At 38.9% G+C, this 144179-nt stretch overlaps 7 protein-coding genes across 7 annotated transcripts; 1 reads left to right on the top strand and 6 right to left on the bottom strand.

The window, feature by feature from the left end:
- Nucleotides 1–6360: 6360 nt before the first annotated feature.
- Nucleotides 6361–8749, bottom strand: LOC146478870 (transcription factor LBX2-like). The gene is made up of 3 exons (XM_085111653.1): nt 8554–8749; nt 7358–7671; nt 6361–6812 (listed from the first exon to the last, which is right to left on the bottom strand). Exons 1-3 carry the CDS (start codon nt 8747–8749, stop codon nt 6420–6422), a joined length of 903 nt encoding a protein of 300 aa, XP_084967779.1. The 3' UTR covers nt 6361–6419.
- Nucleotides 8750–24534: 15785 nt separating this feature from the next.
- On the bottom strand, nt 24535–30386 carry LOC146478869 (uncharacterized). The gene is made up of 3 exons (XM_085111611.1): nt 30305–30386; nt 27096–28241; nt 24535–26512 (listed from the first exon to the last, which is right to left on the bottom strand). The coding sequence occupies exons 2-3, from the start codon at nt 28230–28232 to the stop codon at nt 26048–26050; spliced, it is 1602 nt and encodes a 533-aa protein (XP_084967737.1). The 5' UTR covers nt 28233–28241; nt 30305–30386; the 3' UTR covers nt 24535–26047.
- A 1834-nt stretch (nt 30387–32220) lies between these two features.
- LOC146478868 (uncharacterized) lies at nt 32221–43199 on the bottom strand. Its single transcript, XM_085111609.1, has 8 exons — nt 43031–43199; nt 42840–42927; nt 41581–41629; nt 41116–41240; nt 40093–40186; nt 34928–34977; nt 33639–34102; nt 32221–33309 (listed from the first exon to the last, which is right to left on the bottom strand). The coding sequence occupies exons 1-8, from the start codon at nt 43080–43082 to the stop codon at nt 33218–33220; spliced, it is 1014 nt and encodes a 337-aa protein (XP_084967735.1). The 5' UTR covers nt 43083–43199; the 3' UTR covers nt 32221–33217.
- A 134-nt stretch (nt 43200–43333) lies between these two features.
- On the top strand, nt 43334–52349 carry LOC146478867 (protein lifeguard 4-like). Its single transcript, XM_085111610.1, has 7 exons — nt 43334–43483; nt 44927–45035; nt 45989–46094; nt 47110–47143; nt 47230–47347; nt 47847–47892; nt 49778–52349. The coding sequence occupies exons 1-7, from the start codon at nt 43372–43374 to the stop codon at nt 49982–49984; spliced, it is 732 nt and encodes a 243-aa protein (XP_084967736.1). The 5' UTR covers nt 43334–43371; the 3' UTR covers nt 49985–52349.
- On the bottom strand, nt 50847–61020 carry LOC146478866 (calcium-independent phospholipase A2-gamma-like). Its single transcript, XM_085111608.1, has 6 exons — nt 60373–61020; nt 59045–59311; nt 57622–57679; nt 56440–56631; nt 55008–55206; nt 50847–53908 (listed from the first exon to the last, which is right to left on the bottom strand). Exons 1-6 carry the CDS (start codon nt 60792–60794, stop codon nt 53661–53663), a joined length of 1386 nt encoding a protein of 461 aa, XP_084967734.1. The 5' UTR covers nt 60795–61020; the 3' UTR covers nt 50847–53660.
- Nucleotides 61021–65805: 4785 nt separating this feature from the next.
- Nucleotides 65806–87173, bottom strand: LOC146478865 (E3 ubiquitin-protein ligase PDZRN3-like). Its single transcript, XM_085111606.1, has 8 exons — nt 86431–87173; nt 85792–85872; nt 85017–85121; nt 76443–76982; nt 75100–75186; nt 72171–72233; nt 71687–71785; nt 65806–68559 (listed from the first exon to the last, which is right to left on the bottom strand). Exons 1-8 carry the CDS (start codon nt 87130–87132, stop codon nt 67231–67233), a joined length of 3006 nt encoding a protein of 1001 aa, XP_084967732.1. The 5' UTR covers nt 87133–87173; the 3' UTR covers nt 65806–67230.
- Nucleotides 87174–92416: 5243 nt separating this feature from the next.
- LOC146478864 (cadherin EGF LAG seven-pass G-type receptor 2-like) lies at nt 92417–143607 on the bottom strand. Its single transcript, XM_085111607.1, has 39 exons — nt 140657–143607; nt 138859–140481; nt 137078–137319; nt 132207–132331; nt 131191–131477; nt 128741–128901; nt 127501–127765; nt 126316–126597; nt 125890–126038; nt 124739–124985; nt 124102–124203; nt 123135–123229; nt 122526–122735; nt 122121–122189; nt 121242–121395; nt 119409–119558; nt 118975–119059; nt 118790–118901; nt 118237–118283; nt 118025–118148; nt 116949–117052; nt 116206–116308; nt 114967–115120; nt 114364–114430; nt 113761–113827; nt 113202–113308; nt 112235–112361; nt 111311–111352; nt 111112–111195; nt 110267–110450; nt 109708–109752; nt 109539–109577; nt 106323–106424; nt 105770–105826; nt 104936–104980; nt 104262–104571; nt 102457–102663; nt 99057–99089; nt 92417–93208 (listed from the first exon to the last, which is right to left on the bottom strand). The coding sequence occupies exons 1-38, from the start codon at nt 143397–143399 to the stop codon at nt 99068–99070; spliced, it is 9138 nt and encodes a 3045-aa protein (XP_084967733.1). The 5' UTR covers nt 143400–143607; the 3' UTR covers nt 92417–93208; nt 99057–99067.
- Between the last annotated feature and the right edge of the window lie 572 nt (nt 143608–144179).

The following is a 144179-nucleotide window of genomic DNA, read 5'->3' as shown; positions in this document are numbered from 1 at the left end:
CATTTCAACTAATCTGTTGAACTTAGTAAACTTACTACTGCAACTGTGTTACACAAACTGGTTGAGGAACCCATTGGAACTCAAACCTTTTATACCCTGACATCTGTCAATCATTGAACAACAAAGCACGCGGTCCGACAAACAAATTATTTGTTAACAGTCTAGTTGCCGATAACTAGCGAACTTTACATTCAATGAAGCTTTGACGCGCCGCTTTTGTGGCGGTCAGTTAAGAAAGGGCTGCAAAACGATAGGATGCCGACTGTGGTAATTGTTCGTGTATCGCAAAAGATTGCGAGGATCATTTTCCGTTCTAAACAAAGACACTTCGGTTTTAGCAGAATGTGCGATTAATACGTTAATTCAGTTGATCGACTACATGTGTTCACTCCCCTTAATGGATACCCTGTACGGAGTACACGTGTGGGTTAGTTTTAACCCAAGTCCCGCGCATTCGACAGGCACTCCCGGACTTCTCGCTTGGCCGATGTCGCGTGACACATGCGCGGGTAAAATTGCGGCTGGTTTCCGAAACGAGCTAGGTTTTGGATGGGCATCGCATCGGGCGCTACAAACACACATTCTGTGCGTTTTACACTCAACGAGCGCGCTAAACCACACGCTGCCGTCGTTTTCGATGTGGGATTTTTTTCGGAAAATCAAAATATTCTCTGAAGATTGTTTCATGGAAAACTGCCAGAATAAACATTACATTGTACTTACTCGGCGAATTTACAGTTTATCATTTGTTAAATGGTTGAAACACGTGCTCACGCAACAACAACAATAACAACAACAACAACAACAACATTATAATAATTACATTATGAGCTCGAGCTTTCTATCGCGTGATAGTTCGGTGATGAGGGCCATAGATAGTAACTATGATCACGCATAGAAATCGAGAGCGAATAATCTAATTGTTTTAGTATAAATCTACTAGTCGTTCAAAACTTAACAACAAGACAGCTTCACGTACGTTGTTGTTGAATTAATGATATATGATAGGTCACATTGTATTGCCATTGGCCTCTGTGTGCGCGCCTTTGCATTTCATTCAAGAGTTTATGTTGAAACCATCATTCACTCGAAATTGAAATGAGGAGCCGAGTTTTTTATTGTAAAACGACAATCAACGATATACTGACGTAAAAGTGCCCCTTTGAAGCCAGGTTTTTTAAAGAATGTGTCAGTGAAACGCAACGTATTATAAAATTGCTGACTTTTAAAAGTATAAATGAAGAATTAAATAGTTTCATTTTAATTCTTGCTTCGACTTCTTTTCTTACCGTGAAAAATATTCATTCCATATTTCGTTGCAAGTTCTGTCTCCTCCGGAAAACGCCTCGAGTAGTAATTGTCTAAATCCTCTTCACAGATACTTCGAGAACGCAAAGAAGCGGCAGTCATTTTGTTGACACCGCATACTGCTAGGCTACTCAATCTACTCACTATCTAGTGAGTGAGTAGCGTAGCCAATAAGAGAAGAGCATTTGTGATAGAACGCTAGTAGATTTATACTAATATTCGATAGCAATTTATTTGCAATATGAAGTGATCAGCTACCTAAAGCATAAAATCAAATATCGGTAACTTCTATCGCCCATTGTATTCTCTGCCCTTCCCCCCTCCGGAGGGGAGTACTCTATATGGTGGAGCTATACGGAATATTGGATATACTATGAGCTATTTAACAATTATTCCACGAGCGCGCGTTGGATATGAGATGATAGATAGCCAACGAGGCGCGTAGCGCCGAGTTGGCTATAATCATCTCATATCCAACAAGCGCAAGTGGAATAATTGTTTTATTAAAAACAATCAAGAAATATTGCTAGATCTTACTGATTTCGCTGTGCAAGAACAACCAGAAGACAATTTAATGGTCGCCATTTCTCGGCCATGGTATAATGGCTCATATACCATGGCCGCTAAGCCAATCAAATCCCTCGAATTGCATTATACAATGATTCAGTTTTTAATAAATACTTATTAGGTAGGCTCTGCCCAAAAGGGATGCGCGCATTTTTCACCCTCGTGATATGCATAAAAAAGGGTTAAGTATTTAAAAGCATTCATTATCACATTTATTTATTTGCCTTGCTAAAAAAAAGAAGAAAAGATAGAATTTACAGTAATGGCGAGGAGACCTCAAGAAACCACCTGGCTTATAAGAGAGGCCACCTCGGCTGTTATATATAAACAGAAAATATGGTGCTGCGTAAGTGCGGCTTGGTCAATTCATAAATAGTGTGCACAAAATAGTGAGAATCAAAACCAAGTATTAGATACAGGTAACGGAAAGTGTAGAAATTCCTGGCAGATGGACTCTGGGAACTATCGGAATAAATTTTTAATATAATAAGCGATAAAAGTGAACGTGTGAATTACTTATTGCCTAATCGCTAATCGCGCTTTCTTGTTTTTTTACAGCCAACTTGATCTTCTTAACTTACACTGATATATTTGTATTTCTTACTACGTGATTGTAATAATTTTGTGAATAGTTTTTGTTAGAGATATCCTGAATGAACGTTATCTTATCTAATCTTATTCAGTTTAAGTAAATTATCAAACTAATGTTTCCTTGTATCTTGAAAGTCCGGTTTCTGCAGAAGAACAGATCCTACTTTGCATTAAATACAGGTTGAGTAAAGTTCCTCACCAAACTTTGAATTCGTAGGTTAACAAACTTGGAAATACAAATTGTTGAAACACGGAACAAAAGAGCAGCCAAACGATGGTTCACCTTTGCAATTTTTAGAGCAACGTGAAATTGATTGGTAGCGCGCGCACTTAATTATACGTCACAAACAACAACGATCTCAATTTCCGAATCAAATTACGCTAAATTTGCAGCTTTTTCAAACAGAGAAGAGACTATATTCGTCAAAGTCCATTTACTAAGTAAAGAGATAGTATTATAAAGTTACTGAGAAAGAAAAGGAGAGGAAAGCTGTGGACTAACACAGGTAAGTAAAATGTAGCGGTTTTTGACAAATAGGAAACTTTAAAAACGCAACTGGCGTGGTGGTTACACCACATGATAAAACGATGCTCTAATTACCTTTTTGTTTTTTTCTCTTTTAGTTTTCCTCGCCATGTTTGAGGTGGACAGCATCCACTTCCTGTTTCCATGGCTGGCGCCAAAGCTTCCCTACATAAATCAACATGTAGAAAATCTGACAAAATGCCGCGCTTTTCGCACACTGAGAAAAACCAGGAGATTTATCCAGAGTCACCCATTCATCTCTCTGTACCTTGGCTTATCAATCGCGTTCGGTTTTCTTCCGTTTGTCGTTTTCGGAGCCTTTGTAAGCGGCTCCCTGTTTATTACCCTGTTTGGCGCTCTTACAGCATTATCGGGAGCACTTTTCGTGGCATTTGTCTGTTTTCTGGCGGTTCTTTTCCCAATAATGATCACTGCAGCATCTTTGGTACTTTTCTTATACGCTCCGTACTGCTTGGCTATGAAAAGTCTGCGATTTATCAAGAGATTTGGAAATACAATCAGATCCTACACTTCAAGGCTTCAAGAATCATTCACTTTTGCTGATTACCAAGAAAAGGCGCAATTTACAGTCGGACATGAACAAGATTTCGCACCAGCAAACGAAGAAATGGATGGAGAACAATATGTGCATCATGACAATGCGGTACGATCGGCACACCGACACGGAAAGGAATACTTACATAGTCTGAATGAAGAAGACAATTTCTACTATCCACGTACAGAGGATTATTTGTATAATACGAGTAGAGAGGAATATTGGTACAATCGCCATGGACAAGAAGATTACTGGAACAACTGAAGAACTGGACCTCTCCACTTCTTAGAAAACTGAACGGATAGAAACGGGAATAATTGATGGTTTATTCTTTTATAGCTGCCGTTAATCTTTCTGTCTCACTAATATATAGATAATCACATGACTCTTGAACTCACCAGGGCTTTCCTAAAACAATTTCTTTTTTCAAAATGTTAATTTTCTTTTTACTTGTCCGGCTTTCCAATAGCTGTTTTTTCTTACAATTTGGTCTATCAAGCGAAACTAATCTTTAACTAGACTCTAGACACTAGTGCGGGCAAAAGGAAGAATGTTGATAAATTTTCTCCTCGCGCCGGTTAAGCGTGCATCCATCTTTCCAAATAAAATGCACTTTTTACGATCATAGGAATAATTAAAACGAAGAGCCTATGGACAATTTTCCAGTTGAGTCCTAACTTTGGAAACTTCATTGAATGGTGTCGTAAATAATTTCTCAATTTCTGTCGACAGTTTAAGATGGGAACAACTCACAAAATATAACTGGAAACGTTTCTTTTTTCACTTAAAAATCCGTCTCATTTAAGTTTTGCAGTGTACATCTTTACAAATCTTAAATTCGTCATTCAACATATATTTGGACCTTTTTATACAAAGAACGCAGTTAATTCGATAGAGAATATTTAGGGTATTTTTAGAACATGTGTCTGAAATTTTTATGCCAAAAGCAAAAGGCATACTAAATTAGTTAGGTATGTTTTAAATGTGCGTAAAAGAAATAAAGTAATTTATCTATATTTTCTTGTTTTTTACTCGTATTGGTGAAACGTTCTTTTTATGAGCGGCTTTCAACTGAGTGCTATAAAACCTAACCCAGAGTTGTTACTCTGGTCATTCACAACAGACGTAAAGAGCGCAATGAACCAATCAGAATTCGAACCAAATAAGCGCTGGAAAACGCCTGCCACCAAGTCACGATTGGTAGGCTTTTCAGAATTTTAACTGATTAAATGGTCAAGAAAAAGACTGGAATTTTTTAACCAGTCACAGCGTAGTAAAAAAAAAACACAAAGTAAACGTGAAATTACGTACGTTGACACTAAATTGAAGATAACTCTGTTCAAAAAGCGTAATTAAAGCGGTTTCCAATCGAGTGACGTAAAACCAAAACCAAAGTAATTACTCTGGCAAATCGCAACAGATGTAAACAAAAAAACCAGCCAATCAGAATTCGAAGCAGATACAAGTAACTGGCGCCAAGCGCGGGAAAACGCGTGCGGCGAAAACACGATTGGTTTTGGTTTGGATTCCCATTGGTTGAGAAAGTGGCGCGAGTTTTGTTATCCGATCAAAGAGCGTAGTATTGCAAAACCAAACCAAACGCGAGATTACTTTCGACAGTCCGGCACAGTTATCAAATTTGATAACCGCATGACGTCACAACATGGCGCCAGCTCAGAACTCGGTGAGTTTTCCGATAACATTCAATAGTTTCGGAAATTTTTCGGTGGTGTTCGAGTTGTATACCCAGAATTCCAGGCGTTAACCTCGATAGAACAATAAACTTCCAAGCCGACACAAAAATGGCGACGATCGACAAAGATTAATGTGAGTTTTTCCTTCACGATTTGAAGAGGTGGCTCAAAATGACGGTCAGTTTCAGGTATGTTTATTCCCTTTGCTATCAGTTTTTAGGTAGTTGAAGATTTTTGTGGTATACGAGGAAAAAAATGTCGTGATCTTCAATTATATGTCTTTCGATTTACCGCTTATCTATCGGAGGGCATGAAGAATTGTAAGAGGGTCACGGTTCTACGATATTTTGATTTGCAGTCTGATTCCGCTACTTACCGCCATTTTTAATTGTTTGTGCTTGTAGGGAATGAGTAGAATTGAAAGGCAGCATTATGGATGTGCACAGAGAGAAAATAGCTACATTGTGTCGATTTTGTGCCAAGACAGCAAACACCAAAACCAAAGCTGGGAAAGTAAAAGAATTGTTTAAGACCGAGTTCTTGAATTATGGTGTGAACATAGGTGAAGACGATGACTCTATTCACCCTCCACTCGTCTGCGAGGCATGTTCCAGGCATTTTTATCGTTTGAGAAGGTATGATTCTTGGGAAAACAATAGCGACACACTCAGTTAAAAGCCACTCTGAATAGAATAAATTCAACTTTGTGATTGATTTATAAACTGAGATTGGCGCGACCTAGCGATCCGTAATAATGGGCTCGATAGTGTAAACAAGGTTCACATTCACTTACTCCTCTGTCCTGAAGCCTTAAGTTTTGCATATAGCAAATGTGTCAAGCTGTTTTGTAACACTTAAATCTGCGCTACCCGCCGAAACTGAGACATGCATGTACAAACATAACACAACCATTCTCAGTTACAAAGTGCTTTTATTTACAACGCTCCCGACATATCATAATTATTATTTTCAATAATTTTTTTTTTCATTCATAGACAGGTAAGAGACTTAATAATCTACCTAATTACATCTATTTTATACAAGTACAAGCGACCTTTTTTACTGTTGCGTGATTATTCTGTTCATTCTTGTCGAAAACTTATTTATTCCACATATAAATAAAACGTGCCAATGATGAATTCTAAACCTTATTTTTTATTGGCTTTAACATGCACTTTCAGTACGGCTGGAATCTGTGTGGAACACAGCTGGAAGGTAACTTTGCGGGCTCAGCTGGTCTGATCTTGAACTGGTCCGGGTGGAACATGGGTAACACTAAGGGATGATGGCCTCTAAACTGGTTTGACTGGACTGACGAATGACTGCTAACTGGTCTGATCGGTCTGCTGTATTGTCGCTCTTCTCCGTTCACTTTCGTCAGTGGATAGGTGATGCATTTAGCTTCCTTCCAATGGTCTGACTGAGGGGATCGGTTCACAAACTGCAGTTTTCTCGGATGCGTTACTCTGTTCTCAGGAAGCTCAAACTGGTTTGACGGAGTGGTCTGACTGATAGACGTCATCTTTCGTTCTAGTTTTCGTGACTTGGCTCGTCGGTTTTGAAACCAATACTAGAAGACAAAGAAAAAAATGCTTAAAAAATTGAGAAATAACAAGTATGTCAACTGAATCAGAATTGAAATAACAGCTTCAAGTACGATGAAACAATTTGGTAGTGTTTTGAGTCCAGGAGTCCCAACAGTTTACAAATTCATCAGATTCGTGCAGTTAATGGAGAACAAACATAGACAACAAGTTTGAATTTAGCATAAAAGAAAAGAGAATGCGTCAGTTTCGTAATGATATGGAAAACAATCTTGCTTTGAACCAACGTCTTAGCTTGTCAGTATGATCAGCATAAAATTTATCTTGATCATCCGGCCTATAAGCCGCCAAACAGACAAAATCACACGTGATACGTATCACCAAAGAGGCACGAAAACCTATCAACTTTGATACTAACTTGAGATAAATTTGTGCTCGGCCATACTTAATAATTCATATTGAACTGAATGCCAAACTTCAGACTCTTCTTTTGTGTTTTCATAATAACATATGCGGCAAATATTTCATGCGACCCATTTACGTTATTCAACATTATTTAGTGTTAACTCACCTTTACACTTTTGGCCGGTATCCCAAGTCTCTGTCCCAGTTTCTCGTCATCATCACCGATCAAATATGGCCGCCGTCTGAAGGCTTGTTCCAACGTGAACACTTCATTCCGCGAGAAGATCGTACGCTGTCGCTTCTTCTTCGGCTGCTGCTCGGAATGAGTCGGTACTTGATCGGACTCGCTGCCACAATCACTGCTGGAACTTTCGATGTCGGAGTAAGGAGTTAAAATTGGACTGGATTCCCTGTGGCTAGGACGAGGGCTTCTACAATCGGAGTAAGGCACCAAAGGTGGGCTGGTGGCACTGTGAAATTCTGGAAGGGAAAAATAAACGCAAGTTAAAACTTAGTAGGGCCGTGTCTTAATCACGATTGTATGAAAGAATTTATAGCCATTCGGAAAACACTAGGGAAAATTAATTACTGTGCATGACCCAGTTCCCGCTGTATTTGTTCTCAACATCGTCAAAAAGTTGTTACATAGACCCGCAATTCGTGCGCACAGTAAGAACGAGCGTTTTATTTTGGAAACGGAAAAAAGCCTCTGGGACGAACTTGGCCCAGCCATTGCTGCGTCTGTTTATACGTCAAGTTCCTTTTCTAGTTTAAAGATTGGCGCAAAGTGGATAATTCGTCTAAACCAACTTTATTCGATAATTAATGTGTCATTGAGGACGTAAAGCAAAAAATACTTCTTCTATATCTACATCTACAGTGTGAGTTGACATGCAAAGGTAGTCCATTTCCACTAGTACAGATTTTAGCCGCTTACGATGAGAGGCATTACCAGCCGCATTGCAAGTGTTCAACCAAGTTCGTGTCGGAAGTATTTTTTGTCCCTAGTTTAAAATTGGGGTGGTGAGTCCAAAATAGAGTAATCTATAAAGAAACGTTCTGGATTTTTTATGCGGGGTACTTTAGGATGTACATATCACGTAAATTGAATTAAACTTAATGAAACTCAAAGCAGTGGTTAAAACTTCAGAACAAATAGAATAAACGCTACGATAGAGGACTAAATCTACATCAGAACTGAGCCAAGATGCAAGTGGAAAAATTCTCATAATTTAGATTTAAGATGTCATCAGCATTTGGAATCTACATGTAAAACCAAGGTAGGCAACGATCGCTTTTCAATAAGGTTACCAATAAACGCGTGAACTTCCGCTACGATATATAACGAGTGTTCTAACTTACCAGAACTTGATGATGACTGCGTGACGTCATTTTCTCGACCCAGGATACTGCAGATGGAGAAGTCGGTAAGCGACTTGTTGGAGACTGGTGCAGGGATGGGAAGACTGGGTAACAGCACACGTGATCGTCTAGCATGCGAAGAACGCACGAGATAATCCACAAGTGCAACAACTGATTGGAACTGCGTACACTCCATTTCAACGAATCTGATAAACTTGTTACCGTAACTCCGTTAAACAGACTGATTGAATAACCCATTTGCACTCACCCTCATTTAAACTCTGGCATGCACACTTGTTTAACACGTGCGGGTCAACAAAGCCCGCGGTCCGACAAACAAATTGTTTATTCGCTGTCGTTGCCGATAACATGACAAGTTTACAGTCATTAAGCTTATGTGCGCCGCTCTTACAGCGGTTTATAGTAAACTGTTACCTTTAAGTAACGCCGACCGCGGTAGATACTGACTGTAAACAGATAACAGACAAGTGAGCCGCTAAAGTTGCCTTTTCCCGCCTGAAAAATAGTGCATCAAGGCCTTGTCAGCATGGTGGTCTTGTAATCTAGATCTACTATTAATTTCCTACAAAATAGTCACACCTTCAAAAGTTTCAAGTATTTATAATAACTTCGTTAAAATGACTAATTAAAGGCAGTTGTATTAATAAACAGTTGTCACTTTGACTGCGTCAGAAATTGCCCTTTCATGGTGTGTTTATGAACACGTCATTCTGATTTCATACTCCGAGCAAAACTGAGTTGCGTTTTGCCGCCTGAAAAAATAGTATTTATATTTATTAACTCATGTTGTCGACATAGCAGTCTTATTATAATCAAGGTCTAGTATCAGTTCTCCCCGAAATAGTCAAACATTGAAAAGTTGAACGATCAAATAACTCAGCGAACGCCACCAGCACGAACGAACGAAAAACCGAGTGAACGAACGAGCGCGAAACCGTCTGTTCAGAAGGTTTGTCATTCTCGTCAGGGATACAGTGAATAGACCCGGTAAAGAGTTCAAGAAACACCATACAGTTTACCGCCCAATGATTAAATGTAGAAGTAACAGCGAAAGAGAAATTTTAACTGACTAATATTTAATTCTCTGAATTTCTCTGACCACAGGTTTCAAACTGCGTCACCACAGCTGAGCTCTGCGTCTCTGAGTTGACAGATTCATAATCTTAAAGTCACTTCGCATCATCCTTTAAGATCAACGCATGAGTTCTTTAATAATACAGTTATTAAATATTATATTGGAACCAGCTACCATCACGTGGGCGATACTCAACAAGTATCAACGCCTTTAAGGCTGGTCTCGATCATTTAAGTTATCTAAACCTGATTCACCTAATTTAAAGGATTCTGGGAACCATCGGAACAAATTTAATAATAGAAAAAATGAAAGTGTGAATTACTTATTGCCTAATCGCTAATCGCGCTTTCTTCCTTTTTTACAGCCAACTTGATCTTCTTAGCTTACACTTATATATTTTTATTTCTTACTACGTGATTTTAATAATTTTGTAATAATTTTGTTACAATAGACTATTGTTTTCAGTTTAGTTTTGTCTACTTACTTATGTAAATTTTCTTCATTTTCTTGATAATGATGACAGGATGTCATCGAAACGTCGAAATCTCTCCGCGTTAGTTTTTCTGCTAAATTTAAATAGTTTTTTGTTGAAGATATCGTAAATGAGATATAATAAAGTTATCTTATCTTATCTTATCTTATCTTATCTTATCTTATCTTATTTTATCTTATCTTATCTTATCTTATCTTATTCAGTTTAAGTTTATTATCAAACTAATGTTTCCGTGTATCTGAAAAGTCCGGTTTCTGCAGAAGAAGAGATCCTACTTGCCGTTAAATACTGCTTGATTAAGGTTCCTCACCGAACTTCGAATTCGTATATTAACAAACTTGGAAATACAAATTGTTGAAACACGGAACAAAAGAGCAGCCAAATGATGATTCACCTTTGCAGGTTTTAGAGCAACGTAAAATTGGTTGGTAGCGCGCGCACTTAATTATACGTCATAAACAACAACGATCTCGATTTCCGAATCAAATTACGTTCAATTTGCAGCTTTTTCACAAAAAGAACAGACTATATTCGTCGAGGTCCATTTACTAAATAAAGTTACTGAGAACGAAAAGGAGAGGATAGCTGTGGACCCTCGCAGGTAAGTAAAATCTAGCTGCATTCGACAAATAGGAAAGTTTATAAACGCAACTGGCGTGACCACTCGAAGTCATTTCGATGCAGTGGTTACACCACACGATATAAAAATGGTCTAATTATCTTTTTATTTTTTCTCTTTCAGTTTTCCTCGCCATGATTGAGGTGGAAACCATCCACTTCCTGTTTCCATGGCTGGCGCCAAAACTTCCCTACATAAATCAACATGTAGAAAATCTGACAAAATGCCGCGCTGTTCGCGCGCTGAGAAAAAGCAAGAGATTTATCCAGAGTCATCCGTTCATCTCTCTGTTCCTTGGCTTATCAATCGCCCTTGGTTTTCTTCCGTTTGTCGTTTTCGGAGCCTTTGTAAGCAGCTCCCTGTTTGTTACCCTCTTTGGCGCTCTTACAGCTTTAGCGGGAGCACTTTTCGTGGCACTTGTCTGTTTTCTGGTGGTCCTTTTCCCAATAATGATCATTGCAGCATCTGTGGTACTTTTCGTCTACGCTCCGTACTGCCTAGCTATGAAAAGTCTGCGATTTCTCAAGAGATTTGGAAACACAGTGAGATCCTACACTTCAAGGCTTCAAGAATCATTCACTTTTGCTAATTATCAAGAAAAGGCACAATTTACAGTCGGACTTGAACAAGATTTCGCACCAGCAAACGAAGAAATGGATGGAGAACAATATGTGCATCATGACAACGCGGTACGATCGGCACAGCGACAAGGAAAGGAATACTTACACAGTCTGAATGAACAAGACCATTTCTACCATCCACATACAGAGAATTATTTGTATAATACGAACGGAGAGGAATATTGGTACAATAGCTACGGACAAGAAGATAACTGGCACAACTGCTGAACTGGACCTGTCCACTTTCTAGAAAACTGAACGGATAGAAACGGGAATAATTGATGGTTTATTCTTTTATAGCCACGGCTAAATCTTCTGTCTCACAAATATATAAAAAGTCATATGACTTTGAACTCACCAGGGCTTTCCTAAAACAATTTCTTTTATCAAAATTTCAATTTTTCTTTTTACTTGTCCGGCTTTCCGATTGCTGTTTTTTTGTTACAATTTGGTCTAGAAAGCAAAACTAGTCGCCAACTAGACCCTAGACTCTAGTGCGCGCAAAAGCAAGACTGTGTATAATTCTCTCCTCACGTTCTGCGCGCATCCATCTTTCCAAATGCGCCTTTTACGATCTTAGGAATAATTAAAAAAAAGAGCCTATGGACAGTCTTCCAGTTGACGCCTAACTTTGGAAACTCCATTGAATAGTGTCGTAAATAATTTCTGAATTTCTTTCCATAGTTTAACATGTGAACAATTCACTATAACTGGAAACAATTTTTTTTCACTTAAAATCCGTCTCATTTGAGTTTTGCAGTGTACATCTGTACAATTCTTAACTTCGTCATTCAACATGAATTTGAACCTTTTATACAAAGAACGCAGTACATTAGTAAATTAGATAGGGGATGTTTAGGATATTTTTTAGATCATGTATTTGAAATTTTTATGTAAAAGACGCACTAAATTAGTTAGGGTATGCTTTTAATGTGCGTAAAAAAATAAAGTAATTTATCTATTTGCGTGTTTATTACTCGCATTGGTGAAACGCACTTTTTAAGAGCGGCTCTGAATTGAGTATCATAAAACCTAAACCAGAGTTGTTACTCTGGCCAATCACAACAGACGTAGACAGCGCAATCAGCCAATCAGATTTCGAAGCGAATACAAGTATATGGTTTCAAGCGCGGGTAAACGCGTTCGACCAAGGTACGATTGGTTGGCTTTCCAGACTTCTGACTGGTTGAATGGTCAAGAAAAAGGCGCGAATTTTTTAACCAGTCACAGCGTATTAAAGCAAAATCAAAGAAACCGTGGAATTACATACGTTGACACTGAATTGAAGATAACTCTGTTCAAAAATCGTAATTAATAGAACAAATTTAACTTTGTGATTTGTTTATAAACTGAGATTGGCGCCACCTAGCGCCATTTCGTTATAATGGGCGCGATAGTGTAAACAAGGTTCACATTCACTTACTCCTCTGCCCTCAAGCCTTAAGGTTTGCGCAAAGCAAATGTGTCAAGCTGTTTTGTAACACTCAAATCTTAGCTACCCGCCGAAACTGAGACAAACATTACACTTGATCACAACCATTCTCTGTAACAAAATGCTTTTATTTACAATTCAACATTGCCGAGGTATAATTTTCTTTTTACAGTAAAAATTGAAATAACTTTTTCTTTCATTTATAGACAAGTACGAAACTCAAAAATCTACTTAATGACATCTATTTTATACAAGTACAAGCGACCTATTTTACTGTTGCGTTATTTCTGTATTCATTCTTGTCGAAAAATCATTCATTTTACATGTGAATAAAACGTGCCAATGATGAATTCTAAATCTTATTCTTATTGGCTTTGACATTCGCCTTCAGTACGGCTGGAATCTGCGTGGAACACGGCTGCACGGTAGCCTTGCGGGCTCAGCTGGTCTGATCTTGAACTGGTCCGGGTGGAACATGGGTAACATAAGGGATGATTGCCTCTAAACTGGTTTGACTGGACTGACGAGTGATGGCTGCCTGGTCTGATCGGTCTGCTGCATTGCTGATGTTCTCCATTCACTTCCGTCAGGGAATAGGTAATGCATTCAGCTTGCTTCCAATGGTCTGAATGGGAGGGCCGGCTCACAAACTGCAGTCTTCTCGGATGCGTTACTCTGTTTTCAGGAAGCTCAAACTGGTTTGACGGAGTGGTCTGACAGGTGGACGTCATCGTTCGTTCTACTTTTCGTGACTTGGCTCGTCGGTTTTGAAACCAATACTGGAAAAGAAGAAAAATGCTTTATTAAAATTGAGAAATAACAAGTATGTCAACTGAATCAGAATTAAAATAAAAGCTTCAAGTACGATGTTACAATTTGGTAAATGTTTTGAGCCCAAGAGTTTCAATAGTTTACAAATTCATCAGAGTCGTGCAGTCAACGGAGAACAAAGATGGACAACGGACAAGTTTGAATTTAGCATAAAAGACAACAGAATGTGCCAGCTTCGAGTATAATGGTATGGAAAACAAGATTGTTTTGAGCCAACGTCTTAGCTTTTCATTATAATTAACATCTAATTTGTCTTAATAATCCGGCCTATTAGCCGCCAAACAGACAAAATCACACGTGATAATAATCACCAAAGAGGCGCGAAAAAACTTTGTGCTAACTTGAGTTAAATTTGTGCTAGGCCATACTTTGTAATCATTTACGTTGAACTGAATGCCAAACTTTAGACTTTTCTGTTGTGTTTTTATAATAATAAATGCAGCAAATATTTCATGCGACCCGTTTACGTTATTCAACAGGATTAAGTGTCAACTCACCTTTACACTTTTGGCTGGTATTCCAAGTCTCTGTCCCAGTTTCTCGTCATCATCACCTATCAAATATGGCCGCCGTCTGAAGGCTTGTTCCAACGCGAACACTTCATTCCGCGAGAAGATCGTGCGCTGTCGCTTCTTCGGTGAGTGCTCGAGATGAGTCGATACTTGATCGGACTCGCTGCCACTATCACTGCTGGAACTTGTGATGTCGGAGTAAGGAGTTAACATTGGACTGGATTCCCTGTGGCTGGGACGAGGGCTTGTGCAATCGGAGTAAGGCGACAAAGGTGGGCTGGTGGCACTGTGACATTCTGGAAGAGAAACATAAACGCAAGTTAAAACTTAGTAGAGCCGTATCTTAATCACGATTGTATGAAAGAATTAATAGCCATTCGTAAAACACTAGGGAAAATTAATTACTGTGCATGACCCAGTTCCCGCTGTATTTGTTCTCAACATCGTCAAAAAGTTGTTACATAGACCCGCAATTCGTGCGCACAGTAAGAACGAGCGTTTTATTTTGGAAACGGAAAAAAGCCTCTGGGACGAACTTGGCCCAGCCATTGCTGCGTCTGTTTATACGTCAAGTTCCTTTTCTAGTTTAAAGATTGGCGCAAAGTGGATAATTCGTCTAAACCAACTTTATTCGATAATTAATGTGTCATTGAGGACGTAAAGCAAAAAATACTTCTTCTATATCTACATCTACAGTGTGAGTTGACATGCAAAGGTAGTCCATTTCCACTAGTACAGATTTTAGCCGCTTACGATGAGAGGCATTACCAGCCGCATTGCAAGTGTTCACCCAAGTTCGTGTCGGAAGTATTTTTTGTCCCTAGTTTAAAATTGGGGTGGTGAGTCCAAAATAGAGTAATCTATAAAGAAACGTTCTGGTTTTTTTTATGCGGGGTACTTTAGGATGTACATATCACGTAAATTGAATTAAACTTAATGAAACTCAAAGCAGTGGTTAAAACTTCAGAACAAATAGAATAAACGCTACGATAGAGGACTAAATCTACATCAGAACTGAGCCAAGATGCAAGTGGAAAAATTCTCATAATTTAGATTTAAGATGTCATCAGCATTTGGAATCTACATGTAAAACCAAGGTAGGCAACGATCGCTTTTCAGTAAGGTTACCAATAAACGCGTGAACTTCCGCTACGATATATAACGAGTGTTCTAACTTACCAGAACTTGATGATGACTGCGTGACGTCATTTTCTCGACCCAGGATACTGCAGATGGAGAAGTCGGTAAGCACGGGTGCAGGGATGGAAAGACTGGGTAACAGCACACGTGATCGTCTAGCATGCGAAGAACGCACGAGATAATCCACAAGTGCAACAACTGATTGGAACTGTGTACACTCCATTTCCACGAATCTGATAAACTTGTTACCGTAACTCCGTTAAACAGACTGATTGAAGAACCCATTTGAACTTGGCCTTATTTATACTCTGACATGCGCAATTGTTAAACACGTGAGGATCAACAAAGCCCGCGGTCCGACAAACAAATTGTTTATTCGCTGTCGTTGCCGATAACATGACAAGTTTACAGTCATTAAGCTTATGTGCGCCGCTCTTATAGCGGTTTATGGTAAACTGTTAACTTTAAGTAACGCCGACCGCGGTAGATACTGACTGTAAACAGATAACAGACAAGTGAGCCGCTAAAGTTGCCTTTTCCCGCCTGAAAAATAGTGCATCAAGGCCTTGTCAGCATGGTGGTCTTGTAATCTAGATCTACTATTAATTTCCTACAAAATAGTCACACCTTCAAAAGTTTCAAGTATTTATAATAACTTCGTTAAAATGACTAATTAAAGGCAGTTGTATTAATAAACAGTTGTCACTTTGACTGCGTCAGAAATTGCCCTTTCATGGTGTGTTTATGAACACGTCATTCTGATTTCATACTCCGAGCAAAACTGAGTTGCGTTTTGCCGCCTGAAAAAATAGTATTTATATTTATTAACTCATGTTGTCGACATAGCAGTCTTATTATAATCAAGGTCTAGTATCAGTTCTCCCCGAAATAGTCAAACATTGAAAAGTTGAACGATCAAACAATTCAGCGAAAGCCACCGGCACGAACCAACGAAAAACCGAGTGAACGAACCAGCGTGAAACCTTCTGTTCAGAAGGTTTGTCATTCTCGACAGGGATACAGTGAACAGACCCGGTAAAGAGTTCAAGAAACACCATACAGTTTACCGCCCAATGATTAAATGTAGAAGTAACAGCGAAAGAGAAATTTTAATTGACTAATATTTAATTCTCTGAATTTCTCTGACCACAGGTTTCAAACTGCGTCACCACAGCTGAGCTCTGCGTCTCTGAGTTGACAGATTCATAATCTTAAAGTCACTTCGCATCATCCTTTAAGATCAACGCATGAGTTCTTTAATAATACAGTTATTAAATATTATATTGGAATCAGCTACCATTACGTGGGCGATACTCAACAAGTATCAACGCCTTTAAGGCCGGTCTCGATCATTTAAGTTATCTAAACCTGATTCACCTAATTTAAAGGATTCTGGGAACCATCGGAACGAATTTTTAATAAGAAAAAATGAAAGTGTGAATTACTTATTGCCTAATCGCTGATCGGACTTTCTTCCTTTTTTACAGCCAACTTGATCTTCTTAGCTTACACTTATATATTTTAATTTCTTACTAAGTGATTTTAATAATTTTGTAAATAGTTTTTTGTTGAAGATATCGTAAATGAAATATAATAAAGTTATCTTATCTTATCTTATCTTATCTTATCTTATCTTATCTTATCTTATCTTATCTTATCTTATCTTATTCAGTTTAAGTTTATTATAAAACTAATGTTTCCGTGTCAGTCTGAAAAGTCCGGTTTCTGCAGAAGAAGAGATCCTACTTGGCATTAAATACAGCTTGATTAAGGTTCCTCACCGAGCTTCGAATTCGAAATTAACAAACTTGGAAATACAAATTGTTGAAACACGGAATAAAAGAGCAGCCAAATGATGGTTCACCTTTGCAGTTTTTGGAGCAACGTAAAATTGGTTGGTAGCGCGCGCACTTAATTATACGTCATAAACAACAACAATCTCGATTTCCGAATCAAATTGCGTTCAATTTGCAGCTTTTTCTAAAAGAGAAGTAATTATATTTGTCGAGGTCCATTTACTAAATAAAGATATAGTGTTATAAAGTTACTGAGAACGAAAAGGAGAGGATAGCTGTGGACCCTCACAGGTAAGTAAAATCTAGCTGCATTCGACAAATAGGAAAGTTTATAAACGCAACTGGCGTGACCACTCGCCGTCATTTCGATGCAGCGGTTACACCACACGATATATCAATGATCTAATTATCTTTTAATTTTTTCTCTTTCAGTTTTCCTATCCATGATTGAGGTGGAAACCATCCACTTCCTTTTTCCATGGCTAGCGCCAAAACTTCCCTACATAAATCAACATGTAGAAAATCTGACAAAATGCCGCGCTGTTCGCGCGCGGAGAAAAACTAAGAGATTTATCCAGAGTCATCCGTTCATCTCTCTGTTCCTTGGCTTATCAATCGCACTTGGTTTTCTTCCGTTTGTCGTCTTCGGAGCCTTTGTAAGCGGCTCCCTGTTTATTACCCTGTTTACCGCTCTTACAGCATTAGCAGGAGCACTTTTCGTGGCATTTGTCTGTTTTCTGGCGGTTCTTTTCCCAATAATGATCACTACAGCATCTGTGGTACTTTTTGTATACGTTCCGTTCTGTTTGGCTATGAAAAGTCTGCGATTTCTCAAGAGATTTGGAAACACAGTGAGATCCTACACTTCAAGGCTTCAAGAATCATTCACTTTTGCTAATTACCAAGAAAAGGCACAGTTTACAGTCGGACTTGAACAAAATTTCGCACCAGCAAACGAAGAAATAGATGGAGAACAATATGTGCACCAAGACAACGCGGTACGATCGGCACAGCGACACGGAAAGGAATACTTACACAGTCTGAATGAAGAACACCGTTTGTACCGTCCACATACAGAGGATTATTTGTATAATACGAATGGAGAGGAACATTGGTACAATCGCTACGGAAGGAAAAAAGATTACTGGTACAACTTCTGAACTGGACCTCTCCATTTTTTAGAAAACTAAACGGATAGAAACGGGAACAATTGAAGGTTTATTCTTTTATAGCTACGGCTAAATCTTTCTGTCTCACAAATATATAGATAATCACATGATCCTTGAACTCACCAGGGCTTTCCTAAACAATTTTTTTTTCAAAATTTCAACTTTTCTTTTTACTTGTTCGGCTTTCCAATTGCAGTTTTTTTCTTACAATTTGGTCTAGAAAGCGAAACTAATCGCCAACTAGACTCTAGACTCTAGTGCACGCAAAAGCAAGACTGTTTTTAATTCTTCCCTCGCTTTAGTCGCGCATGAATCTTTCCAAACGCGCCTTTTACGATCTTAGGAATAATTAAAGCGAAGAGCCTATGGACAGTCTTCCAGCTGACGCCTAACTTTGGAAACTTCATTGAATGGTGTCGTAAATAAGTTCTGAATTTTTCTCGACAGTTTAAGATGGAAACAACTCACAAAATATAACTGGAAACCTTTCTTTTTTTTTTCACTAAAAATCCGTCTCATTTAAATTTTGCAGTGTACATCTTTACAAATCCTAACTTCCGTATTCAACATGAATTTGAACTTTTTATACAAAGAACGCAGTGCATGTAAATTAGTAAGGAATGTTTAGGATATTTTTTAGAACATGTATTTGAAATTTTGATGTAAAAGACGCACTAAATTAGTTAAGGTATGCTTTTAATGTGCGTAAAAAAAATGAAGTAATTTATCTATTTGCGTGTTTATTACTCGCATTGGTGAAACGCACTTTTTAAGAGCGGCTCTGAATTGAGTATCATAAAACCTAAACCAGAGTTGTTACTCTGGCCAATCACAACAGACGTAGACAGCGCAATCAACCAATCAGATTTCAAAGCGAATACAAGTATATGGTTTCAAGCGCGGGAAAACGCGTTCGACCAAGGTACGATTGGTTGGCTCTCCAGACTTCTGACTGGTTGAATGGTCAAGAAAAAGGCGCGAATTTTTTAACCAGTCACGGCGTATTAAAGCAAAATCAAAGAAACCGTGGAATTACATACGTTGACACTGAATTGAAGATAACTCTGTTCAAAAAGCGTAATTAATAGAACAAATTTAACTTTGCGATTGTTTTATAAACTGAGATTGGCGCCACCTAGCGCCAGTCCGTTATAATGGGCCCGATAGTGTAAACAAGGTTCACATTCACTTACTCCTCTGCCCCCAAGTCTTAAGATTTGCACATAGCAAATGTGTCAAGCTGGTTTGTAACACTCAAATCTGCGCTACCCGCCGAAACTGAGACAAACATAACACTTGATCACAACCATTCTCAGTAACAAAGTGCTTTTATTTACAATTCAACGTTTCCGAGATATAATTTTCTTTTTACAGTAAAAAATGAAATAACTTTTTCTTTCATTTATAAACAAGTAGGAAACTCAAAAATCTACTTAATGACATCTATTTTGTACAAGTACAAGCGACCTATTTTACTGTTGCGTTATTTCTATATTCATTCTTGACGAAAATTCATTTATTTTACATTTGAATAAAACATGCCAATGATGAATTCTAAACCTCATTTCTTATTGGCTTTGACATGCGCCTTCAGTACGGCTGGAATCTGCGTGGAACACGGCTGCACGGTAGCCTTGCGGGCCCAGCTGGTCTGATCTTGAACTGGTCCGGGTGGAACATGGGTAACACTGGGGGATGATTGCCTCTAAACTGGTTTGACTGGACTGACGAGTGATGGCTGCCTGGTCTGATCGGTCTGCTGTATTGCTGATCTTCTCCAATCACTTCCGTCAGGGGATAGGTGATGCATTCAGCTTGCTTCCAATGGTCTGACTGAGGGGATCGGTTGAGAAACTGCAGTCTTCTCGGATGCGTTACTCTGTTTTCAGGAAGCTCAAACTGGTTTGACGGAGTGGTCTGACAGACGGACGTCATCTTCCGTTCTAGTTTTCGTGACTTGGCTCGTCGGTTTTGAAACCAATACTGGAAGAAAAAGAAAAAAATGCTTTATTAAAATTGAGAAATAACAAGTATGTCAACTGAATCAGAATTAAAATAGATAGATAGCAGTTTATTGTGAAAATACGATTAGCTTTTGTGAGACCAGCAAGCTAGGCTCACCAGCTAGTTTACAGGTATTTCTCACTAAATGATTAAACTAACTAACACAAATTAAAAAACATCAAATGGCATACTAGGTAAAATTTAAATTTCTAATACAAATTAATCATCATACGTAAAACAAAAATTACAATAAAGAAATAAATGGATATAAAAAACTGCAATAATTCGTATTGTTTTAAAAGCTCACTTGATCATAGTAGACCTGTCAGATCTAGTGTTATGATACTGTTTTTAAAAGCTTTGTAAGTTAAATAAAAGCTTGTAAATAAAAGCTTCAAGTACGATGTAACAATTTGATAAATGTTTTGAGGCCAAAAGTCTCAATAGTTTACAAATTCATCAGATTCATGCAGCTAATGATGAACAAACATGGACAACAAGTTTGAATTGAGCATATAAGAAAACAGAATGCATCAGTTTCCTAATGATATGGAAAACAATCTTGCTTTGAACCAACGTCTTAGCTTGTCAGTATGATCAGCATAAAATTTATCTTGATTATCCGGCCTATAAGCCGCCAAACAGACAAAATCACACGTGATAAGAATCACCAAAGAGGTACGAAAACCTATCAACTTTGATACTAACTTGAGATAAATTTGAGCTCAGCGCTAGCCATATTTTATAATCCTTCACATTGAACTGAATGTCAAACTCCAGACTATGGTTTCTGTGATACTAAATGCCGCAAATATTTCATGCATCCGTTCACGTTATTCAACATAATTAAGTGTCAACTCACCTTTACACTTTTGGTCGGGAAACCAAGTCTTTGCCCCAGTTTCTCGTCATCATCACCTATCAAATATGGCCGCCGTCTGAACGCTTGTTCCAACGCGAACACTTTATTCCGCGAGAAGATCGTGCGCTGTTGCTTCTTCTTCGGCGGCTGCTCGGAATGGGTCGGTAATTCGTCGGCTTCGCTGCCACAATCACTGCTGGAACTTGCGATGTCGGAGTAAGGAGTAAGCATTGGACTGGATTCCCTGTGGCTGGGGCGAGGGCTTGTGCAATCGGAGTAAGGCGACAAAGGTAGGCTGGTGTTACTGTGACATTCTGGAAGAGATACATAAACGCAAATTAAAACTCAGTATAGCAGTGTCTTAATCATGATTGTATGAAAGAATTTATAGCCATTCTGAAAATACTAGGGAAAATTAATTACTGTGCATGACCCAGTTCCCGCTATATTTGTTCTCAACATCGTTAAGAAGTTGTGACTTAGGCCCGTAATTCGTGCGCACAGTAAGAACGACCGTTTTATTTTGGAAACGGAAAAAAGCCTCTGGGACGAACTTGGCCCAGCCATTGCTGCCTCTGTTTATACGTCAAGTCCTTTGTCTAGTAAAAAGATTGGCGTAAGATGAATAATTCGTCTAAACCTACTATACTCGATAATTAATGTGTCATTGAGGACGTAAAGCAGAAAAAAAAAATACTTCGTGTATATCTACATCTAAGTTTGACTTGACATGCAAAGGTAGTCCATCTCCGCTAGTACAGATTTTAGCCTTCTACAAGAGGCATTACCAGCCGCATTGCAAGTGTTTGCCCAAGTTCGTGTAAGAAGGATTTTGTGTCTCTAGTTTAAAGTTGCGTTGATCAGTCCAAAATACTATCATCTATAAACAAATGTTCCTGATTCTTTTATTCAGATAATTTGGGAAGAACAGATCACGTTCAAATTGCAGTATAAAACCCAACGAAACTCCACGCAGTGGTTAAAACTGCAGAACAAATACAGTCAACTCTCTTTATTGCGGAAACCCTCGGGACCACGAGTTAATGCCCTTAACATTTGATATAATATTTCAGTTAAACGTCTGTCCATATTATCGGTGTGTCCGTAATAGCGAGGTGTCCGCAAGGAGAGAGTTGACTGTACAGACTAAATTCTATGATAGAGGACTAAATCTGCATCAGAAATGAGCCAAGATGCAAGTGGAAAAATCTCATAATTTAGATTTAAGATGTCCTCAGGAATCTACATGTACAGTCAACTCTGAGTGAGTGCGGATGACCGCACTCAGTTTTGAGTCGTTTGTCAATAAGGTTACTAATAAACGCGTGAACTTCAGAGTGAAGTTTGAATGCTATCATATAAGGAGTGTTCTAACTTACCAGAACTTGATGAAGACTGCGTGACGTCATTTTCTAGCCCCAGGATGCTGCAGATGGAGAAATCGGTCAGCGACTTGCTGGAGACTGATGCACGGACAGAAGGATCGGGTAACCAGACGCGTGACCTTCTAGCATGCGTAGAACGCACAAGAGCATCCACAAGTGCGACAACTGTTTTAAACTGATTACAATCCATTTCAACTAATCTATTGAACTTAGTAAACTTGCTACTGTAACAGTGTTACACTGATTGAAGAACCCATTGGAAATCAAACCCTTTATACCCTGACAGCTGTCAATCATTGAATAACAAAGCACGCGGTCCGACAAACAAATTATTTGTTAACAGTCTAGTTGCCGATAACTAGCGAACTTTACATTCAATGAAACTTTGACGCGCTGCTTTTGTGGCGGTCAGTTAAGAAAGGGCTGCAAAACGACAGGATGCCGACTGTGGTAATTGTTCGTGTAATAACAAAAGATTGCGAGGATCATTTCCGCTCTAAACAAAGACACTTCGGTTTTAGTAGAAGGTGCGATGAATACGTTAACTAAGTTGATTGACTACACGTGTTCACTAGTCGATCTGAAGCTTTCATAAGTGCCGACACGAGATAATGGGTACCCTGTGCGGAGTACATGTGTGGGCTAAGTTTACTGTAGGGAAGAGAAGTCGTATTTTCTCAAAAAAAATCTTTTTGAGGTAATTGTGGAAACAAGAAAGAGATGCAGGGTTTAATGGAAACGGTAGTTCCAAATCTTGAAAAGAACGCGAGCTATGTGCGAAAAAAGTTTTGTAGGAATAGCGGTGAACGAGTGAGGGTGTCATAATCTAATTTATACGGGGCTGAGTTGACGTTTTACGCGGCAAAGTTTATCCGCGATCTCAAATGAACAGCAAATTTGCATACTTTGTTTACATCGCGTTCATCGCATATCACGACGTTTTATACTGAATTTTACAGTGAGACAGCGTTCCATTTTGGATTTGAAGAGAGCGAAGCAAGAAAAGTCGCCTTGAGTGAAATAAAGAAAAAACCGACGCTAAAGAAGGCGAAAAAGGTCAAAGTCTAATCGTTTAAAGCCGGCGACACACCTGGCGATTTTATACGCCGATCGCGGCGAATTTGATCCGAAGCGATTTTCGCCACCGATTGATTGGGACACACCTGTCGATGTTTTTCGCCGATCGGGGCGATGTGGCACTTCAAAATTGTTCCCGGGCTATATCGAGGGGCGTTTTGTAAAGTAATGTGATAAAATCGCCCAACGGCTTAACAAAAACAAAAAAAAAACTTTAGCTGGCAGCGAGCGGTAAAGGTTCGTGGTACAACAAGACCGATGTTGTTTCAAAACCGTGACGTAATAACTCGATCCCGATGCGACTACAAAAATTTTCTATTGTCCAACTTTAAGATTGGTTTTCTCATAAACCAATAGGAATAAAGAAAAAGCCCGACACACTTTGTTAGCCTATTGTCTCCTGATTGATATTGTGCAGTTTGTTTGGTTGTGCGCCTTTACGTGAGAGTGGGTAATTCAGTTAAGTACACGTCCCTAATATTGAGTTTGCAGGCCTCTGAGCGCTTATTTATCCAATAAAATTTAAAACCTAGATAATTTTTCAATTTTCAATTAATAAGCTTTGCAGTGATATATAGTTTTTCGTGGTTTCATCGAAAGAAGCGCGCGTACGCAAGATTTCCGTGAAACCTATCAGTAACCTTAAGTTAGTCCTGCGCAGTCTCCTGCGCATTCGACAGGCAGTCCCGGACTTCTCGCTTGGCCCATGCCGCATGACACATGCGCGAGTGAAATTGCGGCTGGTTTCCGAAACGAGCCAGGTTTTGGATGTGCATCGCATCGAGCGCTACAAACACACATTCTCCGCGTTTTACACCCAACGAGCGCGCAAAACCACATGCTCTGTCGTATTCCATTTCGTATTTTTTCGGATAATCAAAGTATTCTCTGAAGATTGCGTCATGAGAAAACTGCCCGAATTAACATTACATCGTACTTACTCGGTGAATTTTCAGTTTTTCATTTTATTGAATTGTTAAACACGCGCTCACGCGACAACAACAACAACTACAACAACAACAGCATCATAATATTCGAAAGCAATTATTTGCACTTTTGAGTGGTAAGCTACCTAAAACATACAATCAAACATCAGTAACTTCTCTTACCAATTGTATTCTCTACCCCAAAAGGGGTGCATTTTTCACCCTCATGATACGCAGAGAAGTATTTAAAAACCATTGCATAAATAGTGTGAATTAACTTAAAACCAAGTATTAAATACGGGTAACAGAAAGTGTAGAAATTCCTGGCAGATTCCTGGCACCCAACAAAAGGGAGCATGAAATTGAAATAATATATACAAGTGACTTAACCAGGCAATAATATACTCAACAAAGCATTTCATTAGGTTGGCCTGATTACAACTGAATACATTTAGGTTTAATGTCAAACCTCTCAGTTGCCATGGCTACCTCAAACCACAGACAATTCCATTGTAAGTGACAATAATTTATTTATATCTGTCACGTTGTGCTGGTCGAGGCCAAATTATGTAATCGAGACAAAATAATATTGCTTCTAAGTAAATTACTACGCTTTTGGACTCTGAGTTCAAGATTCAACCAACCGTTTAGTCTTTCACTACAATGAATCAGTGCAACAGACCTCTTAGATAACAAAGTCACTTGGCTCCGCAGGGTCAATAGAATGCATTCAAATACCACAATTGGCAGATTTTGATCCACTTCACTGGTTTCTGTATTCTTCTGGTCAGTCAGTTGTTGCTGATATTATGATTGACAGCAGTATAACGAGCAAATTATTTTGAAGTTCAGAGTTTGCAAACCATTGAAAGGTGCAGTAGTAATGGTGATAACCACGAATGGCCAAAATTTGTTTCATACCCTCTCCCATGTGAAGATTATTGGGCTTACCCCCCTCCCCTCACACCTAGAGAAATTCTAATATTTAACTAAACACGCTTCTTTAAGATGCTTGGATTTTAAGACCCCTCTTCCAATCAGAATTTTCAATGGGGGTAGATATAATTTTTCTAAGACGAGACATTCCTTTTTTTGATTAAATACTTGTAAAATGCACAACATTCTGCATTATGGACACCAATCAGTAATAATAGAGAGATTAAGAATTGCATTTACAGCAAATGGCAAACATGAGATTGGCGTTTATGTTTTCTTGAGATAGAGAGTACAAAGATGAGAATTAGTAGTGCAAACTAATTCTGGTCTTTGATGCTAACGCAAAGCTACTCGGTTTGAAAGAGAAACTGAAAACAGCAAGCAGCAAGTATAGGATAAACATGGTCAAGTGGTCATATCTCACGTTTGCCATAAACATCATTCTTAACCTCTCTAATGACAATAATATTGAGTACAGCAACATACAGCCAGCTCTCATTGCTGCTGGCCTATGATCAGCCTTGGGGCTGGAAGCAAAGAGATGTGGCAGTATTTGCAGAGTCTGCTGCTAGCAGCAAAGTTTGGCGGCACCAACATCACTGATTGAGGTAAGCACCGTAAGCTGGATTGTATGGGGGCTGAGCACTCTGCTGAGCAAAGCCGTAAGCTGGTGGCTGGGGGTATGGCTGCGGGTATGGTTGCCCAAATGACTGAGGATACAGCTGAGGGTATGGCGCTGTTGGTGGAGGTCCCGCTGGTGGTGTAGCTCCCACAGCTGGATCATATGTGAAGAATATACTGTCGACATCAATTGGATAATCCTCTCCCTTGTCTTGGTGGACATATTTGGCGGACACATCTGCAGATAACAACGGCACCCAGCTGCGGCTTCCAAGAGCACTTATCAAATGGCAGATCAGATGCCTGCCGTGGATGCCGTCATGGCCATTTATTCCACAGGACCATGGATTTTCTAGGAGTTTGTACTCCATGCTGTTGCCATAGCGCTGTACTCTTTGAACACCAAGCACATACTGAGTCTGGATGATATCTTGGCATAACTACATTGGAGAAAATAATGCCATTTTAAAAATGTTGCTGTCAAACAGAGACCCACCACTGCCATATGTTTTTTATAAAATTTCTATTTCCAGTCCAATTATTGTAAATAGTTAAAAATTAAGAAAATAAAGATTGTTGTCGTTGTCGTTTGAATGGTCAATAATGACTGGATTTCGGTTACTGGCTTGGCAAATCATAGAATAAAACTAACTGAACTGCAGTCAGATTGGATTGGATAACTTCATTAAACAAGGTAAATTCATTAGTTCAGACAGGAATGGATTCTGGATCAGCGAGGCAGCATGGCCGGGCAGTTAGGGCTCCAGGCGTGAAATCCAGAGCCAGATGATCATGATAAAGCCTCAGTGTTTGACTCACAATATACATGATACATGAGAAAGTGCTTAGTCAACAGCTTTTCCCGAAAATGATCATTTTGGAATTGTTTTGCAGTAAAATACATGTACAGTAGTGCCCACTTACCTAACAACACTTTTGGACACTTAGGACATCATTTATATTCAAAGAAGTTCAATATCTCAGAATAGTAATTTTACATGTATGTCAATCAATCTCCCATACCTTTGTTACGTCTTCAGGTGTATTAATCAGTCGCAGCTTGTCAGTCTCATTCAGACTGATACAGAAAAATGGTGACTGCCTCGGTGGTGACTGTCTAAAAAGCAGCGAGCTCTTGTCTGACAGCTTCCTGGAGCTGTCAATGGCGGCAACAGGGGTCCACCCATACGCCTGCAGGGCTTCCATCAACTTCAGAACCAAAAATCTCGAGTCCACTGCCTCTTCTCCAGACGCCCACCAAGGATATCCTTTCAGCTTGAACTCCCAGCTCCCAGCGTAGCTCGACTCTTTCTGGATTCCTTTCAACCAGTTCCTCTGGATGGTGTCTCGGACAGCAGAGATTAAGCTTTCAGGAGCGGCGATCACCCGCATCAAGTCATGGCTGTTGAAGCTGATGGTAAACTGTGCCGGAGGAGGCTGCCCTGGTGGTAAGGTTTCGTCATATTCAAAAAAGAATGTGTTGGCTGCACTCTTCAAGTTGGAATTTCCATATAACTTCCATTGCCTTTGGAGAAGATCACCGATCAGCATTTGCAGAAGTACTCTGGAATGCACGGTGTCCTCACCATCTGGACTCCAGGGGTATCCCTTGAGCTTGATCAATAAAACTTCATTCTCGTACGTCCACTTCTGAATCCCATTGGGCCATGTCCTCTCTATGTCATCTTTAAAGAGTTGGTGAAGATCCATCGGTGCATTAAGAATCATCAAACTATCCCAGCTGCTGAGGGCAACAACAAGAAATGGTCGGGACGAGACACTTGCACCTGGAACTTTCTTGAAAAACCATGTAGTGAGATCAGTTGTTCGGGTTAAGTTGCTAGAGATCTGAAGCTTCCATCCGTCCCGGGAAAGCCTGTGTAGAATTCTCTCTCCCATTCTCCTTGATGCTATTGCATCACTTGATGAAGTGAACGCACCAAATGGATAACCTTTCATTTTGAACTCATGTACTCCATTAAGTTGATAAGTTTCTCTCTGGATGCCTTTGGGCCAGGTTTCTTGAATAATCTGGCGGATGATGCTTACTTCATAATCACTGCCGAGGATGATGCGGAGTTTGTCAGCTGTGCGAATGGCTATGCACATATATTCAAAACCCATTGGTCGGGGAGGCAGGTTGGATTGATTGCCACCCATCTTTGATGTCTGTGGACAAAAAATTAAAGTACATCAACCCTGTTAATTAGGTTTGTCTTGCTTGGTTTTGGTTCATGCGAAGTACCCTGTGTCTCTAGCAGCGCCCAAGTGTCTTTAATATGTCCTAAATTAAAGGGGCACTGTTACAGGGACATCACTGTGTTTTGGTCAAAACCATACCAAATATTTGACGAGTTACATTTCATCAAACATGAATGCGCTCTTAACGCACCCTAAATTTTTGTTTGAAGAAAACAAAAAACATTCACTAGACAAAAAGTTTTCATTAAATTTGATCTTCTTGTACAAAACTTTTAAAAAATTAGCCAATTTTTTATAGCCTGTTCACAGTCCCCCTATTTTTCTGTGGGATTCTTGAGACTGGTACACCTCGATGGAGCTGTCGCCATCTTGGTTTGTAAAAGCGGCTGCGATCTGGGGAAAGTGTCTGAACTACTGACAGGTAGTTTTTACTATTTCCCCTAGCGTTTGTCAAGCAATATTTGTTACACATCTGAATCTATTTCCACTAACGTTAAAAAACAATTATTGTATTGGTTCATGCACTTAGCTGTGTGCATATAAACTACAATCATTATGTATATGAAACAAGTGTGATGTTATATTCTTTTTCAGCCTGGTGAATGAATGAGAATCATCTATTATTCTAGAAAGTGACACAGGCATACTCCGAAAAAAAAATCCGAGTGCTCCTATCAGGAGTCAAACCTAAGACCTTCCGATTACTAGTTTGGATACTCATGAACCTAGTTTAATGGCCCTAGCTCCCACGAGTCTCCTGTAGCTCATGATCAGTGGTAGAGCATCCGAACTAGTAATCGGAAGCTCTTAGGTTCTACTCCTGATAGGAGCACTCTGATTTTTTTTCCAAGTATGCCTGTGTCACTTTCTAGAATAATACATCATTCTCAATCATGATGTACTTGGGAAGTTTTGACAGTAGTCAAGAAGCTAGAGTTGCTCTTCACGCAACCTACACGCTTCTCTTGCACACTCTAAATTTGCATCATTGCTTTATATATGCATACTAAAGCACAAACCAATATATATTATTGTTATATAGCCAGCTAAATTGAACGGATGTGACTTGTACGACCTTTGTACTCCGATCCATCTGGGCTGGTGGATTATTATTATTATTATTATTATTATTACTAATAATAATCAAAGATTTGGGAGTGCGTTTGATGATCTCAACCCCAGGCTCTTTGCCAAGTTGGTGATGATGCCATCTGCCTCTGCAAAATTGATTGTATACACTAGCATACAATCCCAACTCCAGTCTATATATTAATAATTTATCAGGAGCCTGTCATTTCCATGTCAAATGCAATAATTATTATTATTATCATCATTATTATTATTATTATTATTATTATTATTATTTTATTTATTTTTTGTAGGAGATTTTATAGTCCAACATAATTTTTAAGGTTGGCATTGAAATAATGTTAATGAGCTACAAAATGCAAAATGGACATTCCATGATTCAAATGAGATTTGTCACCTTCGCATTTCTTTCATACGTAAGGAAATTGTCACCTCTATAAACAAAAAATTTTTGAAATTTCGGCTGGTTCGCTTTGACGAAGGACTTACGGTCGAAAAGTCAGCACTCTAATGTCTTTGCGGTGGCCAAATAACCTTTAGTTATCAACTCTCTTGATATTAAAACCAAGCATTCATTTCTACAGCTACACCCACAGACGAGTAAATTTGGACGAATTTGAACCAACTTCGGTTCCAAAATGAACTTGCCAAGGTCGATCAGCAGTTTAACATTGATATAAGCTTAGGTTCGCTATTATTATGATTTGCTTTCAACAACTTTAAATACAACATTTTGCACGTACAACACTACAACGTAAGCTATTTGTCATGCACTCTATGTGGACAAACACGACTTCTTCGGGAGAACGATCGATCGATCGTAGGTCACCATGTCAATTATAGTGCAAACTTGATCAATCCCGTGAATACGTGACCGTGATACGGGCAAGTCCCTGGCGGTATAGATAATTTTTTTATGGCGGGTAAGGTTCTAAGCTTACCTTACATGCACAAACACTTGATCTGCTCCAGGAAGTGCAAGTGAACTGAACTTTAGGCTTCCCACGAACCTTCGCGCGTAACTTCGGCGGGTAAATTTACGGGGAGGGGCGGGGAGGGTACGTAATTTGAACGACTCAAGGCTCGGTTTATAATTATCTGAATTATACTCTTATAGTTTTACTTTAAATGCAAAGATCAAACCACCTCATTTGTACGGTGCGAAGACGAAGAGAGGAAAACCCCGGGAGAAAAGCTTCCGATGCTAAGCGACTGATACAGTGTAAAAGCATGTAGGCGACGCATGCTGTGCCCGGCAGAAACTGTAAATATATCCATGACATCAGTTCGACCTATCAATGTTGAGCCCTGGGCTGGGGAGGGAGCGTTCAAACCCACAATCGTGGACAATTCAAATCAAAAATTAAGACCAACCCCCACCCTCAACGGTCCCACAAAATTTCAATGTCGAAAAACGGGCGTGTTGCGTTGAGCGTGTTATCATTGATTTTGGGGAAGGAGGGGGGTGGGGTGGTTAATTTCTCTTTTATTCTGTCCAAGATTGCGAGTGAAATTTAGTCGTTTCAGGGAAGCCAGCATCAAATTCTGTTTCTAAAATTTCTTCCCCTTGTCTTTTCAGACAAACGATTAACTCATCTATCATTTTAAACCACGATGACAAACACCTTTCATAATATAGTAATTAATTTTGCAATCAGGGCCGGGTTGTTCGAAAGTCGATTAACGCTAATCCGCTAATCTATAAAGTCAAAATGAAGGACAAAAATCTTTGGCAGAACCTTTAAGATAAGTCATTTAAGTAGAATCAAAGTTCACGTTAATCCAGGATTAGTTTAATCGAGCTTTGAACAACTGGGCCCAGCTGATTAGTCATTAATTTTATTTGGCGACATTTCTAGCTACAAACAGCCACTCTGTACTAGTCCTGCCGTTAGGCTTCCCATGAGCCCTGGCGCGTAACTTGAACAGGTGAATCACGGGGGAGGGCAGGGAATCTGAACAACCCAAGTGTTCAGTTTATACTCAAAGTCTTATGTCTGTTAAGTTTTACTCTTAATGTAAAAATCAAACCATGGCATTTGAACAATGCGAAAACGAAGAGAAAAAAAAACCGGGAGAAAAATATCCCATGCTAAGTGAATAGAATCGATGTTAAACCCCAGGGTGGGTGGGTGAGGAGAACAAGGAGGTTTTATGAGGGGGTAAGAAATATAGACTAATTTCGATATCTTAAAATTCAGCCTGAAACAATAAACATCACTGTGAGGCTCCGGGGAATAAACCCATATAAACTCTACAATTTATTCCCGGGATCCTCGAAGTTGTAATTGTTTCAGGCTGAATAGGGGATTCCCTGAACTGAGTAAATCCCCCCTGGGTAATGGTCTGCCTCTCCGAACAAGGAATGCATGACGAGACCAAAGAATATCTGCGTAGGAGACTAAAGACCACCCAAAAACTGTCAGTTTATAAAAATCCCAAATCACAGGAATTTTGATGTGCTTTGTGCTTGGCAATTCTCTGACATAAGATCCAGGGTAAGATCTACTATGTTACAACGTGAAGCTCATCACGACCGAAGTGTTGTGAACTGATTTTCAAATGTTAGTTTGTTAGTCTTTGAAAAAAATTTACTTGGGCTTATTTATTCCAAATTGCACTTGAAATTATTGTGATTTATTACAAGGTTGCTGCCTAACAGAAGCCAGTAGCCTGGGGCGCCCAAGAAAGTGCCCTGGGTGCCTAAATTTTTTGCACCAGCACTTAACACTTCACATGTTGGGCCCCAAACTTCTTAGCTTACGGCCTTGTAGGCTCCTTAGAATTGTTCTTAGGCAACAGCCTTGGATTACCTTTACTTATTGGTCGGATAAAGAAAACCACTAAAAACAAGAGATTGTTGGCATAAATTCCAGACTTGGTCATTTCTTTATTGCCTGGATAGTCTACAATGTCATCTCTTAATTAACTCTGATTTGGCTAAAAAGTTACTTGCATGAATTTTGATACGTACTAAAATTTCAAACTTGAATTCACGATTAAAACGGACCTTCAACTTTTTCTTGGGATTTACATTTATAACTTGAGAATTTATGAACGAATGAATGAAAACAATGAACAAAAAAGGAAATATAAGATGGAAAAGTTTCTCAAAACAAAAGAGAAAAAAAGAAATAGACTGGTGAAAACAGAGTTGAATATTAAAACAAGATCAGCTCGATGGCCCAAACAAACAACATACCCTTTAAGCTAAGCTGTGAAAAATCAACTCACAGAAAGTTGATATTCTAGACTAAAACAAAAATGGTTGGATGAAGATGATTTAAAAAAAGGGATGAATTTCCAACAAAAAAGAAAAGAAAGTATGTACAAAGACAAAAGAAGTGTAGAGAAAATCTTTTGGGGAACAAGTACAGTTTTTGGCAGGACCCTGAGTGATGTCTAGGCCTGCAGTTTTTGGTCAGAGATGTTGCCAAGCAACAGCCTGAATGAGTGTTTTCTGCGTACTCACTATTTTCAAATGTTATGTTAGAAAATGACAACCATAGAAAGATGAACCACAGTTCTCCATTACTCAGGAGATGATAGAAGACAAGAATTAACTCATAAGATTCTACCATAACAAGGCTAGCATGTCGAGGCTTACTTTATATGCATTTTCTAAAGGTGCCAAATACAACATTGCATCTCAGTTAAAAGGCACATCTCCTTGCAATTTTGAAAGCAAGGGCATCAAACTGAAAAAAGGGAAGGTGTTCAAAGTAGCCATGACTTATGAGATATTGTTCTTGTGGGTTCATCCTTGCAGTAACAAGGGAAAACAAGATGCTGATAACTTGGCAAATGCACAATTTACCACAAAAAAGAAGAATATTATCACATGGTTTAGTATGTTAGTTCTGTTCCATAGGTTCTTCTTCATCTGTTTGACCTCCTTCTTGGTTCTTTGATGTTTCTGTTGTCTCTTCACTGGCACAGTCTGCTTCTAAAAGAAAGACACAAAGAACCGTTAGAGTCATATCAACGTGACAAATAAGCTTCTCTAATCCCACTGCATACCACACAAGAGAGACTTCTCACACCAATTCTGCTTTGTCATGGTGCATTATCTGCAATTGGTGACTAGCATTGGCTTGCATGATTTGTCCGAGCAACATTGGAGCAATGTCTCCTGAAGGAATTCAAGGCTACATTCAAAAACTCTGGTGAATAACGAGAGCTAAGGAACCAAAAAGCGATCAGTTATGCTCTGAGGCCTTCAATTGAGTTTAGTTACAGGAGCTTAACAGCAGTCTTTTACACAGGAACACTAACTTTGTTCAGATGTTGATATTTGTTCCTCTCCTTGGCTTGTAGATTCTTTCTGTTCTGCAGGGAACCCAGTTGCCGCACTTACAGGCGAGTCATCTTGACTATCCTTTTCTGGCGCTTCCTCCCGTTCGACTTGCCCTTCATCTTTGTTCGCGAGCGTTTCAGACTTTTCTTCACTAAGCTGTTCTTCTGGCCGATTTGTCTCTTCAGCCGTTACCGATGAACTGCCGCCGCCATTCCAATGTTCTTGTGGGCTATGCCCATTTTCCTGAGTGTTTATAGACGTGGATCCATTCATGTCTGGTGTGAGATGCGATGTTACACCAGAGAGACGTTCATTGAAGGAATGGTCAATCACTGAATTGCCCTCAGAAGCAACTGCGTAGGTCATCACTCCATTAGTGACTGGGCCGTTAGGCACACTTGACAGTATGTGTTGTCCATCAATGTTGTTTGTTAAACTAAAGCTGGTGAAGAAAGGTAGGAGGAATGCATGTCAATACATCAACCTCTTTATATCCCAGATTATTATTTTAACATGTTGTAACACTGCTCAAATACAGTTATGGTGTTCTCAATATTCGTCGTCTGTACATAACAGATGTCCTGCGATATAGGTACAGTAATTTCCTGTGTCAAGGGAAAAATGGAAAAATAAAGATCATCTCTTGCAATTCCACAATAAAACTGTGCTTTGTTATCAATGTGTTAAATAATAAAACAACAAAATTTAATATTATAATGTTATTCTGCTCAATCTTGCAGAATATCCCCTGATTTTAGCTAACTCAACCTACGGCCTTGTCAGGCTAAGTATCAGCGATATTCAGATCAATTCTGACTGAAATAGCTGCTTAACAAACAATGTTAAAACCCTGACTGGCACCTAATGTGTACTGGTTGGGGCCTTTTTGTACTTCTTCAATCAGTGTTTTAAAAACAGAGGATTTGTACATTAAGTCTGCTGTGCACAAAAAAAGCATTCAAAAATTAATGATAAAAAGGTTTAGAACTTAAGCACATCAGTAGATCTTCTTGGAAACAAATTTTTATCTTCTATGTCTGGGTGAGAACTAAGGGTCAAAAAAATCTATTTGAGATACATATTAGCATTCTGAAAGCATATAAACAGTCGCAAACTGAGCCAGTGCTGGGTAGTTTTCCATCATTTCAAATTGTCTTCAAGTCCTGTTCTTAAATCTCCACTTTGAAGCACAAACACTCAAAAAAAATAAACATGTAACTATGTGAAAGATAACCAAGTCTTGATGTCCTAAAATGTAGATACTTACACAGCAATATCATCCCTACATATGTCTACCGTACTAACCACAAGAACATTCTGTAAAAATCAAAACCAAAGAATTAGAACAAAAGCTTGTCAAATGCAGCAAGCTTGAGTCTGCAGATAAAATCTTAAAAGAGCCGCCAGCCACTTATTTCAGATCTAATGAGCTGAAGTTTTTTCTTTTCCGTGAAACCTTTGATTATTTCCTACCCTGGTGAATGGTGTCTTCTAATACAGAGCTATTTTTGTGCAGTTTATGATTTTGTAGGAAAGGCAGATCTTAACAAGTGCTTATAAAATCCATGTATGTGTAATTTTGTAAGCACTATTAATTGCGTTCGACAAAGAACGCATTCCTAATCCAGGCGAAATCGAGATTTTTCGACTGCGTATTCATCGACACCAGTTTGGCCCCCCCGAAGGATATTATGCAGGGGCGAATGACGTCATTTCCATCAACCATGTGCTTTGTTTTTAGCGGGAGTCCTCGCGGGAGTCGAGTTTCACGTATTGCCTCGCGTGTTGGTGTGCTTCCTTCTTGAGTTCGACCTTCTGCTTGCTTTTCAAATTCTGGACTGTGCTTCCTTGCTGTGTGGACTGTTATCAGATAAGTTGCGTTGTTTACGTTTGAAGTTAGAGTTACTGGCATTTGGAATCTTGCGAAAGTATTGCGAAAGCTTATCGATGTTCAGTTCCTTCGTTTCAGCGGGAGTCGAGTTTCACGTTCTTGCATCACATTTGGTGTGCTTCCTTAGGATGGTTTCGCAGTTTAAGTTTGAAAGAAGACTTGCGGATTAGATTTAGATTTATCAACGCCTTCACGAAATGTGTACGACTGCGAAGACACAGGAATAAGTTCGGCATAGTGTTGTTTACCCGTTTCACTACAAGAAACCAACGCTGCCCGGCTTGCGCTGACTAAATCAAGAGACAAGTTGCGTAGTTTCAGTTTCGGAGATGTGTAGCTCGGCAAATAATTTACCTACCAAGTTTTGTAAATCGGCAAATGGCCATAATTTGTGATCACCAAAGCAAAAAGTTGCCGAGTTGTGTAGCTCGGCAAATGGCCATGATTTATTTCGAGAAAAGCAACATTCCTAATGCGAGTGAAACGAACAGGTGCAGTTGCAATGGCAGACACTTTATCGAGTCATTTGATTATAAGTACCCAGTTTTGTCAGCGTTGGTTTCTTGTAGTGAAACGGCCACAGTTTGATTCCGTTTTACGGGGAACAACTCTACGAGACAGCCAACTTTGTTTTGCGTTTTTAATATTGTTGGAGCGATGTGCGGACGTGTACGCTCGAGCTGGAAAGTGTTCGCTCTTGAAGCGTTTTCTCGGTTCCTTGCCGATTGCAACCGAAAATATTGTGCGTTTTTAATCAAGGAAATGCTCTTTTCGAAGATTTGATTCAAAAGATTAAAGCATAATTATGTGCGGCGTACTGGTTTAGCGAGGTAAATTCGATGGCGCGTGTTTCCATTCTCAGCTTGTGAAACAGCGGCCGAAAAGTCGCAATATTGTAGTTTCGCTTCCTTCACTGTTAAAACTGGGTTTAGTGAACAAGTTATCCACCTGAGTTATCCTGTCATTTGTCAGTAGAAGACACGGTTACAATCCTAATCAGTTGATAGAAAATGAAGAAAACGGGAAATTGCCTTTTGAGATGATCTCAATAATATTTATGCAAATTTGTAACGCAACGCCGAAGATGTCTCGCGGAGGCTTTCAATGTCTCCTCAAAGGCAATGGCAATTTAACGGGCACGTTGATGTTTTCCCGGTTCCTTGCCGAATTCGACCGTAAATGTTGTGCATTTTTAATAAAGAAAATGCTTTTTTCGAAGTTTTCATTCAAAAGATTCAAGAACAATCAAATAATTATAATCTCGCGTAGCGTACTGCTTGCGTAGCAAATAAGTTTATATTTTTATATTTTATTCTTTCATTTAGTATATTTAGCTATTTATTTAGTGATTTATTTTTTATTTCTTATATAATTATCTATCTTTTGGCTCCTTTTCCTCTATTAACGCAGATTAACGTGTAGCTCAACTTCCGCTAGAAACGAAGGAAATGAACATATCGATATGCTTTCGCAAGATTCCAAATGCCTGTAACTCTAACTTCAAACGTAAACAACGCATCTTACCTGATAACAGTCCACACAGCAAGGATGCACAGTCCAGACAAGCAAGCCACCAAATATATACTATATTATAAACACTGGGTTATAGATTGATAACATTTTTTGCGATTTTATTAAACATGTGAAAAATATCTGGCACTTAATGTAATTTTCTTTTCCCAAATGATCGAACGCATCTCTCTAATCTCTGATTATTACTAGTATTATTAGTAAAGTGACAAATCGTTATTGCGTTCGACAAAGAACGCATTCCTAATCCAGGCGAAATCGAGATTTTTCGACTGCGTATTCATCGACACCAGTTTGGCCCCCCCGAAGGATATTATGCAGGGGCGAATGACGTCATTTCCATCAACCATGTGCTTTGTTTTTAGCGGGAGTCCTCGCGGGAGTCGAGTTTCACGTGTTGCCTCGCGTGTTGGTGTGCTTCCTTCTTGAGTTCGATCTTCTGCTTGCTTTTCAAATTCTGGACTGTGCTTCCTTGCTGTGTGGACCGTTATCAGATAAGTTGCGTTGTTTACGTTTGAAGTTAGAGTTACTGGCATTTGGAATCTTGCGAAAGTATTGCGAAAGCTTATCGATGTTCAGTTCCTTCATTTCAGCGGGAGTCGAGTTTCACGTTCTTGCATCACATTTGGTGTGCTTCCTTAGGATGGTTTCGCAGTCTAAGTTTGAAAGAAGACTTGCGGATTAGATTTAGATTTATCAACGCCTTCACGAAATGTGTACGACTGCGAAGACACAGGAATAAGTTCGGCATAGTGTTGTTTACCCGTTTCACTACAAGAAACCAACGCTGCCCGGCTGACGCTGACTAAATCAAGAGACAAGTTGCGTAGTTTCAGTTTCGGAGATGTGTAGCTCGGCAAATAATTTACCTACCAAGTTTTGTAAATCGGCAAATGGCCATAATTTGTGATCACCAAAGCAAAAAGTTGCCGAGTTGTGTAGCTCGGCAAATGGCCATGATTTATTTCGAGAAAAGCAACATTCCTAATGCGAGTGAAACGAACAGGTGCAGTTGCAATGGCAGACACTTTATCGAGTCATTTGATTATAAGTACCCAGTTTTGTCAGCGTTGGTTTCTTGTAGTGAAACGGCCACAGTTTGATTCCGTTTTACGGGGAGCAACTCTACGAGACAGCCAACTTTGTTTTGCGTTTTTAATATTGTTGGAGCGATGTGCGGACGTGTACGCTCGAGCTGGAAAGTGTTCGCTCTTGAAGCGTTTTCTCGGTTCCTTGCCGATTGCAACCGAAAATATTGTGCGTTTTTAATCAAGGAAATGCTCTTTTCGAAGATTTGATTCAAAAGATTAAAGTATAATTATGTGCGGCGTACTGGTTTAGCGAGGTAAATTCGATGGCGCGTGTTTCCATTCTCAGCTTGTGAAACAGCGGCCGAAAAGTCGCAATATTTTAGTTTCGCTTCCTTCACTGTTAAAACTGGGTTTAGTGAACAAGTTATCCACCTGAGTTATCCTGTCATTTGTCAGTAGAAGACACGGTTACAATCCTAATCAGTTGATAGAAAATGAAGAAAACGGGAAATTGCCTTTTGAGATGATCTCAATAATATTTATGCAAATTTGTAACGCAACGCCGAAGATGTCTCGCGGAGGCTTTCAATGTCTCCTCAAAGGCAATGGCAATTTAACGGGCACGTTGATGTTTTCCCGGTTCCTTGCCGAATTCGACCGTAAATGTTGTGCGTTTTTAAAAAAGAAAATGCTTTTTTCGAAGTTTTCATTCAAAAGATTCAAGAACAATCAAATAATTATAATCTCGCGTAGCGTACTGCTTGCGTAGCAAATATATTTTTATATTTTATTCTTTCATTTAGTATATTTAGCTATTTATTTAGTGATTTATTTTTTATTTCTTATATAATTATTTATCTTTTGGCTCCTTTTCCTCTATTAACGCAGATTAACGTGTAGCTCAACTTCCGCTAGAAACGAAGGAAATGAACATATCGATATGCTTTCGCAAGATTCCAAATGCCTGTAACTCTAACTTCAAACGTAAACAACGCATCTTACCTGATAACAGTCCACACAGCAAGGATGCACAGTCCAGAATTCGACAAGCAAGCACACCAAACGCGAAGAGAAGGTCAAACTCGACAAGCAAGCCACCAAATATATACTATATTATAAACACTGGGTTATAGATTGATAACATTTTTTGCGATTTTATTAAACATGTGAAAAATATCTGGCACTTAATGTAATTTTCTTTTCCCAAATGATCGAACGCATCTCTCTAATCTCTGATTATTACTAGTTTAAGTATTGTGAGCACTGGTCACGAGTATTGATAGTATTGTAAGTATAGTATGTGTACAATTAGTATAGTAAGTCTTGTAACTTTGTAAGTATTGTAAACAGGGTGTAGTACTGTAAATATTGCATTGTGTGTCTAAGGCTAATAAAAAATCTTATAAAAAAAAAATTTAACAAGTGCTTATAAAATCCAAAACAAAAATTGGGGGGGAGGGGGGGGTGAGATCTTGCATTTTTCGATGACTAAGCAACCAGCTGTAATTAAAAATACTAAACAATTTATGGAATTCTTTTCCAAATTGAAGCTGGGGACAATTATCTCTGAAAAATGCATTGTTACACCCCATTTTCTTTTGGGATTTTACAAACCTTTAAAATTTAAATTTTAAAAAGCCTTTTTTCTTTCCTGCATAGTTAGAAACCACACAAAAATACCTTTGAATTAGTAGGTACCGTCCTTAAGAAATGTGCAGTTCCAGAAATAATCCACACCCGCCCCAGGGAAGGTCGTTGGAAATTCCTAGGGGGAGGGGGTCTTAAAAATCAACATTTTTGAAGCAAAGTAGGAAGCTAAATTGGAATTTCCTGGGGGGGGGGGGGGGGGGGGTTGCAAAACAAAAACCTTCTGTGGGGGAGTATTGGAGTTTCTTGGACTATCCTGGGATGTACAAAATGAATGTGCAGTTACAAGAGGAGGCAGTGTCCTTAAACAAACAAAGAACTGATGGCTCCTACCTTTTCTACTCCTCTCATGAACTTTTCGCTGTTACTGTAATTTTTTCTTGGTTCCACCATCAGTTCACAGAGTCTTTGAATAGTGAAGGGCGCACTGAACAAGCAAAAGACAAACGACTTTAGAACCTAAATTTTGAATAGATGTATTTTTTCAGTCAGTGATGTAGGCAAATGCAGAAAAACGTATGTATGTATGTATGTAAGTTCTCCCAACAGAAATTGAAACTATGACCTTCCAATTACTAGACTAATTCAGAACCTAAAGTTTGAAGAGAATAAAAAGAAAAAATTTCACATTACATGTACCAAGCAAAAAATGGAAAAATTGAAAACTGCTCCTTAACTTTACCCGATTTACTGACCCATCTCTCCGTACTGATTGCCTCCAATTATTAGCTTAGTTACAAGTTTTGTTTATTTTAATTGTCTTTCGTTTTCGTAACTGTATCTTGAAACAACTGATTGTATTTTGTAACGTAATGTATGACAATGACCACTGTAAGTGACCTCAACCAGGTTAAAAAAGCTAGTACTTTGTTGTGATGTGATAACGAAGGAAATATTTGCCCAAATATGTCGAAATAGAGATCTGGTAATGGTGGGTAATCAATCACAAATCGCAGTGAAGCGACTGCCATGGGGTCAGAAATTCCTTTTGGAATAAAGGTTAATTAGCTTAAAAAATATTGTTTGTAAAATTCTTCGGAATCGTACTTTAATTTAGAGTACTGTGCAACTATTGTATGTGTGTAGTAGTCTAGAAAATTATTTGCTTGAAATTTGTTGACTCAGCTCGGTCAATGTGATGATCCCTCACGAAATGTCCTGGTTATTGTACACGTGTAAAACAAATACATTCTGATTTTGCCGTGGGTCTGTACTCTGATAATACAAAAAAAATGTCAAAACGTGGTAAGAATATCAGTCACACTACGAGCTGCATCTGACCACTTTTTGACATCATCTGTGCATTATCAGAGTACAGACGCACAGCAAAATTATTATAATCTGTTATATAATAACCTTGTAAATGAGTCCAGGCAGTCCAATAATCTCTGCCTCATTACTTCAAAGTCCGCAGCAACAGTTGGTTCGGATGACGCCGCAGCATTCCTGGATGGACTACTCTCAAAAAATTCACGCATTACCTGGTGAGAGATTCAGTACTGCTCAAAAGTAAGTTACCACCCTCTCTCTTGCGAGACGTGACTCTTGCCTCTAAAGAGAGTCTCTCTTCTCTAGAGATGAGACTCTCGTCTCGAGAGACAAGACAACCTTCTCGTGAAAGCCTCTAAAAACTGTAAGTACGAAGCTTCATCCTCTTGCGAGGTAGAAAGTGAGCCTTAAAAGGGACGAAAATAATTTCATGTTTCATTGTTTGTATGAATCAGCCCAAGTTATTGAAACCTCAACAACACAGAAAAACCTGAGAATTTCTTTTAACATGTATAGAAAGAGGGAAAGGGAGAGAATTTATGTCAATCTCACCTTGTCAAGTTTGAAGAGAAACACTGGCTTTAAGGAATTCCAAGGAAACCTACAATAAAAGGTTTCAAAGAAATGTTTATATTGTTCTATGAACATGCTATATACTGTAGAAGTTAAGACCAGGCCAGGAAGATAACTTTCAACATTCAATAAATTATACCACAAAACCAAGTGTGTACAAGCAGTTGAAAGGTCCAGTACAAAACCAAGGAAGTGAGGATCGGGCCATGGCATCCAAATTAAATTTCTCTGAATTTGAGTAGTCTGGAATTTTGTAGACTGGTTTTTGTGTCTGAAACATAGTTCCATGTTTACTTTGTGATCCTGGACTCAAATTCACCCAACCAGCTTGTGACTTTAGCCTAAACATGGAACTGTCAAGTGATGTTTGAAATGATTTCTTTTCTTCTCTGTTTAAAGCTAAACAAAAATCCTAACTTGATAATAAGTCCCTAGGCTCTACTTTGGCTAAGAGAGTTGTTATTATGTTAGAACTTTTGTTAGCTTGAAATCAATTCAAACATCACTTCACAGCACTTCTGAGCACTTTATGGTATTTACAGTAGTATGGATATTTTTCTACAAGCTTGGCAAACACATTGTTTTGAAATCCACTGTCACCACAAGTACAGTGCATTGATTGTCCACATCATGCTGTCAGTTACAGTGTCTCCTAGTTTAGACTCAACTGACCCAAACTTTTGAAATGACATTGACAGTGAAAGGATTAAAAAGAGGGGCTTGGCCTTATCCAACAAACTCAAGGAAAAATTTGTGCTTGACATACTGAAAAATAATAAACCCTGACAAAACATTCTAACAACGCTACATTGTATCTACCATAATTTTGTTTGTTCAACGATGTTAGAATGTTGGGCAATTTGACACAACGTTAGTTTGCCTGTGGTTAAATCACGTTTAGCAGTGCATGAACATTGTTATACAACCACAGCTTAATTCGGCTTAATTACGTAACCATGTATGGCGACCGCTGACCGCGGTAATTAAAGCGAAACGACTAAATTAGGAAAAAGAGTAAATTTACCACACTTGCGGTATTACACACGTGCAATTAAAAGTTTTACTATTTCGAATAACCTTTCTCAATAACGCTTAAATGAACACGAACGATGAAGATCACAGGAAAAGCAATCACGATCGTCTGTACTAGGCAAAACGCACGGAGGCAAAATATCGAGCTTTATATTCAATTGGCATCACGTTAGATAAAAAAAAATATTTGACAGATTGACACTTACAGGACTCTGCCAGTCTTGGCGATGTACGAAAGCATGTCTTCAAGGTCTTGTGTGAGGAATTTCTCGGCATTCGACATGTTCTCGAATTCTGCGACAAAAGAGCCGTAAGCTTATATCAGAAACGTTTGTCTGGAATTAAAGCAGCATTGTTTTTACCCTTAAAAACTAGGTATTATCCGTATCAAACGTACCTTGCAGTGCTTGAAGGATTTCTTCATTGTTCTCCATCGTTTGAATGAGCATCGAAACTGCCTTAGGTTGAAGATTACCGCAAGAAAATGTTGCGAAAAATTAAAATATTCAAACGAGTGGTTGATTTCGCGGACAACAAAAATGGCGCCATTGAAATTGACGTCATAAGTCCGGCTGGAGGTGGTCAGATGTCGCACCATATTTGGCAAAGATGTCAAAATGATTTTCTAAAACACGATATGATTGGTTATTGAAAATAACTAACCAATCAACAGCCTTGTTATAAATATCTTCCTTCGTCAGGGAATTAAGGGGATAACTGATATATTCACATTTCAAGATGGCGACCAACGGAGATTCTGGGTTGTTTTCAGGGACGAAAATGTCTAGTTTGGAGGAAGATTTCACTTACGGAGTCACAGTTGCCCAGACGAATATAAAAATTCGACTTGGTTAGTATTTTGCAGTGTTACTTTTACGTTCTGGACCGCAAAGTTTATTAGAAATATCCGTGTTCGAAAATTATCATGAGCTGGCTTTGCTTCGATCCTAATTATTGCTCGATAGAAATCGTGTTCCGTTCGAACTCCCCATCGATTTTATTCGCTTTCAAGTGATTCATTAAGAAATCTCACAGGAAAGAGTAATTTTAACTATTATGTGACAATTTTTGGAATGTGTACAACTGTAAACACCAACAATTTATTTCGCTGGCATGGAAGCTAAGGCTGACGTATTCCTTCCGGGTGGACTGCTCTAAAATATTAGCATAAATAATAAAAACATTGGTTCCGTGTAGTTATTATTTACAGTTATTTCACTAATTATTCGTAAAACCACAAGAAAAATAAACAGTAAAGGGGAAGCCACAGGTCGACTCCAAATGTTTAAGTTTCGTTCCAGAGCCAAACTTTAATACATGCAAATTGTAAGCTTAGCAATTTATTTTTTTTTATTTAAAAGGACTTGTTTCCAGCTGTTAATGTAGTAGACCGGCAAAATTTTGCTATGTCGTTAAAAATATCGGAGCGATTGCAGAATTCCCAGCTCATTCCAAAAGGCACAAATCTACTGCTCCTGCAGTCCTGCAGTCGATGAGTAATTTAGTCTAAGTCCTTCAGTCCAGCAGTCTGGTACTGTTGATGAATACTTTAGTTTTAGTAAGTACAACTGGCGGTCCTTCAGTCACGCAGTCGCGGGCTAATGGCTTAAAGAACAAGGTATATCACATGTGTAACACGCTTGTTCCTAAGTTAGTACAACTGGCGTCCTGCAGTCACGCATTCGAGACTGGAGGAGCAGTGTTTTAACTTGAATATTAAGTGGGCTGGGTATTCTGCAATCTAGCCAAAAAAATGTTGGCTAGCTGAAAATGTTGGGAAAATAATAACCCCCCACCTTGAATAAGCACCCACCCTCATAGGCCCTAAATTAAATAAGCGCCCAGGGCGGTTAATCGAATAAACAGGGAACTTAAGCACAGACGTTTTTGAGCCACGGATGGCAACCAGAAATTGAATGTTTCCCTTTTTGGAGAGTTTTCACGCCATCGGGTTTGTAACGTCATCAACAAGAACTTTTCCTGTCCGTGGTAAAAGCAAAACCATACCAAAAGAGGAAACATTCGACTTCCGGTTGCCATCTGTGGCTCACAAACATCTGTGCTTAAGCTCCCTAATATGGTAATCTAACCATGGTGTGTATGGATATTTTCTGGAACCACAAATTGCTTTTGTTGTGTGCCAAGCTAGTATTATTAATATAAAGTGAGATTTTATGCATGGTTATTGTTGTAGCATTTGGTATCCAATCCCTTGAAAAAAAAAACTGCACTGTTCAGTTTGTGTGTCACATATATGGGCTTAGGTTTATTGATTTTGTTTTTCCTTGTGCAGGTTTCCTGAGGAAGGTTTATGGCATTCTCACAGCTCAGCTTTCCCTCACTGTCATAGTGGCAGCAATATTTATGTACACAGAAGGCATCAAAAGCTTCGTTCAGTCAAGGTGACAATCAATCAATAAATTTTATTTATGCACGGCAGAAATTAAAGCTAGAAAGCTTATGGGGCTGTACCAAAAGGAAAAAGAAAAGATAAAAATACAAAACTACCATCATTATCATCATAAAATCAGTAACTAATTTACATACTACAATACACCCAATGTAAAAATGGCTGACATTTTAATATTCTTTTGTCTGTATTCAAATTAGCCTCACTAGCCTCGTCCAAGGTAAAATATTCTTTTGATTTTTGAACTCAAGAACGAGGCTAGTGAGGCTAATTTGAATGCAAACAAAAGAATATTAAAATGTCAGCCATTTTTGCATTGGGTGTATATTACAAGTTATAGCATAATGAATAGTTAATTATTGAAATAGCATTGGGGTACTTACATCACAAGATCATAACAACATTCAAAATTTCCTAACCCTCGTTCTACCACTTGATCCATATCTCAGATAAGTACAAAATTTAATCATAAGTATACAAAATCTGTGTCCATAAGGCGTATGTTGTATGGTGGAAGACGACTCATCTGAAAAGTTCAGTTCTCTAACATCTGATGATTGCCAAGTCTTCTTCGTGAAGGCCTTGATTCCTGTGCCATTTGCAAGCGGTGAGAGGAGATTCCAGATGACGGCACCTCGGTAAAAGCCAACCTACAAAACAACCAATAAAAAATTAATGACATCTGTTAAAAGCATCTAGTGATGGTGTGTTTATTGAAGTTCCAAATACATGTAGTAGTATTGTATTGCAGGGCTTATTCAGTAGATTGTCAGGGGCTTAACATAGCCTGCAAGAGCCTGCAGGCTGCTGTTCATTTTTTAAACCTACTTCCCAGTGTTTGTAAAATGGATAAAATGCTTTTCCCTGTATTTGATATATTACATGAATGAGTCTATGTGGTATTTGTTTTTCCCTGATCTGTTAATGTACTTTTTGTTTTTTCAGACCAGAGGTATTAATGGTGGCTTTTGTACTGTCCATTGGACTCCTGATTGGATTGATGTTTAAACGTAAGGAGCATCCCACAAACATGTACCTGCTGTTGGCCTTTGTAAGTAACCCTTCAAAAAAGCATGTGCATGTAATATTAATTTAGTTACCATCATGTGAATCAGGTTTTTAATCAGGAGTTGAAAACTGGGCATCTTAGAGCCATGTACCTTATAAAGTTTTTAAAGGATTAAGTGAAATTTTCACTAAATTCTTTTTTTTCAAAAAGTGGGCATCCCAGGACGCCTGGACACCCTGCTGGCTAAAGGCCTTGATGTGAATGATCATAGTGTAGTAAAATGTGGAAATTGTAATGATGATGATGATAAATGTTTACTCACAACTTATCCGTGGGTGCGGGGATGGTGCAGTGGTGAGAGCACTTGCCTCCCACCAATGTGGCCTGGTTTCGATTCCCAATCTCGGCGTCGTTTGTGGGTTGAGTTTGTTGTTGGTTCTCGTCTCTGCTATGAGGGTTTTTCTCCAGGCACTCCGGTTTTCCTCCCTCCACAAAAACCAATGTTAAAATCCAAATTCCAATTTGACCTGGAAACAGTGGATGGAAGAGCCACCCCATGGAATCCACTAAAATTCCCATTTTTTTTTTCATCCACCATGTGGCTTTTTGTTTGCAAAGACCTAAATACAATCAGTTATGTTTTAAAAAAACTAGAATTAAATGAATACAATATATTGGAAAAATGAACTAATAATTTTGTGAACTGCTAAAATCAGACATAAAAAACACAATTATTATACAAATTTATATTGATATTTACACCCCATGTAATTTTGCTTTTTGAAATAAAAAGGTCCCCATGGCCTTTACAAATGAAGCATAATCAGTTACACATCTAACACTGGCAGGGAATTGAATGATTGTGGGGCTATATATTTAAAAGTGTCCGATTCCTTAGGAAGAGAATAGAACAGATAAAAACTCGGAGTTCCCCTGACAGGAATCAAATCAATGACTGAAGCTAAATTTCTTGCCATACGTTGATTGCATTCTCTAATCACCGAGTTACTGGAATCTACTAGGGCATTATATTGAAATTTTGTTCTTCTCATTACAGACACTTTCAGAGGCATATACTGTGGGAACATTAGGTGAGTGTTGATTTCGCTTTTTTTACTTTAAACTATCCCAGTGTGACATTGATTTAGAGGATCTTTTCTTTTGAATTTTTTTGCAGTGACATTCTATGATCAAGTGTTGGTGTTGGAGGCATTTGTTCTCACCGTGGCAACAACCATGGCTCTGACAATGTACACCCTACAGAGCAAGAGGGACTACAGCTCGTGGGGAGCAGGGTATGTCTTAGTCACTGTAAGGGGGGGTGGTTACATTCACTTGTCGTGACGTTTACAGGAGACTGTAAGTGGTTTGGGACAGTGAGGAAGAAGAAACAGAAAATGCAGAAGACGCCATTGACAACGAGTTTGAGATGGAGAGCGAAGGCGAGGACGAAGAGTAGCCAAGCTCAGCTGAGCTGACAAATAGAACGATTCTTTTCATAGCCACCCCGGTTCTTTTCAGAACCAGCAAAGGGCCAATATTTTTTTGTCTTTTGTTTATTTATTTCGGTTTAGCATTAATCATCAGGAAAATTTGGGAAAAATTATATTTTGTTGCGCGAAGATACTTGGCTATAAGACACACCTCGTGTTTCGAGCATATTTAGATTGAAGAGGCATATTTTCTATTAATAAATGCTGCGCCTTATAACCAAATAAATATGGTACTTCAAGATCTGTTTTCCAGTGAAGTAGTGGAATCAATTAACTCTTTGTTCTGTTTGTTGTTTTATAGGTTGTTTACTCTTCTGTGGATTCTTATTTTGGCTGGCTTTCTGCAGGTGAATTTTTTGTGTCAATAGTAGCCGTAGCCAAGTTATGCTAAGTGATATTTCCACTCTGACTCATTACATGTGACGAAAGTGCCTCCATTGAAAAAGCCTTCTTCAGGGCTGCAAATAACTAACAGGCAGGCACCGGTCACGTTGTCCGGTCAAACATGTTTTTGCTCGGACACCACCCGTTTTTGGCCGGTCAAATTTTAACGGTCTTAACTCTTGCGATAGTGAACCCAGATTGCACAGTAATCCTTTTATAACTAAAAAAGAACTGAATCCAAGTCAGTTTGGCTAAAACATTACAAGTTAATAGTTTAACTACTCTTTACTGCAGAAGCAGCTTCGCATTCAATACGTGGAACGCAAGCGTTCAAGATACAACCGCAATTGTCTGTTTAATTTACTTTACATCTGGCAAAATCACTTATAACTAAATATTACACTTTGGCAATCGCCACATCATTTCTACAACTGAACTTTCAGTAAAATGTGCAGAATATATGAAAGCTGAAGGGTTCAATCGATCTTTTAATTAATTTGAAAAAAGAAGCTAAATGATGTAAACATAAACAAGAAGCACTTAACTTTAATTCATAAATTATCGTCTTAGGGTTTCGAAATTCGGCAGCACTCCAAGTACAATTGTTGCGCTCGCTGACTTTCTTCCATTTAGAAGCCCTTTAAGACGACCTTATTCTTCCACTTTTATACGCTCCATTTTTGAGTTGCATCGAGTGTTGAAATCACCAGAAAGCTTAGTAACCAAGCATGTTTTGCAGGGTGTGCAGGAAGTAACGTATGGTTTGTTCGCTTTTCGCACTTTGCAACAAATGCTACATGGAGTATTCTTGGTGCCACGAGATTAGTCTTCATGAGGGTGCTTTCCGATCATTCAATCAATCAAACAATCAATCACTTTATTTAAGAGTCATTCATGGTATCTAGCCAAAGGTAAAGCCCTTTTACTTATTGGGAACACTTAAAGTAAATAAAATAACGGAAGAGACAATGATTTGCGGTTGCGATAGGACTTGATAACATCGTGGAAATTTGCAACTACCAGGAATTTCTTGACCATTAATTTGTCTAGTTTTAGATTCGTTTTTTTTTTTTTTTTTTTTTTCGGAAACATGAATGTTATCCCTCGTGATTATCAAATAGTTAAAAATTAAAATTTCTCTGAACGAGTCGGTAAAGGACCGGACAAGATGTCCAGCAATCCGAGGATTTGTCCGGTCAATACCCAATTTTGACCGGACATTGTCCGTTGACCGTCCTTATTTGCAGCCCTGTTCTTTAAATTTGCTAACCTATAAATTTTACTGACTGTGATCATTTAAATGAAAGCTACTGCGCACTACTTTCCTGTGGTTCTCTTTGTTATGCTGTACAAGCTGGTTCCAAGTTTTGAATGTGTGGATGAAATCCGAAAGTGTGACCATTCAAATAAAGCTACTGAGCAGAACTTTCCTAAGGTGCTGCCAATTTTGTTTTTATTTAGCAGGGCCTGGATGAAAATTACTCTGTGTAATTCTGGTTGACACTGTCTAAAAAAGTGTTGTTGTTGTTGTAGAGGTGCTTCTAACTTTGGGTCTGTAGAGAAATTCTAAAGTGTGAGGTGTGAAAGCTGCTGAGCAGTACTTCCTGTGGTGTTTGTTATATAATAAGGCATCGTTTTTCAAGTGGAAATAAAATGAAAATCCGAACTAGTAATCAGAAGGCCTTAGGTTCGACTCCTGATAGGTGCACTTGGATTTCTTTCTTCCGAGTTTAACTGTATCACTCACTAAATAATACATCATTCTTGATAATGAAATGGTTTTGAAATTTGTGCTGGTGCACTCTTGAATTATAGTCTATAGTGTTAAATTTTGTTGTTTTCTCTCAGTTTTTCTTCCATAGCGAGACCTTTGAGCTGGTGTATGCCATTGCTGGTGCACTGCTGTTTTCAGCCTTCATTGTGTTTGACACACATATGCTGATGCACAAACTTTCACCTGAGGAATACATCTTGGCTTCAATTAACCTCTACCTTGACATGATCAATCTGTTTATCGAGATTCTGCGAATCCTTGATGCCATGAAGAAGCATTAGAGAACTTGATGTGATCATGTTTGCACCTTTAGCAGAAATTGAAGGGCAGAGAGCATAACCGTTTTACATGTATGTTGAATTTCGTTGATTTGATAATATGGCCTCGCTTTTCTCTAAAACTAAGCATAAACCAGCAGAAAAAAAACAGAGTGAAATTCTCAGACTTCCAATAAATTGAAGGCCACACTTTTGAGGAAAACCAAAAGTGGGCCTAAAATTCGACATAAGACAGTTGTGCTCTTCACCCTTCATTGTGACCTAAACTCACACCCCTGCTGCCCTCCTTTAATCTTCAGTATCAACATGTAGGTTCTTTTTACTGTTTTCCATACATTTCATTTGGTACTAGTTGAGAGAATTTGTTCAAACATCAAGGTATTTTGTCTTGGTGATCATTTTCTTTATTCTCCTGACCTATACATTTTGATCAAGTAGTGGTAATGTAAGAAACTCAAAGCTGATCACTGTTGGGGCTTAACCCTTTAACCCCTAATATCAAAGAGCAAATTCTCCTATCTTGTCCCCATACTCTTCTTATAAAAGTACTGGGGAGAAGTTGTTAATATATCAAGAAAATTCACCTTGGGTGATCACATTGCAATTCTCATGACCTCAGAGGTTGAATAAGCATTAATATAACAAGGAGAAATTTGATGCTGAACACTGTTAGGACTTTAAGGGTTAATTAAAGTGGAATAGAATGTAGCACATTATTTATTTCAGCATGTGACAACCATTTAACAAGTTGACGGCAAATTTCTATGGTCTATACTCTTATAGACCGTAAAGTGTTAAAAAATTAAGTAGAACCACAAGTTGCATTTAAGTGGTTTCACTGCCAAGTTTTGAACATTTTTATGGCATCATTTTATTGTCTATAAGAGTATACTAGACCATAGAAAACTGCAGTCATTTTTTTTTTACAATTTATTTTCCGTTGAGAAAGTGCGTGCATTTCATAGGACGTACTCTTAGAAACAATATTTACAAGCCAATCAGCGCTCAAGAATTTTGACAGTGATGGTAAAACACATTAAGGAGTGAGACTTCAGTATCTTGTTTTTCTTATGGATAGTTACACAAGCAAATCATGCAAACATGCGTGAAAATTGCCTCCTATGAGAAGCAGAACTTCCCTCTGTGCCTCGTGTCTCCTTGCGAGACACGCGAGGCTCACTTGCTTTACTATACAGAAAAATTAGGGACTGCTTGTAGTCTATATTGAAGTAGAATCAAGTAAGGTGAAGGAAGTCTCTCTACATGATTACGACAGTTCTGGGAGAGGTTTCAGGGAATAAAGTGTACACATTTTATAATATCTGGAACCTTGAAAAATCTAAACATTTTGTCGAAGAATGACAAGAATGTAGGTAGCCATGTAGAGACACTGTATTTTCCATCGCTAACTAATTCAAATTTCATGGTTACCATTTTTGACGCTATCATTATACAATCTTAGTTTTAACAGAAGAGGTGCAGTAAAAAACATTTTTCCTTCATCTATACATTTCCCTGGAGGTGTAGAATTCAGACTGTTTCATGCTTATAAGGGTGTGGTAGAGGGGGCCTGGTGAAGTTAGCAAGGAGCTCAATTTAAATCAAGTAAATACTGTAGTGCCTTATAGGCCTAATTCATATATCACATTTGAGTTGCGTCAAATACGTGTGCACTTCAAATTTCAGGTTTGAACCGATTCTACACTGTAAATGGTTTGAACCCAGGACTCGTGTCACAAGTACTAAATTATGATCATCTGGGTGAGTGTAGTCCTGAAAAGGACTGTTTGTGGTGACATTGACTGACGTTTCGACAGCCTGAGCAGAAGTGACTTCTGAAGATGACTTGAAGATGACTTGACTCTGAAGATGACTTCCGCTCAGATTGTTGAAACATCAATGTGACGTCAAACAGTTCCTCTCAGGACTACACTCACCTGGATGATCATAATTTACGTACTTATTACGATTCTACGCTATGTGATTTTCTACTTTCAGAGTCAAGTACATCTTGTTTTGCTCGTGTGGGTGTGGATGGTACTGGGCTGAGTTTATGTGATTTTTGGCATTTTTACTGCGCTTGAATTTTGTGCAACTGAAGTGGAACGGCATTATCCTAATCAGATAGCATGTTTGTAGAATCATTAAAAATTTTAAGAATTTTGAGGACGAATTTAATATTAGTGCTTTTCGGTTACCCTGTGTTTTCAGTAATGCCACAACGTCATATCCCTCCTGTAGCAAATAAATGGGTATTGAAGTTTTTTATAGTATAGTACATATCACAGACGCTAGACTGTATTTAACTAAAGATTTATTGTAAACTGTTGTCAGTTCGGAATAACAATAAATAAAGAACTTCAAAGTCTTCACTAGTCTGTATTCCACACCAAACTGACCTAAACAGGCTCTCACTGGCGTCATTGACAAAATGGCCCAAGCTTTAAAGGGGCAGTGTCACCTATTTTTAGTGTCACTATGAATAGTCCAAAAGCGTGTTTGTTTCAATGGAATTGTTAAATAATGTTTCAGTTTTGTTAACAATAACCGTAGAAGTGCACAGAAACTAAATTTAATTATGTTTGGCTGGGGATGGCTAGGATGGAAGTGGATTGCAACTTGAAAAAATTGGCCAATTTTTTCAAGTTATTCCTGTGTATTTTAGAGAAGTCGCTAAAAATTGATTATGGTTTATTCTCAGTTCCTACGAGAAAAACCTTAATATTTTCTTCCCGGTGTTATAAGAGCAATTTCATGTTACAAAACAGGTTTTTTTTTGTCACATATTTGAGCAGTTTTAAACAAAATACAGCAAAATCGCCGTGACATTGCCCCGTTTAAACATGAAATAATAGGGCCCAGCAAACGACAAACGGTTTAGTTTGAGCTGAACATAAACCGTTTCGACATCAACCAGTATCAGTTTATTTCACTATTTAAAGCACCTCGACTGTTTCTTTAGTAGCTTTTGAGTGTGTGGATGAAATTGTTGTGACGATCCGTTTCTTTTCTATTTCTTTCTTTATTGTTTATTTACGTTTTTTTTTTTTACAAACGATTACGTTTATTCTTCCATGTTTAACAAAACTTAATGGAAAATTGATTTTCAATGTTGGCTTTGCACGTATCTCAGTGTGTTACAAACAGCAAAATTTATATGTCGAAATAAAAACATCAAAGCCGGGAAGTTTAATTCAAGATATTTAATGGGCTTTTGTTTTAAAAATACATATTAACCATGAAGTTGCAATACGTTATTTGTGGACCTTCAGCTGTTTGAATCATATTCTCTTAAAGACTATCTGGAATTTGTCATGATTCTCGTAATGTCCAACTTTCAAAATTCTAGAGTGCCTCGAGTTCAAATGAAAGCTATCGACGGGGTTCATTCCAACGACACTGTTTGCATTTCCACGACGTACAGAAATATATATGTCTTAACTTTCAAAATTCTAGAGTGCCCCGGGTTCAAATGAAAGCTATTGACGAGGTCATTCCAACGACACTTTGCATTTCAACGACGTACAGAAATATACATATACTAACTTTCAAAATTATAGAGTGCCCCGGGTTCAATGAAAGCTATCGACGAGTTCATTCCAACGATACTGTTTGCGTTTCAACGACGTTTCGAATTTTTTTTTTTTTTTTTCAAAAAATACTCTTGGGAAAGAAAAAGTTATCTAACTCGATACCACGCTCTAAACCTGTCCGTAAAGCGATCATGTAAAGTCTTATTCTCCAGTAAGACATGCGCACATCTCTTTAAACTGTCATCGGCCTTCTCCAAGTACCTTCTGGCGTCAAACTGAATCTGCTCCAACATTTCAATCCTCCCTTCATCCATGGGGATATCCGCTGACATGTTGGGGTTAAACCGGAAATAAACGGAGCTTGATAGAACGTCACTTAGAACAGTGTCCACGGCTGCAAGCAAAACAATATCGATTTGTATCGATTACTGGCGACTGGTTTCATTTTTAACTTTGGGACGCCTTTATACTTGACCTATCTTGCTAAAAGACAGAAGGTAAGATAAGGAAAGGTAAACATTTTTTGCCAGGCTGGCCCATTCAGCAGCGAGGCTGATATCCATAGGGGCTCTGGACTAAAAATATCATAATTAAAAATACAAGACATCGTAATAAATTAAAAATACAGAACAGAATTTAAAAATAGACATAAATTTAAAGATACAAGCAATAATTCTAAAAGTATAAAATATAAACAAGCATGCAATAATTTGTAAGAACCTAGTGTATATAAAATTTAAAAATTGTAGATATCAATTGAAGGTTTGAAAAAAGAAAATGACTCGGCGTTTTGAATACCACAGGGTAAGAGGTTAAAAAGAGCTAAGCCCGAATATCTAAAAGTTCGTAGGGAGTAACCTTGTTTAAAGATTAAAGATGTTTGGCAAAATTTCTATGAAACAGTACTGACGTGCCATGAAGGACTGGCAATTCAGCCCATCCCGTTTATGAACCGGCCAAGAAGGTTTGTTTTTCTAAAGAAACCGGCCTGTTTCGACAAATGGTAACCAGTCTGTGATACCCTGATAAGGGGGCCTTTCATTTAGCAAGCATTTGTTCTATTAAACGAATAATAATAAAAATAATAAAAAAAAAAATTTTATGAAAATGGTGACGGCACAGCCTATAGAGAGAGCACTGTAAAGACATTTTTTTTTTCAGGAGACAAAATGAGCCTTTCGGGCTTTCGTTGTCGTAATTAGTAACGGACTATATGCAGCGTACTAAACTCATACAAAAACTGTTTGTTCAAAAATTTTGTGTACAAGTAAACCACAAAAAAGTACGTAGTTTTTCTATTACAATTGTTTAACAGAGAAGCAAATCTCAAAAAGCGCGAACTCGGTGGACGCGAACGCTCAAAGCGTGGATTCTCGCACGCGCGAGGCGGTCTCTCACCAGGCGCGGGACCTGCTCATCATTTCGTTGCTCACTCCCGCCTGTTCGTTCGGAGGCCGCGCGCGTTCGATGCACAGACCAATCGCAAGTCTTACCTTCAGTATCCGTTGCACTCGCCACTACTTTCAGCAGCTTCTCTCGCAAACTGCTGAATTCCACTGTACTCGGCCCAGATCTCCCCTTGTATTTCCCAGTACCAACAGAGACGATGCACTGAAATGGTTCATCGGGCCACAACAGTCTGGCCTCGTGAATGGCAATAGAACAGGGATTGTTTGTAAGAAGCCCACCATCCTATAAAGAACGTAAGGAAGAGCTTTTAACAACACGTGCCACTTCTGGAGTCAAATACAGACTTTCGAGTCCGGAATGGGTCATGTGACCACCCAAATTTTCGAAGTAAGGTGTCTGTCTACCTATCTATTGAAATGAAAGCTTCCAAGGTTCCCTGTTGTACTCAAGTTATAGGGAGCTTAAGCAACGACGACGGCGACGGCAACGACAACGCCGCAGAACAAAAGGTTTAATGAGTAAAAACAATTGCTCTGCACGTGCGTTTTAAATTTTGGTACATTTCTTTACCGTCCTCTGCAAAACAACAACGTGAAATGACCACATTTAAGATTTTGTGGAGAACGTGAACACACGATGGTGAATTTTTCATTTTCTTTCATAACTTGTACCAACTACCAATTTGATTCCTGGATAGTTCTCCATTTTTGTAAAAGTTGAGCGACTTGAAACAATCGCGAAGTAGCACAAATGAAGTAAAGATATATTTTCGGGTGACGTTTTCGTTGCCGTTGCCGTCGTCGTTGCTTAAGCTCCCTAAATGTAGGCGAAATTTCCTGGTGCTGACGGAGACCATACCCAAGTTTAGAAAGAGAAAGAAAATTTCGTCGTCGTGTGTTTACGTGTCCATACAACGTCCCATCGGGAAATTTCACGTCCCAGTCGTGCAGTGACGGCATAGAAATGTATACTAAAAAGTCTAATGCACGTGCAGAGTTATTGTTTTGGTTATTAACTTTTGTTTTTTTGGTGTTCTCGTTGCCGTCACCGTGTTCGTTGCTAAAACTCCCTATTACGATGCAAAGTAGTTTCTAGTCGAGTCTGTGGATGAAATTCCAAAGTGTGACCATTCAAATGACAGCTACTGAGCAGTACTTTTCTATGGTCCTTTTTGTTATGTTGCACAAGGTGATTCTTTTAAAACTGAAATCGTTAAGTGTGACCATTGTATTGATGTGACCGCAACGCGAATGAAAACTTCATTTCATTTGAACTACCAGGTGAAGTATTCCAACTCGTTCAAGTTGTACAGTGTAGTCAAAATATCCACTAACTGAATTGGTAAGAACGATGTTGAAACGAAAAAGGACGCACACAAATTAACCGTCATGTGCTCAAAACTGGTTTCCTTACTAAACCGTTTTTTTTTTTCTGTTTGTTTGCTTGCTTTTGTGAGGATTCTCGTTGCCGTCCCTTTTTCACAAGTTTCGCTCTGCTTTGGGAACTCTAAGGTACCTGATGAATATCGTTTCCAAGTTTACACTCCTCAAAGAAGCCTGGTGCCGCAGTCGATGCTCTGAGCGCTTCCCATAGTCTGTATTTACAGCTCTGGGGAAATTTAGAAACAGAGCCATACGGGCGCGTGTAGTTACTGAACACAAATGGTAACAGGAGCGAATGATTCACCACGGTGGAGACTGCAGCAACCTGTACTGACAAGAGAAATAACATTTCACTGTTACAAACTACCAAGTCATTTCGCACCCATTTCCAATTCTATTTTAGTCATTTCGCACGTATTCCCACTTTTATTTTAGGGAAGAAAAAAATTAAACATAGAATGCTCCTGTTAGCTTTACAGTCAGTCTATGTCACGCGTGACCAGTATTTTCGAGAACGAAATGAAGATTCGAATTCCTCTTTGTAATGTTCGGCATTTGGTTGGAATCTTGAAGATTTTTCTGGAAATATCTCCAAAAAAGACGCATTAACTGAAAAAACAAAAATCAAAATACTTCAGAAACAATTATTTTTGAAATAATACTTTAATGTATAGAAAAATTCATAGATTTATACCGTCAGTAAACTAGGGGAATTTCTACAGGAACTCTGAAATCTCGCTAGCGATCTTGATCTTCAAAACTAACAGGTAAATTTCAATCTCCGTTTAAATTTCAAAAATACTGGTCATGTGTGATGTAGATTGATTGAGACCGATGAGAGGCAATGGCATTCGTCGATTTATTGGTAAGCTAAGCCCTCATCGACACCAATCCCGAAAAATTCGCGAAAACACATCTTTTTTACACCGAATTAATGTGAACAGAGCCTTATCCAATCGGAGGTGGCACCGTTCACACTAATTCGAAAAAAAAGATGCGTTTTGAAATTCATCCGGATTGGTGTGGACTAGGCCTAATTAAAAAGTCATCAACATGCATTCTGTTTTCTCAGCTAAACGAGGGTCATTTTCTTCATAACAGTAGAAAAACTGGGGCAAAAAGGGTATGGTGCAGTTCAAGTTCAGAGTGAAACAACTTATGAAGATTGGGGAAAATCGACAGGCAGTGAAATGACTTTGGAGAGAATAGTTACCGGATGCCAACACGAAATTCTTTAAGAGATGTATTTTTATGGATGTTAACTCCACAGAAATCTAAACAAGACATATTTATTTAGCAACTGTTGCTCAAATACCTTTGGAGTGGTTCTGTCCTTAGCTGAATCTATCAACTTTGAATCTCCGCCTTCATTTCTGTAAGATGGCATAAAAAAACAAAACAAAAACAAACAAACAAACAAACAAAAAAAAAGGTGGTCATATGAGTAGAGAGAACAACTTGGTTGAGCCATCACGCAGATGTTGCTGCATGCTTAAAAATTTATGTTGTGAAAATATATATGACAGTGAGCAATTAAGGTTTTTTCAAATTTGCACTCACAAAGTTGAACTGTGATATTTGGATTGCATTAAGTTAAAAAAAAAAAAAAGAAAAAAAAAAAGAGCTGGCAACTATGTCAGGGGGGGGGGGGGGTGGGGGGGAGGAAGGCAAAAACTGGGAAAGAGGGGGTGACAACTCAACCTTGTTCCCAGGCTTTTCTCTTCCCAATTTCCAAGGGAAGAGCCCTAGAAACGAGGTTGGGTTTCAACTGGTAGAGAAGAGGGTGGACACTGAAAGAGAAGGGGCTAGAAACAGGGAGAGAAGAGGGTGGGAACAGAGAGAGAGGAAGGTAGGAACTGGGAAACAAGAGGGTGGAAACTGGGAGAGCGGGTTGGGAAATAGGAGAAAAGACATGGGAATTGAAAGAGAAGAGAAAGAACTGAGAGGGAGGAGGATGGGAACTTGGAGAAAGGAGAAAGAAAGGTGTCAGGATGAAGTGGGATTGCCGAGAGGGTAGGAATTGGAAGAGGCAGGATCAGGCAAGATGGCAGCAGAAAACAGGCTGGAGTAAATGGTAGGGAAACTGAAATTTTCAGACCCCCCTGTCCCCTTCCTTTCAGGCATCATAGCCCAGTTCATAACCTGATGGAAAATGTCAAATCTAACCATCCAGTCATCTAACGGATAATATACAGGAATATGAATATTTATAATCCATCAAATATTTTCGCTCGCGCGCGATTGGTCTAAACGCCTCAAGTGACCGAATATACCCCAGCTAAAACTGGGGAATATCCGATGATATTCCCCAAGTGATATTCCCCAATTTAAAAAACTGCAAGGCGTGTCTTGTTTACAATTAAAATTAAGATGGGGGAACGGTTTGCTTTTGTGACAGATGGAGAGATAAACCTGCTGGTAGTTAAGCAGTATCAGAAAACAACATACCCTCTAAACGTTTTTGACGGTAAACTGTTATTAAATGAAATGTTCAAATACTCAAGCTCGTTGCTACATGTTGCGAAAAATATTTGAAGGATAATAACCACAATAGCCTCCATTTGGCGCGAAAATATGCTCAGATATTTGTCCTTGGACATTATCGGCTCCTCGAAGCTCACAGTTTTTCTCGAGCTTCGCTCTCGGAAAACTGTTTGCTTCTCGGAACAGATAATGTCTGCGGACAAATATCTGAGCATATTTTCGTGCCAAATGAAGGCTATTGTTTAGGTACTCACTTAAGGATCTGCTCAAACTTGGCTGTGTCATAAAAAGCATGACTCCAGAAGAGTTTTCCGCTTCCAATCAGTGTGTTCTGCTCAAATATATCAATGCTGAGCTTTCTGTATGTACGCTCACAGTCTTCAAGTGGAATTTTCTTGATGCCCAGCAAGAAAGCTAAGATGGCACCAGTTGATGCACCACAGATCACATCAAACAGTTCATAAATTTCTTTGTTGCACAGCTCCTCAATTCTTTTGAGGATTTCAATGGCCATCAGGCCTCTGTTGAAGAAGACAAAAGAAATGATAAAATCATTCTCCTTTCTGGTTTTTCTTTCTTCAACTCTTCAACTTTTGATAACAACATTCTGTAGTGCATACATTTGCCTTTTAAGTTAATCTTTCTGCAGTCTTAGTGGTCCAACAGTAGGGAACTGAGCGATGATGATGGCAATGAAAGTGAATTAAACACCACTTGCAAATATAACTCCACACTGTTGTGATTATTGCAACTCCTTCAAAGTGTACAATGGGGCTGAACAATCCAGGAACTAAATTGGTAGAATGGCATTCAAATTTAGGGAAAAAAAATGAAAAATATTTATGGCTTGTGGCCATGGTCTCTAAATAACCTTGAATTTGGCCATTTTACATTGTTGTTTTACACAGGAAGCTAAGAAACATACTAGAATTTAAAACACATGCAGAGCGGTTGCTTTTTCTCATAATCATATTAAACCTTTTGTTTTGTGGCGTTTTTTTTTTTTGCCATCGCCCTCGCTGTTGCTTAAGCTACCTAATGTCAATGGATTTCCACTAGCTAGCTGGCTGCAGGATAGGAGCACTAGCTAGAGATAGGTCTTATTGACATTACCTACTCTCCTCCTCCTGTTTTTTCCCCTGGGTCAGTATTTACGTCTACATGTGGGCTATTTTTGAGAGATAGCAGAATGTTGTGTTCCCCACTTAACATCAAGTAAATATTCTGTTACAAGTCAAGGAGAGGGTTTTAGGTCAGGAATTAATTTTGTTAGTATGAAGCCTCCTACACAGATATACTGTTTGGGCTTGCCAGTTGCAGGAATGTGTGACAAGGCCAAAGAGCTTGCATCTGCATAGGAGGCATGGTAGTAAGTTTAACTGGGTGATGTGGAAACTAATTACCTAGATGGCAAAAAATTATAATAATAATAATAATAATAATAATAATAATAATAATAATAATAATAATAATAATAATAATAATAATAATAATAATAATAATAAATATAATAATAAATAAACTAATAATAATAATAATAATAAATAAATAAAAATAAAATAAATAGACCTTGTTTATTTACCTTGAACCTCCTCCATCAATGGACAGAACCTTGATGCCTCTTCCTTTCACAGGATCTACCCACCCTAACAAAGTCAAGGCCTTGTGTGCTTCTTTACAAACCTCTTTATTTCCTTTCTTTCTGATACTCAGCAGGGTACTTATGGCTTGTTCTCGTATGGCCTGGCTTCTGCTGACTCCTTGATAACGGAGGATGTGGTCAGTGAATTCCTCCAGACGAATTAGCCGGGATTGCTCATTCTTGGCTGCTCGCAAAGCTTGCACGAGGGAACGCGTGCGATTTTGAATGCTTGCAACTGTTTTTAGTGGAATATAAGATACCGTTGAGTCCGTAGCTGATGGAAATGTCCTGTAAAAGGTTGTGGTGAAGATTAGAGGAAGTGACATGACCTTCTTCGCTTGTAATCGCCGGAAAAGTGCCATCTTGTTCAAGACCTTGTCGGTTTGTGCATGCGAGATTTGCTTCACATTTTGGTGATTTTTCTCACGTGAGTTACAAGACTGCAAAATGTAGCGCAAATATTTCAAAAGAAAAACTCCTTTGAAAGCTGTAAAACTTCAGCATCTTGCTTAATAGCTTGAAAACAGCGAAAGATTTTCAATCAAACCTCTAAAAGTCTAGCAACTTGTTTTGTCCGCCATTTTGATATGATTGTACCCATGCCTTCGCGAGCCAATTTGTCAGAAGGGCCTGGTGCGGATGTTGTCAAGGTGTCAATTTCTTCGATTCGTTTCGAAACAAAGAAAATGTTTAAGAAAATGAGTTTTTCCAAGAGAAAATGGCGGGAAAAAAGCTTCCACAAGTATGATGCCTTTCATCGCCTAAGATACTATCAAACAGGTAATTTTTCATTGTTTTTAACCTCTTGTAAGCGACCACTTGACACATGTTCTGATCTCCATGTTCAATGTACTCAGAAATGCCGAGAATGTACGAGGAACTTTAAGTGACAACCTAGCACTGCTCGTATTGTAACCAGGAAGATGCATGCAATAAATTCTCTTCGAATAAGTAAATATGTCAGACCCGAGCTGTTCCTAGAAGAGACCCCCTCTGGTTCGACTCTTGTAAGCGACCACTAAATCTTGGCGTTTTGGATGGTCGTTAGGCGGCCACGATTAAAAGTTAAGGTGGGGGTAAACGTGAATTTGAATGGGATTTTTAGAGGTTTGAAGAAGAGATAAAAGAAAGAAAATGATTTTTAAAACACCAACAGACAGTCCGAGTCGATAACCACGCAAGAGCACCCCAGGTTGCTAGTGGACTAACTGGGTATCCGTCTATTAATTATTAACTACAAATTCTAATTTTAAAACCTCACTAAATCTTCATTATTTCTTATTTCTCTTAATTTTACCAATCCTTCAAGAAAAACTATCTCCTCCCAAATATACCTAAAATTCACCTAAAAATTCACAAAACACCCAATAACATTGGTTTCCGTTTTAAGCAGAGATGATTTTGGATTGCTTGAAACGTGAACGAGATATTTCCATGAAACCGATTTTAATCGGCATAAAAACGGCTATCAGGTTTACCCCCGCCTTAACTAGCTGAGGTTTTAATCTCGCTTGTTGAAAAAGGTTTTGAGAGCTAATCTTAAGCTAAAGGTAATGAAAAGTCTAACTTAAAACTTAAGGCCCAATTTTTTCAAAAAATCTTATATAATTTGTGATTTCACTGAAAACAATCAAACAAACAAAGTTCACACCAGAACCCTGGGTTGGCTTCAACTGGGACCAGCTTTGCGTAATCAAAACTCCCGGAAGATGTTGAATGTTTAAGCTTGTATTACTTCAAATTGAACTGGTGTAGACTCAGATTGGGATTAGTGTTGGCAACTCATTAGTGTTCACATATAGTGAGATCGTTGTGGAGAATGGCCGTTTTTATACTAGAGGACCGTCTGGACGAACGTGGGCAAACATTTGTTGTTCGTCTGGTTATGCGTCTCTAGTATAAAGACGGGCACAAGATGCATTATGCCTCTAATCTCCCATTGTGCTTCTTGAACGACGCAAAACGTAAGATAGTTCATCCAGACGGATACTTTCTCTAGTATAAAAAACGGCTAATATGCTTCAGGTCTAGCTGTACTCACAATACTTATCAAATACGCCGACACTAGAAAATGCCAAGTTCACCATATAGAGCAAAATGAATTTCAAGGGCACCCTGTGGAAAAAAAATTAAGGAAAATGCGTTAAGTATGGTTTTCCTGTCATCCATAAGATTGTTTCGGCCTTGAAAAAGGAATATTTGTGTAAGCTAACGCAGTTTGATACGTTTTAATCATTTACCTGAATCCTTTTTAGTCGCAGAAAATTTCTTGGTGAAGTTTGTGAAGTGTATTTCGAATGGAAAAGTGCAAATATCATATCATGATTCTGATTACAAAACTGACGTCAAGAATGCGCCAACAAAATGCGGCATGAAAACTTTTCAAGGGGGATACTTTTTTAAAGACACGTTTTGCAAATTTAGTTTAGTCTTTCAAGTTTAATTTCACCATTTATATTATGTAAGACGTCAGTTGTATTTAAATGCAAACGCAACCTTCGAACTCGAGAAGTTTAAAGATCAACCTGAGAAAATTAATACACTGCAAATGAGTAAATCAGGTCTTTAAGTAAGTGATTTGGAATCTGCCGGCCTAGAAAAGGACAGGTCCTCTGTGCCGGCAGCAGCGGTAGATCTAGTCCACAGACACCCAGCTGAGGCCAGATCGACAGGCAAATTCAGTTCCACTCTTTGACGGTTCTAGGGAGCCTTAAATCGGCTGTAGTGGTTTTTAGTTTCCAAGTGGGAATTTAATCGTTCAAATGGAAGCAACTGGTCAGACGTTAAAGCTCTAACGTTTGTGCAGCTGACAGCTACTGAGCATTACTTTCCCGCAGTGCTGTTTCTAATTGGTGTACAAGGTGAGTTCAAACCTTTCGAGTCTGTTGATGAAATCCGTTGAGAGTGACCAATCGGATGAAAGCTATACCGAGCTGTCTGACTACTCAGTGGTACCGAGTTGCAGTGGTACGAATGTTTGGTGTTGATAATTAAGCCACCGTAAAGAAAGTCTAGTGCTGACGTTTCGAGCTCTAACGCTCGAAACGTCAACACTAGAATCTCTTTACGGTGGCGTAATAGACCCTTCTCCAAAATGGCGGCAACAGATTTGAATGAGTTTACCGGTAAGGGACCGTTCATTTTTTATGAGCATGGGGGGGCTGGTGGGATTTGGTTAATTGCCACTACGAAACTGTATGACCCCCCCCCTAGCATGCAATTTTTTTCCACATGGCCCCCCCCTAGCAGAACTATTTTTTTCTGATGACCCCCCCCCCCTCCCGCCCAATCAGAAACAAATCATACTCCTAACTTTAACAAAACGCTTATGTGCTGTTTATATCAAAGATAAACGTAATTGTTACTGTGATTTCTTTACAGTACTATTAACAAGTAACCGTTCTCTACTTAGGTAAAGATTTCTCTTGTTTAAAAAAACGTTTTATAGATAGCAACACGTTTACGGCAATGACAAACCCTAAATTTCCATTTAGATTCTCAAAGAAACTATAAAAATTAATCAAGCAAATGGTTAACGTGAAATTACTCCCCTTCGAGTAGAAACAATTAATACACGTACAGATCTGACTAACAAAATACGGATCAAAGCATACCAATCAACGATTACGAGTCATATTAAACAGAAAAAAACAGCGGACGCACAGATATCAGTCGCGTAGGTAGGGGTTAGATAGGGGTGTTCGCTGAGCCCCAAATCTTGCTTACTAGGGGGGTCCGGGGGCATGCTCCCCCGGAAATTTTTGAAAATCTAGGTTCCCAGAAACCTCATTTCCTGCATTTTGAGACCCATTTTAGGCAAATCACAAATTTGCTTTACAGCAGCTTTTTGAGCTATATACATCATTCCTACGGCATAATTGTTTCAACTTAAACAAGAAAGTTCAATGTACATTCCGCGCCCTGTCGAGTTCTGATAGCTATTCGATCTACTGATAGTCATACACCAAGCTGGTAAACTGCATCATTCTCGGGTGTAGGCCTTCGAACAAATTGACTATCTCGTCAAAATTGACAGGCATATCATATTTGATATGCATTAGAACCAGGGCAGACATTCTACTCTCTCGCATGGTACACCTCATGTAATTGTTCAACCTCCTCATTAAGTGCTTTCTCTTCCGCCATTACTGATCTGTAAAGGGGGTTCGTTCGAACCCCTCGAACCCCCCCTCCTACGCGCCTGGATATTAAAGTACTGCTATTAAAAATGACAGTTACAAGCTTTTCTGAAGATGGCTTACGGCTCAGATTTACCGTCAACTGAAGTCACCAACAACAGTTCTATTATTAAAACTAATCTGGATGTTCACACTAGGCATACTACTGAGTCTACTGATACTCCTGGGTTCAAATAATTTACTAATCAACAGTCTTCATAAAAGTGAGTACTATTAAAAAGAACATTAAACAATCTATTGATGTAGTTCAGAGTACAACCACTTTGTAGAAAACTACTCCCCCAAGGATGATTCAATAGTGAGACTGATACGTTTTTATATTAATTTGAACTTGTACAAACATAGGTGTCTACCTCAGTTTATATTCATTATTGCTTTTCCAACAGATATGCTTCATTTCCTCAGTTGTTTTTAATATAAAATGCAGATTTCGACCTCAGTATGTAAAACAAATTAAAAGTGGTTAGGAAAATCGCATTAAATAAAATTGAAATAATATTCAATTTCTTCATCTGTTTCTGTGTTGAGCCACTTTCAATTTCCCCTTCTAGCCAATTATTTCTGGTGACCCCCCCCTCTTTCACTCATTTTTTTTGGTAGCCCCCCCCCCCCCCCTTTAGTGCCATTTTTTTTCTCGTGGTCCCCCCCTAAATCCCACCAGCCCCCCCATGCTCATAAAAAATGAACGGTCCCTAAGTTGAACTGAATGAAAAACGTATACCAGCACTGGAAAGAGCACCTTTACTTAAGTAACCTTGCAAAGTTTCAACATATTAAGTGTTATATCAGCTTAGGAAATGTAAGATGAAATTTAACAAATTTACAGACGTTTGTATGACTGGGGGTATACGTCACACCCCCAGTCATACAAACGTCTGTAAATTTTTCATTTTTCAACTTACATTTTCTCAGCTGATATTACACCTGATATGCTGAAACTTTGCAGGGTTACTAAAATAAAAGTACTCTTTCTAGTGCTGGTATACGTTTTTAATTTTAACTTATTTGAATTTTCGACCATCATTTGGGAGAAGGGTCTAGTGCCAAGTTTCTTTTTCGAGTTTTTCCAACTTCAGCTCTTGAAAGAAACGGGTTAATATAATGACTGTTGAAGCGAAAAGCAAGTCAAATGACATTCACGAAGATTTAATGTTAGGTAAGGCATCCCAAGACCTTGAAATTCAAATAGATTTTATTTACACAATTCAAAATTCCTATTTTCGCCCCAACAAATAGGGACGAAGAAGTCGCCTGTTCCTGAGTTCTTGCGTTTTACAATAACGAATTTCACCAGTTGACTACGTTTGAATTTTTCAACAAGAAACGAATTATGAGTAACTTGCACTAAACGTAACATTTTCAAACCCAACCTTTAAAACGTGGTGGTTCCCTTACAGAAAAACATCCGCCAAAGTAACAGCTAGATTAGGCTCTTTTTGCTCAAGTTTATATTTAGCTAAACCAAACCATTGTTGTCGAATAAGGTGTCTTCTCGGCAAATTGAGAAGGACAAAATTTAAGTTCTATGTTACTCTTTTCGCTATGCGGTGAAGAAATGTGAACCTCGGACATAGATAACTTCAATAATTTGATTAAATTCTGATAGTTAAATTTGTTCTCTTATAATAATGCTACCTCTTTTACTTTATACATACGTACATTTTAAAACTCGTTTGATTACTTTTTAGCAATAAATTACAGGCCTTTAATACTAATCGCGAACTTGTAACAACAAACACTCTTGTCCTCTTCGTAACCCTTAAATGGCAGTGTCACGCAACACTGGGTCTCGTGACGTGACCGGCCAAATAACAGCTGTGAAGGAAACGAACTCAACATCTTTGAAAAAATTTGTAGCTGACCTGATTTCTACATGGCCACAACACAACAATCTCTGCGCTATTTATTATGCGATGACAGAGATTACGTTGAAACCAGACTTTAAATATAGTGCTTTTTTGTTTTGTAAAAACGGATCCACAAACATTTGTGAGATAGTTTACAAGGACTGTGACACAAGCCTGTGAAAAGCTGAATAATTATGACAACAGTAAAAGAAAGAAAGAAAGAAAGAAAGAAAGAATGAAAGAAGGAAAGAAAAAAAGAAAGAAAAAACAAAACCAAACAGAAAAAATACATTCAAACAAACAAACAACAACAACAACAACAAAAGGAAAAAAAAACAACAGGCTGACATCGTTTCCAACGTTTACCAGGGGAATTCAATGTCGGGTCATTGTAAGCGCTAAGTAATTTCGCTTTTTACACTTGTTTTACTGTTTATAACATTTACTATTTTCCTCTAATTTTTGGATGTGCAATACCTTAAAGAGCAAGGCAAAGTTTGTCACTTTAGTTAATAAACTTCTTTGTTTTAGCCTTCGAGACACGAATTCAAGGCAAGATATTTAGTTTGCGTGTATACTAAAAGCCAAGTCGCTGTGAAATGTTTAAAAATCCTACACTTGAGAGAATTGCATAACCTTAACTTTTATTTACAGCATAAACGACAAAATAAACTATTAATAACATAAAATTCAGCCCTCGCAGAGGACAAATAGGTTAAAAATAATATTTTCCTTTGGCTACATATTCCCTATTACACTGTGGTCACGTGTATCGGACCCACAGGGGACCCATCGGGATTTCGCTGAGTCAGGTATTCCCGTACTGTCGTAAAGTCATCAAAATGTTGCTGTTTGTTTTTGTTCATTCTCCTGTGACTCATTTCCACGATGATATCCCGGCGTCCTTTGCCACTCTCCGAACCACTGCCCGTGTACGGGCTCTCACACTCCTTCACTTGCTGAAGTTTTTGCATTTTTTTTCTGCGAGCCTCTCGCACTCTTTCTAAGTGTCGTCTCCGGTCCTCGCGCGGCCAATACCGGCCTTGGTAGATTGTGTGCGTATCATCATCGGTTGTCATACCTTTGCGTTCGTCGGTAATTTTTTGCGCTCGTTCACGCAGAAGTTTATTTCTAGCTTGTCGGGCGGGTGTGACCGGCCGCTTGCGAACAAAAATTTGACTGCCGTCCTTGGACATGCGCACTTTCCACTCAATATTCTGTTGAGAGCCGTTAAGTGGCTGATTTTCAGTCAAATTCGACTTCTTTTTGCTGCGGTGATCCCGGTAATCAGGTTTCCCGCCAAAACAGTCCGACTCGCCGATCCAGTTTATGTGTTGAGTAGAGTCTTTATTCACCGCTCTTATGTAAGATGCACGAATTGTCCTGCTCACGTTTCCTAGCTTGTTGTTACGCTTCTGATCCGAGTGCCGGCTTCGATCCCGATCGCGGTCACGATCACGATCGCGATCTCGCTCTCCGCGAGATTCATCACCATAATTGTCTCTATGTGAATCTCGTGTCTTTTTGCGATCCCTGCTTCGTTCTTTGTCCTTCCTCGGAGGCGAACCGCCATTTTTACTCGAAGATCCATTGTGGCGTCTTGAGTTACTGTTATCGGATCTCTCCTTGTTGCTTCGACTGGAGTCTTTGTCAACCGGCGTCGAATTGTCCCGTGAATTCCCAGTGTTTTGATCTCCCGACCGTATAGGAGAAAACGCTTTATCTTCCTTGCTCCGAGAGGAGCATGAACTACCCTTACGTTCGCGCGCGCTCGAATCATCCTTCGCTTGGCGTTTTTCGCCGTTCTCCTGCGCCATTTTACAAGAGTTCGGAGTAGGCGGTGGTTCTTCTCCAAGATCTTGTTCAGAGCTTTCATCATTTTTCGTGCTCTCGTCCGTGCGACCGACACCGCTGTCCTTTTCACATTTGTCACCGTTTCCTTGCACGCCATTCATGACATCTGTTGCGTCTTCATCCTCTTCCTTGATCACGCCAATCCTAAAGCTGCTTAGATCAGCGTCGATGGGATCAACAAAGTTCCAGTCTTGACTTCCTTCGCTTCCTAACAGAGTAGCTTGCACCTACAAGAAAAGAATCAAAGAAAAAAATTCCTTTATTGATAGATTACACGGAATATTGTCTTCCCAACAGCGCTCATTCAATGGTCATACCTTACGATTTCATACAAACACCTTGCAAAGCAAAATGAGCGACATATCATAGGTGAAAGTAACTGCTGAACAGTTTTCGCTGGACTGCAGGCAGTCTCTTTCTTCTCCTAAATTCTGTAGCGCGCGCGATGGATCTAGCGAACGGGGAAACCGTTCACTTTTCTAATTTGCAAAATTTTACCGGGACTTTGCGCGCGTGATCTGAGGAAAAAGGTACGACTGCTCGCAGTCTATGAACGGTCATAGTTCAAGGCTTTTTAATTTCACCACAGACTTTAAAAGTTAGGACAACCTTGCACAGCAAATAAGCGGCACCATAGTAAAGTACTGCTCCGTAGCTGGCATTTGAATGGGGACATTTTAGGATTTCATTTACTAACTCAAAAATTAGAACCACCTTGTACAGCATACAAAACAGCACCACGGGAAAGTACTGCTCAATAGCTTGTATTTTCATGGGCACAATTTAAATTTCAAGTAAACTTAACACTAAAAGCAGGTCAACATTAAGTTAACAAGGTCTCAGTCTAGGTTAGAAGGCTTCGGGCTTCGTCTCGATCTTCAATTTACATTCCCTGGGAAAAGAACTAAGGAACAGGGGGATAACAGGGAAAAGGGGGTGTTGACCCCTTTCCCGGTACTCCGGGCCACTGGGAAGATCACAGTGTTACAGCTGTCAAGCCAGTGATTTTCCTTCATTTTATTACATTTAGCGGTCGAACCTCGCTTGTTAGTTACGCAACGCCAGGAAAGGCTTTAAAGGGATAATTCTCTAAAACGGAAATTTTTGTCTTAATGATTTGCATTGTTCGCATTAAATTTTGCCGGCGGATTTTAATAAGATTGTCTTTGTCGCATGTTCGTAAAGACGTCTCAGAGAAGTGAGATCTAATTAAGTTTAGATTCTAGTAAGGGGATTTGTTCAGTCTTGTAGGCAACACCTTTACCATGGCTTAACCTTTTGACACATTTTAATGGCCGGTAACTTCAAAAATTAGAAGACGTAAAATGTTGTTCGATGCTTGATCACAGAATTCCTGTGGCTTTGCTTAGTATCTTTTACAAGGTGCTTCTATTTTTTTACTCTGTGGATAGAACCCCTAAGAATTACTGTCTTGCAAACTAGTAATTCGAGATTTTCAGCTTCGCCAGTATTGCGTAAGCCTTGCATTCAATTAATAGCGCGAGTAATTCTTGTGGTGGCTTTTGCATGAAATGAAAAAAATTGTTTAACTAAAGATAGCAAATCCTTACCGTCCAAAAATGCAATTAAGCTTTATGAAAACAAATTAAATTTTACCGACTGTTGCCCCGGGTTCATGTTGCACACAAAAGACTAGTGTACACACAATATAACCTGCTTTAGAATTCACTCTAAATACCGGAAAAAGACACTGGTGTCTTCGATTTCTGTAGAGAAGCGCAGTATTTTGTCTTATCTACAAACAAAACATTTGAATACCACCTATCTCTGTTTGTTTAAGTTTATTAACTCGAGCTCAGTAGACGAAATGGAAATTATGTTTTTCCCACATCAAGACCTAATCTTTGAAGGTGTAATGGAAGCTCTGTTAGTAAGCTGAATTTTATGTAGGGGATTAAAATTAAAGAACTTATCAAGCTAGTGAAATGCATTAACAGGAATATTGAATGAACACGGAATCCAATTACGTCAAGTGCTTGAAAGATGGTTCTGTGAACAAGGCATTATTTATACAGTCCTTTGCAACATAAGGTTTCGGCGAAGCAGTATCAATAATTGCACCAGAAAAAAACAAACACCCTTTTCTCGTTCGAGGCACGCAAACACTCCGTCACGAAATGGCTTTTGTCGTGGAAAATTAAGGCAATAAAGGAGTTCTTTTACAATTGTTAATTAATGATGAAAAACAATTTAGGATCCTAAACCCTTGCATTTAAAATCGCTTTTGTTGATAAGACAACAGATTTGCTTATTAAACATACAAACAGACACGCAATCTGGAAAAATTGCGTGAGAATCGGAAATTTTCTAAATGTGGTGTTAACAAGTTTTTTTGCGGGAGATTAGAACCATTACTTATCGTGTGGGGATTAAAAAAAATTGTAATAATTTGCTACGAAGTTCTGTCTTCAGGTACATTTTGTGAACGCGATAACTTTTACCTAACTAAAACTCATTCAATTAATTTTAATAGTTCAATTTTGTGTTTCGGATATTTCAATGAGTTTTACGAGTTGTTGAACATTTCGTGCGTTTTACGTTTGCCATAAATTTGGTTTTTACTTTAAAAGCTTGGGATCTCAAATCCTGTTGATGCAACGTAAGAACTCTGAGAGGACGCCATGCTAGTTATCTCGGCATACACGACTCCTTTAATCTCGTTTGGATCGCAGTTAGAAATAAAAATAAAAAGGTTACTTTGTTACGGTTCTTTTAAACTGCTGACATATTTATAAATAGCTGGCTCTTGTTCCATCACGAAAGCAAACGGAACAGATTTCAATCAAGGCCGACCACAAACTCAAGCATTGTTAACTTTAAACGAGATGAGAAACTTAAAGCTAAATCACGCCTTTGTTATAAGCTTGGATGCCAATCTTGCCCTTGGCTGCTCATCCTGTACAAACAAAATTTATCTTATCTACCTCTGACTTCCTTTGATTTGCAGTGAATTTACTTATTTTATCTTAGCATCTTAGCAAATGCAAGCGTGATATAAGCATGCAAGGGGGGGGGGGGGGTGGGGGGGGGGAGAAACTGCGAGCGTAAAAACGCGACGCGCGAGATTCACGCGCGAGGAGCCCATTCTTGCGCCTCTCAAACATGGTATTTTATATAATCGCAGTCAGGTGTCCACCCAGCACCAAACTTTCCCTTCTGGAACAAAACCTTGAGTTATGTAATGCGACTCTGAGTTTTGAGTCTGTAGATGAAATCTTAAAGTATAATCATTCAAATGACCGCTACTGAGCAGTACCTTCCTATGGTGTGGCTTGCTTTAGTAGTTATCATAGCTCTCTGAATTGTCATAAATTGATGCTAAACTGTGCTTACCTCTTGAGCTGGTCTCGCTACAAGAAACTTGATCGTGGTAGTCGATTCATACACCAACGGCTCAATATCACATATATGGGTGACAGGCACATCGTTGATCTACAGAGGGAAATTGCACAGCCGCAGCAACATTAAAGAACGATTGAAAACATTATCGCGACTGCACAACGGCATAACGACCTGGACAAGGCAATTTGAATCACACAAGCCACGAACTTTACTAGCCAGACGTTTAAACTGTAGGCAGCAAAAAAAAAAAAAAAGAAGAGAGTTTCGCGTGACGTAATAATAATAATAATAATAATAATAATAATAATAATAATAATAATAATAATTATAATCATCATCATCATCATCATCATCATCATCATCATCTAGAACACATGGAACAAGCCGATGCCCTTCCCTGTGTCAACCTTTTAATCCAAGGCCATTCAAGAGGTTACAAGTAAGGTAGTTCTCTACAATCGATGTTATTCCGTACCTTTAAGACTTCATCCCAAAGCGTCAGTCTTCCATCAAGGTATGCGACAGAACCGGGATCAATCTACAAAAAATAAACACCATAAGTTTGGATTGGTTTGGCACTGGTAGTTTTGAAAGAACATGATCCCATAAGCCGGTCCATAGTTTCAGAAGGATGGCCTACGGTCTTTAATCTATTGGGGGTGGGGTGGGGGGATGGACCAGGAAGGAGTAGGGGGCATGGTTGGTGACGCATGTGTTTGAAAATACTGTTCTTGCTCGATCTTTCTCCATATGATAGGATTTAACACAAACACAAGTTGTCTTTTCATAAGAACAGGAATTTGAAGGAACAAGGCAATGCGTGTTGGTATGTGTACTTACAACGAAACGTGTGACCTATATGCTCATACCTATCCTTCACAATAAAGGGTACCTGCTAGCCTACGCTTTTATGGTTGGAGAATGAACAGCCAGGCCGGGAGTTTGAGATTTGGGGGAGAGTCCCCGGACTTTAAAAAAACCTAACCCCTTGACAAGCATCTATTGTAGTGATTTGATTTAGCGCCCAGCTTTTAAGAAGCGCCCAATGTGCACTTTTGTGAATAGACGAGCCAGTTACGTAAGTTCCGCTGTTCCAATAGGCGTGCATACCTGAGAGAGATCTGTGTTGTATAAGACTGTTAGCGAAGTTGTTGACATAGAAAATCAAGTGTCTTCTCGGATTCCCTCCATTATATACAGGTGTCACCGAGCCTTCACTGTGTTCTTACTGCTAAAGTTCCTGTTATTGCTCGTATTACATGCAAGTACTTGTGCAGTACATTTTTAGCGATGCTTTGGTCAAAACACAAATGGCCTCTAATGAGTGCCCTCCAGTGAGCTCTTAAAATGAAATTACCGCCCAGGGTCCGGTTGGATAAGGGTGTTTTCGGCAACCGTTTCCTACGCTCGGAGGATTTCTCGCGCGTTATCATGTAGGAAGCGCAGAAAGAAAGCAAGAAGATCATTCGCAATGCAAGGAACAGTCATAGGAAACTTCCACTTATCTTAAGATGTTACGTTTTATGCAACCTGAGCGCTAAGTTAAACGGGCTTCACGGCATTTAGGAGCTTTACCCATTTCTCCTCGCTGCTGTACTTTAATTACAAGTATTCATCCCTCCACTTGAAATATGGTCTTGCAATAACTGAGAACTTCCTTGTCTAATTATAGATAAAGCGTCGTTCTAATCTTACAATTAAAAATTGTGAACAAATTCCACTGGAGGGTAATTTAGGATGTGTTTTAGTGAACCGTTAAATACGATACCGTTTATCCAACTGAAAGGGTTTATTGCTTTTTACAGCCTTAATTTGTACTGCCTGGACTGACAGGAAAACAGTGGGTGGTCAATAACCGGATCACTTGGCGCTTAGTAACAAGATGATGGCGAGGATGCTAACAAGATTATGGTGGCTAGGTAAGTACGTTTAAATTAACCTTAACAAGATTAAGCAACTCTCAGAAAACAACGGCTTAGAATGCAGTAGACAAGAAGTCGCCATCTCAGCAGTTATAAGAGTTCTCACGGCTTTTGTTATATATATTTACAGTATATAAACAAACAAACAAACAAACAAACGAAAAAACTGTCTGAATGCGCGCGTAAATGACGAAACGAATTTAACGTTTCCACATGACGGGAACGGTAGTTCTTCCAAATGTAGTCTGCACATTTCAATATTGCAAGACCCGTGTATTTGTTTGTAATAAAAGGCTTCCTACAATGCCAATAAATTACCAGCAGACAAAAAAAAAATAACTAAATAAAAAAAGAAGACAATCGTTTTCGAATAATTTTTCGGTCCAGGAGATCATGCAGGATGTCAGTCTAGACATGTACAAACTCTCTTCATAAGGGATTGTTGTTTTTCATCTAAATTATAGTAGCTGCTAGCGAAAAAACAGCTGCGATCAAATCGAAGAGATTCGTGGGTTTTTTTCTTGCATCAAGCCGCGGATAAAATTCCAACACTGTTGCACAACATTTCTTGTATAGCAATGTTGTCCGCACGGCTGAACATCTTTTAACTCTCCAACTGTGATTAGTATCAAAGTTCTCCTTGTAATATCAATGCTTATTCAATCCCTGGAGTCATGAGAATTAAGGATATGATCACCCAAGGTGAATTTTCTTGATATTTTAATAATTTCTCCCCAGTACTTTTATAAGCAAAGTATGGGGACAAGATAGACTTTCCTCTTTGATATTATGGGTTAAAGGGTTAAATCACACCAACATTCATCCAGCAAAAAAGGTTGGTCAAACATCATCTAACATGGGCTGTTAAACAATGTAATTGTTGAACCAAGAAATGTTGTGCAGCAATGTTAGAATTTTTAGCCGCGGCATAACACTTCGTCATTTTATTGGGGCATTTTAAATCTGCCATTTAGTGGACTGGCATCCCATTTAACAGGGGGAGTAGTAACGCTTCTAATTGCTTCATGTGACAGAAGCCCACCACTGTGGACCATTCGGCTCCTGAAACCATTTCCCCTTTTATCTTTTACACAATGTTTGTTTTATACATCTCAAATTATCAGAACGCAAATAAGCCGCCTCTTAAACGTACAACACTTCGTTACAGAAGTGGCTGGGATGGTGACAAAGGAAACCGTCAACAAGTTTAACACCGTATCTCGTAGGGAGTCTGGGAGAGAATCTGGCCTCACGTCATATACTACTCACACCTACAAGATTGTAGCTTAGCTCAAGTGATAATGAAATATAAACTGGAAGACGACGGCCGCTTAATGAGAGCAACTAGCTAAGGGACGCAATTACCCTAAGTACTAAGATCGATAGAATTTGAGAGAGAATAAAGTCTCATTTACCAAAATATAAGTAAGAAAGGGCGCATGCGCGCAGGATAAGTGTTATGATGCTTTTAAAACTACGTACCTCGCATACGTGCACTGTGGATTCGTCTTCTTCACCACAACAGAATGTTAACCCCAGGTCACTATTTGCTATCCAAAGGGTTATTTCCTAGGACCGAGATACGAAACAAGTTAAATTCGAGAAATAGCTGGAAAGACTCCAGTAAGGAAAATATAACTGGAAATAGCCAAGTGGGCACATCTGTTTCACACCTGGATCCGTGATCCGTTATTTCACACACATTTAAATGCAACCACATAGACGATAACTTGGTGATATACACGAGAGAGATAATTGAAATTAAAGGGGCAACGCCATGGGGGTTTTACTCTTTGGGGGCCAAGAATGTGTAAAAATCAAAACAATGTATCTTTTCTTTTACTCCAAATTCTCCTACAACACCAGAGGCAGATATCAAATGATTTTTTCGAAGTGGGAAACCCATAGTTAATTTTATAAGATAAATAATTTAATAAGATTAGAAATCTGACATGTTTTAGGAAGTATCCAGTGAAATCAAGTTGGTTCATGACTAGGCCCTGTTTCATTGTAGCATAGAATTTTTTAATTCTGTCTCCTTTATCTTAGTAAAATGCAGGCAGGTTGACACGAGAAAGGCTCTTCCCGTTGGGAAGTCAGGGGTTTTTCTTTGTGTCTAGCTCATGACTCTCTGCACACCTATCGAATGATCTAAAACATAGCCACAGGAGGATTCTTAGCGAGCTACAATTCTCTGGAACACTTGACGAAAGGTCTACAATTATTACGTCACGAGATCACAACACTTTCTCCCTGTTCTTTTCCGCGTCTGCCTTAATGTCAGGGCCTATGTTTTTCCAATGCTGGATCAATGGAGAGGGGCACAAGTGTTCCAGCAATTGCGATGAGGGAATGTAGGGCATTTAATGGACTTGTGTGATATACTTTCTGTATTCTGATACTTGAAATGATGATATTAATAGTGTAAGATGTGCTGAAGCGCGTTTGGTGGAACAGACTAGCATGTATCTCTGTTGTAACATAGAAGTTACATTTGGCATTAATTATTGTTTAATATGATTTATCACGTCAGATCTTAAAGACGTCTTTGCAGAAACCATCTCCCACTAACTCTGTGACCTTGACACACATATGGTGAACGTATGGAAAGGTGGTTCTAGATTTTGAGCCCGTAGATAAAATCCTAAAGCGCGAATGAAAGACATTAGACAGTACTTTCCTATAAAGCTGTTCATTTTTGCCTTCCGGTAGAAGGAAGTTTTTGTGATCCCATAAAGCTTCCTTGTCTCTTAATTTTCCCACGAGCGAGATTCAACCTTGACGTTCTAAGGGTGTTAAAGGGTGAAATGTAAACCAATACACACCTCATATTCGTAGTCGAACTCAGGGTCAAAGTAAATTTCATCGGAAACTGCCGTCACGTAAGGCTCTTCTTGTAATCGAGAGTTCGAGTTTTCATCCACATGGTTCACATAATTGACATCTTTCACTAACAGAGTGACTCGAGGTAGTGTGCCTTGCTCACTGCTAACAATGTTCTCTGAGCTAGGCAAACTTTCACTTGTCGAACGCAAGTTCTCCACATCGTTGCAAAATGATTCTAAACGACGATGCGAGCATTCCGAGCTGCTTGTACCATCATCGAGAGATTTTTCGAACGGATTCAACAAGTCTTGTCTAGGGCTGTATCTGTCGTGTATTCCGCTATCTGTGTCCATACTCTCAACTTCTTGAGTAAGGCAGAGATCAGTCTGCGTTCCAGTCGACGCTAACTGCGGTACACAGCTTTCCAGAGGTGCGTCTGTACGCTTGCGTTTCACTAAAATATGCAGCGGTTCCGAAGCACTTTTGATAGCTTCGACAGCTGTGGCGTGACTCGCCTCTGATAAGTCTATTCCGTTGACCTGCAATAGAGGGACATCAAAATGAACAATGAACAACAATGATTTACGATTTTAAAGATATTGGGCGTCCTTTGTATTGCTTTATGAAATTATTGCGTAGTGTCTTTGTCTCATTCCATGACTTGGAGAATTTAAATTTCTAGCTACTTCAAAGGTCACTTCTGTTGGACAAAACTGCTATTTTTGTTTCACATTTTCGGAATATCAGTTGCCTAAAAACGCGTAGCGTTTCATATAAAAACATCGCTTTACTTTGGAAATCAGAACACATGACAGCTTTTGCGAGCCTTTAATAAAGTCGTCTCAATAAAGGGCACACATGGGCAGCCGTTTATAGAAACGTGACCGTAACTACGCGTCTAACGGAATTTTCAAGGAAAGTATTTTTGAGTTTGGGCAACAAGAAATGGCCGCCGTGAAGAGACGTTTGCTGCGGGGAGGTGGTCGTTTGCAAAGGCTCGACTGTAGATAAAAAACAAATATTTCCTTTTTTTCCCAGCATTTGACTAGAATTGTAAAACATTTAATGAAACGTTTTAATTTAGAGCGAATTCTGCTCGTGTCCTGGTTATTCGGCCGTCATTTTGCTGCCCACGAGCTGCACGCCAACACACAGTCTTTTTGTCTTCGGCACGTTTTTTGCCGAGCAGTTGATTATTAAAAATATATCAAGAATAGTTTGGCTCCCAGATTTAACCGATTTGTTTTCCTTGGCTTTGATACAAACAAACAAATGTCCACCATTGATGATAACATTCTCGGTATTGTCTAGAAAGCGACACTCTTGTCGCTCTAAAGATTACGTTTCTACTGATTCTGCTCAAACAAAGGGACGTTTTTAAGTCTTGGTGCTGGCTAAATCTTGAATAATTAAATTCAAATAATGTTTGTAGTGCTCTTTAGAAGGTCACAGTATGTAACAACCATTATTAAACGAAATAAGCAGAACTTCGGTAGATTTTAATTTTACAAAAATGTCTGTGAACTTTTACCAATATAAACATTTTTTTATCACGAGATAAATCACTGAAATTGAAAGCGTTTGAGACGCCTCAGGCAAATTCCAGCCCCTTGGCCTTTTAGATTACCCAAGCAGTTGACACACGAAGAAAAAGGTCTATTCGTTATCACCATATAGTTTCTTGGATGCAAGCGCTACGTTGCTTTAAATAAGTGGGTCTGTTTCCCTTCGGCTTTATCGGTGGCAGCCAACGAGAATATTAAAGAAAAATATATATTTTGATCGCTAACGCAGTTTGACATCTTCAAATTCTTTGGGTAAATTTTTATGTCGCACAAATTTTTAAGGAACAGATGCATTTCCCACGAATTTAGGGCTTCTGTTGGCCTTATTTAGCTCTCTTCACTACATTTTACGTCCTTGAAACACAAAAGGAATTAGTTTTCCCATATACTAAAGTTCTAGGTGACAAAACACCAAAGAAATCTTTAGTTTTTCCTCACATTGCTTCCAGGCAGATGCGCCTGTTTTTATTTCCTTGCAATCGATACTCGTCTCTCCCCTGACTCGTTAAAACAACATCGGGAATGGATAAATGTTCTCTGGTCTCAACACGCCTTCATGCACTCCATTTAAAGCGCATTAAAGGGTCCGTCTGATTGTGAGGGACAGGTCATTGCCAATTACATGAAAACGATATCAGCATCTGTATTTACGATTTGTGTCGACTCTTCCGACTCTTCACTCTAGCCATATTAAAATGTCCGTCAGTTCTCGAGTAATCACAGTCGTGGAAACCTACAAGCTGTGGACAAACAGTTCCTGTTACATACAATAGGTATCACAGGCACAAAGGTGCGGACAAATTAGTGGAGAAATTAGATTTTGTTTTTCAGTCGAGACAAATTATAGAAACCGTTTGTTGTCAAGTTCTCACAAATGTGAACTGACGGCCCCCAGAAACGTTCAAATCATCAAAAGTCACATCATGGTGTCATAGCGATGGCAGCCATTTCAAAATTAGATTTTCTGAGCACGTTGATAACAACTGTGATGACTTGTCGTGCCATTAAAGAAAGACAATTGTGCATTGTATGGTCGTCTAAGGGTAGTTGGTCGCGTAAACATCGAGAAACATTCTGTTCCAACAAACAGCAAAATTCAAAACTCTTCAAGAATGATACAAAGTAGAAAGAGTTTCTATCACACAACAAAGTGTTTTCCAATTGGGCTATTAAAATGTTTAGCGCTCACTAAAGTGATAACGAGCTGCGACGATCGAGTTGTTTGTGGCCCACGTTGCATACCGCATTGCTGAATGCACTGGAAAGAAAATATCAAAATAATTCATACTTTAATTACAATCATGACAGGATACCACATCCTGTGCGTCTTGACAATCCAATGGAACTCAGTGAAAATTCCTTTCCTCGACGAGTTTCAAACGCTCTCATCAAGCCAACTGCTCTGGCTCGCTAATGAGGGATTTCCTTCGTTACAACGCTTCGTTCGCATATCGATTTGACAGCTGTAGATTCTAGGATCTTTTACAAGTCTAACTTCACCGTGAGTTTTACTTTTATCGAATAAAGGATTACCATTTTGGTGATTTATAAAAGAGCTCATCGAGAGAGATAAAAAGTGAAACATCTCCAGATGTTATTCGTATCAAAGAAAGATGCACCATCAACATTGAAGACAGTGGTTTTTCGAAATGGAAGGGGTGAATTTAAACCAGATAAACCGACAACTATTCTAACGGATAAAACCGGCGAAAAAAGACATTAATAAACCATTAAAATTATCCTGGTGCGTCGCGGCCAATTTCTTTGTCGTCAACACTGGGAACACCTCAAAAGTCATAACTCTTGTTTTCGCTACCATGTTGAAAACAAAAATATTTCGAGTTTGTATAAACATGTCGGGTCGTGTAGATCGTACCTCCGGCTGTTATCGTTCCATGGCATTCTTGGAAAAACAACATTTTTCATACCTGGATTCGTGACACACAGCCTCTTACCAGAAAAAATGTTTTAGTGTGAAACTGACAAAGTGCACCTTGTGTCAGTGAAGGGGTGAATACTGTTTGATATAACCTGAAATGTTACATTCCGTGGAAGCTGGAGATTTTAAAAAGCCGGGTGTGAACAGGGCCTTCGGCGTAGGTGAAGAATAAACATTGTACGAATTTGAAATGTCTAAATTTGAATTTTCCAATTTTAGTCCTGTTCGACCTCAGTAAGGCCAATCTTTTCGTAGATAACAAAAATATCCCAGCGATATTGCCTGGGAATCGGGAAAATCATCAAAAGGATATTTTTTAATTAGTGTAATATTTCGAGATATACATCCTATTCCCTCAGGCCAGCTCTATATTGAAAATACTCGGCGGAAAATAATTGAATCAAATTTGTGAATCATAAGGATTTTGGATCAATGAAATTGCTGTGCAGCTATATTTCTATTTTTAGCGTTTTACCTCAACAAAATATTGTGCCCTCGATGGAAAATAATTTTCAACTAGATTTGCAACTCTCATGTATTTACGGCGGGAAATAATTAGAATTTTTATACAAATTTGCGTATCGTACTTGTTTGGATAAAGAAATTAACAATATGTATCTAAATTTCCCATTCTGTAAAGTTTCGGATCAAACTTTGAACGTTCACTTACCAAGGCTTTAAATGCACTATAACAGCGCCTTAAAAGGATTTTAAACGTAGCTCTTCCGATGCAAATCTGATCTGCACCTTCCGTGACTTTCAGAACATTATTTTGAAGAGTGCATTATAATATTCACCGCTAACAAGGAAGGAACGAGTGGATAACTCAAACTTTTGTCAATATTTTGTCTTCTTATTAAGGAATTGGGATCCTTCGCTAATGGACAGTTCATATGTTAATTAACATTTTCCTGGAATAAAATACACTTTTCCTGAGAAAAAGAAAAGTATCGAAAAATATTTGATTTGAAGTCTTATCATTACGAAAAAATCCAAATCGTTTTCTTTTGATAGTAAATGTTTTTCTTTGATAAAACGTTCAATAACAAACTCGAGAAATCCATTCCTTTCATTATAAAGGCTTGAAATATTTATTAGAAAGGTTGAACAATGACTGTACAATTCAACGATCATGCTACATCTTAATGAATTTCAATCTACAGCTCAGTATTTTTGGATAAATTAAATTCATTTCCGTTTATCAAAGGAGTAGTTGAAAATCCTTTCCGATCGAACTCGCCGCAAAGGAGAAGTATATTTAAGTGACAGTAGAAACGTTTGCAGTAAGGTGTCATTTGCACCAAAACATAAACCGCATAAAAAATCCATCTTCACGAAAAATCTTAGACGTTTCATTGTCGTAACTTTAATTTTCATAATATACGCTTTGGCTTGCAACGGGTTTACGAGTTATATCAATTTTATTGCAGGAAAAAAAAAAACGAATTCAGCCCACGGGGAAGCGAAATAAATTAAAAAAGGTTTCGATTTGTTCAAATTCATTACCGTTTGCACACACAAACACCTGCCACGCACAGAAAAAACAATAAATAATTTAAAACGGTTGCTTGTTATGTGTTCCTTAAAATCCAATTTAACGCACTTAGCAGCAAATTTAACAACTTCTACCTTTTAAACTCGTAACTGGTAGAATGAATTTTAAATGAAAGAATTAGTAAAAAAATTGCTGCGAATCTGTCAGCTTCGTTTTCGTAAATTATGCCATTCGTAAATTGCGAAAAATTAACAGTTTTTTTGACGGACATAATCAGCTGTCTGCCGTCTTAGTTTAAATAATCTACTCTCGCTAAATGAATCATTCGCTTGCGAAGACATTTCTATATCTTAATGTTACCGATCTTTATTTCTTCGTCGGAACGTTTTCCCTCAATAATCAGTTAATGAGAAATATTTTATGGCCCTAAAATTACAGCTGAATTTGAGCTATTGTAAATTAAAATGATAAGAACCGGCTTCGTTTAGTTTCTATAACGATCATTTTGTCGTATAAAAATTCGTTTCGAAAAAATGACAAATAACAAATGTATAAATCGCAAGGCGATTTGACTTCACTTTGTCAATTCCTCGTTTATAACGCGTTACTTTATTAAAACATGACCTCCAAATCGTTAAATGTTTGGGTTTATATTTATCAACTGCGAGTCTCTTTTATCCGGTTCAGTTTTACTTCCTTTTTTTCACCACATAACGAGACTTCATCAAAATACCTTTTTGTACGTGAAATTACATCAAACTTCAATCGTGGGGTCGTATCCTTTGTTTTCATCCAAAACCGCATAATCTCTCGATGAAACATCTTTTATTCACCAACAGCAGGGAATTTTTAATCACATCTAGAAAGAAAAGGTCCCCCTTTCCGCAAATCCGAGAAAAGCAAAGCTAAGACAATGCTGTCGTGTTGAGAAAATCGATAAAAAGACCGCACCGTGTGTTTTAACATCATGGTATTAAAATGCATTTTTATTGTGACTTTAAAATCTATTTTTCATGTGTTTTAGAAGCTATAAAACTTAATTTAAACAAAACAAGAGGATTTTTTTAGTATTAAATCGATGTTAGGTATCTTTCGTAATAGAACCACTACTATTTTACCGGCTTTAATCTTCTCGATTATACAATACAAAAACTATCAACAAACATCGCCGCAACAGTGTACTTAAGCCTTACTTAAATCACAAAGCGAGAAACAACAAGCCATTTGCTGAACTGTAAACTTACGAGATTAACGGTATTAAAGATCGCAACAATCGAGGTTTATAAAAAATTCACAAAGTCGATTCAAATTGCTACAAACCCAAAGGATATTCAAATTTTCCCCAAAACGCTTCACAACACTTGACAAGTATGAATGGACGATTAATCTTCCTTTGACGGAAAAAGGCTTTGATGCGCTTTTGATAGCAGTTATAGAGCTGAGATCCGAGGAAATGGGTTTTGTGGCTTCACGCTGACTCTATACATCTTAACAACGTAGAACGATAAAAATATCATTAATCAGCGAAAAGTAAACGAGATCCGAAGCTTCCAGACTTTGTGAAGCCAAAATTTCGGCCTCCTAAAGGTAATTTTTGCGCCAAATCAATATATCTGACAAGGTTATAAACAAGTCACTTCAAAGCTTTAAATGTGTCCTTTGATCGGGGCTATATGGAAAGGATAGTCACTGTGTTTTAGCTAAGCACGTATTCGGTGATATCACGAATACCATAAAATTCTAAATACCCTCAAAGATCGAAGAGAAGCAATTGTTCAATATGTCCTGTACTGTAGCTATTGGTGTAACGCTATACATCGAACACAAAATATTTAGCACGCATGCATCTTTAATGCCTATCATAACAAGGGGAAGCCGACTCGAGATAGAAGAGCCGAGTGATGAAAGATGTTCCCAACCCGATATTTTCACCAAGAGATATGATACGTTGCCAGCGAAAACCTGTGTTGGCTCTATGCTCTAGTATTCGACGACAGAGTATTTTTCTCTGTCAACGAAACGAGCTAATATTGATCTTGAACAATTTACTTCGCTCGGATAAACGTTTTGATCAGCGATGCGAACAGCGAGTGTCTGCCGCATTTTAAAGCCCATTAAAACAGAAATGTTTCGAATTCTTTCACAGACAAGCACATTGATATCTTACGAGATTGTATGAAATCTAAGAAAGTGTACTTATGTTGTTTGTGAAGGAGAACAGGCTTGCTTGTTTCAGGTGGATGAAAGGTATGGGGGAAATATTAAAGGGATTCTACAACCGCGTTTAAGCGCTTTTGACCTAAAAGTAGTTAAGTTCAAAAATACAAAGGGATTTCTCATTTATTTCCGTGCTTATAAAGATTTTCGCAGATTTTGAAGTAGCTTCATGTTTTGCCTCGAAGGCAGGCAACTCTAAATGGCGACATCAGATTGAGCATAGCTAGACAAAAATAAAGATCGATTTTAATTCTTCCTGCGACAATCAGCTCAAAACTGACGTCTTGCCTTTGGCTGTAAAGCAGTTTATCTGACCTATTGTTATCAATCCTTACCTAATATACAGAAAGCCAAAATATACTTTATATATTGTTCAACTGACAGATCAATTTCCGATAAACTCCAATTGTAAAGCACAGCGAGAGCTCAAGCTAGGATCACAAAATACATCCTTGTTTTTGTGTAATTTATTTCGGCTGCGTGTGCAGGTGGGTGAAACAGACAATGGGAAATTGGGTTCTGTGAATTTTTTTATCGCTCGCGACTCTCGCGTGACAAGGTAGTGGTTTCCAACTGTGGCAAAGAGATTGACATTTCACATGAGGTCTGGCTAGAGAGGCCATCAGTTCCCTTCCAACTGCGGCAAATAAAACCGTGCTAAACAAATGGGTGTAGAATCGCCGCGAAGACCGCGTAAATTATAGATTGGCCACGCGGCGAGCACTATTGAACCACCAAACGAAAACAACGAATGAAAAATAAACAAGACCGCGATCAAAAGAAAGGGATTTCAGTTTTCAATTCAATTCACCATGGGATGTTGATCTTTGTTTGGGCAATTAAAAATATCGTGAGTCTCTTGTTTTCGCCTTCGCGCAAAACCTTGAGCGAGAAAATCCAATTCGTTAGAGATGACGTGAACGAATAAAGGCAAAGTTACAGGACAAATCTGTTTACATGAGGTAATCAACCTACTAAAGTGCCTCTTCTTTAGCAACGGAAGCATATGGTTTGCCAGTTAGTTCATTAATCCAAAGCTGACAGCAGGGTCGGAACTTACAAAATATTTAATACGCTGAGCCAAATTACTATCAATTCTCGGTAAATAAATCCTTTTAGAAACAACTCGGCAGCAATGTTGAGTTCTACAAAAGAACAACACACCGGTGAACCGAGTTATGAACTCAGTTAGTGACACAAAGGATAAATTTAATATTGCGAGCGGCTTACTAAATCTGAACACAATGCCATGTCATGCAATCGGCGAAAGTGATCTTGTACATTTTAACACTCGCGCGGAAGAGGGTTTCCTTTGAAAGGAGGCGGGTGAGATCGACGACTTATGCTCCTGCCCTACCTTTAATATTCTGTCTTGTACTTTTAGGCCGTCTTCTTTCGATGCTGGTCCGCCGTCTGCGACCTTAGAAACCACAATTCCACCACCAGCTGAATTATTTCCGACCTGACAATGAAAATAAAAGAGACGTATAGTGTTCGATACTAAACAAAGACTTTGTAGTAATCGATCGCGAGCTAGCTGACAAGCAAGAATGCGGGGTGTCAGAATCCGAGGTTTCCGAGCGATGAAAGCGAAGCGCGGTCAATCGCGCGCGGGGGTTCAACGAAGTATTGAAATTTCAAACAGACAAAAGTGCAGTTATTTATTTTTTTCAACTTGGGTATCCAGCCGTGTTTACGAGTACATTCTTTCAAAGGCAATTCAAACCAAAACAAAGAGTAGTTCAATTTGAAAAGCCTTTCCTCGGGGATTCAAACCATCTTTCGCCAGCACGTTAGTCAGATCGCACAGCGCTCCGCTAAACGTGATAACACAGTTATGAGACTTTGATAAGGTTTTAGTTAGGCGCTAATCTTTTTACGAATCTCGCACAACATGCCTGAACAAGGCACGTTTCGTCGCCAGAATACATTTCCGACGAGTTGTCGAGAAAGCAAAACAGTCCGAGAAAGAATAAGAGCAACTAGTCTGTCGATCTTAATTGCCGCTCGCGCCGCATACCACGCGAAGATAGGATTTGTTTGCGCGACGCGAACGGAATTCTCAAACAAGTGACAATTTGAAGAATTAGACCCCATCTGGATAGACCAAGAGATTTATAAATGTTTTATACCTCTGTTCCTCCCATGATATTAAATCCAAGAGAACCTTCAACTCGTGCTAATGATACTTCAACCTCGACTTCTTCGGCGGTCTACAAAAACAAAGCAAATCTGAAAGTCAACCGCCTTGCAGGCAAAATCAAAAGCACACAGAAATGTTATATATTCAGTCGTGTCTGTTTACTTACAACTTAATAAAGTGTCGCTCACATTGGCAAGAAAAACACTCGGGTGTCAGGATAATGGCTAAATTCGAGGGAAACATCTTTCACAGTTCACAGCGCAAGCTATTGTTCGAGTTAATAGCGCGGTTCGTCTCGAATCAGGTCAAATCTTGACATTTCTCGTATTAAAATTCCCGTAAAAATAGCCTTCGTAAATGCTTAGTAGAGAGGCGTTTGTTGTTGGCTTCGCTAAGAGTGGCCTGAGGGGGTGAGAGTAAGATTCAGAAACTTAGCTAGTTCCTACTGAGTTTACTAATTGATCAAAACGATCTGGGCATTGATCCGGCCGGCTCGCTGCACGTTAAAAACATACAAACCATTCTGCGGTTTGCTTCCCAAATCAAACATATCAATGCGCCCATAAGCGCACTCATTTGGAAAGAATAAACCTTCTAAACAGTACACTATACAATGCAAATGACCTACCTGGTCGGATCTCGCGTCCGTTGGCTTCTGGATAAAACCAACTTGTGAGCGGTACTCTTTTAATTGCCGTTCGAAATTGAGCACTTGGATCTGGTAGCTATGCAGTTCATTCTCCAGATTTAGAATTCGGTCTTGAAATGACTCCTCTCTCTTGGCAATTCGCTCGCAGGCCAATTCCTTCTCCTGCTCCGCCCTTGTCAATTTCATCTGGAGCGAGGCGACCTGCGTTTGAAGAGCCTTAATGCAGTCATGTGTAGATGAATCTTGATACAGCAAAGGTAACCCGCAACCATTTTCACAAACTACTACTCGCGCGAATTCGCGAGTTTCCGGGGAGTTCGTTTTGCGTTCCATAATTCTACCTCCGGAAGTATTTTCCTTCACGTACTGGCATTTTAAAAGATGCGAATGAATATTCTCCACTTTTAAAATGGCCGAACATCCACGACGAAAATTCTGACAGCGGATATTTTGCTTGGCGATGAGGCTACTCAATGGCAGTATCTTCTTTAGATCGTCAACAGAAATCTGCTCGCATGTCAAAGGACAGTACCCACTCTCTGCTGTCCATTGAACTATACACTGAGCACAGTACACATGACCACAAGGGGTGACTAGTGGCTCTTCCAAAACGCCAAAACAGATCCCGCATTTCAAATCGTCGTCCACAGGCTCTAAAAATCTTTCCACGTCAAATCCCATGGTCGTCCCATCGAGCGTATAAAAGGAAACTGAGAATGCTTGATAAACGATACGTTCATGTCTTTTGAACTTTGCGACAAAAATAGGTGGGCGGAGTTAGGAATCGGATCGTGTCACTGACAAAAGCTGTCAAAAGAACTGCCACAAGCTGATTGGCCCGCGAGTCATTCCACATGTAGCTTTCCGCGGCGCGCTACGCCGCTTTCCCGCATACGGCGCGAAATCAAAACAGAGAATGCCAGTGGATCAAACAGACAAAAACGTCTCGATTTTGGCAGCGCTTACCCACAAGTTAATGTAAAAAATCACGGATTTTAACGACTCCAGAACCGTGGTATAAAAACCACGTGTTCCCCAGAGACTTTACACTCTTTAAACACCAGTTTGTCTTTGTTATGCTGATTAGTCAGTGAGAATGAATTTTTTTTATAGTGTATGACGGGTTCACAGCCCTTCTCGAAAAGAAATAATACTGTTACTAAAAGGTACGCCCAAAAAAACAAATATTAAGGGCTTTAACAGGCGAATTCTGCGCTTCGAAATATTATTGTATGAGGGGATTGTTATGATTTCTCGGATTAACTAAAAAGCGTTCTTTTGAAACAGCTGTAGTTTATTGGCGTATCAAGTGATGAGGTTTTTGCCGTTCCAAAATATTGACCATTAAATTTAGCAGTTGACGTGTCTATGAATCTATTAACGCGCTCAGCGATCCTTTTGATGTCGAAGCGTAACTTGGCCAGAGTGATAATTGAAAATAATAACTCTCTCTGTCCGCTGATCACACCAACACGTACGCCATATAAAAAGCTTGAATATTCGCGTTTGTAATTTTCTTTGACGGTAAAATCTTGTTTTGTTTTCGTAGCGAAAATACACTGGAAAAAAAATGGGATTAAGGTAGACCGTGCGTAGGAGAAACACAATTTGGGGAGACAAAAGTCCTATTTAATGCGAAACATTTCTCAATGGATTAATTTAGCTTGTGTTTGGTTAATTCTGCCTAATAATCACTTCTCTCACTACGTTTGCATTCATAAAGAGCTTGCCGCCACAATTAGACAGGCACCGATCTTTTAAGGCCTCGTTTAGTGGCTCTGCAGTGCCTCGATTTATTTTTCTTTGCCGGAAAACAGCTTAGAGAAAGCCGCATTGAGGCAGAGCAGAAAAAAGACACTTGGATGTCGTTCTCTGCAGGAAGTTTTTGATGCGCTAAAAATCACTTATGGACACGTTCTTGTAACACTTAACTGCTTCTCTATTGAGTTCGATGCTCAAATATCCCAAACGCGGCATACAGTCAATTTCGTTTGATGTTTAGAGAACAACAATGATTTCTTTTACCCCGGGACAAAGGAGGGACGATTGCTTAATCTCAACATTTGTTTTGCGCAAACGCTGCATTTGAATGGTCCCAATTACCCTTTAAGCTTCTGAAAGCAGTCGCAGACCTTTTTCGCTTAGGGCGCAAGCTAGTATTGGTTCGTTCGGTAAATAAACAAGTGCCGTATTGAACGAGCGCGTGATAATTTATGCCCGAACGGAAAACCAGTGGTTTGAAGGCGACAATAAATCAACATTTATAGCTTTTCTTTTGATTCCGAAAAAGCTAAAAACAGGTAATTTTATCAAAGGCAACAATTAACCCAGAGAAATTTCAAGATGTAGCCCATTATGCCTGTATGTTGACCAAAACTAATTTTGGGAGCAAAAATAAATGTTTACCAAAAGTTTAGCATCGTCTTCCTCTGGTAAATGTATGCCACTTTATCATAATTAGCCATGCTTAGCTAGTGTTAAGCGCTAATTTGGCGAGAGCAAAGCTTTTATGTTCTTAAAAGTTCTTTCGAGCGCTTTTCTCGGCGGGGATAATCCAAAAGATTTCAATAAACCTTCAATAGTTTAATCTAGACGGAATCATGCTCGCGATCCGGAAATGACGGTCGCGAAATCTTCAAAGTTAAAGTTTGTTTTGGGGTAAGTCGCGTGGAATCCTCGCGATTTTCAACGTTCTGGTCACGGACTGTGGCGTGCCTGGTAATATTTTAGCATTGTAAACGCCTTAACGTTAATGACAAAAGCTTCTTGTTAAAATATTGTAGACTGTAATGCGGTGATTTGAAAGATTTCGCCATGATAACAGCGATTTTTGCGATGGAAAGGAAATATCGTCTTCGGGAAATTTTCTGTGTGTAGAACTCAAGCAGTAATCCATTTAACGGCGCCGTTGAGACATACCACGATTTTGTACACTTCCTTCAGTTCGGCCAAACCGCCCTTTGCGACAAACAGTTAGGATTCGTTTTTAGGGAGTATCCGGAAAAATGCAGGAAAAAATATGCGGCGACCAAAGAGTTTAGTTTTTATTGGGGAATTTAGAAGCGCATTAGCTTGATGCTTGCGCAAACAGCGAAAAACTAGACTGAATTTGCCTTGAAAATATCACGCGATTTGTTCGTATTTTGTGTTTATACGAGACGAAAATGACACTGTTTGACTTGAGGGCGTGATGCGTGATGGACGAAAATAGCTACAAAGATCTTGAGAAAATCATGTGCAATCTTCCTTGGAGAAGACGGGAAAAAAGCAATGTTGTTTTCAAAAGAACCCGAAAGAGAAATGTTACCATTTCAGTTGTAATTCACTTCAAATATTTCCTCGACCGAGTTGAACTTGTCACCAAGATATTTTGTTTTGATTTATGAATTCAGAGAGACAAAAATATTTGGGAGGACTAAAATCAAAATATTGCAGACCACATCCATTAGGGTTTGATGTTGATCGGTGGATTTTGTTTAGTATTGAACCTGCTAAGGGCTGTCAAACTAAATTTGCGTTTTCTAAATTAATTATTTTTTCCATCTTGTATTGCTTAATTGTGCATCTGTGCAATTAAGCAACACTTCGTATTTCGGGTCGGAAATTCCCATTTTTGATCCGCATTAATTTGGATTGGGCAATGACAAGACGAGTGGAATATGATGTTTATCTGCAGGTTCAATTTTTTAACACTGTTCTATCCGTACGTTTATGTACAGAAATTACAATGTACCCGTTTACATACTCGCAGCCAATTGTATCAACCTTTTTAATTTTTAGAACGTTAGTCGAAAGGATGCAAACTCAGTTTTAACGGAGACTTTTCAACCATCAGGCGCAGACAAATGATGTGTACGCTAGCGACTGTATTAGCCTGTCTGCCCTAGTAGGGGGCTTGGGTTAAAAGAGACAGGCTTTCAATAAAACGAGGAATCTACTGATAAGAAATAAGGCTTTCTTTGGTCTGCGGAATTGTTAAATCAAGGGTCTTAAATTTTTTTAAAAAATATATGTACTGATAACCAAAGTGATTCGAAATTCATCTACCTCAGTGAAAATCACACCCTATTTTAGGCGCTTGTTGCCATATAAAAATGACAGTCATTTGTTTATTCCAAAAGAAGGATTAAAGCTTGAGACATAAATGATTGAAATATTGCCTAATGATGACTGGAAACGTACATTAAGTCGAAAATCGCCGTGTACCATATTTTTCGTCCGTCTACCTGCTTAGAACCCCCCTCAGAGTTTTCGAAGGCAATTAGCCTCTTGTCAAGACAAAATAAGGCGATTTTTCATTTCTTATCAACAATTTAATACCGTGAAAGGCTAGACGCTCGAACTTTTTCAGTGCCTCGAGTTTCTGTCGCTTACTATTTCATCGATAACAAAATTTCGGCTTTGTTTTAATTTGGGAACAGTTTATCGAATACTTCCAAGAAGTGGGCTCTTGGACGTAGAGTTGCTATAGCAATCTGTCCCGTAGATGAAACCCTTTCATTTAAATCCGAAGGTGATCCATTGTGGTTTTTAGATTAAAAACAAGAAAATTGGGCCACGTCCAGCAACCTGCCCACCGCCATAAAATTCCGATTAAATTTCCGGATTTAAAAGAAGGGACATTGATGAAATGATTTCGCTGTTTCTTTACAGAAAACCCACCGCCGAGAAGTTATCGAGTTTGGTCATCTCGTAGTGAACCATCGTATCATTTGATTGCTTTTTCGATTTGATCTATTTCGTCAAGCCTCTAATTTTGTGTTATTAAGAATCGAGAATGGAAGATCACAGAGACCGAGAAGTACAACAGAAGTTATTATCTTATCTTTCTATCACTCCGAATTCATTACTGTCTGTTCAGAAAGGTGAACCACAACTTTTCATTCCAAAAGAAAATTAAAAAATAAAAATTCATTCCTGATATGGCTAGTTTGAGCATGTCGGAAGAATGCATTTTTTCCCCACCAATAGAGCGAGTGACTACTCCGCTTAGCATTGTGGCAATCGACGCGAAGTCCCAAAAAATGTTTGTTTAAGATCCAAACCACCTCTTTTATGGAGCGGAAATGAAAGACAAATACAGCGACATTTTGACAATAGTAGCGGCATAGAAATAGCGTAGCCGACACACATTAAGGCTCACAAGTTTTCCAATTGAAACATTGTTCCGTAATTCCACATTGCCGAAAGCAGATGGAAACGTTCTAAATCCAAAACTCTGGTGTTAATTGGCTCTTTTTATGGCCATTAACAAGTTGACACGTCTTTAGTTAAAAAGTGAACGAATTTCGACGAGTATTTCTTCGAGAAAACTGCAGCACGCTTTAAACATAGAGGTTAATCTTCTTTGTGGCAACTTCGTTGATCGATGGGCGTACTTCAGCGCCACTTTGGAAAGATAAAAATTACCATACGAAAGGATGAGCAATTTCATTAGAACAGAAGGAGAGAAGAGAAGATTTGTACAAACCCTAACGAAAATTAAAATACCGTATTTTCAAACGCTGGAAGGTTGTCTGAAATACGCTCAAAATATGTTGGCCTTCGAGTGTGGGCCGAGGGCATCCCATAGCTTTGCGACGGGCAGAAAATAACCGAACCTTAACTCTTTCAATTATGTGTAAACAAATCTTAAAAGGTCGGTAGACGAGGACAAAGAGTTACAACCAAAACGATTACCTAATAGCGCGAATTTTGGAAGGAAAACGCGGCTCTTTCGAGGAAACCATTTTCTTTTCCAATTCAGGGAGGACACCTTTCCAAACAAGTTTTTAGTTTAAATATTTTTCTCATCCGCATCGAACCAGAAAGTACAATGCATTAATGAGTTCGGCAAACACTCTAAATGTAATGACCAATTTTAAATTTAAGAAACATACCGCCTTTTGTTCAACGATTGTGATTTTAATGAGCGGATGGAGGGAGAGAAAAATGCGTGGAAAAAAACACAACACACTACAGCTGATAAAGATTTTCTTTTTCTTTTATTCACACTTTCATATCAGCAAGTACTGTACACAAACATGACCAAGTCGGCTTCTATTTTCGGAACTGTTCATAAACTAAACAAGCTTACGATAAAATAAATAAATCTTAGAAAACATCAGCTAAAATGTTCGGCATTGTAATGATTTTAATTACTTTCGAGTTCGAAGTTCAGCTACACTAAATAACCGAAACCTCTGCTCGCCGAGTTAAATGTCGTTAGCTACAAAGCAGAACCGCATAATGCATATGGAATATTTTACAATCTCATCACTACCTTTTCCTTGGGTAGTCTACAATAGTTTTTAGCTTATTCACAAACTATACAAACTACATATTTAAAAGCTAATAAGTTAAGTCCTATTTGTAATGCAAAAACTCCGAGATTTTTCATTAAAATTTGACCGTAGGAAAATAGAAAGATTATCTCGGGCAATAGATAAAAATATTTCCTCATTTCTCGAAAAACTACTTTCGCTCTACGATAAAACTTAAACGCTAAAAATCAGTTTCAAAAGAACTATGTCTATAAATTTTAAGCTAAAAATACGTTAAGATACATGTACAAAGTTATTGGATTTCAGAAACCCGTCGATAAAAAGCGACATTTTTTGTTCGAGATAGATTCGTTGATATATCTCAGCGCTTGAACACATTATTTTAAGATGTACACTTAAAGAGTAGACCACTACAGGAGTATTGATATTTAAATAGAAAAAAAATCTACTCCTTTTGTAAGATGTTTCGCAATTAAAACCCCACTCGTAGAATTCTGCAAGAAATAAAAAGAAAAGTTGTTAGACGGAAGCCTGCAAGGTGTAAACAACCTTAGACGAATGTGAAAATCCCGCCGAACAAGACTGTCTTTTTACAATTTCTATGTTGCTACTTTGAAAGCACAAAAAAAATCACAGAACGTTGATATTTTAGAAAGAATGAGCGACCTTTTAAGCCTGTTGAATAAATTATACACACAGGCACATGCATGCACTAGGGAAAACATCCGAGTTCTCGAAACAAGAGTCAAACCGATGATCTGCCGATTATTAGGTTCGACTGCTGTCGGGAGCACTCGGATTTTCTTTTCGGAATATGCATGTGTCATTGACTGAAAAATTCATTTATCATTTGATGATTTTGTTCCCAAGAATTTCAACTCCGGATAGTAGGGACTTTAAGAAACCACAACGGCAACGCCAACGAAAACGTTGCTTGAAAATATAAGTTCGCGTTACTTGTACTACTTCGCGATTATTCCAATTCGCTCAACTTGTGCAATGTGGCCGAACTATCCAGTAACAGAACAGGTTGGAACGGCGTTCAAGTTGAGACAGAGATTGAAACATTTAACGTCATGTACTCACGTTCTCCACAAAACCTTGGATTTAGTCATTTCACGTTGTGTTTTGGCCGAGCACAGTGGAGAAATGTAACAAAATTCATAACGAACCTGCAGTGCCTTTGTTTTTCTCATTATATCCTATTGTTTTGTGACGTTCTCGTTTCCGTCGCCGAAGTAGCTTCTTAAAATTCCTAGTCTCTAGGGGAACCCAAGACTTAACGCACCTGTAAGCCGCTGTGTGCGTGTTGGAGGGGGGGGGGGGGGGGGGGGTGGAGGCCGACCATAGGCGGGGGGTTTCACAGCAATTATCCGCGTGATGTGGGAACGTTTTGCGGTTTCCGTGCACTTTCTGACAAAGTTTCAAACAAGACTCTTGACCATCCACACAAACGTACCATACAAACGTGTTTACAAAATACCACATTTATACGAACTATATTTGAATTTGAAACTTGCTGAACTTTCAGAAGTGCAAAAAGAGCAACTGTAATTTATTTTGATCATTATCGTCAACCTATTTTGGGATCGAATGATCCAAAATAGCATCAGAACTGTCCCTTTTTTTTGTTCTCACGTGTTAAATGCGAGCGCAGGTGTTTGGTAAAGACAATTTTGACCCGCTCAAGAGCAAAGTCAGAGTCTCAACTGCTTGCCTGAGGACAAAATCGTAAAGTGTGAGAATTTAGTGAAAGCTATGGACCGTTACTTTCTTGAAATACTTCCAACTTATCATGAACTATTTTGGAATTCGAAAGTTGAGCAGCACTTTCAATTGGCACTCAGTGATCACCGTGCTGTACAAGGTGGTTTCTACCTCTTGAGGTTGTTATTTTGGTCGGATGGGAAGGGATTACTGACAGTCATATCCAAAATAAACAGATAAAAAAAGCACGAGTTCTTCATGTAGAAAAGTTACATTATAAGCGTTGTGAAATCAGATCAAATGACAGAATCCAGAATGTTTGTTCGTTTTAACAAATGTCGCATGTGTAGAAGTTGTTAATTAAAGGATGCTTAATGGACGTGCAGTTTGTTACAATGGAAACAAAAAAGTTATTTTGGCTACAGCTTAATCCAACAATGCCTTCTTATAGACCACGCTTCCTGCTTCTATGGATTTTCGAGAGGTGTGGCGAGCCAAGTTTACATTAAATTGTCGAACACTTTCAAACCCACTCGCCGTAGCAACTAGAAGGCTGGCAAACAGAAATGCAACGCACTAAAATTCTTTGGATGTCTTGGTTAAGTAGCATGTAATGATCGACAACAAGAGAACCTTTGTGGAGAAGGAATTTCAATTGTTTGTGGACTTTGTGGCAGTTGACTTGAGCTTAACACGAGATAGTTCCTTTGATATCGAAAAAACGTCTTCATTCCAGAGAGAAGCATTGTGTCACGTAAAGAAACTACTAACTTTTGACTCTTTGGACAAAATCCTAAAGTGTAACATTGAAATGAAAGCCTCTGAGGAATACTTTCCTTTGGTGCTCTTGGTTTTTCGACTTTCGTAAGTGGATACTTTACACAACTCGCATTTGTGTTTTGGAAACGTTTAGTAGAAGTAGGGTTGCAAGTGAAAAATTTCAAGCAAGAATGAAACCTGTTCTATTGATTTTAGCATCGCTACATAGCATATGGGTTGATATTGCTCTAATTTTGCAAGCACTTAACTTAATGACTGGTTTTACTGACAAGACAGACGTACAATATTAGACTAAACAAATAAACACTGGAATGTTCCGCGTGGGTGTTTGATTAACGAGCGAGCAAACTTCGTTGCAGGAACAAGTCAAAATTGCATATATCATCCCACAAATACGACAGGTCTTGTTTCATATCAAGGTTAACACTGTCACTCCCACATCCGAATCTTTGAGTGGTGGATTAAACGAAGCTAGAACTTTTGATTTCAGTTCTGTCCCTAATGTGTGACCGGTACTAAAATAAAGTTCTTGAGTTCTTTGTACCATTTTACAAAACCAAATTTGTTCTTTTTCTTGTAGTTTATTTTAGGCAAATGGCAAAGCAAAAACTTAATAATAATTAGCATACAGAGATTAGCAAGTATAAGATGATTAGCAAACGATAAACACACCGCTCAAAACACTCCATGTTTATATCTTCACGAACTACAAGAAAGACACAAACTTGAATGTTACATCAAAAACTAGTTTAAAAAGAAAAAGGCTGTACAGCGTTTTTACGACCAGAACAAAGTTTGCAATCTAAAAATTAAGGCGACACAAAAGTAGTGGCAACAAACGTGTCGCAGGTGTACGTGCAAGAACAAACTGATCGAAATTTTGACATGTGATTTTCATGGAAAGCGGAAATATTTAGCATGTGCGTATTTGAAAGTTGTCTTATTTTACGTAAGCTCAGCTTAGGATAAAAATATCTCAACTCTATCGTGATTTTTGCCATTTCGCGTACGACTTATGCGGGCATAAACAAGGCGAAAAAACAACTGGCTTAAATGACAAAAGATCAGTAGCTTTCACAAGCTACGCTTGGTACCTATTTAGTGTATCTTTTTCTACGCCCTTTTCTTGCAAATTTACAGGTTGTTATGGACTACAAAAATTCGTACAAAAAAGCAAATTGAAGCAAAAACTAATACCGTTGATTTCACTAAAAACGCCAGGAACATTTTAGCTCGTACGTAATTGTAAAGCAGCTTTCATGAGTAAAGCTTCCTCCACTCTTTACACTCCATAAAAAAGGCCTGATGCCAGCAAACAACTCAAGAGTTAAGGAAATAAAACTGGCTATGCTTCCCGTCGTAGTAGCAATTAAATTTTAATCTATTATCACTTTCCTTGCCAATTCTGTAACACGGTTGTGTGTGCAATAGTTCACACTTGGAGAGAAAGATAAAAAAACAAACAAACAAACAAACAGATTTTGACAGGACTGAAACATTGGCCACGTCAGCTGTTCTCATTTAGATTCCCATATTTTGCAAGCTATGAAACATCTTTAATTTTCGTCCTGGTCTCAACCGAATTGAACGTGCAAAAATCTGCAACCTTAAAAATATACTGTTTTCAACTTAGAAAGATTAAAGGTCTTGCGGCCTCAAAAGCTTCTTATATTCTTTACTGTGATCATGAAGTTTCAGCTTTTTCAATTAAGATATGTTTATTTAGTAAACTACACACCCATATCTCATCGATTTATTTCCACAAATGCACGAACACATAGCTCAAACTTAAGAAGAAGAAAAAACTGAATTGAACAGCTAACAAACGTGAAAGATCTTATGTAACTATAAAGCATAGCTTATGTAAGCTACACTCTTTTATTACAAAAAGTCTCAACTTTTATAAGCTATCTCGGTTATATGATATATCTTTATCTGCAGGCCCGTTCTTTTCAATTTATCTACGACATTTACACGTTAAAAATTTGGGTAGATATAATTAAGGAAACGTTAATACCCTGCGCAATTTAAAGCTGATTAAATGATGAAAAAGTTAGAATTCTATATGGAGTATGTTTGTTTAGTAGTATATTAATGCACGCGCCCTTCCTTCGTCAACACAAACCACAGTTGCACGTGGAAACAGTTCAAATTTGAGTAATCATGAAGCTTCTTTTTGAATTATTATTTTTTTCACTAGTTAAGCTGATTATTGTTCATCCATACCAACATGTCGCACCACACAATTCCAGAAAACATGTTGCCACGTGGCTCTTTTCGACCTTTGCAACAGTAAAATCTTTTTCGACCTTCGTAAGCATAAACCACAAAAGTAGATGTGACTTTAAAGAAGATTATTAAATCTCGTGTCTGTCACAACCTTTGAGTCACAGAAATTTTGGTCAATATCTTAATTGTCATTCTCTCTATTCTTATAAAGCAAAAAATTATATTCTCAGAAACTTTCATTTTTTTCCAAAGTTACTTGTCTACTGGTTTAATTCCAACGTTCTGAAATCCTACAAAATAACCTAAACTGGGTTTGGGGATGAACTTAATCAACGTGAAAGCAATAACATTCTCGTATCGTATCAATTACAACGAAAACCTTATCAATGGTGTTTTCAACAAAGTCATCGAGTTTGTATTCGTCGATGTGGGAAATAAAAAAAACACTCCCCTTTCTGGTTCTACGATTTTTCATTTTTCCCATCAAAAACCTATCGCTTTGCGGACGTGATTTACGTCTTGTCAATTCTTTTCGACTTCCTTCCTAATTCCCAAGGTTAAATTTTCGTTAGAATAGAGAGCGAAAAGAAAACCGCAATTTAAGGACGCACAAGTGCGAACGTGTGCCATGGCTCTTGCAGAGAAGCGAGAAACACGCGCGTTCTCTCGTGGCCGCGTTCACACACGTTTCACTCGCGCGTTCCACGATCTGCTTCCAACCGTTTCTGGTTCAGCTGAGAAAAAGACCAAGCTAATCGCCCTAGGCAACCGCAAGCCGACTACCGGTTAGTGCTTTAATTAAAATCTTGTTAAACAGTCGAATGTTAAATCATGGCTAATAGCTCGTAAATCCCACTCTTAAGACAGCATGAAATAGCAAAGGAACGTGAGGATTATACCAGGTTGGTCGTGCAATACGGAAAATATCTACCACCGTTTGACGCTAAATAATCGCGCGCGCGAGGTCTCTTCGTGCAAGACATAAACATCAGTTCAAAAGACACCCGCGGTCTTTAAGTTGTATTGGCTTTCTAATTCTCGAGGGCTGGTCATTTTACGCAAGGCCTACCATGCACCGCTGATGTAGCTTTTCAGTGACCCGTGCACATTTGCTATTGTGACATGCGTTATCTTGTAAGCTTTAATCTCGGTTACCTGCCGCTACTCAATGGGGCAGAAAGAAATCCACTGTGTTCCAAAATGGACCCTCCTGGTAGTAGCAACGTTGAAAACGTTCTTTAAACTGCACTTGGGGACAATCAAAAGGTGAAAGGACAACGGGGAATGTTGCCCAATGGCTTTCATTTCAAAGGTGGCAGTTTGGGATTTCATGCATGTACACAACTTTGGAAACACCTTGTACAGTATAATAAACAACACCACAGGAAAGTACAGTTCAATAGATTTCATTTGCCATTCTAATGGTCACGCTTAGAGACTTCACCCGCAGACTCAAAAAGTTGAAACCACCTTGTGAGGCATAAACAAACATAACTTCACCAAAACATTTGAATGCCCACACTTTAGGATTTCATCTACAAACTCGAACGTTACAACATAAAACTTGAGTAAGGCTTTAGTTCTTAGGTGGGTAGGGATTTATCAGGATACAAATTCCACACCTACCTGCGGTTTGCTCAAACTTGTGAATCTTGAAAGCTGCCATAAAACAAGACAAAATACAATTAATCCAAGAAGTTTATTCACGAGACAATGAGGCGGATTTCTAAGCTTAAGTTCAGATGCCAAAACTGCCCATTTAGTTAAAAATAGTTCCTCGGTTATAATAGCACACAAAAGCTTTTGTGCACGGCTTAATTAACCTATGTGGGAAAAACGAAGCTACTGTCGCGTGTGTAAGATAAGCTTAACCGAATGCTCCAGAAGATTGTTGTACACGCTTGGCTTGGCTCAAAACCGCGTGCTGCAAAATTTAAGCGTTGATTGCAGATTGATAACGGTCTATAAGCCTCCCAGCAGGGTAAGCTTCTTGCGGTCTCTACTGCTAAACTCCTCTCCTACGGTGCTGTTTGTTATGCTGTACAAGGCGCATGGTTCAAATTTTTGGGTCTAAGAGTGGAATCCTAATGTCACAATTCAAATGAAAGCTACGGCTTAGCAGAACGTTCTTATGGTGCAGTCAACTGTCAAAAAATATAAGCTAATGAGCAGTAATTTCCCATGGTACTGTTTAATATGCTGTACAAAGTGGTTTCAACATCTGTGGATGAAACGCTTGAGGAAAATGAATTCTTTTCAGCTAGCGTTTTGCAAGTAAAGCTGTCTGTTTTTCAGTGCGTTATCTAGAACATGAAATATCCTCGAATACAGCCGTTTTGTTGAAATGATTTCTGAACATGTAGATGACAAGTAAACAACGCGTAAAAGGAAGGAAACCTAAAAATACATCCTTGAACTAATTAGCACGAGAATTACAACGAAACAGTGTTTACTCTTTGACGCCTGCAGTAATTCTTATTCTTCACAACAATTAAATCTACCCTGGATACCACAGCGGGGAGCAAATCATTTAGGCTTCCTACGGATCCGAATAACAAACAAAATAGGGAATACTTTTCCCTGTGGCCGCGCTACAGGAAGCGATAGCCGCAAAACAAACAGGTTTTTTTGTTCAGTATACTCCAGCCTTGTAAACACAGGAAACATGGTCATTTGCACCCAACGAAGCAGACCCGTGGCGAAATATGGGAGTTGGTCAATAGTTTTGTTACAGAAAGTATAAGTAAACTTCATTAAATTGCACCTGTGGTGACAATGACGCAACAGGGTGTTTGTTAGATGCTGTTTAACACTTGGGAACCCCACAGGGAAGGACCCCAGCGTGGATCACAGAAACGCAGCTGTTTATTCTGATTTCTTTTAAATTGCCCCAAGGAAAAGGTGGGAAAATAACGATTTAGCCATCATCTCCTGCGAAGTACAATTTTGTCAGCTTTTTATAAGACTTTGACTTTACAACACAACAAACAGAACCATGGGAAGCTGTACTCGTGAGCTTTCATTCAATTGTTCACAGAAGGATCGACAGTCACATTGCACAGCGTTACAAACTGCAGCAGATAAAAGAAGTACTCCATTGTTAAGGTCGATGTGGAATAAACGTCGTTCAATTATCACTAGTTTGTCTCAGAAAAAAGATGAATTAAAAAAAAATAAGGCAGAGGTGTCGGTGTTAAAGAGGTGTCTGTCTTGGAGAGTCAGGTGTCCGTTTTGATAGGGTGTCTGTTTAACAGACGAGTCCATACAAACAGGTGTTCGTCCAAGAGACGTGCTAGTCTTGTTAGAGAGCAGATTGCCCTAGAAACGTTTTTGTCTTAGTGATAGAGGGTGCCTTAAACTATGAGTGCTCTGTTTGAAGGCATGTTCAAGAGAGGCATAGTGTCTGATTTATATGTCTGTCTTGAAAGAATATGTCTGTCTTGAGAGAGCTGTCAACACGACAGAGGTGTCCACCCTAGGAGAATTGAGTGTACTGCATACGTTTTCTATTTGCACTATTTTGAAGGAGTTTTCCTTGTTTAACATGGGTCTAACCTCGAACTTCCTTTTCCAATGCATTTTCTTTGTTACCGTTCTTGTATTAGTTAGTTGCATCTTGTATAAACTTTGTATTGCATTGTATGGTGTTGTGTTATTGTATTGTATTGTAAACCGTTAAAGCATTGCTGATTGACTCTCACGTATCACATCCTTGGCATAGCAGGAGCTTCCGTCCCTCAGCGCTTTAGTTTAAATTGAAATCACGAGCACAAATTAACACCCTTCACGTACTTCAAAGAAAGGTTTTCAATTTTAGAAAGCTCAGATATCGAATAAAGGAGCAGAATACGAAAGGGACTTACTCCAGCTGCTAGTCTTAGAAACGCGTATTCTTAAACAATATATGAAGTGAAGGACTTAAACATGGCAGAGTCCGAATTTGAGAAGTAGGGGATCATTGTAATTGGCTATTGCTGTAGTGGCTCCTCCGCCATTATTTGCCCTCTTTTGTTGTTATTTAATTGTCCGTTATTCTTGTTTGTGTTGTACATGGCGAAGCTAAATAAAATAATATAAAAGTAAGTGCTCGATAATCGGGGAATTGACTGTATTTCAAACCATTATTAACTCAAACTTTCGACGACTTTGAAAGCTCACGTATCGGTTCTTTCGCATAGCAGGAGATTCCGTTCCTTCGCAGTATATTACTTATTCCGCTCACGAGCTCTAAACAACAACATGGGGCTGCGTGGGCGATCTATCCGTAGGTTGGAGATGTGTTAACAGTGTACCTCCCAGATAGTTTTGATTAATTTCACTAACTGCAGAGCTTACTGTGCCATATCGGTGTTGATTTCAGGCTTTTATGTTGCAGTTTTTCAGTTGCTGGGTAAGCATTAGGGGTGTCCATAATTAAAACAACGTGGACACCGCAATAAGCCAATCAAAACTTATAGTTAAGACAAAAAAAGGGGAACGAAAAAGAAAAGCATGTATTAACTGGTGCCAAGCGCGGGAAAACATGTAAGTAGTACAAAGCGCGGGAAAACATGCAACCGGTGCCAAGCGCGGGAAAACATGCAACCGGTGCCAAGTGAGGGAAAACATGTAACCGGTGCTAAGCACGAGAACGTGTAGCCGGTGCCAAGCCGGCGGGAAAACATGAAACCGGCGCCAAGCCGGCGGGAAAACATGTAACCGGTGCCAAGCGCGAGAACACATGTAACCAATGCTAAGTACGGGAAATAATTTCAATACCCGGTGCTAAGCACGGGAAAAGATGCAACTGGCGCCAAGGGAGGGCAAAATCCAACTGATGCCTACGGCTGGAAAATGGCGCGAATGCGAAGTCAGTTATTGATCGCTTTCACCAGTCACTGCTCTATAGTCAACAAGTGCTTCTTTGTGTAAAATCCCCCTTAGAAACACCCACAGAAACTGCGAATTAAACCACACCTGCGTGTCCGTTTCACAGAGTTTACAATGCATTTTTAGACTCTAGAATTCAATCGAGAGGCAAACTTACTCGGTGGGATCGCCGAGCTTCACTCTGTATTCCTCTCCGCCGATCTGTACCAAGGCTTCTTTCTTTTTCGAGCCTTTCTTTCTAAACCTTCGTTTCTTCTCCTTGTAGTCCGTTGATCCTGAGCTCGCGCGGGACCTGGGTCTCTCGTGCCGATGACGATGTTTATCTTTGTGATGGTGGTGGTGGTGATGATGGTGATCATGGGGGCTGCAAGAGGCAAAATAATGATGGAATAAATGTCATGGAATATTTTAAGCTTGGTAAGTAAATAACAATGAGAATTTCAGTGGCTTCCACAGGGTGGCTCTTTCATCCACTGTTTCCAGGTCGAATTGGAATTTGGGAATGTTGTTTTTTGTGCAGGGAGGAAAACTGGAGTACCCGGAGAAAAACCTCTCGGAGCAAGGACGAGAACCAACAACAAACTCAACCCACATATGACGCCGAGTCCGGGAATCGAACCCGGGCCACATTGGTGGGAGTTGAGTGCTCTCACCACTGCGCCATCCCTAAGATGAGACTGACGTTTTATTCAGTGAGGGACACAGACACACTCGGAAAAAAAGAAATACTAGTTCCGAACTCCTGTTGGAAGATCTAGGATTTCTTTTTCCCGAGCATGCCTGCGTCACGACTGAATAATACATCATTCTCAAAAATACTGATACAGTCGAACCTCCGCTAACCGACACCTCCCGTAGGCGGACACCTCTTGTAAGGGGACACTTGGTCATGTTCTTAGCTACATACAAACACTACATTTTTAACCTCCGAAAAGCGGACACCTCTCTTAAGCGGACACTTTTTCTGGTTCCAAGGGTGTCCGTTTAAGGGAAGCTCGACCGTACTAGCAAAGGAAATCTTCCACCCTGGTGACGAATTTTAAATGTCCAAATTAAGAAGGAAATAAACAACACAAAGAGCGGTCCAGCTCAAGGGCTATGCGATGAGAATTTTTACGTTTTTTGGTCAAAAATGGTATTATAACTGAAGGGACTACTTGTCCTCTAAAACCTTCTGTCCCCCAGCCCCTGTCCCGTGAAAACTGTTCATGGGGCTAGTAAAATAAACCAGTGGAACATCAAGTCGAACAACCTCCATTCTTGCGTGCGTTAAAAGGTTCCCGGGAGCACAGCCGTGCAGCAAGTCACTCTACAACCAATTTCGGACATTCAAGGTCTCCAGGAAACTACTGGGTATAAAACTAGTAATAATCAAAGAATTCTGCAGGGGGTGCCAGATTCGCTTCCCAAGATCCATCCATTCGAAGTTGTCCCATACAACCTCGACTCCAATCTGTATTAGGATTGCGTTCTTTCTACGTCGAACGCAATAAAGACGATATAACAGACACTCGATTTACGTACGATTGCCAACTTCCCCGGGTACACCGAGCCCAAACAAAAGTCCTCTGGGAGTATTCTCTATTATGTTATGTTTAAAACACGAGCAGCAGTGTTTTATCGGGATTTAAAACCACGAGGCGCAGCCGAGTGGTTTTAGACCCGATCAAACACGTGCTGCGAGTTTTTTGAACGGCTTCAAAAACATTCCTGGAAAAGCGTGCGTCAAGAGAGTTCATAACAATTATCCCTTTGTGAACGTTGGAAACTAGCATACGAGAAAAATATTAAACACCGCATACTAATAAGGAGGAGGTTTTATCGGATGTTAAACCACTGCACCGGATGTTTTATCGAACATTTCATAGGTCAATGAGTTAAGAGTTATTAATGAGTTTTTGAATGACTTATAATCCAGAAAGAAAATGACAAGCGTGGAAATAAGAAAGAAAAGGAACATACTTCAGTGGTTTGTCAGGTGAATCTACATCATCATTTTCATCGTCAAACACCACAGGTGGCAGTACAGGGTTCTTAGGTTTCTTCAACGCTGACTTCAAAGGTTTCTTTTTCAAGCTGCTCTCAACAGACGGAGCGGTGTCAGAGGTTGCTGCCGAACCGGACACACCCTTGTCCTGTATGATCTCGGGTACAGCTTTAAACGAAGCGCGGTCCCTTTTGTGAACAACTGTCGGGATATCTTCGTCTCCGGTTTCGGAAGAGTCCGAATCTCCGTCGGCTTCCCTCGTGGGCTCTTCCTCTGGAGTCGTTTCTGTGAAACAGCAAAAAAAAAAAAAAAAAAAAAAAAGAAAAGAAAACGTTTAAGGTGAAGATAATTGCACCGTTTCCCTTATTATTCTTGTTTAACTGTGTCACATAATTTCCTTATTCCTTATCATAGCACCGACACCTAAAATTCCGAATCCGGCTTCCCTTCGGTGTAGGAAGCTTTCTCTGTCCAGCAAATTCCAATTCTTACTCATTTTTTTTTCACAAGACTTTTAGTTGATTTTCTTTAGCTCTGAAAAGGTCTTTCTCGGCACTCAGTTCTCGCTTGCGAGACAAAATATATTTGCCAACCGCATCATTAACATAACGTGTAATACAAAAGGAAGGCAAAAATCCGACTGTCTTACCCATTGGTGTACTGTGCATAGGCCCATCAGAAGCGTAGAAAGGAGCTGCAAAAATGACAATAAACGTAATTTTAAAGCGCAATGTAGACAGATTTTAAGAGTCAATAAAACAAATCAGTGTGAGCTTTGTAGCTGTTGTTCGAGAGCTGCTAATATCATTGCTTTCCGAGTGTAGCAGCGGCTGCTCAGTTTAGAGCTCGAGACATTGTTTTCTGTTGTTTGTAATATAGTGTTCTCTCGAAGGGTATGTCCCTTTGCAGGTAACGGTCACATGGTACAAAATCCGCCATGCTGCAACGCAACCTACGCACTTGGACATCCAAAACAAAGCGACTTCATCCAGTCAAATTGAATTTTCTTTGTTTCGGATGTCCCAGTGCGTAGCTTACGTTCCAGCATGGTGGATTTTGTACCATGTGACCGTTAGCTGCAAAGGTCCATTGAGCTAATAATGTGAGAAGTTGCGAGAACTACGAATTTTCACGGGTCAATAGATGTGTGTCTCCTTAAACCTTACGTTTACCATGTTATTCGTCGGGTTGGGTGGCCAGTTATAACGAGTTTCACACCTGAGACGCCCTCCGTTATCTGGCGTATTGTTAAATAACCTTTTAAGCCCTAACAGTGACCAGCATCAAATTTCTCCTTGTAATATCGATGCTTATTCAACCCCTGAGGTCATGAGAATGAAGGATATGATCACCCAAGGTGAATTTTCTTGATATTTTAATTACTTCTCCACAGTACTTTTATAAAAAAAGTATCGGAACAAGATAGGAGAATTTGCTCTTTGATATTAGGGGTTAAAGGGATAAACAAGGATAAGGGACGAACCTTTTTTGCGTTTCTTCTTCGGCGTTTTACTCTTCGGCCAGCCATTTTCACTTGGAACTGAAGACGAAGGAATTGTAACAACGTTAGAGACATATCGTAACACTGACTAAACAGTGGTCAAATACAGTGTCTCTGGTCAGAGGTGTCGTCAAAATAGTTTGAAATACATTAAGAAAATGTATGCATTTCATTCCACGCGACGCTAGTGCGAACTGAAGACGCGTTACCGATATTTTATCCGTCTTACCAAGACGGATGACCAAGACAGATAAAACGTCTAGGACGAGTTTAATTTACCAGGCGAATTTAACTCGTTTTAGACGTCGCGCTATCGTCGAATTGAATTGCTTGTGGGACCTTGAATTAAATTCGTCTGAATTAAATTCGACTGTAGCGCGACGTATAAACTAGGCCCGTTCAAGCCTGATTTTTTTTTTCAGGCTTCCTTTTGGCAACTGCTTAAGTTGCGTACATAATTGCGATGGTCTCTCATTTCTCCATTTTTTCATTCCCAGTGCATATACAAGTCATTCATTCAAGCCGTCTACTGTACCTTGATCGTCTTCTGAATCGGATGACTCAGACGCGACGCCGTGCGAAGAAGGCCGTTCTTCTTCCTCTTCTGATGAAGATTCTGGTTGAGTAGTGCTCGCCTCTGCACCAACACAAACAAACACAGATTAAACTAAAGATTAAAGATTATTTCATGAACTCACCAAAGGTAGTTTAACTCGGTCCATCGGTGTTCAAATAAAAAGCTACTGAGCAATACTTTCATGTGATACTGCTTCTGTTATTCTTTCTTTCATCCGAAGTTCAAATATATGCATTTCATATATTCCACTTACATAGCTTCACCTCGACAGGTATATTACGAACTCACAATATGACCAGCTCGCAGTTGGCTTGATAGCTCAGTTGGTAGAGCACTACACCGGCATCGCAGAGGTCATGGGTTCGAACCCCGTTCAAGCCTGAATTATTTTTTCAGGCTTCCTTTTCGTGACTACTTAAGCTGCGTACTTAACTGCGATGCACATTCACTTATTCACTGTTTCTGTTTGTTACACTGTAAGGGATGGTTCTAACATATGAGTCTGTGGATAAACCCTGAAGTGTGCCTCTTCAAATGGAAGCTACTGAGCAGTACAGTCGACTCCCGATAACTCGAACCCTTGCTAACTCGAACCAATTTTCCTTTCCTTTCAGGTCGTTTTCTATGTAATTTTACCCTCGATAACTCAAACTTCCAATGACTCGACTGTACATAATCATTTCAGATATAACTCTTTCCAGAATGTGAATTATATTACTTGCTAAAAGATATATCTCCAGTTGAAGCGTTGTTATTTTCCGAGTTTAAGAGATAGAGGAATACATTGCTCGTGAGAGGGGTGGGAGGGAGGGTGGGTGGCTACGTAAATTCAACGCAAAATGGAAGTTCTTAGCTAACCCCTTAGCTAAAATTAAGCAGTAGGTAATGTGATTATCTCATCCAGTAGTTACTTAAACTGTACCAGCTTTTAACCGCCACTTATATTACCACTGTTCTTTCTGATGTTGACTATAAAAATTAGCGAAAAACGGAACGTTTTGGTGTCATCTTGGCACCATTATCAAGTAAAGAATGCAACAGAAAAGATAATTTATACATAAAGTAAAGGTGTGCCAAGATGACACCGAAACGTTCAGTTTTTTCGCTATCTTTTATAGTCAACAGTAATTCTAAATTTAATCTTCTTTGTGATGTCGTTTGTTTATTTTTGTTTGTTGTTAAAGGGGTTCCCAGTTGAGTTTCGTTAAACCAAAACCAAAGTAATTACTCTGGTCAATCGCAACGATGTAAACAACACAACGAGCCAATCAGAATTCGAAGCAAATGCATGTAACCGGCGCCAAGCGCGGGAAAACGCGTGCGGCCAAACACCGTTGGTTTTGGTTTGGATTCCCATTGGTTGAGAAAGTGGCGCGAGTTTTGTTAACCAATCACAGTGTTAGGAGACCTTAGCACTGATAACAAGTTGCTAGTGTCTTGCAATTGTGTGATTGAGGAGGTTAAAGTGGTAAGTTAGGTTCAAGAATTTGTGTTGTTTGTATCCAGCTTTGCATAAGGATTTAGCTTTTTATTGTTGCTTAGCGTAGCATTTAGTTTTAAAGGGAATATGTCGCTTCACTATATTTACATTTAACCGAATTCACCCATAAAGGGATCTTGTCAATTGCTTTGTTTTCATGCTTAGACAATAATCCTGTAAAAGACAACAGTACTTGTTCTCGTGGCACAACGAACTTAACTTTTTGTTTAAGCGCTTTCCGGAACATTGAGTTATTGCACAAATATTCTTTGTGATCGTTTCTAAAAATACTATTTCACCAAATAACTACTGTACTTAAGGTAATCCATCTGCCTTAATTAGTTTCCTTTAAAACTGCGCGGTGTCTATTCAATCTGACACTTTTCGATTTAATTCAATACCTTCTGCTTTATTTTTAGTCGAACGTTCGCATATAAATAGCTGTTAATTTGCTGGCGGAATAGCCAGATCAGTATGAATGGTTTTGCTGATTCGTATAATTCCAAATATGCAGTTTTTGTTAAGGGTGGTAAACTATGTAATTAAACGGCAATGATACGTGCTCCAAAAGTCGCTCGCTGACCTTGCAATTCTATTCATACTTCGCTAGTACGTGCTCCAAGAACTTTGCCGACTGTGCTGCTCTTGTAATTTATTGTTTTAAGGAATTTTCAATTTAGGTTACTTTTCAAAATAGCCTTAGTATTAGACCCTTCTCCAAAATGGCGGCGGAAAGTTCAAATAAGTTAACGTAAGTAAGTAAGTAAACGTATACCAGCACTAGAAAGAGCACTTTTAGTTTAGTAACCCTGCAAAGTTTCAGCATCTCAGGTGTAATATCAGCTGAGAAAATGTAAGTTGAAATATGAAAAATTTACAGACGCTTGTATGACTGGGGGTATGACGTATACCTCCAGTCATACAAACGTCTGTAAATTTGCCAAATTTCAATATGCTGAAACTTTGCAAGGTTACTAACGTAAAGGTGGTCTTTCCAGTGCTGGTATTGGTTTTTTCATTCAGTTCAATTTTAACTCATTCAAATCTGTTGCCGCCATTTTGGAGAAGGGTCTATTGCTTCTGGAGTTAAAAATATATTTTGTGGTTTACTTTACGCTAAGATCAAACAAATTGCGTATGCACTTCTTTGTATTTCTTTCAGTTGAATAGCTGTACGAATCATATATAAAGTAGTCAGTTTGTACTGTTTTTCGATTACATCTACAGCAACCTGTACGATTACACTCATGATTACTTCTCTGAGAAGTTGTACGACTTCAAGAAATAAACGCCGTTGGACTCAAGTCAAGTTTCTCTCATTGCTGTGTACCAGTTCGTGCCGGGTTTGATCCCGTACCCCAAGAGTGACGGCTCTTTCACGCAAGCGAGTTGCACATTTGAGTTTAATTTCCCGTGTTGTCAGTTATTTCCGAACGCCAGAGAACCGTAAAGTCACTAGTTATCCAGAAAGCGGAAAAAACCTTCCGTCACAACGGAGCGTAGTAATGCAAAAACAAAGCAAACGCGAAATTATTTTCGACGCTCAATTGAAAACCGCTCTATTTCATGTACATGTAATTTGGATCCGTAATGTTATATATTGGTTATAAGTGATACGCAATAAATACGTTAAAATTGTTTTCTTGTTGTTTTTGTTTTTGTTGTTGACATATTTTACAAAAAGAACTTATTACCTGACTTCTCTGGCTGTTCCCATATTTTCCTTGCCAGTTCTAAAGACAACGTAAAACAAATATGTTGTAGGTTAGATCAAGTTATTAAGGCATAAAAACAACCAGTAACATGCAAAGAGAACTCGCGCATATTTGACTTTGTAAGTGTGAAATCGAAAAGGAATCTTACCAAGTTCTGGATTATCGGCATATTTCGCCTTTGGAAGTTCTCCATCTGAAAATAAAATAAAAATTACATAACTTAAAAAATGTCGACAACTGTCTCTGCATCTGCTTAGGTAACGACATAGGATACTCTACATTTCACTACCGCTCCCTACCCCTGCCCCCACCCTCCCCCCCAAAAAAAACAACCAACCCTGCACTAACAGGACCATACTTTCGGTTCACGTTGATCTAACCGTCCTTTGGATAAGATGTCGTGTGACTATTCAAATGAAAGCTACCGCACAGTACCTTCCCGTGCTGCTGTTTATTATGATGTATATGGTGTTTCTGTTGATGAAAACCTTTTCTTATGGTACCGATTGTTACAAGTGTTCTACAAGGTGGTTCTAACTTTTGAGTCTGTGGATGAAGTCTAAAACTGACCAAAAGTATGACCATTCAAATGAAAGCTACTGAGCATTACTTTCCTGTGGTACTGTTTATTATGTTGTACAGGGTGGTTCTAACTTTTGAGTCTGCTGATGAAATCCTAAAGTGTGACCATTCAATCTTGCACCTACCTGGTACACTGGTATCATCTCCCATGGTACTTGTAGCATCCTCAGTGGTATACCGGCTTGTTATGCTGCTTCGGAACCCGCTACTTGACGGCTCCGTGGTAGATGTGCTCGTAGCGTTTCCTTCATCGTCGAAATCGTACGGCGTACGAAGCGGTGCCATTTCTCCTGGATGGTAGGAGCGTTTCTGAGAAGACAAACCACGAATTACGAACAGGGTCTTGGTCACACTAAACGATTTAAACATTTTTATTTATTTATTTTAGCGATTTAAACATGATTTTTCCAGTGCGATTTTCCGAGTAAGAGTGGTCCTCAAATGGCTGCCGTTGGCCGTTGTGCCTCTAAATAAGACTTCACTTCTGGTTCGGCTCATGAAAAGTTCGGCGTCTGAATCAAAGCCGTTCCAAAGCCGAGATTCCCGGCTGAGCCAGGGGGGAAAAACGGCTGAGCCGTTCCAAATTGAAACAGCCGTTCTCAACTGATTCAGACGTCGAACTTTTCATGTACTTAATTCAAGGTATTAGGTTCGGCTCATGAAAAGTTCGGCGCCTGAACTGGGCCTAAGTTACAAGCAGTATTGAACAGTATTATACTTATTTTCCAAGAAAAGATAAACACGAATCTCACGTTTGCCATTTGACGTAAACGCGATTCTCGGCGAAATCTCCCTAATGTCTAATACAGGGCTGGCCAGTTCTCTGTAATGTTAGTATTTTCATTAGCAACTACCATGTTTCAACTCTATCTAGCGGAGGAAATTTTGCTCAAGTCATCTCTCTACTCGGTTTTGATGGTGAATGGCACACTGAGGGGGGGGGGGGGGAGGGGGTGGGTTGGTGACTTACAAAGTGTTGCGTCGGTTTGTGTATTCCATATGTCTTGTCCCCAGTCTTCCATCGCATGTACATGTTCTTGATTTCCTTTCTCACCTACATAATTTCACAAAACGACAAAAAGCGAAAACACGATTACCCTTCAAATTAAACAAACAGATTTCCCAGTAGTGCCAAAAATGTTATTTCAATAAAGTTATGAATTACTTACCGTCTTGTCCAAAAAGAGGTAAAATACCAGTATGAACAGGCCCTGCGAAAAAACAAAATTTTGTACGGAATTTGAGGTGACAGTTTAACCAATTTAAGGGTAGTTCCGACTTTTCACGTTATACAAGAGGAATAAAACAAGTTGAAAATTTACAAAGTTTGTCCCACAACAATCCCATGAGGTAAAAACAATGCCAAATGTGATTGTTGTTTTATTCAGGTCAGTGACACAGGCATAGTACTCCTATCAAGGTCTTAGGTTCGACTCCTGTTGGGAGAACTTGGATTTTCTTTTTCCCAGTATACCAAATGTCCATCAATGCCAAATGTGTTTGGAGGTTTGCAAAATTACTGGAATAAAGGACTATGTCAGCTGGGGAACATGCGTAGTAGAGTCCGATTTGCTTTGAACCTCATTATGAAAGCGAGGCTAAGTGCAAAGTTTTTGTTATGAAAACTAGTTTTCATTCACATGAAAACAAAACTAATTTTCATATGAAAAGTTTTGCACTTAGCCTCGCTTTCATAGTGAGGTTCACAGAAACTCGGAAATGGCCTATTTACATGCAACTCATCGCGGGAATTTTGCTTTTCCGCCATTGCAAAAACTTTCAAGATATCGCACACAAAAAGCTGCTGTAATTACTAAAGAACGTTTGTAAATAAAAAAAAATTCAGCTAACTTTCCGAAGATGGACGCCATTTAAACAGATGAAAAAACCTTCCTGAACTCTCCGAAGGCACTTGAAAAGTTGAGCCAACGATTTCAAAGTGCTTCTCATCAACGTGCGCATGCGCCTGGGGTGACATAAGTTCGTAATTACAAGGTTTGCACTACGATCAGTTATTCGTTGGATGTCAATATTTGTTTGAAGGAAGTCTATAAAGAATATTTGCCAGACGTAGGGAGGAAAAGGTTGCATACCTGGCAGAAAGTTAGGCCTGCGAACAGATAATGGAACATCTCCAGTTCTTGGTTTACTAACAAAAGGCCGAACGCAAACGATACACCAATAAGCGGGAGAAGAGCAGCGGTGGAGAGTAAACCAGCACTGAAAAACAAAACAAAGCAGTTAAAATCTCTTTCGGTTGTTTGTTTTATTTCTTCTTTTCCTAGTTGCGACTGTTTCGAAAGCAAACATCCACAGCCCACTTTGGAAACGAGAGGTAGGCTGGGGCAAGAGTTAGCGCGCGTTCAACTATGGGATCGTTAGTAAGGGGAGGAGGAGGGGTCGTTGGTAAGAGGTGGGGGGGACACTCCAATTGTTCGAACTGAGTAACAAATGCAAGCTAACTTTACACATCAGAAGGTGTACAATCTCGTCTCTGAGAAAAAAACGCTCCTCCTGTGGAACAGAATAAGTCGTAGCCTATTTAAGTAAAACTTTAGGAAAAGTATTTTGCTAAAGTAAGAAGATCCACTCCCCCCACCCCCCTCCCCCACCTTTCCTCCTCCACTGTGGGACTTGGAATATCACCTTAAGTCCATATTGAAAGACGTGCGGTGTTCATGGGGTACAGTGTTAATGTAACGATCGTTGTGCAGTGATAAAAGCAAACTAATAACAAAACGAAATGGTAAAACAGAACAAATAAAGGAGCAATTTCCACCCAAAGCTGGGATTCAAAGTCATTTACAAGTCAACAAACATAAAAGGCGATTTCCGAGTTGCTTTGAGCCTCATTATGAAAGCGAGGCTACGTACAAAGTTTTTATAATGAAATCAGTTTTCATTCATAAGCAAACCAAACTAATTTTCATATGAAAAGCTTTGCGCTTAGCCTCGCTTTCATAATGAGGTTCACAGCAACTCAGAAATGGCTTAAAGGTAACACTCCTTTTTTGGCGCTAATAACGCAAACATGCAGGGGTACGATTCGTGTAGTCTTACGTGAGGTTGGAATGATCTTTTTCATGGTGATGGTGTCGGCGGCGTCTCTTTCTAGATTGTTTTTTGAGTGAGATGCACAGGGCCATGATGAACACAAGGGTATTGAGCTGAAATGACAAAATCAACCAAACAATGAATAAAGAAACAGTCAAACAACGACAAAATGCCTTGTCCAAGCAAAGGTCATCCAAGCATAATACTTGCTTAATTTGCGTATCGATTACTTTGAAAAAATATAAGAGATTGTATGGTATTTCCAAAACTGGTAATTTCAGCAAGAAATGAAAGTCAAGTTACTAAATAAGGTAAATAAAACATTACAGTCATTGTCTGTCGTTACAAAGGTACACGTATAAGACTCAAAGACCGCTCTATTAGCTCTAAACGAGGAAAAGTAGCCACTGTCGGTTTACTAGCACAAGAAATTCAATTTCCTAACATATCACCTAACTTTGTAAATTTTCTACGAGATGTGGAAATTTAAGGTTAGAGAACAAAAAGAAGAAAGGAAAAAAGCATGGCCTTGATTATAAAATCAAATATTTTGACGCTAACTTACTGATACAACGATGATAATGGGGATTGTGAATGTCCAGATAAGAGTCCCGTCTGTTGACATCCAACAGCTGAAACAGAATCAAGATAGTTTACAAAATAGTTTTCATCGTTAAGCCTTGGAAAAATCAGAACAGGAGATGATGAGAGTTCAAACTTTTTGGAATAAGGGTCGATGAGAGTGCATAAAGTTACATGTACACACCAAACGCATGCAAGAGTTTCAACTATCATAAGGCCTGATGAAGTATCTGAAACACCACAAGAACGCATAAGAATTTCAGGCCAAACGAGTGTTAAAGTTTCAACTTCCATCAATTCTAATGCCAATTTGAGCGAATTTAAACCCCGTAACCGTAAAATGGTCAATGAGGGTGCATTGAACAGTTCCAAAGCAAGCCGCTTATCCATTACAAAGAAAACTGACTAGATGCGAGCTCTATGACTGAGCGCAATACAGAGGAATTAAAATGACAGGTGGCAGAGGAACACTTCTCAATTGGTACTTCCTCGTCTCCACACTTGACTCTTCTCAGAATAGGAACAAACTAATGCAGACATGAAGGAATTATATATGTTAGTTCAACAAAACAAATAGCCCACTTACAATTTTTCACTACCATATCCTTCGCTCGCCAGGCCAGCAGAGATTCCTACCACAATTCCTGGACATCCTAGAAAACAGAAATGTGGAGATACACGGATTTAAGTCATTGTCAATGACAACGTATAAAAAATTTCAAATCCTTTCACATCGAGAAAAGTCAAACTATTAGTGATTTATTGTGCTTTAACGTTTGCGTTTGCGTCACTCAGCAGTATCGACTTTCCTGTGGTGTTGTTTATTACGTTGTACAAGATGGTTCTAACTTTTGAGTCTGTGGATAAACTCCTGAAGTGTGACCATTCAAATGAAAGCTACTGAGCAGTACTTTTGTTTGGTGCTATTTATTATGCTGTACAAGGTGGTTCTAAATTTCGAGCTTGGATACAAAATCTTGAAGTGTGACCATTCAAATGAAAGCTATTGAACGTTACTATCCAGTAGTGCTGTTTCAACTCCCCAGCATTTAAGTCTTTCCATCGATAAGATACTCAAGTGTCGAAATTCAAATGGTAACTAGAGAGCAGTATTACTATTTTTCTGTGGAGTTGTTTATCTTCCAGTGATGTGCAAGATTAAATTAACGATTTTTCTTTTAATATTTACCCCAGCCCATGAAATAATAGAATGACATTTTTCCACTGTCAATATTTCGCTTCTCTCTGAGCCTGCGATACATATGCAGTCCTTCCACGAACATCCATGAAAACGAGGTGCAAAAGAAATAGTGGAGACAAATGGCGACCAGCTTGCAGATTCTCTGTCGGGAACAAAACAAAGACAGAAAAGACATTATTTCAATAAGACAACAAGTACAAGAACTTTGCACGGCAGAGTTGTCAGTGAATTCCACGTTCACGGCCTCCATTCCACCAATCGCAGCTTAAAAAGGTATAAATTTAGTTGACCTCAGAGTATTCACACTTCGGTTGTAACGTACATGGATCGACATCGATTTAACTGTTAAGTGCGAACGGCCCATAGGTGACTAATTATTGCGTAGGGGTGCCACGCAATCCACGCCTAACAGTCTTTGGGTTCTTAAATATTTCCCTCTGCATGAGAAAGTTGTCAAAAAATTGTCGAAAACTCACTAAAACACATTTAACAAATCGACAGCAATTTTCCATGGTCTATACTCTTTTATTAAAAACTGCATCGTTGTATAATGCAATTCGAGGGGTTTGATTGGCTTAGCGGCCATGGTATATGAGCCATTATACCATGGCCGAGAAATGGCGACCATTAAATAGCCTTCTGGTCGTTCTTGCACAGCGAAATCAGTAAGATCTAGCAATATTTCTCGATTGTTTTTAATAAAACAATTATTCCACTCGCGCTTGTTGGATATGAGATGATTATAGCCAACTCGGCGCTACGCGCCTCGTTGGCTATCTATCATCTCATATCCAACGCGCGCTCATGGAATAATTGTTAAATAGACCATGAAATGAAGTCATAAAATGTTCAACACTCGAGTGGAAGCACGATCCCTTGGCGAGTGGTTTCACTGCCAAGTTTTGAACCTTTAATGGCATCATTTTCTGGTCTGTAAGAGTATAGATAATAGAAAACTGCCACTGATTTGTTTTTTACAGTAACATGGAAAAAGTGTGACCGGAATTGCCTTTATTTTCCGTTGAGAAAGCGCACACGTTACATCTGACGTCATTTGATTTTCTGTACTCTTACAGACGATAGCTACAAGCCAATCAGCGCGTGGGATTTGACAGTTAACGCCAACGATATATCGTGCAGTACTGTAACAACGTGAACGATTCTGAACTGCTCTACGCCGGTCATGGTTCAATATTCAAGGGAAAAAAGAAATAACAATTTACATACCTGATCCCCGGTCCTGTTGATTCCTATCAGGAAAGTTAACTCGGTAATGAAAATCGCCACAATCAAGTTTTTATGGATTGAGACAGAGTTGCTCTTCAGTTTTCTGTACAGACAGAAGAAAGAGTTATTTAGCGGAGTATTCCAAAGCGTAACAATGCCAGGAGTGTAGCAGCTCTCGTAAGCTTTTATTGCTTTAATTGTGCATCAACTGCTATTGTTTTTAGGGTTAGAGGTATTGTTCTGTTGTTTCTTCTATTGCTTCCTGGGAGGGTTGCAAGCCAATCACGTGAGACCGTATGAGAGCTGCTGTATCGTCCAAAATTGCGATACTGACAGCAGCAAGTGTAAAGAATCGTGACCCGAAAACCGACAACGGATCAGCAAGTCACGTATTGTTGAGTAAGATCGCCGAGGATGACTCGAAGACCTCCGAAGATCACTTACAGGTTGCTGAAAATTTCCAAATATTATCAAAAGGAATGCGAATATATTTCTGCGAAACACAGCTGCGTAAACCTACATTTATATCCGGTTGAACTTTTCTACACCAGCCATTGAGCTTCAAACAGAATTTGCGAGAAAAGGGCCCATTATGCCGGGAAATCATTTACAATATCAGTCCGCGGAAATAGGTTTATTGCTTGGGTAAGAAATCATTGCCGTTCATAGCCCTAAGTGGAGGTACGGTTGTAATGCAGATTTAGTTTTATTGTTCAAGAACGTTTCACTGTTAATAAACTTACCTCATCAATATGAAGAGAATGAAAACGACGAGTAAGAGAAGAAGTGACACAGCAATTCCAACATAGGTCACCAAACGCATGGTAAAGGCTGCCGCTTCAGGGTACTGTAATGAAATAAAGGTTTATCCAATCATTCAAAAATTAGGACCAAAACTCTTTTAGACAGGAAACTCGTTTATTTCGAATCTTGCGAACGACAAGTTTCCCGTTTAAAATTCATCTGTGTGTTTCTCATCTGTTCAGTCGAAACAAATCGAGTAAACCAGGATTTTAGTCTCTAGTATCTCCCTTAAAGTGTATGGGACAGAATATTTTTTATTTTGCTTGGTAAAATCTTCGTGTTGTTCTCGTAGGAAAATCGAAAAAATACCCTGATCAATTTTTCTTCTTCGCGTTTGAGGAGTATAAAAGTGTCAGATTTCAGTTGTGTTTCGTGTGCATGGGAAGAAAACTGTGTGGATAAAGGTAAGAATGGGAATGTTGAATTCTCAGAATGAAACAACGAAGGAATAGAGAAGCCGCGAGAGAAAACGATCCTGTATTGACGTCATAACCCTACTATCCCCAGACTCCTGTCTTGCGCGGTACCCAACCGGAAGTGAAATTTGACGCTTTTATACGCCTCAAACGCGGGGAAAAAATTCGTACGGATTTTATTTATTTATTTATTTTTTTTTTTTTTTTTGTGGATTTTCAAACGAGAACAACGTTAACATTTTATCAAGGAAATAAAAAATATTTTGTCATATACACTTTAACATTTTTGGTTTAATCAATGTATCTTAGTCGTAATTTTAGGACGGTTTGCCTTTCTTGCAATTACATTCACTAGGCACTTTTTGTCTGACAAATTTCAGTCTTGGATTAGCTTGCCGCCTCCTTATAGGTGAATTAATGAGCGGGTAGCCCTCATAAAAAAAACTGACGAATGTATAGAACGCTTAGAATATGGTTTGTTTCCAAATTTCGTTCAACCCACTTTCTCGTTCAATCAAAACAAGGGGTTTAACCGATCAGGTGATTACAACAATGGCGCTTGAATCAGTCATTACAAATCAAATCATTACAATACTCACCTGAAGGTTAAGATCAGACAACACGGCAAAAGCTGTCATGTGCGTGCATGCACACACGGTGTGAGTGACGTTTGATGACTTCAGTTTGCAGCCGTCACGTGACCATCCACCACCCCGTGTGTTCCTATGGCAACGTAAGAATGTCAAAACTTTAACTGTGAGAATAAAACCTACGTTAATAAATCAAAAAAGTTTTGGAAATGTTTACTTACGGTACTGAGTAGTTCCAGTGAACACAAATGTACGATGAGCGATTGACCTGCAAATGGGAGCACAGCTTTGTGAGACGATTTTTGTTGGCGTTAACTATTTTATATTTTACCCCTTTACTTGCAGAGGCAAGTTTTGAGTCTTGTCGTATTGATCGGTGGATAAAATCCTTTCGTGTGACCATCAAATGAAAGTTTACAGAGCAGTACTTTCCCGTGGTGCTGTTTATTATCCTGTACAAGGTGGTTGTAACTTTTTGTCTCTGGGTAAAATCCTATAGTTTGACCATTCAAATGAAAGCTACTGAGCAGAACTTTCCTGTGGTGCTGTTTGTTATGCTGTACAAGGTTGTTGTACCGTTTGTGTCTATGGGTGAAATCCAATCCTAAAGTGTGACCATTCAAATGAAAGCTACTGAGCAGTACTTTCCTGTAGTACTGTTTATTTGTTTCTTTATATTTTACAATATGAAATTTGGTATTTTGCACCAATTTTGATTTTAGACATCCTCGGGAAGGGCTAGAAAACGCAATATAAAATAAGAAAGTTACGCACCACACGGTTGGCAAAAGAGATGTTAATTGGAGTTTTTAATGGCTCGTCTTCCATCTCAGGCAGCTTGACAGAAATCACATCAGAGCTGACTTGTACATTGTACTTTGTATCTCTGGAAGAAAAGCAGGGAAACAATTAATGGACAACTTTTCACATTTCCAAGCAAAGTTGCGCAGGCTACGTACCTGATTTTTGCGTCAAACGACTTCGGAAGCAAGTCTCCGATGTTCTGTATAATCATGAAACCAACTCCAAGACTGTTCTTTATTTCTGAAACAAACAAAGATGAAATGATGTTTTATCTTCTTGGAAATGCCTGAGTTTCTCTCAAAAACTAAACAGAGGGTCAAACAGCTTCCATTGTTCAGTGGTGTAAATATGGCAGGGACCCCCGCTCTTTTTAGATCAGTACTGATGTGGCTTCTTTAACCGTGGAGCGGTTTCTATTTGGCCAACATTTTCGGTTTGAAATTCCGGCAACTGCGTGTCAAATGGAAACGCTTCTTCCATTCAGGCGAAGAGCCTTGCTTTCAATTTTAAACTTACAATCTCATTGGTAGATCGAACACCTTAAGAAGCCAACAAAATGGAAACTTTCTGTAATACACTGTTCTCTCACCTTTCACGCCTCTAAAGAAATTCGCAGGAATATCGATCCGGTTGGAGACATTGCGCCAGATTCTGTACGGACCATCATTGTAAATGTCAGGTTTGGCTGGATAAGACAACCCTGAAAATCCTCTGACAAACACTGGATGTAGATCCATAACTACAATGCAACCAGTGAAGGACATCAGTATTAAAAAGCACCAGACCTTAAGGAGGCTCGAGGCAAGTTGAAGCTCAATATACATTTAGAATGTTTTGTTATCAGAAAAGACCCTTTGACAGAAAAGACAAAAGTGTCAAGTTTTATTTTGCCAGAGATATTGGTGAAAAATGCTGGAATAAACAAAATCACCCTGTAAAAATTGACTCATTATTTACTTGACAACGCTCTTACAGATTTTTTTTCTAATTTCGTCTACAAGTTGTATAGATTGGGTAGTTTAAATCCCTAAAGTTTCGTCATAAAGTGTCTCACTAGATTTCGAGATAATCGACAATGTTGTAAATGAGATGCTATGCGCTTCCATTGCTATGGTAATAGCTGTCGCTTGGAAACCGATGAGAAAATTAACTTTGATCATATGTTGAAACGATGACGTAGTATGAAGGAGATCGAAGTTTATCTTGTATGCGAGATTGTAATTTCAAAACTTCCACCCTTAGTACAAAAAAACTGCCTCGAGCCTCCTTAAGGACGGTCCCGACTAATGAACAAGTATTTTTTTAAAGAATTTTTGACTATGCGGGAAAGCAGATCTTAGCACGGGTTATTGAAATCTAAAAAGAAAATTGTGGGTAACCACGCATTTTTTAGAGATAATTAAGCAACAATTATTCTAAAAAAAAAAACAAAAACAGTAAAATACAAAGAAATGTATGGCGTTTTGTTTAAAATTGAAGAGCACTTGCTAAGTTCTACTTTCTCCGCATAGTTTTAAACCGTGCAAAAATATCCCTGTATTGGTAGGCACCACCCATAGGAAACCCGAGTATCTCAAGATGCGCAGAAAGTATGCGCAGTAACAAAAGTAGGCACTGTCCTTAAAGAATTATTACATTTACCCGATACACTTAAGTAACGGAGCGAGTAACACTTTGCGTTGAAACACTTCCGTCAGCGAGGAACGCATCAAAATATGCCCTACTTTTGTGCTAAACACTGAAGGAATTAAGAAACAAATTGAACTTATAAGACGTAGATTATAAGGTAGAGGTTTCGCGATTTTTTGAGGATGACGATGAACACTATCGTAGCAGAAGAACTTATCAGCACAAACTTGATCAACCAGAAACTTAGATTCTAGTATCAAAACACTCGTAAATATTACATAAAATTTCCTTTACCGGAATCACTGCTTATAGAAGAATTAGTGTGTTCTCATATAGATTGCGGCAACGACCGAGAAAACGGCGGGAAAGGTGTTTCCAACAAGGAGATTTTTGTGCTCGTTTAAAATTGTTGCAATTTTGTTGTTTTCAAAGTTAGACGAAACATTCCGTTGTTACTAGTATGACACAATTTTGAGGGGATTGTAATGTCTCAATCCTTCGCTACAAATCTTGTCCTCTAACCGTTCTTTTGTGTTCAGTTACCTATCGCCTAGCATGCAAGCAGTCTTTTATTGCTCGAGAATACGCGAGGAAAAACGCAAGATATTCGAGGGGCGAGTCGCGCGCGCGAGGGGCAAAGCCGTACGAGTCTCGTTCCGACGCCCACGATACTCGCGGCTTTGCCAGTCGCGCGATCTTCCCCGCGGATTCTCGCGCGGATTCTCGACCAAAAGAGAATAAATCGTGAACATTTGGAAATCCCTCATCAACTCATGTTAAAACAGATGAATACCTATGTTAGGAGTGAGTATCGTATATGGCGGTAAGATGTTCTCCGTGGAGCGCCTGTATCGAAGTGAATCTCTCTTCAGGTATGGTAGAGCGCTCGCTAGATTGCCGCTGAAGTTCTCCATCTGTTGAAGCAGAGCAGCTGTACCTGCAGAATTCTGCGGAAAGAAGTGAAAAATGGCAGAGTTCTGTATGTCAAAGTGGAATCTACAAATAACAGTTTAAACAAACAAAAGGTAAAGGGCCTCACTCTTTCCTCCACAAAAGCGAAAAGAACAACAACATACAAACAGATCTCTTAAACGAACAACTCTTTGCTTGTGAACTGGCTCCTTAATGAAACATCAACGAGCGAATCGAGCCGAGTATGGACTGGGCGGAGGGACGGAGCGCTCGGGTCTCCAATTTTCATGCGCGCTGTTCTCCACTGTAAACAGGCCCCAACACTCCACACTAAAATAATCCAAGTGAACTCTAATACAATCCTTGCAACTGACATCGGATTTTAAAAGGGAAGATCGGAAACCCGGTCAAATTTCCGGCATTTTTTGCGCCCTACGCTAAAGGAGTTCGATCGACATTCGATGCAAAAAAACAAAAAACAAAAACAAAAACAAAAACAAAATCTCAGAATTCCGTAACCTGCACCGTAATTTTATCGAGTTATTTTCTAGAGTTTCTCTGTATAGCACTTATGTCAAGAAATGCACCTAACCCTAACCCTTTTTATCATTTTTATATGACTTGAGTTCATGTTTGACAGAAATAATTGTTTTAGTAAGAATTAAGGTTAGGAAGCACCTTGAGATGTCCATTATATAGTTCACGCTTGCATCTCTGCGTGCCGCGGCAATTCTGTAAAGTAAATAGCTTTCATATTTACCTGTTGAATGTGATCCCACACATCTTTGTTGTCTGAGCTAAACAGCATGCTTGCAGATAGAAGCAGAACCTGGGAACACATTGAACGTTGAGTTAGCTTTTGATTTCCTGGACCCAATCCAGGGATTATTTTAGAAATTGGCTTATGAGGACCACTTGGAGATTTTGAAGGGCCTTTTCTCCTACTTTCTCTGGTTCTGTTTATTATAGTTACCCTACATTAACAAGGCGCCTTTTTCTTTCGAGTCAATGGATAAAATACTTAGCCTTGATCATTCAAATGAATGTGGTAATGAGTCATGATTTAATAAATCTTTTCTTCCCAAAGAAAAATTTTTCCCAAATTTTGAACAATTGTACATGTACTTTGCTGCTCTTTTAGGTTAAAAAGCTGTTAACTGGATACCTTAGCAAACTCCTTCGTCCGAGCTGAGACAAGTGTACTGGAATTCTGTTGACTTTCATAATCAAACAGCGTTGTAATAATCTTCAGAGCGATTTCAATATCCTTGGCGTAGAGACGCGGTGATAACGTGATGGCAAGATCTAACTTCTTTGCTAAACCAATGGCAAACTCAGGCTCCCAGTTCACGACACCAGAGGTCAGGTTTGTCAACTAAAACAAAAGAAGAACAAGCACAAACAATTAATTTGGTGGCTTGACTTTGAAGAGCTTGAAATTCTTGGACAGCAACAAGCATTTTTTAGCTCTCTCATCCAATTGAAGTAGATTTCGTTAGACTCCAGTGATTAAAACTACCGTGTACGACAATTTATTTTACAGTTGTGGATAACAGAACAATGTTTTCTCATACTTGTCCTCCTCTTCTTGCTATTTGACGGCTTCCAATGTTCGACTATTGAGCCAGGCAGACTGGTCTTCCCGTTCGATGTATATTAAACTCGAGAGTGTTCATCAGACAACAGAAACATCAAAAACTTACACGCGTTTCATCGTCAAGTATGAAGAATCATACATACAATTTCTATCAAACAAACAGCTTAATGTCCTCACCTTCTTCTGCAAAGCTAAGAATGAGTTGGAAACGCAAGCCAACAGGCTCGGCTTCTGCCATCCGTCATCCTTATCACATAGTCGAGTTGCTTTTCCTGCAAAACATAACGATGTTTAGAACGGTTTTCAAATGAATGTCGAAAGTAATTTCACGTTTGCTTTGGCTTTGCTTTGCAGCGCTCCGTGATTGGTTGCCAAAACTCGCGCCATTTTCTCATCCAATCAGAATTTTACAATAACTGTCCAAATTCTCGCGCGCTGATTGGCTCGTAGCTATTGTCTATAAGAGTACAGACAATAAAAATGACGTCAGATGTAACGCGCGCGCTTTCTCAACGAAAAAAATAGTCAATTCCGCTCGTACTTTTTCCATGTTATTGTAAAAAACAAATCGACGGCAGTTTTCTATGGTCTATACTCTTATAGACCATAAAATGACGCCATACAATGTCCAAACCTCGGCAGTGAAACCACTCGCCTGCGGCTCGTGGTTCCACTTCAGTTTTGAACATTTTTGACGTCATTTTATGGTCTATAAGAGTATAGACCATAGAAAACTGCCGTCGATTTGTTAAACAACACCAAAACCAATCACGCCTCGCTTGCACGCATTTTCCCGCGCTTGGCGACGGTCACTGTGTATTAGCTTCAAATTCTGATTGGTTTATTGCGCTGATTGCTTCTGTTGCGATTGGTCGGAGTAATTACGTTGGTTTTGGTTTTCATTAACCCTTTAAGCCCTAGCAGTGATTAAAATCAAATTTCTCCTTGTAATATCAATGCTTATTCAACCCCTGAGGTCATGAGAATTAAGGATATGATCACCCAAGGTGAATTTTCTTGATATTTTAATAACTTCTCCAGTACTTTTATAAGAAAATTATGGGGACAAGACAGGGGAATTTGTTCTTTGATATTAGGGGTTAAAGGCTCCAAAAATACTAACAATACTGCATCACACTCTCACCTGAAGATCCAAACGGACAATCCTCATCAGACATTTTACCGAAGCTCGCCTTACTCCACCATATGCCTTCAGCAAATGCTCTGGGGCAGGATGTATTTATCACTAAAACATGACAACATAGAGTTTATAAACAAGCCTGTCGTATATCAAATTGCACCCGGAGAATTTATATCCGCTGTTTGTCATAATATGTAATTAACTGAGTAAGTAAAACAAAACTTTATTTACACAGGGAAGCCCATATTCAGCTCTAAGGCTGGTCTCCATAGGGGCCCTATATCTTAAAAAATAGTTTACATCAAGAATTTTCATGAACATTTACGTTAAAAATGCCTACTAGAATATTAGAACTACAATACAAAGCCTGAAAATACAATGCAGAATCACATTCAAAGCCTAAAATAGTAATAAAAATATCAAAGTTAAGATAAAAAGAAATGTCTTGCTTGGCGGCAGAACGTTTGAATGTTTTCACTCTTCACAATGTTTAAAGGGAGTTTATTAAAAATTTCTGCGCCAGTAAAAAGGAAGGTCCTTTTCCCAAAATTTTGTTTAACGTTTGGTAGGGATAGCCTCATATTTTGCCTAAACATATGTCGTTCAGTCAAGTAACTGCTGCAAAGGTCACGGCACTCACCAACACACCCCTTGCCACTGATAATCTCCCCTTGTTTGTCTTCACAAGTGTCACATCGTCTACCAATCACATCTCTGGCACCATGTCTACCACGCTGGCAAGGACACTGCCCATTTTGCACATTGCAGTAGTCACCTGTACTGCCGACACTCTCACAGTCGCATTTGAAACAGTCTTCGCTAAACACTGGGGTTTTCCTGTTGTCTGCTGCGAATTCGTAGCTCAGGACCTTGCGGTAATGCTTCGGCTAGAGAATGAAAAGGTGCTATGTTAGGTGACTACACACACTGACAGTTTGGCATGACTAAGATTGGGTACAATAGCAATTTTTTGTTGAATTTACACAGTCATTTTGATGGAGACTTTTCAGGCTTATAAATAATTCACGGGACAAAACAAAGAAAATCACTCCGGCCCGTGAAGAAAGTGAAAAGATTTCCAGATTTCAGGTCTTCAAAGGAAGTCATGTTGGAGTTTTTACTTTCTTGCACTTTTTCTCGCACTGCTTGAACATTAAAAAGTTTCACGCGGAATAGAAAGCAACAAGCGGGGAAAGCCTATATAATAAAAACCTTATTGAACTAGCTTGTTCGGTCCGTATTGGGAAAATATTGGTCCAGTTCGGCTCGGTCCATAAACACGAGACCAATATTTTTTTCCAATACGGACCTCACGCTAGATCAACAACGTAAAGAGCGGTTTTCAAACGAATGCCGTAAAACCAATAGCAAAGTAATAGACCCTTATCACTCGGCGGCCATGTTGAGTCTCGGGAGAATAAAAAGTTTTGTTTTTGCACGGCAAGCCTCGCACTGAATTCGCGTCTGGCCGAGGCTTGCCGTGCAAAAACAAAGCTTTTTATTCCCCCGAGACTCTAAACATGACCGCCGATCGAGTGATAAGGGTCTATTACTTTCAACAACCACAACAGACGCAAGCATCGCAATGGACCAATCAGAACTCGAACCAAATTCATGTAACCGTCGCCAAGCGCGGGAAAACGCGAGCGAACAAGACACGATTGCTTTTGACTTTGCTTCTCATTGGTTGAGAAATTGGCGCGAGTTTTGCTAACCAATCACTGAGCGCAGTAACGCAAAATTACTTTCGACACTCCATTGAAAACCGCTCTATGTAGTACATGCACTTACTTTGCAGTAACATTCTCCAGTGGTCTTGTTACAAACAGGACTGAGAAGCATTCCAACATCACACATACACGGACCACAGACGCCAATACTCGGGGAACCAAACCATCTGTCTCGACATGGCGTCTCCAAACGAACCTCACAGAATTCACCTAAAAGAAATGTTTGAGCTGATTAGAACATTTAAACCTTTATGGAACAATCACCGGAAATGAAGATGTTTTGTCCAATTAAGGACGGTGCCTACTAATTCAAAGGTACATGTATCTTTTCTGTATCTGTGTTTGTTTCTGTGTCAACCAAATTTTAAAGCCAATTACATTTTGTCGGTAATGTTCATGAGACAGGTGGTGTCTTCGATAACCCCCTTGCCCCAGACAAGGTGGGTCCTCTTCGAACAAACTTGTTATGACCAGTTCCCCAACTTACCAGTGTACTGACTCGGGCAGACACATCTAAATCCTTTTCCTGTTCCATTTCTAATGCACTTGCCATGCCGACACGGCTTCAGAGAGCAAACATTCACACAGTTCTTCCCAACAAATCCAGCAGGGCACAAACACTCGTAGGAGTCAAACTTATCCTGGCATGTACTGTCTTTAGGACAGGGGTTTGATGAGCAGTGCGATGGCATTTGATCCTCACAGCCAGTCACTACGTTACGGCTGTTTCCTTTCTTCATGTTGACCTCTGCGCTTCCTATATAAACCCCTGGGAACATGAAATGAGTAGAATAAGAAATACACAATATTACTGCAATCAAAAATAGAAAAATATACAAGTACCAATCAAAGATTTAGGAATACATCCGATGATCTCAATCCCAAGCTCTTTGCCAAGTTGGTGATGATGTCATCCGCCCCTGCAAAAACTGTGGGCGATACCAGATACGCATCCCAAGATCCACTCATTCATCGATCGACTGTCCCATACAATCTCGACCCCAATCCATATTAGCGCGTTTTTTCTACGTCAAACGCAATAAATGAGAATTTCAGTGGCAATTCCAAACAGTCGATCTTCCAAACTGAAATTTGGAAAAGTTGTTGTTGTTGTTTTTGTGGGGGGAGGAAAACCGGAGTACCTTGGAGTAGGGAAGAAAACCAACAACAAACTCTACTTAACCCACATGACGCCGAGTCCAGGACTCGAACCCGGGCCACATTGGTGGAGACGAGTGCTCTCACCACTGCGCCATCCCTGCTTCCCAATCAGTTTGTATTATAACGTGTGGCATTGTAGAATTACTACAAATCAAAATATATTGCACGGCAACTGACGCAGTGGGTAAAGCCACCATGTAATTTTCTTTTTATTAGACACGCACAAACAACTGTGTAAAAGCAGGAAGTGATGTCATCAATATCCTCACTAGTGACTAGTGAGGATATGGAAAATACGCCACTCGGGTCCTGGATGTAGTTTACGTAACTTTACGAGTGGTGTATTTTTCAGTAAAACAGTCATATCTATATTACAAAAATTGATAATAACTGGCTTAATTTGTTTTTGAAAATTACTTGACTCAAAAAACGTAACAATTCCCACATAGCCCCTTTGAGGTGTCTCCTCATAGATAGTTCAACTGTATAATAATTTATATTATTATTATACCTTGCATACAGCCTCTAAATCCGCCATACACCGCAGATCTTGTGGAATTCTTCCTTGCTCCAAAGAAGAACTCTTTGACTTCCTCCAGTTCATTGCCGTAAGATGAAGGCACGGAAACTTGGTAGATGTAATCCACCGTGATGAAGATGGAAGTATACGACCAAATTATGTCCACATGATGCCACTTGGTGTCATTCACAGCTATGTGAGGAATCTGAAGAACTAGCAGCCCATTGTAGTGATATGTCAGTTTGCCATTGACCACCTTAGGAAGAAGGAAAAAACATATTTTAAAAAATTTAGTGCCTTTGAAAATAAGCCCCCTCCCCTCCCTTCCAAATCACAGACTCAAACAATCTGCTGATAATACACATTAAATTATATATGACAGACTTTTTTTAAGTTGCTTGATCAAATCTTCGTGTTGTGCTTTAATGAAAATTGAAAAGAACTCCTAATCAAGTTTCCTTCCCTGCGTTTCAGGCATACAAAAATGTGACAATACTGTGCAAGATGAGAGACCAGGGATAGTATACAATCATGTAGCTGTGACATCAATACAGGATCGCTACCATCACGGTTTCGCTATTCCCCAGTTGTTAAATGTTGTGAGTATTTAACATTCACAGTCATAACTTTGTCAACACAGCTTTCTTCCTTTGCACACGAAAAACAACTGAGGAACAGAGAAACCACGAGACAAGCGATCCTGTTTTGACATCATAGCCGTACTATTCCAAGTGTCCCATCTTGCGCAGTATTGTACCCCAACCAGAAGTGAAATTTCATGGGGTTTTTTTTGTCTCAAACCCAAGAAAGAAAATTAATAGGGATTTTTTTTTCGATTTTCATACAAGAATAGCATGAAGATTTGATCAAGCAAATAATAAAAAAATCTATCATATACATGTACACTAATTTAAGTCCCCCAAGCATTGTGCAGTTCCAGAAAATATCCATACTCCCCCCACAGGAGGATTTTTGTTTTGCAAACCCCCTTCCCCCAGGAAATTCCAACTTTATACTCTGCTTCTCAAATTTTGACTTCTAAGACCCCCCTCCCCCTAGGAATTTTCAATGACCTTCCATGGTGTGGGTATGGATTTTTGCTGGAACTGTACACTTACCCAGACATCCAAGTGGCATGTCTCCCATAAGATCATATACAGGTAACATGAATTTCCAACCAGTTGCCTTAGTTCCATCTGGCTAATGGGCCCCCAGAATAAATCCTGCCTACCTGAAGCACTGATGACGAGGATTTGAATGTCATTTCAACTAAAGTTCCAGAAGGTCTTGAAGTTCTGAATCTCAGAGAGAAACTCCACAGGAGATTGATCTTCATCGTAATAGGTAGCTGCTTATAACCTTGACCTGAGAATCGCTGGGTGTATGTCATTGCTTAAAACAAAAAGAACACAGTTGTGTTATTTTACAGTGCTGCGGTCAGCAAAACAACAACCTTGCAATTGGAGAGAACCAAAATATTAATGTGACAACCATAGAACATACACATCACAAAATGAATTGGATTTTTTGTTTAGAATGGTAAATTGATTGCACTGTAATGTGTGCAAACCTTTAGGGGCAGTGCCTATGAATGGGGAGGTATTTGGCAGTTTAATTGACCATGCAGGAAAAAGCAGATCTTACATTAATTAGCTAGGGCTATTGGAATCCAAATAGAAAATCAGGGCACCAACATTTTCTCAGAGATACATGTAAGTAAGCAACGATATGTACATAAAAAGGTGCAGCATTTATTCTAAGTTCATACACTGTAGAAGCCTTAAATTTTCTCTAAAAAAGGATCGGTTACTCCCAATTTTCTTTTTGGATTTCAACAGCCCTTGCTGTGAGCTTCTTTTCTCGCATAGTCATAATCCACGCAAAAAAAAACCTTTTAATTAGAATTAAGACACCATCCTTAAGAAATCAGAGCCCCCTTGGGCCCTCACAAGATGCCAAGAACAATTTACATCCAGTTACAAAAGGAGGCACCTTTCCTTAATGCATCATAATTTTATACTCTGGGGCATCGTGTCTGGGGTAAACAATTTAACACGTCACTTTTGTAATTTTGTGGCCAATTTTGTAATGTGTCCTGTCAAACTAATATTTGCCTAAAAGGTTGCATGTCCTACCAAGCAAAAAACATGTATATATATTTCCACCCCAGTGTCACCCATGGCCTCATTATTAGCTGTTGATATTGAAATGAAAGCTACATTTTTTGTGTGTGTGTAATGATTGAGTAGTATTTTACGAGGGCATTTAACCCTTTACATGTACATGTAAGCTAAATTAGCAACATACAAATTAAGGGTTCGGCTGAAAACCATGCTACATGTAAGTGCAAATTTTTCCATAAAATCCAAATAATACTGCAATCTGCTCAAATTTGGGAAACAGGCTGATTATCAGACAAGAAACAAACGCTTCCATGACTATTTTCTTATTTGAGGCTCTAAGAATTTAGGCTAGTGTGATTTTAACCATGATTTTAATGAATCTGTATGCCAAAAAACAAAAATTCTATAGTTTAGTTAGAGCAATTTGGATTTCATAAGCAAATGTCCACTTGGCATAGTTTTGAAGAGAGCACCTCAAATTCAGACTCGCCTCTGTTCTCTATAAAATGTATTTCTCATGGTGCTTGTTGAGAGAATTTGTTCAAACATCAAGGCATTAAATTTTATTTAATTCACCGTTTATTCAAAAATCCAGCAAGAAAAAAAAAAGAAGCAAAAGAGATCAGACTGGCCTGCAGGTAGCGAAAGCTAATCTAGGCAGCCCAGACTTACAACTTGCAATAATTTTGTGACATTATTTTGTTTATTCACATGACAGTTTGTATGTTTAATCAAGTAGTGACATTAGGTGCTGGTCATTACAGTGGAACCTTGATTTCATGATATGGCAAGGGAACAGCAAAATCATATCGTTAAATCGGGATATCATTGTAAACGAACTCCTGATTTATAAATAACTTTTGCTGGGACACAGAATGTTGATCTTTAAATTGGGAATATCGTTAGATTGATGATCATAAGATCGGGGTTCCACTGTATTGGATTTAACCCCTTATTCTTAATATCAATATGTACATTCGCCCTACTATTCTCTACATATTTGTTATGGGACTAGTTGAGACAATTTGTTTACCAATCAATGCATGTTATCTTTAGTGATCATTTGCTTTTTTTCTCAGTATCTGAATGTTTAATCATGTGCACAATGGTACAGTTGAGGAGAAATTAGATGCTGGTAGGAACTGGGACTTTATTGCTCTGTCTTTATTTATTTATTCATTTATTTTTTATTTATTTATTTATTACATTTTATGACATTTTGAAAACTGGAATTTAAACAGCATGGGCATTCTTTGAAATGAAAGCAACTAAGGAGTAAATTATGCAATTCCAGAAAAAAATCCATACCCACCCCATGGAAGGTCATTAGAAATTCCTGGGGGGGGGGGGGGGAACTTAAAAGTCAAAATTTTTGAGGCAAAGTATGAAGCTAAACTGGAAATGTCTAGGGGGAGGAGGGTGGGGTCTTAGAAGTCAAAAAAGTTTGAAGCAAAGTATGAAGCTAAACTGGAAATTCGTGAGGGGAGGGGAGATGCTAAACAAAAAACCAGTGGGGGGAGTACGGATATTTTCTGGAACCGTACATTACACACAATACCTGTCTCACAGGAACGTCCACCATAACCAGAGGGGCACTCACAGCGATGTGTTCCAAGAATGCTGGAGCAGTTTCCCCGCTGACAAGGTTTACTTGAACAGAAATCCCTCATGTTAGGGCATTTTGAAGTCGTCCCATTATTGTAAAGTGGACGGCTCAGATCCAGGAATTTATGATCAATGTAGACATTCCTAATGCAGCCAGTAAAGTGCTTGTAGGGAATGGGGAAAGTCAGTGGTAATGGAAGCGTACCGCCAATCAGGAGTGGACCAGTAAGATCCAGCGATCTTCAAAAAATACCAACACTACATGAGAAATACTGACTCATGTATGTATTATACAACCTCTCTTTAATACTAAACTAGTAATAATCCAAGATTAGGGAGTGCATTCAATGTCATCAGGCTCTCTCTCCATTGACAAGTTGGTGATGATGTCATCTGCTCCTCCAAAATCTGCTAGGGATGCCAGATACATGTCCCAAGATCCATTCATTCAATCAACATTGTCCCATACAACCTCGTCAGACTCCAATCTGTATTAGGAGTGCGTTCTTTCTACGTTGAATGCAATAATCTCCAATCTTTTCGTATTTTGTGAAGGTGCGGTGGTGGTGTACTGTTGATCGGAAGGTTGGAGGGTCGGTAGTCAAGGCCATGGCTGTCATACAGGTTTGTAACCCGTAACACCTGTTACAGCTGAATATGCTTGATGGGACCCTGATGTGAACTTGCCTTTTGTCGGCATAAATCAGTCACAAAGCAACAAGGTTGCTACCCCCTGTGAGGGGGTGATCGTTGTACCTTTTAGGAGTTAAAATTTGTGGTTTGGTACCCGTTAGGATGCTAAAATCTAAAATGACTTCTGTGAGAGGTATGATGCTACCAGTCCTTTTAGGGTATTGAGCTAAAAACATGAGAGGAGTAAATGTCAGTCGACTAGTGTAGCCCTTCCCAGAGTGAAGGTGCAAAGTACAACTTTATATGTACTTATCTTTAAGTGACATTCTCATGTACCTGTAATTATCTGACTCAACCTTAGGATTCACTCTCTGGGCTGCGGCACAGGAAAATGACCCAACTCGTGTTCCAAAACTCAATGCTACAGCAAGTTTGCAGTCGTCCACAATAACAATTCCAGTCTGAGGAAAATAAAATCCCATACCTCAGTTAGGTGAATGATTACACATAAAAATACTTATTTCTAAACCTTCTCTGAGGAGAAATATAATGAGAACCTTGTTAAATATACTGTAGGACAAGAACCCCTTAATCAACATCTAGTTTGGAAGCTTCTACAACTGAATCCAAACCCGTGGAAACAAACACAAAATTCATGTTTCCATCACCTTGTTGACTTACAGCCGAGTGCTAAAGAAAACCAAAATAATTAACCAAAATTATGAAAGAAAAAATATAAATTTCTATCTCTGGTTGAAGTGACAGAAGCTTAAAAATATAATACTGTGAAAGAGGTACCTGTAGTTGGTTATTAAAGGGGATTTGTCGATTGGTGATTTGGTGTGTATTTCAAAATACCAAAAACGTTTTTCTATTAACAGAAAGCTTATAACACAACGTACAGTACACGTACATTTCAAAAACTCATTAATAATTTATAAGCCCATTAACCTATCAAATGGTCGATAAAACATCACGTCCTTATTAGTATGCTGTGTTTAATGTTATTCTTGTATGCTAAAATTTCCAACGTTCACAAAAGCATCATTGTTATATATAGCCGTTCAAAAAACTCGCAGCACGTGTTTTATGGGAGTTAAAATCGCCGTTTTAAACATTGCATAATGGTCCAGTTTCGCATTGTTTTTTTTTAATTTTATTATGATTTTAATTTTTTGCTTGTTTTTCTGTGGTTTTGCATTTTTGTTTTTCAATGCACTAATAAGAATAGATCATGATTTGTCCCCCCCCCCCCTCCCCATGGTACTTCCCCTTTGACAAAAAAGAAAATAATATTTTTTTCGTCATCTTCTTTTTTTCTTTCTTTCCCTTTCCCCTCTTTTTTTTTTCCATTGCCAGCAGGCTAAACATTTTGCAAAAATGACCTAAAAAATGTGATTTATATCATTCTTCAGGGCTTTTTACTGATTGGTATCTAATCAGACAGGCAGAGATCTTAAGCCATTCTTTTTTTCAACAAACCACCAACACAGTTAGGTAACAATATCCAACATCAATATTAACATGTCTGCTTTCTTAAACTAATATTTTGCTTCACATTCAAGGCCTATTTCAGAAAGCAGATCAATAAAGAAAGAATGCGGAGAGTCAAGAAAGTATTTATGTTCAACAAGAGTAATTCATTCATCTGTATACACTGCCATGTATGAGAGCCTGACTTTCAAGACAAGGACAACAGTAAAGGACTAAAATGAAAACAAACACTGTTCTACAAGTGATAACCTTTGAACCAAATGTTTGTGGTCAAAACTCTTATCAAGAAGGGTATCTATAAAGATAAAACTTCTTTGCTATTGCTTAATAATCTGAATAACATAATTATATAAAATTCCGCTGCACTTAAAATGCTTTCCTTCAGAAGAGCAGCCATAAGCCCCCTGAAGGGCTGACTTTTCGTTTTGCTCAAAAGAGGCAGCACGAGATATTCAATCTAATCGAAGAACATTGCTCTGTGTTTCTCCTCTCGCTGGTTTGGGCTTACACACTGTAGTTTTCGAGAAAAATGAGGCAAAAATAGTGAGTCATTGTAATTTCATTCACTCGCTGCTACACGGCCAGGTGTTAATCATCATGAGCAAAATAGTTTTAATATATTCCTGGCAAACTATTCCCTGTAATAGTATTAATGCAACTAACAAACCACAAATTGGACAACTCCGAATAGTACAAATAAAGAGGAATGTTCATTAAAATAAGGATGAGCAGAAATTTATTGTCAAAGAACCCTTAGCTTAAGTAATGTTTACAACGAAAAGCACTGAAATTACACAAGTGCTTTTAACATGCAAAGTACTATTTACCCAGGATCAAATACCCACATTTTACATTTCAGCCCATTAAGAGGATGATCAGTTTACAATAATATTATGCCTGGAACTCTGTGGGGGTAATAAAAACAAAATGAACTGAATTATTAGGATTTGTTTCAACTCTTTAGATCATACAAATGAGGTTAAGAATTCAACACAGTTACATGACCCACATTCTTGTTTTTTCTCACAAGTATTTCAGTGTAAGTTTATTTTTGAAAAAGAAACCTATTTTAGTAAGTAGCACGTCATGAAAGGGCAACAATTTCTAGATTTTTCTGATCTCTCGAGTACCTAACAAGCCTTGACAAGCCTGTAGGGTAGAGATAACAGCAATACCAAACCAGTCAAATTCTAAAATCCTCCCAATATGCATGATGAGATAAACAGCCACTGAAATAACATTTACTTGTCCAAACATAAACAAAGATCAAGAACTGAATAACATTTGGATAATATTATGTTCAACTGATTAAACATTTAATTAGATGAATTCTCCTTATTGAGTCTGTGGCTAAAATCCAAAAGTTCCGTCACTCAAATAAAGTTTAAAGTAGTATTTTCTTTTAATGAGATAATTGCCTATTACAGTGCTCCCCAAACATGGTATATTTAAAAATATATGAGACTGAGAAGCATGACGATTTTTTTTACACAGTGGAATTTGTGGCTTGCAAAGAAGTCTACTCTCATCTCAATTTTCAACCTTATTTATAAATTTAGAAACAACCATAATTAACTACCAGTAATTACTTTTGTCACTTCCTGTCCTAGTAATTAAGAGTGATTTGACTGTAAACTGATTTTAAATCCCCTACTGGTAGGCACAAATAAAACTTTAAAAACTATGTGAATTCCATGTACATCTATGTAGCAGGTACAGTATGGCAAGCCAGAAACTGTGTGAAACGCGAAGCACCATAAGCAAGCATTTTGCAAGGAATAGTATAAGAATTGCCCTTGTGAATCATATATAGTGTATACACATACTGAAAACTGCAAACCTGTATGCTGTAATTTATGACAGGAATTATAGAAAATATAGTCAAACTTTGAAATTTCTGCTACAGTTGTAGCAGACACTTAAAGCATCCTTCCCATAATTATTATTAATTTTGTTTTTAATATTAGATCATTTTATTCTCATTTATGAAGAAATAGAACAATTTTGATACAGCCTATATTAAAATTTATACTTGGCTATGAGGCTTTAGGGGAATAAAGCAACAGACATCTTATTGTTTAATTGCCCTTTTGACCCTCAGGTAGCCAAGCTAGAATTTCAATATAATTATCGAAATTGGCCAATTACATAACAGTAATGTATAAAACCAAAACCTAGAAGGACTTATAATTCACAGTATGCAACAGCAGAGAAAAAAAAGTAGGCCAAACAAAAACCTATGATGCAATCAGTCAAAGCATAGTACAATACTAAAGTCTAATTAATTAAAAAAAGGATAAACAGACATAAAATTTGCTTGCAATAGAAAGTTAAAGACTTCTTAATTTTGTCTGTTATTTACACAAGTAATGAATGACTAGAGGTTTACTGAAAACCTTCAGCAGAAGAATTAAAATTACGGTAATGCTGTCCGACATTTCCAAGACACTAACATCATTATCAAGGCAAAGTGACTGTTTCTTCGTGGTTTGAATATAAATGAGTGAAAATAATTAATGGACAGTTTGTTTCTTTTGTGATTAAATGTAAATAGCTTAGCAAAGGTGAAGTCAGTTTAATTTGCATGTTCAAAGTTGGTCTTGGATGATCAGCACCTTGTGAATTAAACAGTCAAATTTGTTGCGGCATTTTTTAAGACAAGATCACAAGATAGGCTACTAATTATTACAAGTTCCCTGACCCGGTAAAAGTTTGATACTGGCACTTATTTTAGTGAACACCTTGCTGAGAGTTAAAGAGGTAGTTAATGTTCTTGGAACAGAAACAGAAACTAAGTGGAATGTTTCAGCTACACGTACAAATTATGTTCAACTTCAGATTGTTCATTTTGTTTGTTTCTTCTTTGACTGTGATGTTTTAAAATTAATGCAAAGGCCGTTAGCTCTTTTGATGAGCACTTTTTTGCTCTTAGATCAAATGTTGAAATATAATATTGTGTAAATAAATAAAAAAATAATTATGTGTGTCTTGCAAAAGTGGCCTTAACCAGTTTGATCATTAATGATAAGTGGTCATGTTGTGGCTCAATTTTATCCTTGGTTTAAATTATATTTCCCTTTGTTTTGTGGAATAGTAATGTTTGATAATGAGTTTAAAACAATGGGAAATAAAAATTAAACCAAGGATAAAATTGAACCACAACAGTCACACCACTTTGAGGAGCCATGGGACCCCAAGGCTTGGTGCAGACATGTGAAACAAGTATGAACATCTGCTTAAGGATTTAAAGTAGTTCTGAATTAAAGGGGTGTGTGGGAAAAAGCCCTAAGTGGCTTCTGATAAATTGCTAGATTCTCCTTCCAGATTTCTTTGTATTCACTTGTGAAACAAAAGAAGATGTACATCAAATTTTCACTTAGGGCCTTATTCTGTGCACCCCTATATAAGCTTTATTAATATCTATAGTGTGTACAGCACCAAAGGGTGCATGTATGGTTTTCGAGCCATTTTGGTCTGAAATAGGGTATAGGTTTGAACCATTTTGGTCTCAAAGTCTGAAAATGGGTACGGATTTAAAGAAACAGGCGTGAAAACTGCTACAAATTTTAGAGGCCAGGCGTGAAAAGACCTACAGGACAAAACATTACATATTTTGGTCTGAAATAGGGTAAGGGTTTGGAGAACTGAGCTACACACCCCCGTTAAAAATTACAAGAAGTAAACCCCCCAAACCCCCAGGAAAACCATCTTACCTTGTTGAGAAAAGACACCTCCACTTTATGCCATCTACCATCGGCCACACCACCATTCACATTTGACCTAACTGTGATCGTCTGGGAGAAGATGGAGAACATTAGCTGCACTTGTCCTTGAAGCACCAACAAAGAAATGAAATCATGTTTGCCATCGTAGCGGCCATTGAACAAGAGCAAACCGCTGTGTTCTGTGGTGGCAAATTCCAGCTTAATGTGTAGACGCCATCTTTGCTTCAAGGCTGAGGGTAAAAATAAATTCAATCATTTTACAGTTGATCAATTTAAACTTCCAGTCAGAGTTATGCAGTTGTTAAACTGTTGGATCATAAATTATCAGCTTAACAGGGTAATTCACAGCTACATTGTACACTGTAAGGATGAAAAGCATGTAGTACTTCACTTTACCTTCGGCAATTTTAAAACACATAAAACATACAGACTGTGATGTGACCTAAAGAGCCAATTCGGATGTACATGTAGCAAGCAAATAAACCATACTGTTTATGAACCACTACTGCCAAGTGCAAATAACCATCAGCAAAGCTACTCTCCGCTGTTATTCCTCTGTAAGGTTTGATACATGTATAAATTTTTACTTGTACAATTTTGTTACGCTGGATCAACAATTCACTCAAACTCATTTGTACAAAGAATTGCTCGTGCTTTTAACTTGCCCTTTCGTAGAACCAATGCCAGACAATTTTCTGTATCCTCCTATCAAGGACCAAAGTAATTTAATTCTTTAGATAAAGACATTTGTAACTCAGTATCTCTTTCCTCCTTTAAATCTAGCCATAAAAATACATCTACAGCAAGTACTAAATCTATATCTCTATTTTTGACCTTGCATGCTAATTTTTTGTCAATTAAATTTAGATCTCCTCGCCATTGTTAAATCTATTTTTTCTATTTTTTGTTTTCATTATATTTGTGGTGTGGCAAAAAAAAGAAGAAAGAATAAAAAATTGATCATTTCCCATCTACTCATTTCAATTGTAATTGTATCAACTGTCTCACCGTATTCAAACATAATTATGTAACAACTCTGCAATGAGGAAGCCTTATAAATTGTATAAGCCCTGTGGTTTCTCTTAAGGCTTTGAACCCTCACCACTTTCTCTGTAATATATATAATTCTATATATACTTGTATTCTGGGTAGAATGTGTTTCGTAGAGCGCTCAATTCGTTTGATTGAAGAGCAATGTATAATTCTTGACAGAAGTTCAGGCTTCAGGAGTTTTCATCGTTTATTGTTTATTGCAATAAACGATGAAAACTCCTGAAGCCTGAACTTCTGTCAAGAATTAAGTAAGAGATAAATACCGAGAACGGAGGTATTAATCCATATACATCCCTAGGGCCGTAGGCCCGAGGGATGTATATGGATTAATACCAACGTTCGAGGTATTTATCTGACTTATTTCATGAAATTATTCCTTTGTTCAAGGGGACAAACGCCGGCTAATTAGTACCGTCACACTTAGGTGAGAAACGGAGAACAATAGAAGCAACCTGATGTGTGCGTTTCTCGCAGTACTGCTAATGTAAATGAGGGATTTATACAGTAAATGAGGGATTTATCTGTATAAATCCCTCGTTTCAGTTAGTTTAATATTCATGAAGTATGTAAGTTAAATAAAGGATGTTGAATAACAAAAGAAAATGTGTGATTCATGAAATAATTATATATATAGACATTTTTTGTTGAAATAAACAAACAAGTAAACACAAATTTGAGTGTACTGTAGAATGAACATTAAAATTAAAACTGCTTACCAGGAAATGCAATGAAAGTCCCCTTCGTGAAACTACGGGTAGAGAGCTCACACAACGACCTATCGACTGGGTATTTACCGTTGCACTGACAAGAGAAGCCACCACCGGCGAAGTCCTTGCAGATTCCTCCATTACTGCATGGGTTCAAAGTCAAATGGTTTTCAGAAGCTTTTGAATCAGATGGGCATTTACTTTTTGAAATATCAATTTCACAGTTCCTGCCTGTTCTTCCATGATTACAAATACAGGAGTAACTTCCTTCGTTGCTCACACACTTTCCATTGTTCTTGCATGGATTTGAATAACAAAGATTCAAACCAGCATCACAGTCTTCACCTCGGTAAGACTTGGCACAAGGACATCTGTAGCTTGCCTGCACACCAACTGTTCTAAAAACCACTTTCAAGGAACTGTAGGTGTTTGACTTGCCTGTGTAGTCTGAGTACGACAGACAGCTTTTCCTGGTCGTTGGCAGTGGATAGTTGCAGACTTCTTGGACGCAAAAACCGTCCTCAAAAGGAAGAAGATTCAGCTTTGTTCTCTTTGAGATCTGCATCATGTTAATATAGATCAAATCTCTGATAAAATCTGGCTTGAAAAATCCAAACCGGTTACGCTTGCTGTCCACCTGATACACAGCCAGCCAAATCTTCAGCTGAGTGATGTCATCTTCCAGGAGAGACTTGGCTTTGATAACTTTGGATTCAATATTAAACAATGCAATTTGGTCAAGATTGCAATCAAGGACATCAGCAATTGCTCTCACCAGCTCCTCGTACGAAGATTCGAAGAAACCTTGAATGGTTGCATCATAAATACTAAGAGTTAGACTGTTGTTTAACATCTGCGGTGTAACTGAAGTCACCAATATCTGTCCATTGCCAGTGTCTGAGAAACGTCCATCATTTACACGAATTACCATGCTTACTGGTTTTCTGGTGTTCAGCAATGTGGAGCTAACTTCAAGGACACCAGTTGTCTTGTTTAGGGTTACCCAGTCACCTTGTGTCATGCGCTGAATTTCATACACAAGATGGTCAGACACATCTGGGTCATAAGCCGGTATTCTGAACTTTGGTTGCTTTGGAAACCTGTCACCCATAACATTGATAACCATGAAAAAGTTCTGAAGGACTGGGGGGTTATCATTTACATCAATTAGTGTTATGTTCACTATGGTTTCAACAAAGTACGGTCTTGATGTTGCTCGGACTTTAAGGATGTATTCATGCCTTGTTTCATAGTCCAGTTTTCTCCTTGTCTGAATCATTCCATTTGTGTCAATGACAAAAGTCAGAGGCTCGTTGCCAGAAATTATGCTGTAAGTTATAGGATTGCCTGGAATAATATCTTGTGAAACAGCTTTGACTTGCAGCACATTGGAACGTTCCTTGATGTCTTCCTTGATGAACACAACGTATGGGTCTTTTTCAAACTTCGGCTTGCTATCACGCACATCTCCAAGTGTGACCTTAACTTTTACAGAAGAGCTCAACTGCGGCCTTCCTCTGTCAGAAGCCACCACAGTTAGCTCATATTCTGGAACAGTTTCGCGATCAAGCCTCAACAAAGTTCGGATGACGCCTTGAGTGCTGTCAATCTGAAAAGCCCCGCCACCATCACCTGTAATGTGAAAACAAAAACAGAGATGTAGATGGAGATGATCATTTATTTTATTCTCATTACTTACATGTTTGAGCAAGCAGTGAAATCATAAGGAGAATTTAGATGCTCTTCACTATTAGGGCTAAAAGGTTAAACAAATTAAAAATTAACATTGTAGAACTCCTGCACTTACCATTCCTTGCAAATGAGTAGGTGACAACCTTATTGGAGCCATCATCATCGTCAACAGCAGAAACTGTCAAGACTTTAGTACCAGGTCGGACATCCTCTAGAATTGACCCCTCATAGCTGGGTTGCAGAAATCTTGGTTTGTTATCATTCACATCCAACACGGTGACATGTACATTTGCCGTTCCTTTTAAACGTGGGTTGCCATGATCTGTTGCACTAACATCAAATCTGTATTGAGGAGTTGTTTCTCTATCTAAAGAACGTGACACAGTTATTTCACCAGTGTTGGGATTAATGCTGAAGTCTTGCTGCGACTGTTCGAAAGCATAAGTGAGTTTCGCATTCAAGCCTATGTCATCATCAGTAGCTTTCACAAAGAGCACCCTTCCCCCTACTATCGTGGCCTCGTTGATCTGCACCCGATAAATTCTTTGTTGGAAAATTGGCTTGTGGGTATTAGAATCGGTAACATTAATATGAACTATAGCAGAGCCCTCCAAACGACTATCTCTTGCCTTCACCACCAAAGAATAAAACTTTGTCCTGCTATAATCCAGATGGCATGATAATGTTATTACTCCCTTGCCAGAAATTCGGAAACACCGACGTTGCCTCATATCAGAAGCTTGAAGACTGTAGATAATGTTGGTTTGGCCAAGATCGGGATCAGTGGCAGTAACTTGAAGGATAGTCGTTCCACGAGCTGCATTTTCTTCAACTGATCCATAGTAAACTGGGTTTGAGAACTTCGGAGGATTATCATTAATGTCACCCACAGTAACTGTCACTCGCGCACGGCTGCTCTTTGGGGGATCACCTTTGTCCTGAGCCTCAACATGGAAGTCGTACCGGTCTGTTGTCTCTCTGTCTAATTTCCTAGTAAGGTATAGGTCGCCAGTTTCGGCATTTATCCCAAATGGTAAATTAGATTCAACTAAGCTGTAAACAATCTGTCGATTACTGCCATCATCATCATCGAATGCCTGGATACGAGTAAACGTGTGTTGAACATTTTCGCGTTCCGAGACTGTCTCTTGAAAATGTGAACTGGCAAACTGTGGCGCATTGTCGTTTACGTCGGTTAGATAGATCTCCACTGATGTTTCATTGTAAAGTGGAGTTTCTCCTTTGTCCTGTGCCATTACAAAAAGGGTATGGACTGGGGTGTCTTCATAATCAAGTTCCTTGATTACTTTAATTTGCCCATTAAGGCGATTAATAGAAAAAAGCCCTTGGTCATTACCGCTACTAAAGCTGTAGACAACTTCTCGATTAGTACCAAGATCTTCGTCAGAGGCACTCACAGTCAGCACTAACTGGCCTGGCTTGGTATCTTCTGGTATTGATGCAGTGTATTCTTTCTGGGAGAACTGAGGAGTACAATCATTCACATCAGTAACTGTTATCCGAACACTGGCTTCGTCTGTTTTCGGTGGCGATCCTTGGTCGCTCGCCTGGATCCTTAGTGTGTACCGTTGAACTTTTTCACGGTCAAGTGGAGCATCAGTGGTAATCACGCCACTGCTCTCTTCAATGTTAAACACTTGATTCACCCCTGTTCTATTGATAATACTGTAACGAATGACTGCGTTTTGGCCTGCATCTAAATCCCGGGCTTTGACGTCAAGGACTATGTCCCCAACATAGATATCCTCTGCTATCACCTTATTATAGGAAGGTGACTCAAACTTAGGAGCATTATCATTGACATCATCTACAACAATCGTAAGATCTGCCTCAGCATATAATGACCTGTGCTGCTCATATTCTGCCGTCACAAGAAAATAGTGTTGATCCATTTTCTCCCTGTCCAAATAATTCAGAGTTTTTATCAATCCAGTGTCACGGTCCATAGAGAAAAAAGACTGACTAAGAAGATTCTGAGAGGCTGCCATACGGTAAACAATTCTCCCAGCGCGGCCGTTGTTTGTGTCCTGTGCTTGAATCGTACTAACGCTTGACAATTTTGGAGCATCTTCTTGGATATGGGCCGTTAAATAAGAGCTGGAAAATCGCGGAGCAAACAGGTGTATCCTCCGGCGAAATCGCAGCGCTTTCTTGACAAAATTAGCTTTGCACTCAATAATAAAGTCGACACGAGCTACAAGAGTTTGTTTGTTTCCAACTTCATTCTCTGCCGCCGGAAATGCATTTACGATGTCGACTGTTAAAACCTTTCCTTGAACGTCAAGTAAAGATCTTCGAACCACTAAATAATCCGATTTGGCGCCAATTCTAAAATACTTCTTCGATAAAGTATTTTGTAGTTTCGTATTAGAAGAGTCTACTTTAAATCCTCGTAAATGCCCGAGGTTGAACACTCGCGTCCCTATCACAGAAGCACATTTCACCTTTCTACGAAACTTTAAAAAGCAGTTTTCTTCCATTATAGCCACAGTCAGTGGGATTAAAGACCTTTCGGACGAATTAAATATAGATGTTGTTTCTATAAACACCGTGAACGGATTAAGCTGTAAAGTATTACAGTCCGGTCTGTGAACCATACGCACCAACCCGATGCTTGAATCAATAGAAAGTATTTGATGAAAGTTTGGTTCATCCTGTCGAGGATTTTGGAACGTGTAGTTTGTCCATCCTGCTCTACTTAAATTGGCTAAAACAGCGCCTGGCTCTGACGATGAATAAATATCAATGACTGCGCACTCCACCTGTGGGAAGATATCTAGTCCTAATTGCTGAACAACCAACACATAACTCAACCAAAAGAGGCTAAAAGAAGCCATTTGGAAGCCACTCTGTTGTCACTCTCGGCGAAATTAGCGTCTTTCATAAGCGAGGTGAAAATCGAGATTCATGCCACCAGCGAAGATTAAAAGCACAATAGTTCACACTTAAAGTTTCCATAAACACAGCTAGAGGTTGGATTCAGCGCCCATCGTTGGAAAACACCACAAAAACTATCTTTTGATCTTCAGTTAGGTCTAGTGTCGGCAAGGGGGCCAATTCCATTTGAGTGACAAGTTTCATTAATTCCACACTCTAATTGGCTTATAACGATCACGTGACGTTTTTTATCTTGCCGCGGTAAATCGAACCTGGTTTGCATGACAAACAAAACTATTTCGGTTTTCCACAAGCATTCTTTTGTAATTTATTTACAAACAACAGCGAGTTTTTGTCAACGAAAATCAAATTGATATCAATATCACGGCACTTTGGCTCTGACAGGATCTGAAGTGACTCCTTGTAGATCTATTCATACCAGTTTCGCGCGGAATTCTACAAATTTTGGGCGGCAGACAGGCAAGATTTATTATGAAAAGACGTCGGAAAGGAACAATGCCGGTTTCATCCCAAATGATGTTTCGTTCAAGAATTCCGGTCTCCCGCGAATGAAATACAAAAGTTAAGGCGTCAGCAAGTGGCTTCAAATATTGTATTTTTTTATTTTCATAGCGTATCAATAATTTCACGGTTTCTTCGCTAACGAGGATCTTGGGGATAGAACTGTGTTGAAAGATTTTCAAGCCAAGCGAGAAAATCGTGCTCAGAAAATGAAACAG

This window comes from Pavona decussata, unplaced genomic scaffold (assembly GCF_977016875.1).
Source record: "Pavona decussata unplaced genomic scaffold, jaPavDecu1.1 SCAFFOLD_62, whole genome shotgun sequence".
Classification (NCBI taxonomy): Eukaryota; Metazoa; Cnidaria; class Anthozoa; order Scleractinia; family Agariciidae; genus Pavona; species Pavona decussata.
This window is presented reverse-complemented; position numbering and strand designations above follow the sequence as displayed.

Bases quoted from the DNA above. Each gene is read 5' to 3' on its own strand.
- LOC146478870 (XM_085111653.1), bottom strand. From the start codon at position 8,749: ATGGAGTGTACGCAGTTCCAATCAGTTGTTGCACTTGTGGATTATCTC. The intron at 7,672-8,553 runs GTAAGTTAGAAC...TTTCCCTTCCAG, and splicing joins GCAGTCATCATCAAGTTCTG to AATTTCACAGTGCCACCAGC. The intron at 6,813-7,357 runs GTGAGTTAACAC...TTTGTCTTCTAG, and splicing joins TACCGGCCAAAAGTGTAAAG to TATTGGTTTCAAAACCGACG.
- LOC146478869 (XM_085111611.1), bottom strand. From the start codon at position 28,232: ATGGGTGGCAATCAATCCAACCTGCCTCCCCGACCAATGGGTTTTGAA. The intron at 26,513-27,095 runs GTATGGGAGATT...TCTCCAATGTAG, and splicing joins CACCTGAAGACGTAACAAAG to TTATGCCAAGATATCATCCA.
- LOC146478868 (XM_085111609.1), bottom strand. From the start codon at position 43,082: ATGCTCATTCAAACGATGGAGAACAATGAAGAAATCCTTCAAGCACTG. The intron at 41,630-42,839 runs GTAAGTGTCAAT...CTTTTATTGTAG, and splicing joins GCCAAGACTGGCAGAGTCCT to GTTTCCTTGGAATTCCTTAA. The intron at 33,310-33,638 runs GTTAGTGTTCCT...TCTTTCTTTTAG, and splicing joins AATATCAACATCTGAACAAA to AAGCAGACTGTGCCAGTGAA.
- LOC146478867 (XM_085111610.1), top strand. From the start codon at position 43,372: ATGGCGACCAACGGAGATTCTGGGTTGTTTTCAGGGACGAAAATGTCT. The intron at 43,484-44,926 runs GTTAGTATTTTG...TTCCTTGTGCAG, and splicing joins GAATATAAAAATTCGACTTG to GTTTCCTGAGGAAGGTTTAT. The intron at 45,036-45,988 runs GTGACAATCAAT...TTGTTTTTTCAG, and splicing joins AAAAGCTTCGTTCAGTCAAG to ACCAGAGGTATTAATGGTGG.
- LOC146478866 (XM_085111608.1), bottom strand. From the start codon at position 60,794: ATGGCACTTTTCCGGCGATTACAAGCGAAGAAGGTCATGTCACTTCCT. The intron at 57,680-59,044 runs GTGAGTACCTAA...GCCATCTTACAG, and splicing joins AAGTTTGAGCAGATCCTTAA to AAATGAAGGCGGAGATTCAA. The intron at 53,909-55,007 runs GTAAGACTTGCG...TTTTGCTTGCAG, and splicing joins GAGTGCAACGGATACTGAAG to CCGTGGACACTGTTCTAAGT.
- LOC146478865 (XM_085111606.1), bottom strand. From the start codon at position 87,132: ATGGGATTTGACGTGGAAAGATTTTTAGAGCCTGTGGACGACGATTTG. The intron at 85,122-85,791 runs GTATAAAACATT...TTTCATTGTCAG, and splicing joins ATATCATGGGAGGAACAGAG to GTCGGAAATAATTCAGCTGG. The intron at 71,786-72,170 runs GTACGGAATAAC...TTCCCTCTGTAG, and splicing joins TTTGGGATGAAGTCTTAAAG to ATCAACGATGTGCCTGTCAC.
- LOC146478864 (XM_085111607.1), bottom strand. From the start codon at position 143,399: ATGGCTTCTTTTAGCCTCTTTTGGTTGAGTTATGTGTTGGTTGTTCAG. The intron at 119,559-121,241 runs GTATTCATCTGT...GTTGCATTGTAG, and splicing joins GATACTCACTCCTAACATAG to TTATGGATCTACATCCAGTG. The intron at 104,572-104,935 runs GTAAGACAGTCG...GCTGTTTCACAG, and splicing joins TATGCACAGTACACCAATGG to AAACGACTCCAGAGGAAGAG.